Source organism: Phyllobates terribilis, unplaced genomic scaffold (assembly GCF_046119375.1).
Source record: "Phyllobates terribilis strain yellow unplaced genomic scaffold, ASM4611937v1 Scaffold_1__5_contigs__length_1240528914, whole genome shotgun sequence".
Taxonomy (NCBI): domain Eukaryota; kingdom Metazoa; phylum Chordata; class Amphibia; order Anura; family Dendrobatidae; genus Phyllobates; species Phyllobates terribilis.
Window position 1 is genome coordinate 997838733 of NW_027362761.1, and position 144179 is coordinate 997982911.

The window sequence follows — 144179 nt, forward strand, 5'->3', positions numbered from 1 at the left end:
GTAGTGTGAGGAGTGGTTACAGTTTGAACAGGACACCGTGGTTGACATTATAAGGGCATAGTGTGAAAATGGGCACAGAATGGATATGGAGAGGAAACAGCATGAAATGGAGGCACAATATGGAGAGGGGTTAGCATGGCGGGGGGACAGTGTGGAGATATAGAAAGTGTAATGGAAAATTAGAGAGGGGACAGCCATAGTATAGGCTATGGTTCATAAGGGCGGATGGTGACATATTTATTTACTGATGATGTTTCCGGTGTCATATTAATGTACTATTGATGGCTCTGGTGCTCTAATTATGTACTGATGATGATTTTGGCTTCATATTCATGTAATGATGATGGTTCTGGTAATGAATATATCACCATAATCATCACTACATAAATACAGTACCAGAACAACCATCACTACATCAATATGTCACCATCACCAGAATACACCGCCATCAGTTTTGTGCAAGCTATTTTTGTCGCATGATGGACACAAAAAGCATCAAACGTATCCCTTTATTTATAATGGAGGTCTGATTATTTTCCATTAGGGTATCTGCCAAATGGACACCTTAATTGAAACCAAACGGCCCTGATTATAGTTACGCTATATTAGCTTCAATAGCTATTTTGGGTTCTACATTAAAAACATAGGACGTCAGGGATGGATATCGCTATTTTTTTCCCCTGTATAGTGTAAATGGTCCGCAAAAAATGATTGATTCTGTATGGAACTTTGAAATTGCATTCCCTGTTAAGTCACATCCCTAAAGTACACTACTTTTTTTTACTTTTGATAACATTTTTTGTGAAAAAGGTAACAATTCTAGTGGAAGTGATCATCAGAATTTGATACCTAACCCATCGAACTTGGGGGAGGTGCATTAGGCGTCCTTTTACCTTAGTCTGTGAGCCATTCCTTTGTTTTGGGATGGGGGAACTATTGTTTTCATCTGACTAAGGCACCAAAAAACATTGGCCCGACCCTGGAACCCGGGGCTACCGGATCTTGCTGCTATGGCCTCTGAGGATGTTGTTCTCCAGTTGCTATGATTCCTCTGACGCGCCTCCTGGGCCGTGGGGATACCCGGAGCCGGGCCTTTTAGATGCTGGGGGTTGTAGTCACCGTGGTGGCGACCCGGTCTGTGACCCAGGGCGGTCAAACCAGGGTAGTCTATGTGTATAGGTTATATATAGTCCGACTACACCACCTGTGGATTGCGGTTATGGAGAACCGCCGCTGCGGAGCAGTCCACTGAAGCTGGTGGTATGTGCAGCAAGTGTAGTATAACTCCCCACAGGAAGAGTATAGCAACAGGGCAGCGCAGATGAATGATGGTGGTTGTGCAGGGCGTCCCAGTGCAGTGAGTGCTGGCGCGGTAAGAAACACGGAGACAAGATGATACATCCCAGGGTCTTTACTCACGGTTGTCAGTTTCCAAGTTATACTGCAGATCATAACTTCCCACGTCGTGCTGTGTGTACTCAGTGAGGGGCTCAGTCCACCCTCAGGTATCTCCAGAGCACTTATCAGGACCCGGTTCTGTGTACCTTTCTCTGGCCTCTCTCCTTGTATCTCATACCTAGCGGCACCTCTGTCCAGTGTTCTCGGGCCTTGGCGGGCGACGTGTGTTCCGTCCCCTGGCCCTATGTGGCTACCTTCCTGGTGGCTGGTGTGGGCGGCCTGCTGTAATTAAAGTGCTGCAGCCTCCGGTTCCCAGTTGAGCCCTGTAGTCTCTGCTGGTTGAGGGATCCGGTTCCCTTTCTTCTGGCCTGACCCCCCCACCTCCTGGCAGCGGCGGGCGTACGGGTGGCCTGCTGCACGGCCCGTACCCCTAGGGTCCCTTCTCTCTTCATTCCTGGAGCCTTTCCTGTTCCCTCTCCTCTGTTCACTCCTTTCAGGCTCAGGCTTCTTGGCAGGGCCTGCCTGTGGAGCAGAGCTCATACACAGCCCCTGCTCCTTCACTCTCCCCCTCTGACGGAACACTGATCTAAGATGGCTACTCACTTTTATATGCTCCTACTCAGTGCGCCCAGGATCTACATCCTCCACCCATCCACTACTTAGTTCCCCCTCTCTAAGTGGTTCCTCCCCACTCCAGCCAGGGATCAGGGACAGTTGTGCTCTCCCTTAGGAGCATTGTCGCCCTGTCCCCCGGAAATGTGGTGTAGTGGATGTAGTTTTAGGGTCCTGAGCCATACTCCTTCCTTACCTGAGAATGAGATACCACACCTCTGGATGAGGTGCAATACCTCTGTGGTGACCGAACCCTCAAGGGCGCCACACCTCCAGCTCCTCTCTTTCTCCCTCTCTGTTCCCCAGGACAAATACTTTGACCTGTTCACCTTACAAAATCTTCACTGACTAAAAAACCAGAAGGAAAGTTCCTGGCTTCTTTACTGGGTACTACAGAGAGGTTTTGGCTCTATCTACTGGTCACTGCACTTACATCTTTCTTGCATATTCTCCAGTAATCTCTATATATTGCACCACCTTTACCATGTGTTACAGGCTCAAGAACACCAGAATTTAAAGATATGATGCTTGACAGCAGTCACATGCCCTGTATGAAACTATGAACTAGAAATGTTCAGTAACTACAATGGGAGAGTATTCTAGGCATGCTCATTGATATGTGCCAAGGTCATTATACAGGAAGGAAATAGGTTAACCTGTGACCTTCTTCCATTATTGAATGGTGCGATCATATGGTCTCAATATATACTGCAAGTCATACATGACAACTATTGTAAGTCATCATCTGCAAGAAGGATAGGTTGAGCTACGTCCCTTTACAGGCCATGCCCCTCTATGCCAATTCTCCATTTAATCCCATTTTATTCTTTGGCTTCTTAATGTCTCAGTTTCTGCCTTACTGTGACTCCGGGTAAGTAGAAACCTTGTGAAATAGCCAAGTTACAAAAGATTTTGAAAATAAATAGGAGATTTGCTGACTCTTCTGAGAGTCCAGGAAGACTTCTCTTTTTCCAGTAGCCTCCGATACTTTTTGGGACTGTTGGCAATTATGATGCAAGTGTAATAATTCATTATAACAATTTATACCTCATTTTCTTGTCTTTATTTTAATTTTATATTTATTTCGATTTTTGGTTTTCTTTGTACAATTTAGCATTTTGAATATTCTTTGTATATATTTTGCATATATAACTAAATCCACATATACCTATATATTTAGTACACCACAGTTGTCCTTGATAAAATCCACAAACTGGTCAAGATGTTGGGCAATATTTGTTTTTTTCATTGGTGCAGGATAAAAAAAAAAAAAAAATCACATTTTCAAGTCCATCTTCGGCTCTCTTTGTCCCTGCTATTGTTACCGCTATATGTCTATAGGACCAGTGTCCTTTGCCTATAGCAGTAAAATAATCTGTACAGAAAAGGAAGTGTCACCCAAATATGAGACTGAATGACAGAGCGAAAACTGCAGTATTTTAAAATTGTTTATATAGAATGTAAAATAAAAAATTATTAAAAATTCTTAAAATATATGCTTAACATAATATTTAAATATATTTAACAAATAGATTATTTTATGAAGACACATTTCCCTTGACAACACTTAACTCAGCCTCCATGATGAGTTGGGGGAAGAGATGATTATAAGGCCCCCTTCACATGTCAGTGTCTTCAGTGCGTGTGGTGACAGTTTTCACATGTAATGGAGACACTTAAACACGTAGACCCATTATAGTCTTTGGGGCTGCCCAAATGTCCGTGTGTTCACATGACCGTGATCGTGTCACCCACTCTTGGACATTTTTTTTTTTCTGGCAGCACGGTCGTCAATATGTCCCGCATCCGTGCACATGGATGACATAAATGGGACATCTGTGTGCTGTCCGTGTGACATGTACCGGAATAGAATGCAGAATAGAAGTTACATATGTTTAGGTGTTAGATGTGCAAAGATGGAGAGATATGGTGTAGATAGATAGATATCCATGAGATATATAATTACTGCTGTGCATGTGTACTTTACTGTACTATGAAAAAAATGACGTAGGGTCCCCCTATTTTTAATAACCAGCCAAGGTAAAGAAGACAGCTGCAGGCTCATATTATCAGACTGGGAAAGTCCCTGGTTGTTGGCCCCTTCCCAGGCTAAAAATACCAGCCTGCATCCGCCTCAGAATTGACGAATCACATTAGATGCACCAATTCTGGCGCTTTGTCCAGCTCTTCCCGATTGCACTGGTGCGGTAGCCCATCAATATAAAAGTAGAGGACAACCTCTTTAATATATAAAACAAAAACAAGGAAATAATGGACATACATAATGTCATGTTTCTGGGTTTGAACCCTTGAGTCTGTGCTTTTTGGTCAGTTTTTCTTTCCACCAAGCCACAGCAGATGCACCTTTTCTCTTAGTGTTTAGTTTCTGTTATCCTTGCTTCAGTTTTTTTAGGGTAACAGGTATTTTCCTTTACTCATTTTTCTGCCGTATCACCTTTCGGGTACAAATTTATATACCTTCCCCTTGCTGATATTTTCTGCTGGTGATCATCTAATTTGCCCAGCCATAAGCCAGTCAGTGAAAGGCCAGCTAGGGTTTATCTCTCTGATGTTATATTCTTTACCCTGCACCTATCTTCTGTTTTTTTTAGGAAGTAGGCGGCATATTCTCTAACTGTTGTCCAAAGCAGAAAAAAAAAACGGCACCTCAGTACCTGGAAGTCTTTCAGTACGAACACATGACACCTCTTCCAAATGTACCGGGTGCTTATCCGGAAACACAATCAAGGCAAAATTGTAATGAAGAAAAAAGGGATAGCACTCACCGTTCCATATAAACTTTCTCCTTTATTGAATCACATTAAAAACGTGAAGCGGGGAAGATTGTGATACCATAATCTTCCCTGCTTCACGTTTTTAATGTGATTCAATAAAGGAGAAAGTTTTTATTGACCAGTGAGTGCTATCCCTTTTTTCTTCATTACAATTTTATATTCTCTAACTGTACATACTTAATCCTTTATTTTGTATTTCATGGTTTGTTTTACTCACTCTGGGATCTCTTTTCTATTTCAGCACACTCTCCCTTCTGTTGGTAATTTGCACTCCGCTCTGCCCTCCAGCTCTTTAGGAGGAACGTGATGCGTTTGACGGCCGTTCAGGCAGCATAGGTCCGAGTTTCCATCATTTAGTCTGGTGTTAGGGCTATCTCAGCTCACACAGGAATAACTAGGGACTGCGGGGTCAGGATCTTTAGTCTGTACATGAACTGGCGGGGTCAGTTGCAGTTTTTTTACTGTTTTATCTATTTTCCTGAGTGAGTTGCTACACTATCATAACACATAAAAAGGTGCACAAACAGTTATAAAAATAAAAGAATGTAAAAAAACATGAAACTTCTATACTTAACAGTCCTATGTAAGAAAGTCCTTTTCTTTTCCTAGGGACATGGGTCAGAATGTGCACAAGTCCAATTGGTATGGGTCCCCAGTCTGTGTCACATCAAGGAAATAATCCATTGATTATATACCGTTCATCATTGGGGATGGAATGTGTTTGAAGCTAACATGGACAATATCGATAATATGTGCAATATGAATAACTGAACTTACAATTTGATCCACAAACTCTGGATAGCATCTAAAGGCTATATCAGAGAGATAGAGCATGTGCTCTGGGGGGACAGGAAGGCAATTTTGTGTCCTGTGGTTTGGTGCCTTTTGTTCTGTTTGATAGAGGAAAGAAAGCACCCACAATTAAGATGAACATCTTGCCTGGCCTCTTGGCGGGTACATAGCCCCTATAGTGGTTGAATTACAAACTATTGTTCTTGATGGACATCTCGTCTTCAGCCCAAAAGGAATTTGATCCTACACACAGGCCTTTTTGACACAAGGACCTTTTGGCTATATACAAGGATGCCATCTGCAAGAAGATGAAGACCACTGCAATCACGTTTGACCCTTGACCCTCTAATCCATTATGGACCTAAGAGTGCCACCTTCAGGAGAGTCTACATCAACAGCCATGTGCATGTTTATGGAGAACACCAAAGACTGTGACCTGACTGGATGGTACTATTATGTGGAGGTGTTACAGAGATGAGCAATATATGGGCCATGTCTGTGTGTATGTTATTGTAAATATCCTATTTGTAATAAATCTCCTTTTAAAGATCCATAAGGTCTTGTTAATTAATATTAACTGGCACCCCAAAACTCAGCAGATTCTACAGGGTGGAACATTATTTTTTTCCTTCCAGGATCCACAAATGGGGAGGGTTCTTCATTACTTCATTCTTTTAACTCCCTCCTCCGCTCTCCACTGCCCCCTCTGACCTCTCTAAGCTCTGCTGAGAACTTTGCCACACACTTCAAAAATAAGATCGACCAAACAGGGCAAGTCTTTATTGTTCGACCACCATAACCCCTTTGTATACCAGACCAATGCCCTTCCCCATATCCTCCCTTTCCAACATCACTGAAGGAGAGCTTACTGTCTCCTCTGCAAATCACACCTCACCACTTGTGCACTTAACCCCTTCCCACCTCATACCCAACCTCACCACCACACTTATCCCATCACTAACCCACCTCGTCAACCTATCACTAACTTCTGCTACCTTCTCTTCTGCTTTTAAAAATGCCACAATCACGCCTAGCCTCAAAAAGCCATTCCTCGACCCAACCGTTATGTCCAGCTATCGCACCATATCGCTGCTCCCATTTGCTTCCAAACTCCTTGAGCAGCATGTCCACGCTGAAATCTCCGCCCTCCTCTCGTCTAACTTGCTCTTCGACAACCTACATACAATCTGGCTTCCGTCCCCATCATTCCACTGATACCGCCCTGACCAAAATTACTAACGACTTACTTACAGCCGAATCTAACAGACAATTCTCTATACTCCTCATTCTAGACCTGTCCTCTGCCTTTGACACAGTTGGCCACTGCCTCCTACTAACGATCCTCTCTTCCTTTGGCGTCAAAGGCCTTGCCCTCTACTGGATCTCCTTATACCTTTCCAACTGCACATTTAGCGTCTCCCACACCCATACTACCTCCTCATCCCGCCCTCTCTCTGTTGGAGTCCCTCAAGGCTCTGTCCCAGGACCCCTATTCTTCTCCATCTATACCCTTGGTCTGGGACAACTCATAAAGTCCTATAGCTTCCAGTACTACCTATATGGTGATGACGCTCAGATCTACCTCTCTGGCCCAGATGTCACCTCTCTGCTGTCCAGTGTCTATCAGCCACATCCTCCTTCTTCTCCTCTCGCTTCCTCAAGCTCAATGTGGACAAATCTGAACTCATCGTCTTTCCTCCATCTCACGTATCTTCCCTACCTGATCTATCCATCACAATAAATTACATCATGCTTTCTTCTGTACCGAAAATCCGTTGCCTCGGAGTAACCCTTGACTGTGCCCTGTCCTTCAAACCACACATCCAAGCTCTTTTCACCTCCTGTCACCTCCAGTTCAAAAATATTTCCAGAATCCGTCCTTTCCTCAACTCTCAATCTACCAAAATGCTTGTGCATGCCCTATTCATCTCCCACCTCGACTACTGCAACATCCTCCTCTATGGGCTACCAACTAACACTCTCACACCTCTCAAGTCCATCCTTAACTCTGCTGCCTGACTAATTCATCTCTCTCCTCGCTACTCCTCTGCTTCTCCCTTCTGCAAATCCCTTCACTGGCTCTCAATTCCCCAGCATATCCAGTTCAAACTACAAACACTGATCTACAAAGCCATCCATAACCTGTCTCCTCCATATATCTCCGAACTAATCTCCCGATATCTTCCCTCACGCAATCTCCGGTCCTCCCAAGACTGCCTTCTCTCCTCCACACTTATGCGTTCCTCATCCAATCGCCTCCAAGACTTCTCCCGAACATCCTCTATCCTCTGGAATTCTGTCCCTTAACATGTCCGATTATCCACCACATTCGGATCCTTCAGCTGGAACATGAAACACATCTCTTCAAGAAAACTTACAGCCTGCAATGACCCTGCTGCCGACTCACCAAAGCCGGAGCTGCTGCAACCCAAAACCTACTGTCTCCTTCCCCATCATGCTGTAGAATGTTACCCCACAAGGGCAGGATCCTCTTTCCGCTGTACCTGTCTATCATTGTTAGTTTGTTTACTGTAAGCATTATCTGTATTTTGTATGTAACCCCTTCTTATGTACAGCGCCATGGAATCAATGATACTATATAAATAAATAATAATAATTGCACATGCACCCCCGCTCCCCAATACCGTCTTCATATTATACAATATGAGATATTATGCAGATGATGTCAACGTTGCATGCTGTTGTTAATCAAAGGATGTCACTCATCTGGGGTAGCAGCCATGTGCTTCCCCTAGACTGAACTCTGCATTACCATAGCAAAGGTGATGTGTGAAGTGTCAGTACTGACAATTGTTTTGCCTGAAAGGATGAGGGAAACTTTTACATTTCGCAGGGTTCATTAGACATTCAGGAGTCAGTGGAAAATAAGGGGACTTATACTTAACATATTGGTGCACAAGAGCACTCATAAATCACAGTGACCTCTCTTCTCTATACAGCCCTGCAAGTAATTGTCCCAATAACAAAGCTCCTGATCCCATTACTTCAAGGAACTCATAAAGAAAAATGTAGCCTCTTTGTAACCATTCAACAGTTATTGCTGGGAGCCCAGAATAATACGGAGCTGATTGACTGTGAAACGCAAAGCATTTCTGTAACTTGGTGTGCAAGTAGTCTGACTTCATTGTTCTGAGGACTTTCTGGGACTGCTCTGTGTGAAGTGTATTATCTGTCATGGATAGAGGTTGGCCTGATTTTCTCTGTTGCTGTCACCACTGAATTCATCATGGGAAACATGAAAAACAGAAAGATATGAAAATAAATCCAATGTTTTACAGAATTAAGACTCTAAAAACAGAAGCTAAGATGAAATAAGGGAACATTAAAATGTGAAAGTGAATATTTTATGATCATACATATAGATGCAGCGGAGCTGAGATTGTCAGATGAAAAACAGCTATGATAGATAAATAAATTTGATTGATAGATAAGATAGATAGATAGCTAGCTAGCTAGCTAGCTAGATAGATAGATAGATAGATAGATAGATATGAAGAAAGAAAGAACAAAGAAAGAAGAAAGGAAGGAAAGAATATAGCGAGAGATATGAAGAAAGAGAAAGAAAGAAAAGGAAAGAATATATAGAGGGATATGAAGAAAGAAAGAAGGAAGGAAAGAATATATAGAGGGATATGAAGAAAGAGAAAGAAGGAATGAAAGAATATATAGAGGGATATGAAGAAAGAAAGAGAAAGAAAGAAAAAGAAAAAATGAAGAAAAGAATAGAGAGAGAGAGTGATGAAGAAAGAAAGAGAAAGAAAGACAGAAGGAAGAGAGGGACAGAGAGAGAAAGAAAGATAAAAGAGAAAGAAAGAGAAAGAGAAAAGGAAGAAAGATAAAAAAAAGAAGTAAAGAGGAGAGAAGGAAGGTAGGGAGAGAGCGAGAGAGAATATCAAATAATAATGTATTAACCATGCTTGTTAAACTACTCTCCGGCAAGTCAAGAGTTACAGGGCAGGTAAGAGAGATAAGTGTGAAGGCAGCCAGTTACCTCTAATCTGCATTCAGCACTTGTTCCTCCCCCTTGTAAAAGAGTTTGAAGGGAAGGAAAGCAGAGAGATAACACTGGGTTCTTGCAGAGACTGGGAAGACAGGCACATCGATCCGGCCTGGGAGGAGGTGACAGCACGGGCAGGACGCAGCTCAGGCACACACTGGAAGTCGCAGCAGTTCAGTGCACGTATCTGAGGCATCAGGCGAGACATCATGTATGCCAATGGGAAGGTGGCACTGGTCACTGGAGCCGCACAGGGGATTGGCAGAGCGATGGTGGAGGAACTTTTGAACAAGGGAGCAGCGGTGAGTCCATGTATGCCCCTGTATACGGACTTAGCACTAGTCACTGTGATCTCTACTGACAGCGACCCTACAGGAGTCCCCGGTCCGTATACTCAGCTCCCAGACATAGAGTTAGCCAGCATTGCTGAGCCTTGTAGTTCCTCTAGAGATTCATCATTACTGATGATATACATAGGGTTTAATACTGAGTCTTGTAGTTCCTCTGTTCCTTTACTTCTCTACAGGAGCGATTTGTAAATTCCTATCAAATATCTAAGCTTTTTGTCTTTCTCAGGTAAAGAATATTGATATGTAGACAGCATATGTTATACTGAGACTTGTAGTTCCACACCAGGGAGACAGCTGTCCAATCCCTTTGGCTTTATAGCTGAAGATTATAGTGATTATTAGGTAAAGGTCTATACATAGCACAGCTGCTTAGGATGACTGGGGGTATGTACTAGCTAGGAGTCTGTCTCTGACACTTGTAGTTCCACAAAGCTGGAGACAGTGAAGACCCATAGAGGTCTGATTTTATTGATGAGACTTGTAGTTCCTCAGGTGTGAATCTACAAATTCTCTCAGATATCATTACTGAGACTTACAGTTCCTCAGGTGAGTAGCTATAGATTTTAAGAGATCATTACTGAGACTTGTAGTTCCTTAGGTGAGTAGTTGAAGATTCCTTTAAGGCTATACATTTTCTCATCCAAGAGAATCAGACCAATTATGCTAATTACACTTTGATCAATGTGATCCAATTCTCTCGGATGAGGAGAAGATGGAAAAAAAAGTCTCTATCTTCTCCATTCTGTCAGACCATGGAAATCGGACTGCACTCAGATGTCATCCGAGAGCAGTCTGATGTTTTCCACGCACTCATTGACTTGCATGGCCGAGTTCAATCCGAATATCAGATCAAAATCGGGCATGCTGCCATTTTTTCCTAAAAAAAAATTGGACATGTGCGCAGCCACATAGAATAACATTGGTCTGAGTGCGATCTGATGTTATGTCGGATCACACTCGGACTAAAAATATGGTCATCTGCCTGAGCCCTAAGAGTTCATTGATGAGACTTGTCCCTCAGGTGAGTGGCTATGGATTATAATAATAATATTTTTTTATTTATATAGCGCCAACAAATTCCGCAGCACTTTACAATTAAGCGGGGTCATGTACAGACAATAACTTCAATACAATTTAAGGACAGTTTAAACAGTTACATTAGGAGTGAGGTCCCTGCTCACAAGCTTACAATCTACAAGGAAATGGGGGGACACAATAGGTGAAAAGTGCTTGTTATTTCAGGTCTGGCAATTATAATAAATAGGGATTTTCATATAAAGCTGTATGATCCGGTCATCAGCCTGTATGTTTAAGTGCAATACTCGAGTACCGAGTGCAGTTATCTTGTGCATGGAGGGTGTAGAGACAGATGAACAGTAGGGAACAGATTCTGAATGATATTTAGAAGGAGGGAGCAGGGGAAAGTTAATTTACTGAGTAGTTAAGGTGGTAGGCTTGTTTGAAGAGATGGGTTTTTAAAGCACGCTTGAAGACATCGGGGCTAGGCATCAATCTGATCGTCTGGGGTAGAGCATTCCAGAGAACTGGCGCAGCACGAGAGAAGTCTTGGAGACGGAGGTGCGAGGTTCGGATTATGGGGGATGTTAGTCTTAGGTCATTTGTAGAACGGAGGGCACGTGTAGGGCGATAGACAGAGATGAAAGAGGAGATATAAGGCGGTGCAGAACTGTGGAGAGCTTTGTGGGTGAGAGCGATGAGTTTATATTGGACCCTGAGGCGGACCGGCAACCAGTGTAAAGACTGGCACAAGATGGAGGCATTGGTGAAGCGGCTGGACAGAAATACGACCCTGGCTGCCGCATTCAGGACGGATTGGAGAGGATAAAGTTTGGTAAGAGGGAGACCGATCAGAAGAGAGTTGCAGTAGTCCAGACAAGAGTGAATAAGAGCGACAGTAAGAGTTTTAGCAGTTTCAAAGGTGAGAAAAGGTCGGGTTCTGGAGATGTTTTTAAGATGCAGGTGACAAGAGCGAGTGAGTGATCGGATATAGGGAGTAAAGGAAAGGTTAGTGTCGAATATGACCCCCAGGCAGAGGGCGTGCTGCTTGGGAGTTATGGTTGAACCCTCCAAGGTAATTTCGATGTTAGGTAGAGTTGGGTTAGTGAAGGGGAGAAACACAAGAAGTTCAGTTTTAGAGAGATTCAGTTTAAGATAGAGGGAGGACATGATGTTAGAGACAGCAGACAGACAATCCTTGGTATTTTGTATTAGGGTAGGGGTGATGTCAGGTGAAGAGGTGTATAGTTGGGTGTCATCAGCATAGAGATGATACTGGAACCTAAATCTGCTGATTGTTTGTCCAATAGGGGCAGTGTATGGATTACAGTCTCAGAATACATTGATGAGATTTATGGTTTCTTAGAAGATGAAGGCCGGTATAGTATTTTCCCTTCTATAGTTTATTATTGACACTTAAAATTCCCAAACACGTGAGTAGCTGAAGAATGTAGTAGTTCCCCATAGATGCTTTTCTACCTTTCCTCTGAATTTCAGTGCTGAGTTGTTTACCTTCTTTGCATCTGGAATCTTAGCAGCTGGAGAAGAATATGTTCAATTTCAAGGGTTACAGCTGAGACTGAGGCTACACTCCCACTATGAGTTTTTGATGCTGTGTATTTTTGAAAAAATGCAAGGAACCTGTTTTACTTAATGGGTGCAGAAATGATGCAGAAAATCTGCAACTTCAAAAACTCACCAAATCCTCACTGTGGGAACGTAGCCTAAGGCTGTGTGCCCACGATGCATTTTTTTAAGCGTTTCTGCAGCTGCAAAAACGCTGCAGAAACACTTAAAAAAACGCATGGTAGAAGGCCTGCCATGTTCCCCAATGATAATCCGCATGTGCTGTGCACATGCTGCGGAAATTTCCGCTGCGCATTATCATTGCGGAAAAAAACGCAGCACTACCAATTATTTTGCGGAAGTGCTGCATTTTCGCTGCCATTGACTTGCATTAGAACGCATGGATTCCGAATCACTGTATATGTAGATGCGCATTCCATGCGTTCTAATGTGCAGATGGTACCCAGGTCTAGAGAAGAGGAGACTCTCCTCCGGACCTGGGTACCACAGAAACTGTAAAAAAAAAAAGAATAAAATAAAAAATAAATATACACTTACCTTCTGGCGGCCCGCGGTGCGCTCCTCCTCGCATGCCGGCAGTTTGCGATGGACTGAAGGACCTGCGCTGACGTCATAGTCATGTGACGGGTCACACGACGCTGACGTCGGCAGGTCCTTCAGTGTAGCGCTGCCGGCAGCCGGGACGGTGAAGCAAGACTGCGGGGGCCATCAGAGGGTAAGTATATATTTATTTTTTTACATTCTCTCAGGTCATACTATATAAATCCATGCCGTTTGCATGGATTTTTATAGTGTGACCAAGTTGACAAGCACTTTCCAAGTGATGCTAAAATCGCTTGGAAAGCACTTGTCTACCCGCATGCGGAAATGCAAGTGAAGAACGCTTCACTTCCGCATGTCCCTGGCAGGAAAAACGCATGTACAATCCGCATGTACAATCCGCATGTACAATCCGCATGTACAATCCGCATGCACAATCCACATGTGTTTTTTCTGCCAGGGAGATGCAGAAACGCTCAGGAAAAAATCCTGAGCATTTCTGCATCGTGGGCACATAGCCTTATAGTTCCTTACAAGAAACTGCTGGACCAGAGAGAGACTATGGGTTTTGCAGCACTGATCCACTGAACTGAATTGGACAGCACTACAATATCCAGCACAGCTAGTACTGTATACACAGCATGTAGGGAAAAAGAGCAGGATGCAGCAGTGCTCCCTATGTGCCATGGTCACTAAAAACAGCTATTCTTCACAGTTGTTGAAAGCCTGACCCCACAGATCAGATATTGATGGTCTATTCTTAGGCTAAGGTCAGATGCCAGTATAAAAAAATTGGTCCGATTTTCATCCAGAAAAGTGGGAAGATTTTTTATTCTCAGTTGTCCTCCGTGTGCTGTCCTTATACAATCCGTTTATTTTTACTCATCTGCTATTAATCTTTTACAGAACGATTTACAGTTTCTTATATAACAGAATTGCAATGTATCTGTAAAAATATGCCATATCCATCGACAGTGACAAGCTCGGACGACAGGTTAATATATCTAATGTGTATGAGGTCCTTCCGACTCGGGGGACAGGTGATGTCGAGGAGGAGAAGGATCTGGCGTGTCTGATTTCAGACTGCCAATGTTTTTGTTTTTGGTGAGAAGAGAGATGTCTGCCAGCGACTCTCATAAAGACCACAGGAGTGCTGAGCTGAGCAGGCGCTCCTGTGTATGGAGGAGTCGGAGATAATAACTGAATGATCCGCAGCACTGTCTATAGTGTGGAAGAGGCTTTAGTTATGGAAACTTTCTGATCAACTACTCTGAAGATATTGGGGCCGATTCATCAAAGCTTTTCAGAAAGAAACGGGAAGTTGAAGAAATTTTTTTCGATTTTAGGCATTTTTTCATTTGTTTGACTCAGCCCTGTCGAAATAGATGGAGCTGGGACAGAGCTGGGCCACACGGGGGCATGATGAGACCCGCCAAATTCATCAAAAATATTGATGCTTTGCATGCCAAAAAAACTACTCTGGTAGCATTTCTGATGCAGTGCATAGAGGTGCCCACCACTTACTAAAGGCGCTGAAATCATTCATTCTACTTTAGAAAGACTGACATAACTATGACGTAATTACTAACGTAATTATATATAACACCATCAAGTTGTGCTCAGTGTTGAGAAGAATTGGCATTTAAAGGGCTGAATAGACTGTAGACGATCATCTAACTTCTGCATATTAAAAAGTCAATGTTTCCAATGAAGCAGAAGAAAAGATATTCCTTGTCATAATAGTTTTAATAACGATTTTTATTCCGCAGCATTTTACAAATCAGAATCCCCAGAACTTTTGGGTGAAACACCCAGTTAGGGGCTGGGGTATCGATAGCTTATTATTATTATTGTGCCTTCATCATTGTGGGTTTTTTTGTTTGTGTTTTAAGGAAAGACCAATTAAAGAGCACAGAGACTGAAATGGATCACTTCATTCTCTGTACACAATTGTGGAATGTATAATCCTTTGTGGCTATCTGTGCCTTCTGACTACACTATGTCAATAGCAGTTTACAGCCCTATTGTTTTGTGATTAACTACTTACTACAAGACAGTCAAAGTCTGGTGGAGGGGGATGGATAAGAAGCCATGAGAATTTATCAATGCCTCAGAGAGAGCTCTGAGCAAATTTGTTGCAGAAAGTTCTGTGACTCCTATTTCTCATAAAGGGGCTAGCAGAAAGCCATTGTGAAGAATGGAGCCGATTAGAAGTTGATTTAAATTATTACACCCAAACACAATTGTATTAGGAAATGCAGTGAAGATACATTTCCTATTATTTGCTGATGAGTGCAGCTTCTCACTGCATCCATCTACACTTTATCTTGCCTGTAACCTGAAACATTGAAAGCTAACACAGATTGTTGGGACAGTGTCATGTGGGGGAACAGTTTCCTACAATTCTCACATAAATTGGCAACGGTCAATTTAAAGGTCATTCTACTTTCACAATTGAATGAAACTTCCTTTATATAACATAATACTGCCAATCTGGCCCTTATCCATCCTGGCGTTCCAAATTATTTAAGCTATTTTAGAAACAATGACAAATGGATGCTGACTGTAATACAGGTAAATGTAGAGTGAGATTAGTGTGTCATTCCCTACTCTTATTTTAATATTTTGCATCCAGTATGGTGCTGCACAGCCCTCTACACAATATTATGCCCCCCCCCCCCCCCCCACACAGCCCTCCATAGAGTATAATGGCCCTCCATACAGTATAGTGGCACTCCATACAGTATACTAGGCCCCACACAATCCTCCACACTGTATAATGGCCTGCACACATTATAATGGCCCCCACTAGCCCTCCAAACAGTATAATGGCCGCCCATATAGCGCTTCAGATAGTACTGCATAATGATCCCCACACAACCCTCCACGCAGTATATTGAACCACACAAAACCCTGCAAAGGGTATAATGGACCTCATACAACCCTGCACACAGTATAATGGCCCCAACATAGTCCTCCAAATAGTATGATGGCCCCCAAAAAACCCTTCTAAATAGTATGATGCCACCTAAGTTGCCTGATGGCCCCCACATAGCACTTCATATACTGTAATATGATGGCCTCCACATAGCACTCCAAATAGTATGATGGCCCCCAAATAGCCCTCCAAATAGTATGATGGTCCCCCACATAGTCTGATGGCCCCTACATAGCACTCCAAATAGTATGATGGCACCCCACATAGCCCTGCAAATAGTATGATAACCCCCCAAGTAAGCATGATGGCCCCACAAATACACAAATAACTTTCCAATAGCATGATGGCCCCACAAATAGCCCTATAAACAGTATGATGGCCCCACAAATAGCCCTATAAACAGTATAATGGCCCCACAAATAGCACTATAAATAGTATGATGGCCCCACAAATAGCCCCCGCTGCTGGTCTTCACTTAGTATGATGGCCCCCACATAGTCCCCTAAATAGTATGATGGCCCCACAAATAGCCCTTCAAATAGTATGAGGGCCAACAAATAGCCCCCCCTGCTCTGGTCTATGCAGTATGTGGTCTGCAATGCTCGGCAGAGTAGTCGCGACTAGTGCTGAGTGAGTATGTATCATCAACTCTTTCGGCCGAGTATTTTGGCGTGCTTGGTGTTTCATTCACTGTCACCGTGCCGGCAAGTGTCACGGCTGTTAGACAGAGATTGCCTGTCTGAGTTGGGTGGTGGGGGGGGCCCGGTGCCTGCTCTGTCAATCGGGCCCCCCAGACTGACGGACCCCTTAGAAGCCGCATGGTCTACTACTATTAGTGGTACACCACTGAATATGTGTACCCAGCAGCAACAACACACATTACTGACTAGAGAAGAACTGTAAGACTCAATGATTATTACTATTCTTATTCTTTCATGTTTGGGGTGGCAGTTTACTATTTCAGCACAGGGAAATACAAGGAAACAGGATTAGATGATGATTAACAATTGTTTTTTGTCATCTCTTTGCCATGAATAACATTTTTATTTGGAATGCAAATTGCCAGCTTAGTCCTTGGACAGCGGCTATGCTCTCATTAAAAGATTTACATGTTTTGGAACACTAGACTTTAACAGGTAATATCTTAATGATAGGTCTTCAGCAAGCAGGGCACATACAAGGTAGAAATAATTACATTCCTCAACTCTTCAATAATCCTGGCCATTGTCAGAGGCAGATCTTGGTTTTCTGGCCACAAGGGCAAGAATTCAGTTTGGCATGTCCCTCCTATACACAGCTTATGCAGTTTGAGTATTCATCATGTGACCGCTCATGTGCGATATGCAACATTTATAGCCTTGTAATGAGAAGCTGGTCTTCATAATTCTGTCAATGTTCCATGAAAAACTACAGCCCCTGCTTCATTGAGAGAAGCTAGTCGACACATGACCAGTATGGAAATCTCATATGAGTGGCCACGTCATGATCGCTGAAACTGGCAAGCGGAACCGAATCCTGACAGTGAGCATATTACATGTCTTTAGGATTGGGCATGCTACAGCTCTTTATTTTATAATTAAAAGGGTTGTTCAATATTATGATGAAAGTCTGCAGTCACTCTAAGTGATGGCATACTTCTGAACCCTCACAGCTTGCGCACTGTGCGCTGTCAGTTTTCTCCCATGCCGAGAGTGGGCAGTCGTATGACCACAAGTATGCGCTCTGCTGACATATTATGACTAAAAAAGTCCAGGTCATCAGACCTTCATCGGTTACACATTACTCATAAATAAGGGATAAAGGCCCTGTCACACTTAGCGACGCTGCAACGATCCCGACAACGATATGACCTGTCAGGGATCGTTGCTGCGTCGCTATGTGATCGCTGGTGAGCTGTCAAACAGGCAGGCTCACCAACGATCAGGGGAGCAGCGATATCGTGGAAAGAATCTTTCCACGATATCCTGCTCCTGGTTACCAGCCTGCTGAAGCAGGAGCAGGCTGGTAACCATGATAAACATCGGGTTACTAGGGGCATACGCGCACCTAGTAACCCGTTGTTTATCATGGTTACCACTCTGCTACGGTGAGCGTGAGGTTACCGCTCACTTTAGCAGGCTCGTAACCATGATAAACATCTGGTTACTAGGGGCATACGCGCACCTAGTAACCCGTTGTTTATCATGGTTACCACTCTGCTACGGTGAGCGGGAGGTTACCGCTCACTTTAGCAGGCTCGTAACCATGATAAACAACGGGTTACTAGGTGCGCGTGTGCCCCTAGTAACCCTATGTTTATCATGGTTACCAGCCTGATCGCTGCTCCCGCTGGTCACACACAGCGATGTGTGCTGACCAGCGGGAGGGCAACGACCAAAAAATGGTCCAGGACACTTTGCAGCGATCAGCGACCTCACAGCAGGGGCCTGATCGCTGCAAAGTGTCACACATAGCGACATCGCTGGTGAGGTCGCTGTTACGTCACCAAAACCGTGACACAGCAGCGATCTCGCTAGCGATCTCGCTATGTGAGACAGGGGCTTAAGAGATTGCGGCTCTTTATGTTTAGAAGATGCCAGGAGGAACTGAGCCTGTAGCCGCACGCAGGGTGGCGATGTCCGTCACTAAATTGACCAGCCTATATGAATCGATGAAGGTCTGATAACTGAAACGTTTTTCTGTACACTTGCTTTATGTAATAAAATAACCCACTAAATAGAGTGCCAGATTTCTGGACTTTTTGTATATGATGGGTTGGGACCCTAATCGTGCACTTATAAAAAGACAAAACTGTAGTGCCGGTCTTCTTCCCCATTTAATGACACATTGTGACTAGACGTGTGCGGACTAGCTCAATGCGAGTGTATTGAGTGAGGTAGCAAACGTCTAGCTGGCACATGACTGCACGTATGCACATTGAACACTTGTGGTTACGTGACCTCCCGTTTGCTCTGTCAATACTGGAGAATCCTTGCAATGCGAGTTCAAATGGTGTGTGATTCTGAAGTATACAGTCACATAGAATGACTGCAGAATGACCTAGACAACCATTTTAATGCTCCTAACAAAAATACAAATGTTTTAACCCTTAACATGTCAGAGGGCACAATACCTTATTAACATGGCCATGCAATCTTTCAAGTTATGAATTGTTACCTGTGTAGAGGATCAGAACCAATACATCACTAGAACCACTAGCAGTACAGAAAGTCACCATTAGAACCATCAGTACAGAAATATCACTAGAACCATAATCAGTACAGGAATACATAATCAGAACCCCCAACAGAGCAGAAATACATCACCAGAACCATAATCAGTACACAAATACATCACCAGAACCACAATCAGAACATGATTATATCACCAGAACCACTATCAGAACATGATTGCATCAACAGAACCACGATGAGTATAGAAATACAGCATCACACCCCTATCAGTACAGAAATACATCACCAGAACCACCATCAGTACATGACTACATGACCAGAACCACTATCAGAACATTATTACATCACCAGAACCAATATCAGTACACAAATACATCAACAAAACCACTACAGTACAGGAATACATTAGTACATGAATACAGCAAAGGGATTTTGTGATGGGTCCCTGAACTATTGCCAATTCTTGTTATACGTGAATACAGCACTAAAGCCCCCGCCTCACATAGCGAGATCGCTAGCGAGATCGCTGCTGAGTCAAGGTTTTGGTGACGCAACAGCGACCTCACCAGCGATGTCGCTATGTGTGACACTTTGCAGCGATCAGGACCCTGCTGTGAGGTCGCTGATCGCTGCAAAGTGTCCTGGACCATTTTTTGGTCGTTGCCCTCCCGCTGGTCAGCACACATCGCTGTGTGTGACCAGCGGGAGCAGCGATCAGGCTGGTAACCATGATAAACATCGGGTTACTAGGGGCACACGCGCACTTATTAACCCGCTGTTTATCATGGTTACCACTCTGCTACAGTGAGCGTGAGGTTACCGCTCACTTTAGCAGGCTCGTAACCGTGATAAACATCGGGTTACTAGGGGCACACGCGCACCTAGTAACCCGTTGTTTATCATGGTTCCGAGCCTGCTAAAGTGAGCGGTAACCTCCCGCTCACTGTAGCAGAGTGGTAACCATGATAAACAACGGGTTACTAGGTGCGCGTGTGCCCCTAGTAACCCAATGTTTACCATGGTTACCAGCCTGCTCCTGCTTCAGCAGCTGGCTGGTAACCAGGAGCAGGACATCGTGGAAAGATTTTTTCCACGATGTCGCTGCTCCCCTGATCGTTGGTGAGCCTGCCTGTTTGACAGCTCACTAGCGACCACATAGCGACGCAGCAACGATCCCTGACAGGTCATATCGTTGTCGGGTTCGTTGCAGCGTCGCTAAGTGTGACGGGGCCTTAAGCTTACTCGGATAACACCCGAGCATGCTCAGATAACACCTTATCCTAGCACACTCTCTCAACACTAGTTGAGAGTTGTTGTTATCAGCCATTATCAGATTGGGGATCATACGGGAACCACAGTTTTGATGAGACGTGGTCATTATCATAAATAGACATTTACATTCAAGTAACTTTTAGGTAACATCTCTGATTGGAGTCATTCTCCTTTTTTTGTCCATCTGGTCCAAATGACATGATGACTCTTCTACTGTCTTCTGCAGCACATTCTGACACAGTGCTCTTAATTATAGCAGCGTGATTACAATGGTCTTGAATAAAAATATCTGTTCTACACTGTGCACCTGAATAAATAATTGCTCCGTGCACAAAATATGACTCCCACTCTGTCCCTCTTATGGTATATGCCCTTCACGCTGTCATCTCCTTTCCATACTGGGCCCCTTCTTCACACTGTCCCCTCATATTGTGCCCTCCTTTACAGGCCCAGTCTCTGTACTGTGCACACCCCATCTCACACTCCTCCTCGTCAGCATATTGTCCTCTCATTGTTGTGCCCTCTCAATGTGCCCCCATGCTGCCCCTTCTCTATACTGGTCCCCACACTATTCAGTCTCCATACTGTGCCCCCTCAGACTTTTCTCCCCTCATAATGTCTGCTCACACTATTCTTCTCAATAGAGTCCCCTCCCACTTTTCTCCCACCATACATTTCTCCCCCATACTGTCTCACATATTCCCACCGATCCCCATACTGTTTCCATACACATTCCTCCCTGCTCCCCACCCTGTCTCCTCACACATCCCCCTATTCTCTTTACGGTCTCCCCACACTTTCCTCCCCACTGCTCGATGCTGCTCATGACGCCCTGACCCAGAAGTGCTGGCTGTCAGGGCTTCAATTGTACAATTGATGCCCTGACCCAGAAGTGCTGGCTGTCAGGGCTTCAATTGTACAATTGAAAGCTTGGAGCCAGTGAGTTTCACCTTCCCTGAGCCGGCTGCAAAATGCAGACACCTCGGATTCCACGTTATATGATCACTGCTGAAATTTTCCATTGCCTGCTGATATATTGTAAAGGTCCCCATACACATTAGACTGATCTCAACTAAACCCGCCAATATCAATGGGTCGGGCCAACGGTCTAATATGTACGAGGGAGGTGACTGAATGTTGGTCAGGGAAGATGTCAATCACACATCCTATTTTAGACTGTCGATCACATTGTTCTCCCCCTGAGGAAAGCCGGGGACCATTGTGTCAGCCAGTCGCTATTTCATAGAGAACACAGTAGTGCTCAGCTGACTAAGTGTACCTGTGTACAGGAGAGTTGGTTAAGATGGCTGTCAGCGGAACGATCAGCTGAAGTATTGCTCAGCCAACAGCCATCTATTGTGTGTGGCCAGCTTTAGCCCTTCACACAGAAATTTTCTACTGAGTTTTGCATTGTATTGTGTATTGACCTTGGCACTTGTGCTGGTACTGTTTCTTCTGTGGAATTACACTGGGAACAGCTGGTTATCTAGTAGCAATGGAATGACATCAGCAACTTTTCCTGTTACTGAATGTACTTTATAATGATCTCAGCAACCACACTCCATATAGTATCATTGTCTATTGCACAGCGCACATTGCTCTACTCTCAGAAATACTGCTTCTGCGTACAAAGTGAACTTTACCACATCAAAAGAATTTGATAGGTTAAACAAAATCATTTACATGTCTATCTGTTATGTGGGGATAAAAGCAAAAGCTCATTGATATATTTTGAGACAATTTTGAGCCCAATGGGCACAGTGATGATAATGTGCTACGAAATATGATGCATATACATATATGATGCATTCTATGTAAGCAACGCATAATAAATAATAAAAAAAAGTCCACCCAATTAGTTCAGGTAAATTCTTTTAGCTTATCAGATCCCAGACCTATACAATATACTTAAACAACTACAGCCTTTATATTAGTTGAAAACACATGCAAATAGTATTAAGAAACAGCATACATAATACCGCCATAGAGATATCTTATTTCGACCTCAAATGCTCTTCATCATTGTTTAAGAAAATGAAGTGCAGCAATGGCAGCTGGCACCAGGCTCCAAATTTGAAAGGATCATAGTTGTTTTCTCAGCGCGATTGTTCATGAACTCCGCTGGGCAATATGACTTCAAGTCTAGTTCAGTATATGTAAAATGCTAAATTTCATGAAACCCCCCCCCCTCCATCACTCACCCCTGTGCCTATTTAACACATCTGCAGCTGTGACACAGTGTTTTTTGATAGGAAACCAGCCGGGAAGAAGTAGACCTCTTGGGTTGCAACAGATTTTGATTGGGCTAAACTGAGGAGTGGGAAATCCTGGGACCCCCTGGTTTTTCTCTTTAAATGTATATGGCGATCTGAACTTTGTTGCAGGGTTTATGGGGACATTAACTCAGAGTGCAAGTCATAAGGTGCAGCAGCTCACTGTGTGCATGAAGATATGCACAAACATTGATAACATGAAATGTAAACTGCATTACTGCAATGTAGAATATACTTATAAAATGAAGGTACTTAGTGCATAAATTGGCCAATTCATGTGAGCTCATCAGACGTGACAAGGCAAACTTTCTTTGATGGGACCTTAACCTTTCCTTTCTGACATACCTCTTCTGAGACAAAATTTAATGGCGGGTAAGATCCAGCACTAATTAAGAACCGACAGCTCAATCAACTATAGAAATAGACACCATCTCCAAATGTATAGTTCAGAGAAACCAGTCTGGCCAGTACTTCCTAACACAACGAAGCGAGTGTGAAAAGGTGCTAGCTGCAGTGTTTTTTTATTAACTCGGAGTAGACACCATTAGCAACAGTTGACAGAGGATGGATACCAAGAAGTCAAGTCATGATGAGATCTGTGAAGCACTGCCAGAAATACTAGATTCAGTGCATGCAGAGTTCAAGTCAATGAAGTTATGCAAAGGGTCAAAGCAGGCATAGTTCACTAATGGAGACAAGCAATAGGTCAGGGCTGGCAACAGTTAGGAGTCATTGTCAAGGTATAGCCATACTGGTAGTACTGGAGGCGGACACTCGGACACAGTCTACTACGTCTAAGTGTCTGTGTCCAGTAGGGGCACACACCCGAAAATGATGTACGTCAGAGCACACGTTCACTCTGCCGGCACCATTATATTCTATGGCCCCATCGAAGCATATGTCCGAATCACATTTTGTGTGGGGTATGCCGTAAGCCCCAATGGGACAACTGAACAGTGCCTGAACGCAATGTGACAACACCCTAACATTACTGAGATAGGAGGTGAGAGCTGCTATTGATTTTATGTTGACGAGAGGTGGGAGTAGGAACTCTACCTCTAGCTCATACATGTCAAACTATGGCCAGTGGGCCAAATCTGGACAGCAGGGTGGTAATATTTGGCTTACGACACCAAAACCAGCATCCCTATGTGCGGCCCATTATTTTGTATGGAGGACTATGTGGTGCCCATAATACTGTATGGAGCACTACGTGATGCCGATAATACTGTATGGAGAACTATGTGGGGCCCATTATTCTGTATGGAGGACTTTGTGGGGCCCATTATTCTGTATGGAGCGCTTTGTGGGGCCCATTATTCAGTATGGAGGACTTTGTGGGGCCTATTATTCTGGATGGAGGGCTTTGTGGGGCCCATTATTCAGCATGGAGATCTTTGTGGGGCCCATTATACTGTATGGAGGGCTATGTGTGGCCCATTATACTGTATTGAGGGCTATATGGGGCCCATTACACTGTATGGAGGACTATGTGGGGCCCATTATACTGTATAAGTATATTGGTTGGCCCAAGACGTTGTCCAAGTTTTTCATTTTGGCCCCCTGTGTGTTTGAGTTTGACATCCCTGCTCTAGCTCCTCTTTCCTTTTCCTCCTTTGTCTACATAAAAACTTATCAGTGTTAACTGTCATCTCCTATCTGAGCAATGTAACAATCTTTCTTCACTGAATACAGATTTTACCCGGGAATTGAGAATTTTGAAATTGAATGTTTGTCCTGGCAGAGAAAGAAGCAGATTTCTCTGATAAGATATATTACCAAGTTGCTTATTTTCACGTGTACTATTAATCTACGCAATAAAAATCAACGGTTACTCTTTTAGTATCCTGGGTCAGCTAAGCATTGATTGAACAAGATGGACTAAAATGCGATCTGGCCCTTTATGGGACCAGGCGTCAGTGTGGATGCACTCTAGATTCAGTAAAAAATGGTGCTGAAACATAAAATAGAAAACATTTTTACGCAAAAAAATCGAAGTAGCAAATCGGTAACTTTTGTTGACCAGAAGGTAAGCATTTACTAACCCACACAACATGCCACAATTCTCAGAGTAGTAGAAGTGAAGGAAGCATGCGCATCAGGGAGTTTGTGAAAAACCCTACAGAAAGGACCAAAGGACCCATTTTGACTTCCTATCACTTACCTCAACATCAGTGCAGGCTCATATATCAGATGGAGCAAACATCAATAGCTTATCAGCCTCCTGAGGAACCTTAATGGTGAAACGCGTTGAGGCTTATTTTGGGGCATTAATTTTGAAGTGTCAGTGGATCTTTTTGAGATAAGTTCCCTACTTACTGTTTTGTTATTATCTGTGTATTAGTATGTTTAAGGTTGTTTAGCATAATTGCTAATCAGGGCCAGTGATCAAGAGCCGCCGTGGAGCGAGGGGCGCCACGTCGCCAGCTCTACCAGGTTACCAGTATACAGGAATCGTCAATAGGGCGTTGATAGGTAACTTCTTTTACTGCCTGCGAACCTTTATCATAGAGGTTTTATCTAAGTGGGGAACTTTTGTCATTGGTGTTTTTAAGATGTATGCACATTGACACTTTTTTGCACTATTGACACTTTTTTCTTATGCACTCAGTGTTCTGGTTCATTATAGAAGAATTTGCCATACCCATGTTCATCCCTCCTTTATATGATATTTAGAGGGATTCATGGGCTTTAAAGGGATAGCTACCTGATGGAAAAATACCTTATATTGTCAGATCAGTGGTCTTAAGGTGGTCCTAAGAAGGGAAATATTATCATATACTTACCTTGGGAATCTAAAATAAGGCTGTCTCTCAATATCTTTTTATATTTCTTGATATTGTAACATTGGCCGACTGGATGTATATTTTTGTCTCTAAAAAGGGTATGGTTTTGTGTCCCAATTTTTGTTAGATTTTAATGCGTTAATAATAAAGGTTGTTTTAGAGTTTATGTAAAATATGTTTTATCCCTGACAATACATTAATCTATTCAGTTAAACCCATTTACTAACCCACTCAACATGCCACGGTTTTCAGAGTGGTAGAAGTGGAGGAAGCATGCGTATCAGTGAGTTTGTGAAAAACCCTACAGAAAGGACCCAAAGTTCTCATGAGCTAAAAGAACAAACATGCCATAGAGTGACTTATGCTTCCTTTTGCTTTAGTAAATACATGTCATCTCCATGTTATCACATCTGGAAGCATGCTTGTACAAAATGCGAAGCCCTCAAGACAAGAATAAGCTGCAGGAAGGAATGTGGAATTATCTGCTAGTTATGAGGAACTCAAGGACGACACGACCAAGCGAGGAGACAACAAAGATCCGCAGCTGGCATGAACACACTTATTTAGGAGTGAAATACAATGAGACATCTGAGAGACATTTATCTTGTGCATGAAGATATATGTGTCATAAGATAAATATGACGAATGCCTGTAATTGAGTTGTTGGGGGTGTACATATTGTACAGGACGAGGCTGACTTATGTTTTTGAAGCTCATCATGCTCCATGTGTTTTATGTAGATCTGGGTGTCTCTTAGTACATTTGTAAAATACAGCTCAAGTGAGATACATAGCCATTTGCTCATCTGTTGTTGGCAGGACAAGATGCAAGTACTAGTGGATGAATAACTAGTTACATCATGTTAGTTAAGTGCTCCTGTATCTATTAAGCTAGATGAGTAATTATTTCACGTATCCTTACATAGCCATGTTGCATAAACCATTACCTGTTGGTTATATGTGGGGAGAAGGCTCAAGAGTCCAAACAGCTTTGGCCTCAATTTTAAAACACTCTGAAAAGTCATAAAATTGTGTACGTTTCACAAAAATTTAGTGACTTTCCACGTTTTTAACAACAGTATTTTGGAGCTCCCCCCAAATGGGTGGAACTTATGAGGCGCTGGGGGTGGGCAAGCCTCATAAGTTCCACCCACATTCACATTCATTAAAACCGACAGCATTTCTTACACCAGAAATGTTACTCCAGACCCTGACTGGAGTGACTGAAAAGATGCACCAGATTCACTAAAGGGAATCTTTCAGCAGTTTTTTTCTATGTAATTTGACAGTAGCATGATGTAGCGACATGGACCCTGATTCAAGCATTGTATCACTTAGTTTAATGGGTGCATAAGTTGTTAAACAATCACAGTTTTCTCTGCTCCAGATCAAGCTGAGCCCAGAATGACCTCTGACACCAGTGACACCACAGGCACCACTGTTTGGCAGCTCTCTGTATATATTGTTTATTGACATAATCAATGCTGGGGGTGTGGTTCTAGTACTAGGCATGAGGCCAGTTGTCCTACAGTGATACACTCCTTCTGATAAAACACTAAGTGTATTGAATCCGCAAAACAAAGCCTAGTAAGTAACCCATCTGTCATGCCAGGTATGGAAAAGACTTAGTGCAACACAGAGGGAAAAGGGAACGGGAGCCCAGACACTAGGGAAAGGGGGAAGTGGAGACCTCCTAGTCTGACCTGGCATCACCCTGTCTCAACTAGTGTCCCTATATTGCCTCTTCAGCAATCGCCGCACTCGTGCCTTGCCCTGCACTCCCTGGCGTATGGCTAGGGATAGGAGGAGATGAGCACTAGTCAACCTCCTCTAAACTCTATAGACAACAAGGGTAGAAAAAACAAAGGGGAAATGGCTTAGCTTTAGATGAACTCCAAATAAGCACACGGCCTCAAGCTCCAGAGAGGACGAAGTACTGCACCTGCTAAGCTTCACAAGTAGAAATGAATATAGCTGGCGACTCCCTCTCAGACACACCGGGTATACATACACCCAGGCCAGAGAGCTAATTAGCAAGAGAGAGGTACCGCTCGGTCCTAAAGACAGCCTCTTATCTAAGAAGCTGTCTGAAATGCCAAACGTAGAGATCTTCTGCAACCCACTGCAGGGCAACTGTCTGTCACCTCTGACACACCCGTGACAGTACAACCCCCCCCCACTCTACGAGTGGCCTCTGGACACTCAGATCCGGGTTTCTCAGAAAAAGAGGTGTGGGATGAGCGAACCAATCTGGGAGCGTTCACCTCTGAGGCTGAAGCCCACATCTTCTCCTCTGGACCATAGCCTTTCCAGTGCACGAAGTATTGTAGAGAACGATGTTGGAGACGAGAATTCACAATCCTCGAAATCTGGAACTCCAGATTACCATCAACCATTACTGGGGGCGGTGGTAGAGTTGAGGTCTCAAGAGGTTCCACATACCTTTTGAGTAAGGACCTGAGGAACACATTGTGGACCTTAAGGGCCTGAGGAAGTTCAAGACGAAATGATGCTGGGTTAATGTTATTTTGTAGGGACCAATAAACCTAGGTCCCAGTTTCCAAGAAGGAACTTTCAATCTTATATTCCTGATAGACAACCACGCAAAGTCATTCACATTCAGGTCCGGACCTGCGCAAGCATTTTCTGTCAGCCATACATTTATACCTGTCTCCCATGGTCTTTAAATTACACAGAACACCCTGCCATACCGAGGAGAGCGACGAAGCAAACCGTTCCTCCTCAGGAACTCCTGACGCTCCTCCCCCACTGAAGGTACCAAACTGTGGATGATAACCGTATGCACCAAAGAACGGTGACCTGCCAGTGGACTCTTGACGATGATTATTGATGGCAAATTCTGCCAGCGGTAAGTAGGATACCCAATCCTCCTTATTTTTGGAGACGAAACACCTGAGGTATGTCTCCAAGTTCTGATTGACACGCTTGGTCTGGCCATTCAGCTGAGGGTGGAAGGCAGAGGAAAAGGACAGCTGCACCCCCAGTCGAGAACAGAATGCCTTCCAGAACTTGGAAACAAACTGGGTCTCCCACTCAGACATCACTTTTGAGGGAACCCCGTGAAGCTTCACAATCTTATTTATGAACACTTGAGCAAGTGTCTTGGCATTGGGAAGTGCAGGTAATGCGACAAAGTGAACCATTTTACTAAACCTATCTACTACTACCAAAACCACCTTCTTGCCTGCAGAAACTGGTAGGTCAATAATAGTGTGTCCATGGCCTACTAGGGATAGGGGGAAGTGGAGACCTCCTTGTCTGATCGGGCGTCACCCTGTGTCAACTACCGTCCCTATATTGCCTCTTCAGCAATCGCCTCACGCGTGCCTCGCCCTGCTGTCTCTGGCGTATGGCTACGGCTAGGGATGGGAGGAGATGAGCACTAGTCAACCTCCTCTAAAATCTATAGACAACAAGGGTAGAAGGGGAGAGAGCCTATGCTCTAAATAGAAGATCCATCACAAATATAAGGGCAAATGATATAAATTTTATTGAAAAAATACAATAAGGGGTGAAAAAACATACATAGAAGATACACAGTGTGTTAAAATAGCGCGCACAGTGGAATGAAACACTCCATAGGAAGCATAGTTAACATAATATATATAATCACATAATATATCATTAGTATGCATAGTGCTTGATTATGTATGTCGCTTATGGAGGCTTAATAGAGCATGTAAATCAACCATGGTAAACATATCTGAAAGAGGCCTGTTGTCTCTGAATTGAGATTACCTTGAATGTCTGCCCACGTTCGCGCCAACCCCGAAGCGCGTTTCGGCGATCAGCCTTTGTCAAGGGTTAGACAAAACAGGGGGAAATGGCTTAGCTTTAGATGAACTCCAAATAAGCACACGGCCTCAAGCCCCAGAGAGGACAAAGTACTGCTCCTGCTATACTTCACAAGTAGAAATGAATATAGCCGGCAACTCCCTCTCAGACACACCAGGTATATATACACCCAGGCCAGAGAGCTAATTAGCAAGAGAGAGGTAGCCGCTCGGTCCTAAAGACAGCCTCTTATCTAAGAAGCTGTCTGCAATGCCAAATATAGAGATCTCCTGCAACCCACTGCGGAGCGACTGTCTGTCACCTCTGACACACCCATGACACCATCGCTGGAATTGGGGTCTCTACCCCTACATCATGGTGCTCTCATATTACATATTAAAAACCTGCTGACAGATTACCTTTCAGTGGCATGTCTTTAATGAATTCGGCATTCCTTATTTCTGCGCACTCCTCAATAAAACCAGAATACGAAATACCAGTCTTAATGAATCAGGGCCTTTGACTTTTTCACATTTTACACACATTTTTTTTTATCATGGACAAGTAATTATGTCACTTTCCTAATTGAGAAAAGTCAGAAGGTCCTTGCCATTTGTGTTCCATAATGAAGAATCGAAGTTTTGTTGAATTCTTAATGACCAAGAATTAATTGGGACCATCATTTTCATGAGTAGCTCATGTCTTAGTGCAATTCATTAGCCAAAGCAGCATTTACTCTGGAAGCTCTGTAACAAAGGATCATCGAACAATGCATGTAACTTTCAGTTTTTTTTCTAGTTTTTGTATTGGTGGTGGTGAAATTTTTATTTGTTTATACGTTTCAGAAATTCTGATATTGCTAAGGATCGTGGAATATGGCTACTAACTCGTATTGGTAAAAATATGCCTTCTTCTGGATTAAAAAGTAGTCCATGAATACATTTGCTTTCATGATGTTGCAGTTTTCAGGGCAATCACCAACTATTTTGAATAAGAGGGGTAGTTTAAAGCTCATGTGGCTTACAGAAAGTATTCTCAAGTTATTAAACTGCTTTAATTAGTTAGTATGGAAAAAATAAGCAAGTTTGCAATTGACTTGCTTTTTGTATATGCTATTGTTCTCCTTCAATGAGAGCTTTTATCTTTCATAGTGTACAGCTTGTTTCCAGGGAGATTGACAACCAGACCCTGGCTGAGTGTGTACAGTACTTAAATTCCAGGAGAGAAGTTAATTCTTAACATACCAGTGAGCTGTCTTTAGCAGGTAGCTGTTCACCTCCCTCTCAGCTCCTGACAATCTGTTCTTATCAGTCCTGTAGAATCACAATCCTCCAGCACCCAGCCTTATGGCTCTCACTGTCCTGAGCTTTTTGCTTGTTCAAATGCCCACTTATCTCTAAGTGTACATATAGTGATAGCAGTGTACACTCCAGAACAAAACCTGAGAGCTGAATGCGTTACAGAGAACTTGTGCTGAACAACATAGTACCAATAATACTACCCTTCTGTTGCCCACTAGAACTGTCACTCAAGGAGAAGTGCACACCGTGCCAAGAATCAGGATGTGAACGAGACGACATAGCTCTGAGCTGCTCAAGAAACAACTTGAGAATAACCATTAAATACAGTTACAGCTATCGAGCTATTCTAGCTGGTCAATCCATTTTCAGGGAAAACATGCCCAAGCAATCAGATGGTCACTACTACAGCACTAATTTAATTACCAGCAATTGCTACAAGGGAAATGTTATGTAAATGGAAACCATGTAATACTCTATATGGTTGTGCCAAATCCACTAACTCTCGAGTCATAACTTATAGAGGGGGGTCTTAAGTGGGTATTGACCTCTGTGATATTAATGTGATCTGATAGTAGTTTGGCTATATATATTTATTTTTACAATTATATTTTAATTATTATTTATACAGTATACAGCGCCAGCATCTTCAGCAGCATTGTATAGAGATTGCTCCCATTCACACAAGTTCCTTTTCCCAATCGACCTCATAATCTAATTTGCTTTAATTCAGGCATTTGGGACAAATCTAAGTGAAAAAGCATTTTTGTAGCTAAGGATATCTAATGTTTTAATTCAGTTTTATTGCTTTCCTATTTGATGTGTTCATATCCTTTTTTGTTATAAATATCCAGTACAAACTATTTTGTGAAGAGCGTATTTCATGTACACTATAAATAGACAGTTTTGTGCTGAAGCTTAGGAATTCTACTTGTAGAACCAGTTATCTTCATTAGTAGGAAGAATTATTATTAGGTCTTGTCTGTGCTAATAAATTCCGAGCATCAATGTTTGGAGCATCTGCAGGTGCGGTAGTGGAGCTCTTCCAAGTATGATTCGGTCCTCCTGCAATTCTAAATAAGTGATATCTGCGGGAGGACAGATCGTGAGCAAACATCTTGTGCTCATCTTCTGCAACTCAACAAAAATAAAATAAAAACCTGGAACACGTAGTTTCTATTAGTCACTGATTAGACCTGCTGACATGTTAGGAGAAAAGTGAGGATGACAAATTTTTACTTACGATCTATTGTTTAAAAATTTTAATTAAAATTTTTTTTTTATATTATTTGTTTATTTGTATAATTTATGCAGTCATATACAATGACTGCATAAATACCGGCACATGGTGCTCAAATAAAACAGACATACAGTAACCAAATGACAGCTCCAAACATAAAATAGTTTAATAATAGTGTTAAAAATGTCTAAATTATACAAACTATTTTATGTTTGGAGCTGTCATTTGGTTACTGTATGTCTGTCTTATTTGAGCACCACATGCCGGTATTTATGCAGTCATTGTGTAGCACTGCTCTTTGGGCACTGTACACTATATTATATCTGCTTTGTACAGTGATAGCGAGTCTGTACATTTTACACCACTATTATTTGGGCACGATACCATTTGGTACCTATTATTTCAGACTTTATAGTGTGCTTATTTGTTTTCTGTATAATCATACACAGTATAAATTGGATGGACTCAGAAGTTACTCCAAAGGTCATCATCCAATATACGGCTTTATTTTAATTGTTCAAAATGTGATTTATCCTTGTACTTCCAGTCCTATTTTCCAGTAGTAAAATCTCACTATTTGCGCTGGTGATAAAGGGTATTGATCTTCTAGTATCACAAAAGTGCTGATGTACTAAATGTTCTCTGACACTTTTCAGTATGGAGGGTGCTGCTCTGGCCAATACAGGGGGATCACACCTACTGATATAATGGAAGCTAAGCATTCATGTATTCATATAGAATTACTCATGTGCTTTCTTGTCTAGTTGGCATTGGTGGACCTAAATCGCATAGCGGGTGAGCAGTGTAAGGCCTCCCTTGATGAGCAGTTTGGAAGTAACAGGACGTTGTTCATCCAGTGTGATGTCACTGACCAAGAACAGCTGAAAGGTAAAGATAAGTGTGGGAAGTAAAGAAATCCATCCTGACCCCTGTAACAGCAGCTCAGGGGTCAGAGAAGATTACAGTGGCAATTCTAATTATCAGAGATAGATAGAATGCTTTCCCTTGGTATTTTAAAATATATTAAGCTGAGTTCACATAGCGTTTGCACTACGTTCAGTGGCTCCTTCAGGGCTTATGTCTGAACCCCTGCAAAATGGGATTCGGGCTATTGATGGGGCTATTGACAAAAATTATGCATGTGCTCTATCGTTTATCATTTTCAGCTGTATTGAAGGCGGACAGCAAAAAAAAGTCGACTGTCTGTCTAGCTGTCCATCTCCAAGAGGCATATACAGCTGAAAATGATGTTCAACAGAGCACACAGACAATCCATCTGCATCATTATGTGCCGATGGGGCCATTGACTATAAAGATGCAGACGGAGTCACAGTGTGCCCTGTCGAATATAATTTTTGGCTGTATACGCCTATTGGGGGCGGGAAGTAAGATGCAGTCAACTATGTCTAGCTGTCCATCTCCAATAGGCGTATACAGCCGAAAATTATATTCAACAGGGCACACTTGACTCCGTCTGCATCATCATAGTCAATGGCCCTGTTGGACCTTATGCTCGAATACTGTTCTGGTAGGGCTTAGGCGTAAGCCCCCAGATCTACTGAACGTAGTGGGAACCAAGCCTTTGCAAATTACTAAAATGAAAGGAAACTTTAAAAGTTTAAAGGCAAAAATCATGTCTTGTAAGAGGGGTATATAGCTATAATGCTGCAGTGGAAAAATCACAAATATGTGATTACACACACAAAACAGATATGATGTACAGTAGATACACAAAGCCCATAAATAATATACACCACAGGATCACATATGTACAGAGAAGAGAAGAAATATGGAGGGGAGAAAATTTTGGATTTATGTGAGTGACCAGATGATTTCTTACCTGCACTTATTTCCGTTGTAGACGCAATTGTTTAAACTGAAGTATTTCTCTTTTTAAGAATAGCTGCTCTGTAGTTCAAACTTCTGCTCCAACAAGCAAAATAAAGGAACATTATTACACACATATTTCATTATTTGGATGACTATTGGTATCACAGGCTTGCTATATCCTTATAGACAGTCTGATAAGCAGTTGCTGTCTGTGTAAGTCCTCACCTTAATCAATTTTGGATAGAATCATAGAATCATCAGCAATATATTAATTGGAGAAATCATTTTACTATGTTTTATAATGTTAATATGAGAGATAGGTCTAACACATAAAATCACAGCTCCTGGAGAAGATGAAGTAAATTATACATTGCCATGATTTACAGGGTTGTAGAAGCATTGGCAAGCATGTAATTATGTATGTGTGTCATATAATCCATCCAGATCTTCAAAGAAATTAAATATTTCTCTTAATGTGACACATTTTATGTTGTAGACGCATTTCAGAAGACAGTGAAACATTTTGGAAGACTGGACATCCTGGTGAACAATGCTGGAGTAAACAATGAGAAAGACTGGGAGAAGACTATTGAAGTTAACTTGGTGAGTTGTACGCTGCACTTTACGAATGAAGCTGGACTACAACTACAAAGTCCAGAAACTAGAAATTAGTCATTGCAATGTTAACTGTCTTAAAACCTTGTGCCCTATTTAATTTTGTAGTAAGGCTGAAACATCTAAAAGTTGTAAAAATGCATTTTTTAACTCATACATTTGCAAAATGCTCTAGAAATAAAACTGACTAAATATATTCATAGAATCATAGAATCATAGAATCATAGAATGGTAAAGTTGGAAGGGACCTCCTGGGTCATCTGGTCCAACCCCCTGCTCAAAGCAGGATTCACTAGATCATCTCAGACAGATATCTGTCCAGCCTCTGTTTGAAGACGTCCATTGAAGGGGAACTCACCACCTCTCGTGGCAGCCTGTTCCACTCATTGATCACCCTAACTGTCAAAAAGTTTTTTCTAATATCTAATCTGTGTCTCCTCCCATTTAGTTTCATCCCATTGCTTCTAGTCTTTCCTTGTGCAAATGAGAATAAAGATGATCCTTCTACAATGTGACAGCCCTTGACATATTTGTAGACAGCTATTAAGTCTCCTCTCAGTCTTCTTTTTTGCAAGCTAAACATTCCCAAATCCTGCAACCGTTCCTCATAGGACATGGTTTGCAGACCAGTCACCATTCTGGTCGCTCTTCTCTGAACTTGCTCCAGTTTGTCTATGTCTTTTTTAAAATGTGGTGCCCAAAACTGTACACAGTATTCCAGATGAGGTCTGACCAAAGAGGAGTAAAGACCGATAATGACTTCACGTGATCTAGACTGTATGCTTCTGTTAATACATCCCAGAATTGTATTTGCCTTTTTTGCTGCTGCATCACACTGTTGACTCATGTTCAGTCTATGATCTATTAGTATACCTAAGTCTTTTTCACATGTACTGTTGCTTAGCTCTATCCTCCCATTTTGTATATGCTTTTTTCATTTTTATTGCCCAGATGTAGTTCTTTGCATTTTTCCCTGTTAAAAACCATTCTGTTGGTTGCTGCCCACTATTAAAAGTGTTGCTGCCCCATATTAAAAGTGTTCAATAAGGGTCAGACAAGCTGCATAAGTATATAGTCATTTGGCAGACCAATCTAAATGCACATAGCGTGATAATTTTAATTTTCTGGTATATACAGTACAGACCAAAAGTTTGGACACACCTTCTCATTTAAAGATTTTTCGGTATTTTCATGACTATGAAAATTGTACATTCACACTGAAGGCATCAAAACTATGAATTAACACATGTGGAATTATATACTTAACAAAAAAGTGTGAAACAACTGAATATATGTCTTATATTCTAGGTTCTTCAAAGTAGCCACCTTTTGCTTTGATGACTGCTTTGCACACTCTTGGCATTCTCTTGATGAGCTTCAAGAAGTAGTCACTGGAAATGGTCTTCCAACAATCTTGAAGGAGTTCCCAGAGATGCTTAGCACTTGTTGGCCCTTTTGCCTTCACTCTGCGGTCCAGCTCACCCCAAACCATCTCGAGTGGGTTCAGGTCTGGTGACTGTGGAGGCCAGGTCATCTGGCGTAGCACCCTATCACTCTCCTTCTTGGTCAAATAGCCCTTACACAGCCTGGAGGTGTGTTTGGGGTCATTGTCCTGTAGAAAAATAAATGATGGTCCAACTAAATGCAAACCGGATGGAATAGCATGCCGATGCAAGATGCTGTGGTAGCCATGCTGGTTCAGTATGCCTTCAATTTTGAATAAATCCCCAACAATGTCACCAGAAAAGCACCCCCACACCATCACACCTCCTCCTCCATGCTTCACGGTGGGAACCAGGCATGTAGAGTCCATCCGTTCACCTTTTCTGCGTCGCACAAAGACACGGTGGTTGGAACCAAAAATCTCAAATTTGGACTCATCAGACCAAAGCACAGATTTCCACTGGTCTAATGTCCATTCCTTGTGTTCTTTAGCCCAAACAAGTCTCTTCTGCTTGTTGCCTGTCCTTAGCAGTGGTTTCCTAGCAGCTATTTTACCATGAAAGCCTGCTGCACAAAGTCTCATCTTAACAGTTGTTGTAGAGATGTGTCTGCTGCTAGAACTCTGTGTGGCATTGACCTGGTCTCTAATCTGAGCTGCTATTAACCTGCGATTTCTGAGGCTGGTGACTCGGATAAACTTATCCTCAGAAGCAGAGGTGACTCTTGGTCTTCCTTTCCTGGGGCGGTCTTCATGTGAGCCAGTTTCTTTGTAGCGCTTGATGGTTTTTGCAACTGCACTTGGGGACACTTTCAAAGTTTGCCCAATTTTTCGGACTGACTGACCTTCATTTCTTAAAGTAATGATGGCCACTCGTTTTTCTTTACTTAGCTGCTTTTTTCTTGCCATAATACAAATTCTAACAGTCTATTCAGTAGGACTATCAGCTGTGTATCCACCAGACTTCTGCACAACACAACTGATGGTCCCAACTCCATTTATAAGGCAAGAAATCCCACTTATTAAACCTGACAGGGCACACTTGTGAAGTGAAAACCATTTCTGGTGACACTACCACTTGAAGCTCATCAAGAGAATGCCAAGAGTGTGCAAAGCAGTCATCAAAGCAAAAGGTGGCTACTTTCAAGAACCTAGAATATAAGACATATTTGCAGTTGTTTCACACTTTTTTGCTAAGTATATAATTCCACATGTGTTAATTCATAATTTTGATGCCTTCAGTGTGGATGTACAATTTTCAAAGTCATGAAAATACAGAAAAATCTTTAAATGAGAAGGTGTGTCCAAACTTTTGGTCTGTACTGTATATATATATATATATATATATATATATATATATATATATATATATATATAACTATTACCTATGCCAAACATTGGTACTGATGTCATTTATTTTATATCATGTCTTATGTCCTATAGATGGGGTTCTGTAGAATAATATTCATTTGATGAAAGTCATGTAGAATAGAATCACATAAAATAATGAATCAAGGCTATTCACATATTGCAGAATCCAGACAGTTTTTAAGGAAGCACTGCCATGAAACATTTTATGCCCGTAATTTATGTAAATAAATGTATATGTAATGTAGTGTAGGTGTATTAATATAGTTACTGATTGGCATTGTCCCCGGTTTTCAATTCTAACTTGCCACATCACACTGGGGTTTATGTGTGAACAGGAAGTCACTTTTACAGCATAATTCTATGGGGCCTTGTTCTAATGGTCCACAGGCTTGCATTGTAAAAGTTCTGGCTCACATATAGAGCGCAGTGTGAGCTGGAGAGTCATAACTTCCGTTACGTGTGTGGGGAGAGGACCGGAGCAGCGATGGAAACTAAGGAAGAAGGCGATATTTAAGTATACTAACACACTTACACTACATTACATATACATTTATTCAGGATTGGGGAATAAAAAGTATACAAAGCGGCAGCTGAAACCGCGCTCCCAACCTTGACTGACACTGGCTCAGCATTAGGGGCGGCTGTCAGTCAGGGCTGGGGGCAAGGTTACAGCGTCATCTCTGTATTCTCAGAGCGATGACTGAACCAACCCCTGTGCAGCCCCCATGACTGAAACCGGAACGCTAACAAATAAAGCAGCACTCTGCAGCACTAAGTATGCGAACATGAAATATATGAATTTTGAATAGCATTACTGCTGTAGAAAATAGAAATAACTGAGAAATCTTAGCGCATAAATTGGCCAATTCATGTGTACCTGGTAGCCGCGATAAGGCGTTTCTCAAAATACCAGGACCCTATCAATGTGAACTCCTCTCTAAGAGACATCCGTCTGCTTGTGTGTGGGAAATCAAGATCCTGCTTCAATTAAAACCACCTGTGGCCTATAGGCGGAGTGCTCAGTCAGAGAGCCTATACATATAAACAGAAAAAACTGACCGGCACATCCAAAACAAGTAATAGGTGTGTACAGGTGCTTACTAGGAGCAGCTATCTCCATATACAACTAACAAATAAAGTAGCACTCTGTAGCACTAAGTATGCGAACATGAAATATATGAAACCGGATAAGTCCGGGCGCCGGGCAGAGTAATAACACTATTAACCTGCAGATTAACTCCATATCTGCAGATTAATAGCATTTTTTCTGGAGACAGGTTCCCTTTAAAAGTGTATTTATCTATGGTGTATATGTAAGGAAACCTTTATTTGTAGACCTCTTAGTATGAACGATCCCTATAATTACTTCTTTTCACAAAAATCCACAAAACAGCAAACCTATTTTTCTGTTCCAAATAAATTTCATAGAATTCTTTATAATGACTGTTTCTAATTAAATCCATGACAGCAAGAGTGATAAAACTGTGAAAAAAAAAATACAGATTATTTTTACTACATTTTTGTAGAGCAGCCATGGCTGGGTTCTCTTTTTACCGTTACCAATGTGAATGAAGTCCAAGTCATCCATTATTGATGTATTTTATTTGTTTTTGGAATTTTCACGCGGGCACTGTTCATAATCACCTGGCAGCTGCAAAATGGCTACCACGAACAGGCTTGGCTCAAGCTACTCTGTTTCCCAAAGCCCAGGGGTTGCCCTGGCCTTTACCCCTTGACCCCTTTACAGGGATCTGGACTTAAACAGAGGTCCCTGGGCAAGGGTGACAGAGTCAGCTCCTGATCGGTGGCGCAAGCTGGCATGAATGGTCGTCAAACAGGGTCAAATTCAAGAGGTCATGTCAGGGACAAAATCGTAAAGCTAGCGGGTAGTCAGAAGTCAGGCCGAGGTCAAAGAACAGGAGTAATCAGAACAACAATCAGGATCAGAGCACAGCAGTATTCACCAGGACAGCAATATACTATTGACCTGCAGCGGAGTCAGAGCTTCAGTGGTTTAAACAGCTGACTGCCCCGCCCAGAGCTCTTAGGAAAGAGTAATCAGAACCTAGACAAAAATTAACCCAATAGCTCCCTTTTTAAAGCAGCACCAAAAGTCCTAGGGATAAGATAGGACTGATGCTGTCATGCGTCACAAACAACGAAGGCGCGCTGTTGCCCTGTGGCCAAAGCAGAAGCAGAGGAGGCACAAATCAGCATGGATGTTACAGGAAAAGGATGAACAGTAGCATCAAACAGTTGTTCTGTTAGCCATGTGCTCATTTCTACTCTCCATTGTGCAGCGTTAGTGTTCTCTGGATCACTGTAATATGTTTAAGCTTGAAAATCCCAGGGCCTCCTGCAACTTGCTTAGTTTACTTTACTATAGACACTCCTCCAGTCAGAGTCTGCAGCCTCTGGGATATATTGTGTAAATTGCGTAAATTATGTCTTCTCACTCTCCTTCTCATATATCAAATAATCTACACCGTAACGTCTTAAAGGGCTATTCCCACTTTCAAATGTTTTTCTTAATCTCCAACCACGCTAAGTGTTGGGAGCACTGTTCCTTTCTTTTTTTTCTGAATCTCTGCTGCTTTGAAATCATTTCACTTAGGGAAGTCTGAAATGGGTGGTCATGTAGAATGTATCATGTGTCCCCTTTTCCCATGAGCCCTCTGTGATCCACTGTCTCTTAATGCCTCTATTTACTTTCATTCTCTCAGTTTAGTTTCTCTTCTTTTTATTCTTTTGTGGGATGTGTGTAAAGCGCTGTGCTCAGGGTTGTATCCTCTTAGCATCGCCACAGCAAAGAATAGGAAACACAATACGGACAATCATTAAACACCTCAGTGCTGCATTGCTATCTATATATTCATTAGTGGGTTGTGTGTGAAGCGCTGAGATCCGGATTGTATCCTCTTAGGGTATATGCACATAATATCTTTTAAACGTGGACGAACCTGCCGAGTTTTTCAAGCAGAAGGTGCTGCGGGAAAACCTGTATTTTTCTTAAAGTGTCTTTTTTGGCGTCTTCTCAAATCAATTTTGCTGCAGCTTTCCCGCAGGCATTTTTATTTTGCTTGTATGTATAAAATAGTGAGCGGTTTCCAAGCAAAAGCCACCTTAAGAATGACATGTTGTGGCTTTGGAAACCTGAAGCTGTTTAAATGGAATCTGTCACCCCCTGGGACCTATCAGACCTCTAATATGGGCACACAGGTGATAGAAATGTGAATCTATACTTACCTGTATGGCCCATATTAGAGGTTTGCTTGCTTTGAAATACCTTTTTATTAAATTAGTTTTGACAAGCTTCCCATCCGGGGGACACCAAGAAACCCCGCCTATTAACTTAACTTCCATATTCCCCCGTCCCCTACACGTTACAGGGCCCTGTGACATGCAGTCCCCAGCCGGATCCCGCGCCTGCGCAATTTACCTTGTACGGAAGGCGCAGTAATCCCTGCTGTCTGTGTAGCTTTGTAGAGCAGGAAACTTGTGCGCAGGCGCCGGGGAGTCACTCTGCCTTCCCAGCGCCTGCGCTAAGCAAGCAAACCTCTAATATGGAACATACAGGTAAGTATAGATTCACATTTCTATCACCTGTATGCCCATATTAGAGGTCTGATAGGTCCCAGGGGGTGACAGATTCCCTTTAAAGTAGCTCAAAAGACTGAACATATGCACAGCCAGTCATTTTAACATTGCAGTGCATATGTTCATTCTTTTTAGTGTTTCCTTAGCGCTTTTTCAGGTGGGTTATGGAGCGTACACTCCTGAAAGAGATGCCATGTGCGCATACACTGAGCGGCAACACAGTAAAAACCATACTACAGTGAAGTATGGCTACTAGTCCTCAGTGCTGATTTCCTATACCGTGTCCTTTGCTGTACCAAGTCTTTAGTGTACACACCCAGCTTACAGAGTATAAGCTAGTGCACATGTGCAATATAGTAACCCTCTGTTGCCTGCATGTAATAACGGTAACATATCAGCGCAGGCTCGTCCTGCAAAAGAAGAACTACTGGAGAACATAACCAGTAGAAACTCTGCAGACACTGGCAGCATCTATGGTACTTGGAAGAGAGTTTATTACAAACAATACAATTTGGATAATTGATGTCAATTCTGTATATTATCCTTTTTTGAAGCTATGTGTTAATATAAGATGGGCATTACTAGGATACTTTTCTGCTGAGGCCTCACCAGTCAGTACATGGTGATGCCCGCTTCTTGGTTGTAGTTCACAGTAATAGTGTATCTATTCATTTGACTTGCATTTTATAGTCCGAACCCAATAGAACATTTGAATAAGCAAAATAGGAGTCGGTTATTTTGTCAATTTATAATGTGTATACAAAATATCCATCAATGTCAGTTTGTCCATAAATAAAACCCTACTGTGTAAATAAAGCAACTTTGCCAATCCCAAATAATATTCAGCATACCTTCCTGCATGGACAGGGTCCTCCCTTTTCAACAGTTAAATTGAATCATTTTTAAAGCTTGCAACATTCCAAGGTATCGTACTTGCGATCACCACACAATTAAGTTAGTGTTAAATTATTTAGAACCTTTTTCTAATACTGTTTATAGTGATTATTTTAATTCTCTCCAAAAAAAATTCTGTTCTGGGGAGTAAAAGAAAACATATAATTCTGCATTTACATTGATAGATAATCTTGAACAAGTGTCCTCAAAAACGACTCTTTTCATGATTATCTTGCAGGCTGTCGATCACCAGATAAGCAAGTGTAGCACCCTGAGGACTCGGCTGCTACAGGGGTATTACACCTCAAGCCAGAGGTGTGGTATTCCACTCCCGGGTAAGGATGGAGTGTGGGACTGAGCTCAGATAGCTGCATACACTACATACATCCCATTTCCGGGGGACAGACCGACGGTACTCCCACCAGTATATGTGCAGGTACGACAGTGTCTGTCCCTGGCTGGAGTGGGAGGGGGGTGGAACATCCCAGTAGTGTAGGGGCAGATAGGGGGAGCAGTCTGGGTAAGGCTAGGAGCTCATTAGGTGCTGGTCACCTGAGCTCACACATAGAGGGAGTATATAAGGTGGGCACCATCTTAGATCAGGGTCAGTCTGTCAGAGTTTAGCCTGAGGAGCAGAGCAGAGAAGCTCAGCCAGAAGGGCTGACAGGGAGTTGTGGTTCCGGCTGGGCCCAGCTCCAAGGCCAAGTCTGAGGGAGAGAGAGGAGTCAGAAGGACCCATAGAGAAGAAGAAGGAACCCCAAGACCCCAGAATACAAACAGCAGGGTGAAGGGTTGGCACCCAGGGTACCGGATCCCAAGCTGGCAGAGAGAAAAGCACACCTTAGCCAGGAACCGGAGGTCGTGGGCAGGATCTGCCACGACCCTCACCAAATCCACTAGGAAGGCATACCAAGCATAGGGTCAGGGAGCCCAGAGGAGGCTTGACCGACAAGAGACCCGAGGGAGCCGGACATAAGTGGATCCCTGGTGGGAACGGCCAGTAGAAAGGACAGTCAGAAAGGAGCTCAGGACCACGCTCCAGAATTGCTTGGGGGTTGGCCGAGTCCAGGACCTGGTGGACGCAGCACGGCTCGGGTGGTCGCTTCAGGCCAGAGTGACCATAAGAACACCCGTAAGTAAAAACCCCTGAACTGCACAGCCCGACTCTGAGTCTTCTTGCTTGATCATCCTGCACCTTCACAACCACCATCCTCTACATCTGACCCCCTGAGGCTATACCCCTCCCGTTGGGGGTTATACTACCACAGCTGCACACATACCACCAGCCTCAGCGGACCCTTCTGCAGTGGCGGCCTTTTGACCGCAAATCAACGGGTGGCGTAGTCGACACTAAGAACATCAATAACATCTATCAAGACTGCCACACACTGAGTTTGACACCCTGGGCACGGACCGGGTCGCCGCCACTCGGAGACTACAACCCCCATCTGATCCGGGTATCCCCCAAACAGCATTGGCCCAGGGGGCGCGTCAACTTTGGCGTAGCCGGCAGGATTTCGTGCCCGCAACCACCGGGTACTGCGTGCCTGAAGAAAAGTTCAAATTTACCTCAAGAAGAAGTCTCCCGCCGGTTCCAGAGGGTCCCCGCCATGGGACGCCATCACGGATCGTCTCCCGCCGGTTGCCCGCCATCTGCAGCTTTTTCCCGCCATCCACGGAGTTTCCCGCCACTGGGAGACGATTCCCGCCATTTCCAGAAGATTTCCCGCCTTGGATGAGCGGACGCCATTATGGGCGTGCCAGAGGGTGGCAAGAGGTCACCTCCCATCGTGGGCCAGGTCAAGGAATGGCGCCAAAAGCGGAAACCGCCCCCACCAACGGAGACTGTGATGCTAGAAATGTCCATCAGCGTGAGAGAACTGCCCCTGGAACTGACAATCACAAAGTTGCCCCGGAACCACCTTCAATGTGGGCGGAGACAGAACAAGAGAGCGAAGATGGGTGCAGCCTGGAGGAGTCTGGAGAGAGCGCACCCGGAGACAAGAAGTCTGGAGAGGACTCCGGAGAAGTCGTACCCGGAGATGGAAGGAGAGTCAGGCAGCACCGACCCTGCGGTCAGGAGCCTGCTGCAAGCAACAACCCCACTAGGCTTAGTGGAGATCCTGGCACAGCTCCCCCGAGACCGGGAGTGTGCACAGACCGCGCTGGAGCGCCTCGCATGGAGGATGGCCCAGGTGCAGCGAGAGACGCTGACGGAGTGGAGCCGAGAGATGGCCCTGCAGGCAAGAACCCGCCAGCGAAGCACGCCACCCGAGACGAGGAGACAGACCGCCTCTGAGGATGGTGCAGGAGGAGTGAAGGCCGGAGACGGCGCCGAAGAGGGAGCTGAACAGATGGAGGCAGGTAAAGGGGACGTCACTACCCCGAGCCGAGAAACCGCGTGCCTGCCCCAGCTCCCCATCGCAGAGCCCGAAATTCCCCCTGCCGTGCCCGTCGCTGCATCGTCACCGCTCCAGACAAGGCCTCAAGCAGAAGCCGCGGCCGCGACCCCTGTGACGTCACGCGCCTCAACCCTGAGCGCGGCAAAGCAGGAAACACCACCGGCCTGGTCGCAAGGTCTAGTACCCCCGGGCACCGCAGTACCAACAGCGCCCTCTACCTCCACTAAGCCACCGGCCTGGTCGCTGGGCCAAGTAACCCCGGGCGCCGCCGTCTTCACGGTGCCCTTTACGTTCAGGGTACCCCAGGCCTGGTCGCAAGGCCTGGTCAATCCGGGTGCCGCTTTCACCACCGCGCCCTCAACATCTAGAGTGCCGCACCTGGGTGAAGACTTGTTTGCCCAGCACACTTGCCCGGATGGGCAGCCCTTTATATGGCCACCGGAGTACTACCAACTGGAACTCCAAAAAGCAAGGCCCCTGTGCGAGCCCCTGATTCCGGCTCCGAAGCCCGTTAAGAGGACCCCGCTCCCGCTGGAAGAAGCGCAGTTCGAGTGGGACCCCACCGGAGGAGACCTCATGGGGTTCACTCAGGAAACTCGGGCAGCCGCAGCTGAGCGTGCGGAGTGCTGCCGCCAGCAGTTGGCAGTCTTCGACCGGGAACGGAGAGAGAGGCGGGTCCGTGAGCAGCGGCTGCAGGAACAGAGCGCAGGGCAGAAGAGCAGGACCAGGAGAGACCCCCGTGCAGCTCATGGTCCCCGTACCACCGGGACTGTGATTAAGTTTCAATTGCAGCACGGGTGGGGCTTCATCAGGGATCACCACACCCCCGGCGACGTCTTTGTGACCAGAAGAGACGTGGAGTCCCATCTGCCGGAGGGACACAGAGGTCGTGACCTATATGTAGGGGACGAGGTCACGTTCACCCGGCACAAGTGTGCCAAAGGACCCTACGCCCTCCATGTACACCGGCTGACGGAGGAGGAGCTACGGTGTGAAGAGGAGCAAGAGGATCCGGACGGGTCTGAAGGAGGAGCAGGAGTACGCCGTCATTAAAGTACGGTAAAGAGACTGTACATAGTTACCCGTCAGGGTATAAGAACTGTTACTGCTGCTAGTTAAAATATAGTCCCCGTTGGGACCAGCAAATTGAACTGAAACCCGTGTGTCCCTATTCCCACTGACCGAGGACTGAGAGCGGTCATTCCTTTCCTAATACCTGGCCGAGGACTGAGAGCGGCCATATTTCCCCTTGTATATAGTTGCGCTTTTTAAGGCGCCCCCTATTGGTTTTTATAGGAAACTGTTGTTTTTACTACAAGAGACTGTCGCACTTTACCCGGTCACAAGTTGCACCGTGGCCGGAGGAACAAGAATGTTTTCTATGAAAAGTTTTATATGAAAAGTTTTATGCTGATGATATATATAATGTTTTATATGTTTATGATGTTTTGAAAAAAATTGTATGTTTTTGGAATGTTTATTCTCTTACAGCCCGAGGACGTGCTGTGATTTACCAGGGGGGAATGTAGCACCCTGAGGACTCGGCTGCTACAGGGGTATTACACCTCAAGCCAGAGGTGTGGTATTCCACTCCCGGGTAAGGATGGAGTGTGGGACTGAGCTCAGATAGCTGCATACACTACATACATCCCATTTCCGGGGGACAGACCGACGGTACTCCCACCAGTATATGTGCAGGTACGACAGTGTCTGTCCCTGGCTGGAGTGGGAGGGGGGTGGAACATCCCAGTAGTGTAGGGGCAGATAGGGGGAGCAGTCTGGGTAAGGCTAGGAGCTCATTAGGTGCTGGTCACCTGAGCTCACACATAGAGGGAGTATATAAGGTGGGCACCATCTTAGATCAGGGTCAGTCTGTCAGAGTTTAGCCTGAGGAGCAGAGCAGAGAAGCTCAGCCAGAAGGGCTGACAGGGAGTTGTGGTTCCGGCTGGGCCCAGCTCCAAGGCCAAGTCTGAGGGAGAGAGAGGAGTCAGAAGGACCCATAGAGAAGAAGAAGGAACCCCAAGACCCCAGAATACAAACAGCAGGGTGAAGGGTTGGCACCCAGGGTACTGGATCCCAAGCTGGCAGAGAGAAAAGCACACCTTAGCCAGGAACCGGAGGTCGTGGGCAGGATCTGCCACGACCCTCACCAAATCCACTAGGAAGGCATACCAAGCATAGGGTCAGGGAACCCAGAGGAGGCTTGACCGACAAGAGACCCGAGGGAGCCGGACATAAGTGGATCCCTGGTGGGAACGGCCAGTAGAAAGGACAGTCAGAAAGGAGCTCAGGACCACGCTCCAGAATTGCTTGGGGGTTGGCCGAGTCCAGGACCTGGTGGACGCAGCACGGCTCGGGTGGTCGCTTCAGGCCAGAGTGACCATAAGAACACCCGTAAGTAAAAACCCCTGAACTGCACAGCCCGACTCTGAGTCTTCTTGCTTGATCATCCTGCACCTTCACAACCACCATCCTCTACATCTGACCCCCTGAGGCTATACCCCTCCCGTTGGGGGTTATACTACCACAGCTGCACACATACCACCAGCCTCAGCGGACCCTTCTGCAGCGGCGGCCTTTTGACCGCAAATCAACGGGTGGCGTAGTCGACACTAAGAACATCAATAACATCTATCAAGACTGCCAAACACTGAGTTTGACACCCTGGGCACGGACCGGGTCGCCGCCACTCGGAGACTACAACCCCCATCTGATCCGGCTCCGGGTATCCCCCAAACAGCATTGGCCCAGGGGGCGCGTCACAAGCAAAATGCTTGTTCGTCGGGTGAAATAATCTTTTTTGCAGCGCAAAAGACCATCAATCTCGACGGTGCATCATCCTGAGTAAGCAACACTGGTACTGCCAAAAACCTTGTCAGCTTATTTGCGATGAGCGATCTACTATAGAAAGCTTAGTGAGCATCAGGGTTGCCAACCTCCGCTCCAGTTTTTTTCTGGATTCTTGAACCAAAAATCATAGACAGTACAAACTTTTTATGACTATAAACTTGGTCCCCTTTTTATAGCCCACGCTTTCAAATCATGGCTTTTCAGGCTGGATTCACACGTGCATTTTGATGCAGTTTTTGAACCAAAGTCAAAAGTGGATTTAAAGGGAACCTGACAGGTCCCTTGACTTTCCCAACCTTTATTATGGTGGTATTCACCCAATTCCTTTATTCCAATAAGATATTTGATATGCCATACTTCCACCATCAACATTTGAGAATAAACTTTAATCCTGCAGTGTTGCACACACTAATCAGACAGGACTAATCCAGTGGGCATCTAGTCCTACCTTGGATCTTCTAATGATGTCCCCCTGTGCATGATTGACACCGTGCATATTCCCTGCTATGGGATAGCCATAATAAATGCTGTCAAACACACCCAGGCTGGCATGATTATAAGATCCAAGCAAGGCAGGACTAGTCCAGGGAAAAAGACGTCCCTCCTCAAAGGCATATGCAACAGTGCAGGATTAAAGTTCATTCTTAAAAGGAGTCTGTCAGTAGGATCAACCCTCCTAAGCACTTTATATGTACTTGAGGGACATAGAAAGTCGAATAAAATGATACCTTGCTTCCTGAAATCCAATGTTTTATTCCGAGAAATCCATGTTTCTCTTAATTTCTCTTAATGAGTTGTTAAGATCTAAGGGCCGAACACTGATATCCCTGAGAATCTGCCTCCAGAGCTTATTTAAAATGAAAGTGGACATGTAATGACTAACAGCCTTCTCTCCTGATCTACATATCTCACGCTGAGGAGGATTGATCCTGCTGACAGATTCACTTTAAATAATTGCTATTTTGGTGCATAAAACACCTTATTGAGATAAAAGACTCTGTGTTTACCTGTCAGGTTTTCTTTGAAAAAGGAATAAGAACTAAAAGTGAAGGACTTATTTTTCCTGCTGGATCCACTTTTAGCTTATGCTCAAAAAATTGTATTAAAACTGCTTGTGCTTTACAGCGAAACGCAATGTGAACCTTTTAGACACTGTTGCTGTCACCGAATCTTCCCAGTTGAAGCCGTTTCAGGAAAACACTGGCTGCCACTGTCCTGAAACTGCTTCGCCGGCGGTTTTGCCGTAGTTCTTACTGTGACTTAGCCATCGGTATATTTGACTCTACACTATGAAGAAGAGTTTTTTAACCGCTTCAGGGTTTCTGAAAGTACAATGTCGTCAACATTGCTATTCATTATGTTAATTTTATGGGGCACTTTTGCGGCACTTTTCCAGCTGGAATCCGCTTGAAAAATTGTCTTGTGTACATAGCCTAAAAAAATTAGCTATTGAAAAAAACAAAGTAATGGAAACCTTAAATGGGAGACATTTGAGAAATGTGAGATGTCAGTATGTCCATATAAACATGTGGAACATAGTGGTAATGAAGAAGAGCAGCTAAATTCCTAGGTTCACGTCTGACCTGGATCATTCATTAGGAAAAATGCCTCTATTAGGAAACCCAGTTGCAGATTTTGGCAGCACTATTTTTCCAGTTAAATTATGAAAAGAATAGCAGAGACACTATGGACCCCATTTTAGGCTAGTGGGGTACGTCATATAGCAGTTCCATAATTTGAAACATAATATGGAACAGAATAATGAAATTCTGGATGATTGTGCGACCCTGGCCTTACACTGGCAGTGGACATAAGAGGTTGCACAATATAGAGGGATTCCTGAAACTTAAAGGGTGGTCCGAAGGCTAAAGTAAATTTTATCTAAATCCCTATCTATTTGATGCCATAATCTAAGCTATTTTCTAATATGCTTGCTTTAAAAATTCACTACCGTTCCCTGACTACACTAACTATCAGTCTATTTTTTTTTCTACTTCCTGTCTCATGACGATTCGTTTGAGAGCCCCCAGTGCATCCTGGGATGCTCAAATGAAACGTCATCAGAGCAGGGGCAGAGTCTGCTTTCACTGCCACAGCCTCTGCCCCCTCCCTGAAATAAAGCGTCATCCCTGACACTCACTTCAGGGGTGGGGCTACTCCCTGCTCTGTACATTGTGCTGTGTGCACAGTGACAGCGCCCGCTGATCATCACTCGTATCATGCCACCAGTCAGTCCATGTAAACAGGCCTTTAATTCCAGCTGCCCCTTTTACATGTTTGCCATGATTCCCACTGATAGTGGGTGAAATTCTGTTAAACACAATAATATAGGGATCTTCTGATTTAGCAACTAACCAAATTTTATGTGAAGTACCTTAAATGTGGAGGGGCAGTTTCAAATGTCTGAAAACGCTAGTACATATAACCAACTGACATTCTATGCTTCCCACACAGCAGCTAGTGCCGCTTCCCAATAAATAAACCACAGCCGCTATACATAACAGCACTGGGAGACAACTGTGATGTCACCATCAGAGCACTATCTAGAATATAGAGTAAGCGGGCGCACTGACAGTGCCAGAGACAGCTGAGGCAGGGCACACATTACTACTGCCTTACCTCCACAGGCTGCAGAAGAGCAGTCATATCAGTCTCTGCCTCTCACTCTTGGCCCTCTGTGTTCTACCTTTGGATGCATTTGTACTGTCTGATAAGTTTTACCACAAGTATGCAAACTTTGGGAAAATGACACAAAATCACCATCAGTGTTTTTTTGTGCTGAACACTTTGGACAGCAGTAGGAAAAACCATGTTTTTGCAGACTACAGTGACCCGTGCAAACGCTCCCGAATAATCCCCCAGCTTTTCCCTGAACTTCCCATCTAACAATAATAAGACAAATACACAGAATTGATAGGTGAAGGTTGGTCCCAGCTTTAATTGATTTTTTCATAGAAATAACAGTAAAAGGAAGCACTTAAAACTTAACAAAAGACGAGTAGACAAATGCCCTGAAACATCTACAGGGAAGTCAGCCTACTTAGTCGCAACATTCCGGTGCTTCCATCATTAATAACAGCCGTTGTGACTTGAATTTCTACTATGAAATAAAAAGTATTAAATACACTCAAACAGGAGAGGAAGGGCGCGACGAGCACCTCCAGGACTCAGAGGGGAAGAGGAGGAGACAAGCTCCTACAGCAAATGTATAACCAGGGGGAAGGAAGAGAGTTGAACTTAGCCCCAACGGGCTTTCATTCTCCATATTAAATTGGGACAGACCACACTCAGCAAGAGGAGGGGGGGATGACGAACTAACAGGATGAGGGGGGGGGCACTACAGTCAGTGGCCCGTTCTTTAAGCAGTGTCATGCCATCCAAACTGTACATTTTGGGATGATTGACAATCTAGATCTATAAATGGTACATGGACCAGTAAAAATGAAGTATTGGAAACATCTGTGTAGTTTGTGTCTAAAGTTAGAGAGTTAACAGATTTTAACTCTGGTTTCCTATTTTTTTACACTATTGTTCACATAGGTAATTTAAAAATGTAGAGACTAGTTACATGGTGTGACTATGTAAGTATGGTTAGATATTGGTGTGCAACAGTTTCTAAAACATAAAAATATTTGCTGATAAAGGGTGGATATTAAGATTTGCAAAAAGCTTGAAAAAAAAGAGGAAAGTGACATCAGGTAAGTACATAACCTATGTGAATAATAACATATCCTTTATAACATAAGTGTCAAACTCCAGCCCGTGGGCCATTTCTGACCCTAAGGGTGGTTATATTTGTTCCTCGACACCAAAACCACTACCCCTATGTAGGGCAATTATTTTGTATGGAGCACTATGTGGGGCCCATTATACTGTATGGAGCACTATGTGGGGCCCATTATACTGTATGGAAGACTATGTGGGGCCCATTATAATGTATGGAAGACTATGTGGGGCCCATTATACTGTATGGAAGACTATGTGGGGCCCATTATACTGTAAGGAGGACTATGTGGGGCCCATTATACTGTTTGGAGGACTTTGTGGGGCCCATTATACTGTATGGAGGACTATGCTTTAGTCCAGGTCTGGGAGGAGATCTCACAGGAGACCATCCGCAACCTCATCAGGAGCATGCCCAGGCGTTGTAGGGAGGTCATCCAGGCACATGGAGGCCACACACAATTCTGAGTCTCATTTTGACTTGTTTTAAGGACACTACATCAAAGTTGGATCAGCCTGTAGTGTGTTTTTCCACTTTAATTTTGGGGGTGACTCCAAATCAAGGCTTCCATTGGTTAATAAATTTGATTTACATTGATTATTTTTGTGTGATTATTATCCCTACTATTGATCATCATACAAAGTGGCAAATATATAGGTACAGCACGGTTAATACGTACTGGTACAATAAGTAATTAATTCAAACTGACTAGAAATAAAGATACATGGAAATTACATGGTAATTAACATTAGATATATATCAAATTAATTAAAATTAATTTATAAGTGGGTGTGGTGGATCTATTCTTGTAAAATGGATTTACATGTTTCCACAGAGGAGGGTTGGGGCAGTTTCTTGGAGGGTGTGTTGTTTGTGGATTATTAATAAGAAAGTGGAATAATATCAGTATAATATTCAAACTAAATTTGTCCTCTCTTTTCACGTATACCTGGAAGATTGCTTTACACGTATATCTTTAATATTACCTTGAATCATATTTTTAGATTAAATTTTATTTTTCCAAATTCGTAATGGCTTATTTACATTTTTCATATCTAGTGTGGAAAATTAGCCGTGAAGTGGTAGTCAAAGCGGGATTGATGCAGTCAGAGACAGTGACGCATGAGCTCAGCTCATTCAGGGCTTCTTCTGTTCTCTATTCTTGATGTACAAAATTAATGCAAAAACCTTTACATCCTGACACAAAATACAAATTACTCCCTGCTTGGATGATCACTAACGAGACATCAGCTTCCCTGATTGTACTGGTGGCCTACTACCGACCACCCACAAAGAGAGACAAAACGCTTCTTATCTGAGATTAATAACACCAACTAGGCATTCGAAAATAGAGCAGACGATTTCTGTCCCTTCGGACAGTTTTCCTCCCGCTGTAATGTACACTGTACACTATTCTAAACCCAGTAATGGATCAGCCTAACAGGTGGACTAATAGAATGCTACAGAGAAAACCAGGCCAGGAAGGATATGACAAGTCTGCTATCAAAACCTGCCTGTGATTTCATAAAATCCAGGCCTTAAAATAGAATTTATCAAAGCCTTTAAAGAAGCACTCCTCCTCCCATGAAAGTTTTTAACCTCTTAATATACTGGAGTCATCATATTATATAGCACTGTGTACTTACAATTGCTCATTTTGCCTTTCTACCCAGTTAATCCTTCTCTTTTCCATTATTCCCTGATTTAATCCATGATTAAAACAGACTAGCTGATTTCTTCTAAGCTCTATGTAGAAACAGGAAGTCTGTTTGCCTTGAATGACTCATGAGTCACTGCAAAAGTCCCTGGCAGGAGGAGGGGGAAGCAGTAGGATCAAGAGTTGAAGAGGGGAATGATTTTTGTAGGGAAAAGAGACTTCCTGTTTGTACATAGAGCAGAGAAAAGAGAAGAATTAGCTGGGGGTAGAAAGGCAAAATGAGCAATTGTAAGTGCACAGTGACATATAATATGATTACTGCAATATATTAAGAGGATAAAAACCTTGATGAGAGTGCTTCTTTAACAAATTATACTTTGCTTGGGATAACCAGCTTTCCTGGATTTCTTATATCTCACTTAGCTTTTCCAGGATGAGGGGAATACGTATATGTATATGAGAGGAATTTGGGGAAAAATAGAAATCCGTGACCACTTGTCCTGTCACTAAATCACACTAGATAAAAAGAAACCCTTAATATGGATTGTACTGTTAAAACAAGCTATCACCTCGGTTAGGGAGCGTTCAGCATATTGGGGAATTTTTTTTCCCAACAGTGAACTTTTATCCAATTTGCAAAATGGAGCGGTAGGACAGAGGCGCAATCGCTTCTCCAATTATCCTCTATGGGGCTGCTGTAAAAATCTGAGTGCAGCGCTCGGCAGCCCAATATGGAATCCATTTTTCAATGTTCACTTGAACCACCATGGCCCTAATTCATCAAGCAATTTTCTTGCCAATTTTTTTGTGATTTTGTGATTTTAAGAGTCGCACACTTTTATATGACTCTACAACCGTCTGACAAGTGACCTCACCACAAATCTTACTCCAGTCAAGGACTGGAGAATGAGATATTTGGCATAAGGAACATCACTTCTCGTCATGAATTAGATGATTTCTAGCATCATGCACATGCCGCGTCCCTGCCCTACCCCAATTTTATCCATTTTTGTGGAGTTGGGAGAATATGGCATGAAAATGAGTTGCGCAAAAATTTGAGGGGCCCAAGTCTTATGCTGGGCTGCTATTTTTTGTTCTGTAGAGATCGCTTTTCAGCTCCAAACTATTGTTACTTTTTACTTCAATCATATCCTCTCTGCACCTTCACATCTCCACTTTATTTGCTATTTTAATAGGAGATATAATCGGTGCTTTAGTAACACATTTTGCAAGTATGTTAGTATTGATGTTATGCATCAGTACAGTTAGTGATAGAGCATTGACACTAATGACTGCTTCATTTATTGTCCGAATACTTACAAAATGTTCAGAGGCTCCAGATGGCTGTTTTTGGCATTCTTTTTGCAAACTGTTTGTTTTAATCTGCAATGTTTGCTTTATCCTTCTATTAGGTTAAGAAAAGTTCTTCCTTTGACCTTTTCATAGTTTAGCATCTATTTAAGCAAACATTATATGAAAGAATAGATTCACATAATGTGGTAAATAATGATAGATTTAGCTTTAGCTCATAAATTCTAAATTTTAAAAAATGCATAAAATCATAACAGATGTTACAAGTTGTCACTGCCATGTATTCAGCTGTATTTACACTGAAATAATGTTCTTAAAGGGAATCTGTCAACAGGTATTTGCTACCCCATCTGAGAGCAACATAATATAAGGGAAGAGATCCTGATTCTAGGATGTATCACTTACTGGGCTGCTTGAAATCATGTTGATAAAATCCCTGATTTCTGCAGCAGATCTTGCAGTTCTCTGAATTTTGAGGTCTGTATAACCCCGCCCACACCACTGATTGACAGTTTCTGCCCATGTACAGTGTACACAGAAGACTGCCAATCACTGGTGTGGGTGGGGTTACACAGTCCTCATGAATATCCTTGCCTACCCCAAGCATGTTTACTAACCCTTTAATGATGATCTCCTGCTGATAAAACGGTGATTTTATCAAAACTTCACACAGCAGAACATTAAGTGATACATCACTGGATTCAGGGTCATGGCCATTATGTTATGCTGCTCTCTGACTTTGTGGAAAAAAACTCATGATAGACTCTCTTGAATGACCCTTATTTCACGATTATCTTATAGTGTAAATAGGCTGCCGATCACCTAATGAATAAGCAAAATGCTTGATCAACAGGTGAAATTATCTTTTGTGTAGCGCAAAGATCATCATTCTCAGCGGTGCATCATCCTGTGTAAACAGGACTCCCACTGCTGAGAAGCATGGCAGCCTATGTGCACTAAGTAGCCTATTAAAGATAGCTCAGTGCTCATTATTTACATTGTTCTTCCTGTGCAAACAGGCATTTAAATAACCACCGATCAGTAAAGGTTTACGGATCAGCAGTCGTATTGTGCCGCTGGTCCATCTGTGTAAATGGTCACATTGTTATGCTTGCAATGTTGATAGCTTTGAGCAGAGATGTATACAAATCTGCTTATCTTGCCAAATGACAAACAGTTATGCATCCAACAAAGCCTCATTAACTTCATGGACTAGTTCCTTTGATGGTGTTTGTGAAGGCCTGGGGTCTTCCCTAGGCATAATACTACTCAGACAACACAGGGTAAGGGTAAAACAGTGTGCCAATATTTTAATGAACCACCAGCAATCAATAACATATTGAACAGCCCCAGCAAATACCCAAGATGGTGCAAAATTACACACTTTCAACCTTCCGCTGGCCTGCCAGGAACAGATCAGCTGTGACTTTCGGACTTCCAGGGCCAACTACAACCAACCAGTGGCCCTCCACTTTTGGCGGTCCCCCACAGAGAGGAGGTAGTGGCAAGCTTAGGAAACTGACAGTCCATCAAGGTACAAAGCCAGGAGGCCTGAGGGTTCCACCCTGGCTTCTCCGAGAGTTTCCATGGGGCCAGATGACCGGCTGGTCCCAATCTGGATTCTCCAATTGTCTCCATGGGTTCCAGGCGACTGGAGGGTCTCACCTGGCAACCCCGAACAACATATGCATGGGGCCTGGTGACCTCATTGTCCCAACATGGTTTCCCCAAATGTATGCATGAGTTCTCTTACGGTCAGTGTCAATATGTAATTAGCATATTGACAAACACTATTGTTTCCAGACCAAGAGAAGTCAACATTCAGGTTTATACAAATAATAGTATGGCTATGTGCCCATGATGCAGAAATGCTCAGGATTTTTTCCTGAGTGTTTCTGCATCTCCCTGGCAGAAAAAAACGCATGCGGATTGTACATGCGTTTTACTGGCAGGGACATGCGGAAGTGAAGCGTTCTTCACTTGCATTTCCGCATCCGGGTTGACAAGCACTTTCCAAGCGATTTTAGCATCACTTGGAAAGTGCTTGTCAACTTGGTCACACTATATAAATCCATGCAAACAGCATGGATTTATATAGTGTGACCGAGAGAATGTCAAAAAATAAATATATACTTACCCTCCGATGGCCCGCGCTGTCTTGCTTCACCGTCCCGGCTGCCGGCAGCGGTGGATTGAAGGACCTTCCGACGTCAGCGTCGCGTGACCCGTCACATGACTCTGACGTCAGCGCAGGTCCTTCATTCCATCGCGAAGTGCCGTGAAGCAAGAAGGAGCGCACCGCGGGCCGCCGGAAGGTAAGCATACATTTATTTTTTATTTTATTCTTTTTTTACAGCTTTTTTAATGGTACCCGGGTGTGGCGGCGACTCTCCTCTCCTCTACACCCGGGTACCATCCGAACATTAGAACGTGCCAATTACGCAAGTACAGATGCAGTCTTGCGGAATTGGCGCATTCTAATGCAAGTCAATGGCGGCGAAAACGCAGCACTTCCGCAAAATAATTGGTAGTGCTGCGTTTTTTTCCCGCAATGATAATCTGCACCGGAAATTTCCGCAGCATGTGCACAGCACATGCAGATTATCATTGGGGGACATGGCAGGCCTTCTACCATGCGTTTTTTAAGCATTTCTGCAGCGTTTTTGCCGCTGCAGAAACGCTTAAAAAATGCATCGTGGGCACACAGCCTATGTCCTTCTTGACCAGCCAAAGAAAAACACCTAAATTCTAAAGTAAACACAAACACAATAGTGTATTTCCCCTGGCTTAACAAATCGAGACGTCTGGCCAATTAAGATTAAAAGCTGTGTCGTCACAGTGTTTTTAACTAAATCTACAAAGATTATATTTATCATCATAATTTGCCTTGAGCAACAGAAGCTTGTTATTGATTCCTTAAATGTTTCCATCTAATTAATATATACATAAGGTAGACAGCATATATTCATAGGAATGGAAACAGCTCAAAATAGTAGAGCCACGTCTTCTTTTAAAGAGCACAGCGGGGGGTGTAGATAGTTAAGCTGCTGATGTGAATGAAATTTGAAAAAGTTACCTTTAACCCAGTAAGAGAAAATTCCAGATAGAATGATTGTTGATCTATGTGCTGTCATTAGGTTTCTAAAATACTTGAATCTCTGTATCAACAAGGTACCACGCCAAAAACACATTCTGTTCAGACATGTAAGGAATTACCAATCCTGGGCAATCTGTGACAGCCTCTGACAAACATGAATGATTTTTAATAACCATGTAGTCATAAGAATACTTTGGAAAATATACACTCCACACATTACAGAAAGCTGGAACTTACACAAGACTGGGTGGTTACTGCATCATCGCCATATAACATACTAACTGCTGATATCATCAGAGCACATGAAAAAGTGTCTACTGAGGATAGACTTAGTAGCAAAATAAATACCACTACACCCATCCACAAACTGGATCCATAAGAGATCCTGGGGGCTGCCACACATCTTTCAGCGTTTGTTTTTGGGGGCAAAACTAATAGATTGTGTTGAGTTTTTTCACAAATGTAATTAATTTTGTCCCTGAGATGACTGACACCACTTGTAGCAAAGTCAAGAAACTTTACATATTCCATATGAAATTAGTTTAAAAAGAGCTTAAAAAGAAAAATTCAGAAGTCAACACTAAATGTGCCGCATTTGTCTAATTGAGTCTGAAATAATTAAAATTAAAGTCATCAGAAGATATGGAAACAATTATTTTATTGAAATAACAACAGTCAGCCCAGTAAGGGACACTTGTCAGATTTAGGGACTCTATCCCTACATCATTCTGTGCTCAGATTACATAGCAAAACCCTGCTGACAGATTCCCTTTAAAGTTAAAACATATTGCTTGTGTTGGAAAATATTAGATTATGTCTATTTAATTTTGTATTATGTTCAATATTTTAAACTTTAGTTAATAATGTGAAAGATAATTGCTCTGTTGCTTTTGGCTTATTGCTGCAATATCTGCATACTATTACATTTGTCATAATGCCTAAAAATCTGGATGTCTTTGGCAGGTTTAAGGCACCATATCTTTTCAATTTAATAGTCTTTTATGCATTTGTGCTATTTTGTAGATTGATGTGATCTTTATTTAACCTTTAACTATTAGTTCTTGTAAAACAAAACATTAGCTCTTCATAGTGAGCTGTTTTGCAATTCTCATATCCCATACCTTCTGTTTCAGATCTCAGTTATTAGAGGAACCTACATTGGCTTAGAACTTATGAACAAAAAGAATGGAGGTCAAGGAGGAGTCATAATAAACATATCATCTCTGGCAGGTAAAATACTGAATTTGTTAAGATTGTAATACTTGAAATACACTCATTAACATTGATATTACAACACCAAGAAGGAAAAGTCGTGGAATTATGGAAATCACAGAATTGATAGATATGTTAGTGATAGACATATTATGAAAAATGGAAGGAAATTTTCCAAAAAAACCCTCAATTTATTCAGTATCAAGTATGAGTGTTATGAACAAAATACACACACTTATACGCTTTGGCATGCTATCAATGAGGTTATTAATGGTTATATGAGAATTTTTTTGCTACGCTGAATGCACTTGGGCACACAAATCTGCTGGCAGCTCTCTTTCTACTTGTGACCAATGATGTCCCAGACGTGCTCAATGAGAGACAAGCCCGGAGATGCTGCAGGCCATGGTAGCACAGTCTATGAAGACTGCACATAGTAGAATGAGCTACCTACGTTTTGGAGTTTTCATATTGAAAAACAGCTCCTGGGACACGTTGGAGAAATGGCAATACCATTGGTTCCACATTTGATCCATTCTGTACTACAAGTGAAATTAGATGTCACTTAGCAAGCCTAAGCCATCAATGTCTACACAAAACATCAGAAAACATTTGCACAAACTAGATGTCTATCTACAGGTGGTCCATTGACCTATCGCCACTGTTCTTAAAGGTTATCATGGTGCAGAGCAAGACTGCAATGGAGGCTGGAATGGAGGTATATCCTCTTTAGCAAAGAGTCTCACTTTTATCTTGAATTTTAAAAGCCAGAGATTGGTTTGAAAAGCACATGGTCAATGCCATGAATAGAACTTCATGAGGGAACATCACACCGGTCCCTCTCTTGGGATTATTGTATGGGATGTCATACAGTAAAATGCTTAACATTGCCTTAATTTGGTTATTGAACTAGTGGTACGGTCATTTCTCAAGTGTCTCATGAACCATTTTTCAAGACAACAATGCCAGGATTCATGTTACTCATGCTACTGTAAGCAATCTGCATGGCCAAACATGCTATCATGGCTTAGAGAGAGATAGAATGGAATGAGCTGTGTGACCTCTATTCGTATACTGTAAAAGCATAAAATGGTGCAGCTTGGTCAGCCTCCATTTTTTATACTGGCTCTGATTGTCACCAAATGATTGGCTGTGCTAGATCATGTGATGTGATAGTCCGACTAGCCGCCCTGTTTGTCATTAGCCTGCTCTGTTACTCTTCAGCAGTGCGTGAAATGGAGCCAGACATTTTAGAAAATTTGAGCTGAATTTTATGCGATGCATGTGCATGAGCAAAGTATATGGCCAGGCCTGGTGACATGTTATCCAATATTTGCTCATTGGATTCAGGTATACAGTTAATTTGAGACAGGAAACAATAAAGAAGTTTCTTTGAAGATACTGAAATACAATATACGATTCCACATGCAAGCAAAATCACCCTCTTTATAAAGCAAGTTGTGGGAAAAATACACACAGTGCAAAAAAATATCTCTTCCTGTGAATAGGTAATTGATATTTCTAACATGAAATCATGTTATTAATATTTAACCATCAAAAAAGCTAAGTGCTGTCTTTAAAGCATAATGCCGAGCCCAAAAAATGTATCTTTTGATCAGACTTGGTCAGTGACTTTCAGAAGGACATAATACACGTTAATTTTAATGTCTGCACTATGGTCACAACATCAAAAACCTCCTGTGACTACTCAAAACAGAAATAGATCCATGATATGACCATGCTTCATGCCAAGGTAGCAATAATGATGGTAAAACACATCCTGGAATCTGACACCTGATTCATGCTAGTCAAACCACAGGCTGCATGAATCAGACACCGCCTGTATCATTTCCATTAGGCCTCGTTCACACGTTCAGTATTTGGTCAGTATTTTACATCAGTATTTGTAAGCCAAAACCAGGAGTGGGTGATAAATACAGAAGTGGTGACGTGTTTCTATTATACTTTTCCTCTGATTGTTCCACTCCTGGTTTTGGTTTACAAATACTGAAGTAAAATATTGAGCAAACACTGAAAGTGCGACCATGGCCTTAGTAATGGTCTATTCTGAAACATTACGATGTCTCAGAGAAAACATAAATTTAAAAGCACATAGGGAGAGACAGATCACTTAATGGAGAGCGAGGCAGGGAGAAGCCACCCGAGGCCGGACTCTTGGACTAGTCAGCCGAGAAGCATCGTTCCTGACCAGCGTTGAAATGTATGTTTTCTATGAGACGCCATAGAGTAAATCATACCTGACTAAAATGATACAGCCAGTATCTGATTCATGCTGCCTGTGCTTCGGGCAGCAAGAATATGCTGTCATTTTCCCTTTGAGCCCATTTGAAAGCTTTTTGTAAAAATACATTTGTTTCGTTGTCTTGTTCTAGCCCTCCAGAATCAATTATACCTGAGTGACAATCCAGTCCCAGAAGATTGTATAGAAAGTGTTCCAACTGCAAACTAATGTTACAGGCAATCTGAGTGTAAGGCCACGGCCCCACTATCAGTATTCGGTCAGTATTTTTTCTCAGGAGTGGGAGCCAAAACCAGGCGTGGGTGATAAATGCAGAATTGGTGACTTGTTTCTATTATACCTTTTCTCTGATTGTTCCTCACCTGGTTTTAGCGCCCACTCCTGAGAAAAAATAGTGACCGAATACTGACCAAATACTGATAGTGGTGCCGTGGCCTAATGATCTTTCTATAAATATGGCCACACTTTTAAAGATTTGTTAAGTAGGGGACAGGAGCTCTGTGAGGGGCACAATGCAGCAACTGGCAGGTAGGAAGGGATGGGCACAATGTAGCAGTGATTGCTTCAGCAAGATTAGACACAATAAGACAAAAGTTGACAGGGGCACTATGGGTTAACATGGAGGAGAAGAGGGTTGCAGGGGCCCTGTGGGGATGTGTGAGTTTAAATGACAAGGTCTCTGACAGTGGAATGGAGTTTCATTGGGCTGAATGAGAAAGGGAGAACCATAGGAAAAAACAACCACCTGGAGTTGCAGTTTGTACAGCACAGGACGGAGCTCCTTGGTGGTTTCCTCTGGGTTTGTTCCTCAGTAGGTATTGCAGTTCTCTACGATGTCAGCAGGCCCTTTATTTAATATGTGTGGCTGGGCTCCTGAAGGGTTTACTACCTTATGACGGCCTTGCGTCATCTTGCACTGGGCTCTGGTGTGGCTGAATTCCATTTAGGCACCATAGGTCCCTGGAGATCTTTATTGCCATCCAAACTGCCATATTATAATTTGCCTACTATTATTGCCAGTAGTAAAAGAGTGATTAAACATCCTAGGTCATGGAAATGATGACAATGATCCATGCATGACTTGTTCTGTTTCTCCTGTGAGTGCTTTCTATGAAGTGTATCTTTATCACTAATTACGTTCTTTCTCTAAATGTCCTGAGCTCAACTTTTATCACATTGCTACACTCATAGATAAGGTAATATTACAGATATCTTTGGAGCAACGCCAAGATTACTATACAGTAGTTATTAAATTACAGCACCACGTGTGTTTTAGATATCATCCAAAGTCAGATATCTCTGTTATGAGTATGTCGGGCAGATAAGCAGCTGATATAATAGGGAGAGGTATACAAGTAGAGGTCAATCAGCCATGAGCAATGGTTGGAATATATTATGTAACTTTGACATGTGATCTATGGTAACATTAGAGTCATTGTATTCATATGATTTCATGAATTATTTTCATGTAATTATATTAGGGGTGAACAGGGGCAAAAAGATTGCAGTCACAGAAAATGCAGCTGGGCACGTGCAGGAGTCGTGTAGGAGGGGGGCCCGCCAACGCCAGCAACTATTTCAGCTGGATGTGCGTCCGAGGACGTACATTCAGCTGAACTGTATTGCGGAGCAGAGACCCTACGATCTGGCATGGCAAAGTCAGCTGCCGGCCTCTTTGCCAACTATAGAAGAGGATGCCTCATGGGAAAGAATCTTTTATTTTTAAATGGGTTCAAGATGAGTCTTAGAAAGGGGAGACATTACACTGGGAAGGGGCCCAGGATGGAGGACATTATACCAGGAAGAGCCTCAGGATGGGGGACATTATTATAGGAAGGGGCCTAGGATGGAGGACATTATACTAGGAAGGAGCCCAGGATGGGGGACATTATACCAGGAAGAGCCTCAGGATGGGGGACATTATTATAGGAAGGGGCCCAGGATGGAGGACATCATACTAGGAAGGGGCCCAGGATGGAGGACATTATATCAGGATGAGGCTCAGGATGGGGGACAGGGGGACATTATTATAGTAAGGGGTCTAGGATGGAGGACAATATTACTGGAAGGGACCCAGGATGGAGGACATTATATCAGGATGAGGCTAAGGATGGAGGACATTATTACTGGAAGGAGCCTAGAATGAAGGACATTATTACTGGGAGAATGGGGAACATTACTATAGTGAGTGGCTGATTATGGGGGACATTTTTTACTTGAAGGGGCCTAGGATGGGGGACATTATAAATGGAACAGGAAGAATGACTAATATAAAGCCTAGAGACCAATAATAACATTCTAATCAGAAATCCTGCAACATATGTATTATAAGTACACATAACTTAATTTATGAACATCTTTGGTTTGATTTCTTTGCCTGTGTAGATTGGATGGGCTGTTAGTTACTGATATCTGGTGAGAATTTCATGTCAATAGCACCTTTAGAAATATATTTACGTAGAAGATTGGCTACGTTTTCAGTACTTATTTCACCCACTTTATATATATTTTTAGAATACTCAGGTTCACTTTGTCTAATATTTTGCCTCTATGAAAAACATCTAATAAACCTAAAATTGATAGGGTTGAACACTGTAAATGTTTTGAACTGTTAAAACTTTGTAGCATTATCACTAACTGAATGTAGACATTTGTAACTTGAGGTATGTGAAGAATCCTTAACACTAGAGATTCTGCAAATGTTCCGTAACCTCCCAGATTTATTCATTGCTTGTTCATAGTTTGTAAGAAAAAAAGACACAAGTCCAATAAGTTCAGACAATTCACCTGTAATGCTGATTCAGAGGAAGGCAAAAACCATCATGAGAAAAATAATTTCATTCTTATTCCTAATAAATCCCTGGATAAGCAACCCATCTCCAGAACTTTATATCTATTATTAGGTTCTCTGCACGTCAGAGTCCTATGTTTTGTATGTACACTTGAAAAAACTCCCAAAATGACTGTTAAATGTATCTATAGGGCTCAAATCACTCAATGGAAGTCTAAAGAGACCTTATATAGTGGCAATTCTCAGAGGTATACAGAGTGACTTATTCCATATGTATACTGCCACATCTCAGACTGAGAAAGCACACAGGCTAAGGGCACGTTCACACATTCAGTATTTAATCAGTATTTGTCAGCCAGAGGAAAAAGTATAATAGAAACACGTCACCATGTCTGCATTTTCAACCCACTCCAAATACTGACCAAATACTGAACATGTGAACGTGGCCTTAGGCCCCCTTCACACGGCCATATAAAACCGGTCCCAGGAAAAACAGTACCGGTGTCATCAGTGTTTTGGATCAGTGTGTCATCAGTGTTTTGGATCAGTGTGTCATCAGTGTACCATCATTGTTTTTCCAGTATGACTAAAGAAAAAGAAATGACAAAGCTTCTCCTATATTTTGCAAGAGTCCTCATTCTTGAAAGTCACAAACATTGGTTTTCAGATCAAAAACTTGTACACAAGAGATGTACATACACTTCTCAACATTAAAATTGAAACATCAGAAGGAAAAAATTGTGAAATAATGGAAATCACAGGATCAATAGACATATTAATTAAATAATTTATTTTACCCACTTATATAGCGCCATTAACTACACAACTCCTTACAGACATCTTCATGATATGTAAATGATGAAAAATCTAAATATAGTTTTCAAAACATCTCTGAACAGCCTGCGTGGCCTAAATGTGTCATCATGGCCTGCAGGTTCTTCAATTTCTTCTGGGACGTCATTGTTCGGCAATTGCAAAGGGAGCTGCCAGCAGCGGATCTTTGTGATGTACGTGTCCAGGTGCAGAACATTCCTCACACAACCATTAATAACCTTATTGATAAATTGCTGAGGCGTGTAAGTGCGAGTATTTCTGCTTGTGGTGCTTAGACTCGATCGAGATGTTTCAAAAAATTTTGTTCCCATTTTTTCATGATTTACATATCATTAGCATGTTTATCGATCCAGTGATTTTCATAATTCCACGACTTTTCATTCTTGGAGTTGCAATTTCAATGTTGAGGACTATATAATTGTTCAACAAAAAAATAATTATATAAAAAAAACTTAACAATAATTCAGATTTTATAAACATTAGTGGAGAATCTTGGCAATATGAACTTATGCATCATTTATTATTTTGGAATTTAGCATTTCAGCATTGTCTGACATCAAAAGGCGAGTTCTCATGATTCCATTACTCATTATATATTATTTTCCCATTTTGGTCCAAACCCTTATTCTAATATAAATAATATAATGTATTTTAAAAATAAATAGAGAAAATATAAAAAGTATAAATCAGCAAACATATCAAGCTATGTGTAAACAAGGTCTTTTTCAGGCAGATCCCACCCGAAAATGTGCTTCAAAACATGAAAATAATGCATGCAATGTAAAAACCTCAATGCTTTGCACATGCTCAGTCCTTTGTTACTTCTTTTAACCGTTCAGGGTTTGGAAATGTCTATATGTATATGACTCGCCCCCTGGGCCTGTGTTGTACGTGCACGTGTGTGCGGGGAATACCCGGAGCCGGATCGCTGGGGGTTGTAGTCTCCGTGGCGATGACCCGGTCCGTGCCCAGGGTGGTCAAACCAGTGGCAGACTTAGTAGTATTATAATCGTCCGACTACGCCACCCGTGGATTGTGGTCAGTGGGGACCGCCGCTGCGATGCAGACCACTGAGGCTGATGTTGTATGCGCTGCCAAGTATGGGATGACTCCCCACGGGAGAAGTATAGCCTCAGGGCAGTTAGTGTGAATGATGGGAGTGATGGTGCACGAGCGCAGCAGGGACAACTCAGAGCCGGTGCAGTGCAGTTCAGGGTCTTTACTGGTGTTATAAAGCAGACCCTCCCGGGAGTACTGGTTAGCAGTAGAGGCCTGGTCAGTCTGTGAGCAAGCAGGATCTCCCCTGGCCAGGTGGAGTTGTAGGCCTCCCCGTCTATCTGCACTCTTCCTGGCTACCTTGCTGTATGCGGGTAGAAGTAGCCCACGTCCCTGAGTGTACCGTGTGGTGCTCACCCGTATGGACGGTGATTTGGGGCCTTCTGTTAGCCTCCGCTCCACGATGGCGGTGCTGGTCCCTTGCTTGTGACCATGCCTCCGGGCTTCTATGGCCAGATGACCTGGAATCCCCTGCCGGTTGGATTCTGCTGCTGGACCTGAATGTCCCCACAGCCTCGGACTCCATGCACGGTCTTTAGTGTCTTCAGCCAGGGCGAGCTATCTGGCTTCCAGCCCCTGGCACTCGCTCCTGCTCCTACAGAGCTCCTGCTGTAACTTTCCCTCTCCAGGCTCTGACTGTCTTAATCCCGCCCCAGACCCAGTTTATAAGGGCAGATTCCTCCCCTCCCAGGTCTGGGCGGGCGGTGTTGCATGCTTAGGGCTCCTGACCAGAGAAACCTCCCACTTGCTCCCAGACGTAATATTCCTATTACTGTGGCAACCAGACCCCTGGGGTGCCACATATATATGCATCTACACTACTTAAAAAAATAAAGGAAACACTCAAATAACACATCCTAGATCTGAATGAATGAAATATTCTCATTGAAAACTTTGTTCTGTACAAAGTTGAATGTGCTGACAACAAAATCACACAAAAATCATCAATGGAAATCAAATTTATTAACCAATGGAGGCCTGGATTTGGAGTCACCCACAAAATTAAAGTGGAAAAACACACTACAGGCTGATCCAACTTTGATGTAATGTCCTTAAAACAAGTCAAAATGAGGCTCAGTATTGTGTGTGGCCTCCACGTGCCTGTATGACCTCCCTACAATGCCTGGACATGCTCCTGATGAGGTTGCAGATGGTCTCCTGTGGGATCTCCTCCCAGACCTGGACTAAAGCATCCGCCAACTCCTGGACAGTCTGTGGTGCAACGTGACGTTGGTGGATGGAGCGAAACATGATGTCCCTGATGTGCTCAATCGGATTCAGGTCTGGGGAACGAGTGGGTCAGTCAATAACTTCAATGCCTTCATCTTGCAGGAACTGCTGACACACTCCAGCCACATGAGGTCTGGCATTGTCCTGCATTAGGAGGAACCCAGGGCCAACCGCACCAGCATATGGTCTCACAAGGGGTCTGAGAATCTCATCTCGGTACCTAATGGCAGTCAGGCTACCTCTGGCGAGCACATGGAGGTCAGTGCGGTGCGGCCCTCCAAAGAAATGCCACCCCACACCATTACTGACCCACTGCCAAACCGGTCATGGCATCCGGCATCTCCATACTCTGTCACGTCTGTCACATGTGCTCAGTGTGAACCCGCTTTCATCTGTGAAGAGCACAGGGCGCCAGTGGCGACTTTGCCAATCCTGGTGTTCTGTGGCAAATACAAAGCGTCCTGCACGGTGTTGGGCTGTGAGCACAACCCCCATCTGTGGACGTCGGGCCCTCATACCACCCTCATGGAGTCGGTTTCTAACCGTTTGTGCAGACACATGCACATTTGTGGCCTGCTGGAGGTCATTTTGCAGGGCTCTGGCAGTGCTCCTCCTGTTCCTCCTTGCACAAAGGCGGAGGTAGCGGTCCTGCTGCTGGGTTATTGCCCTCCTACGGCCCCCTCCACGTCTCCTGGTGTACTGGCCTGTCTCCTGTTAGCGCCTCCAGCCTCTGGACACTACGCTGACAGACACAACAAACCTTCTTGCCACAGCTCACATTGATGTGCCATTCTGGATGAGCTGCACTATCTGAGCAACTTCTGTGGGTTGTAGAGTCCGTCTCATGATACCACGAGTGTGAAAGCACAGCCAACATTCAAAAGTGACCAAAAACATCAGCCAGAAAGCATTGGTACTGAGACGTGGTCTGTGGTCCCCACCTGCAGAACCACTCCTTTATTTTCTTGATAATTGCCAATAATTTCCATGTATTGTCTATTCCATTTGCACAACAGCATGTGAAATTGATTGTCAATCAGTGTTGCTTCCTAAGTGGACCGTTTGATTTCACAGAAGTTTGATTTACTTGGAGTTATATTCTGTTGTTTAAGTGTTCCCTTTATTTTATTGAGCAGTGTATATGCTTCTGGTGGCTTCTGCCCAATAGTTATGGTTAAAGTTATAGAAAAAAGATGCTGGCAGAGTCGCCACAAAAACATTGGCAAACCCACCAGCAAAGCAGCTTCATATAAAAAGATTGCCTGCTTTTCCTTACAGTGTATTTGCATAGTAAAACCTCCAGCATCTTGAAGACATTGTGTGTGCACATATACAGGTGTATTTCATAAAATTAGATTATCATCAAAAATGTAATTTATTTCAGGTCTTCAATCCAAAAAGTGAACTCCTATATTATATAGAGTCATTACAAACAGAGTGATCTATTTCAAGTGTTTATTTCTGTTAATGTTGATGATTATGGCTTACAGCCAATGAAAACACAAAAGTCATTATCTCAATAAATTAAAATAATTAAGAAAAAACACCTGCAAAGGCTCCTTAAGCATTTAAAAAGGTGCCTTAGTCTGTTTCAGTAGGCTCCACAATCATGGGAAAGACTACTGACTTGACAGATGTCCAGAAGGCAGTCATTGACACACTCCACAAGTCCTAGAGTTCCAATTTTCATTTGGTCCCAGAGTCTGGAGGAAGAGTGGAGAGGCACACAATCCAAGCTGCTACAGGTCTAGTGTAAAGTTTCCACAATCAGTGATAGTTTGGGGAGCCATGTCATCTGCTGGTGTAGGTCCACTGTGTTTTATCAAGACTGAAGTCAGCGAAACCGTCTACCAGGAAATTTTAGAGCACTTAATGCTTCCCTCTGCTGACAAGCTTTTTGTAGATGGACATTTCATTCTCCAGCAGGACTTGGCACCTGTCCACACTGCCAAAAGTACCAATACCTGGTTTAAAAACAACAGTATCACTGTGCTTGATTGGCCAGCAAACTCACCTGACCTTAACCCCAGAGAGAATCTATGGGGTATTGTCAGGGCCGGCGCTAGCACCCGGCGCACCCGGGCAAATGCCGGGGCACTGAGCAGGCGGGAGGGCCCACTGGCGGTTGGGCACCCCGTCGGGCTATGGGTGGAGGAGAGCGATGCCAGCGCCCACCCTTCTCCCCCACATGCTCAGGGCCCCGGCAGCCGGATACTTACCTCCCCGTGCCTCAGCAGATATTCTGTCTTCCTGCTGTGCGCTCCCTGTGACGTCTAAGGTCAGAGGGCGCAGTGACGTCTTTCCACCGCACCCTCCCCTGAGCCGTCACAGGCAGCGCACAGTGGGAAGACGCCGGCGACGCTGGAGTCCGGACCTGAGCAGCGAAAGCAGGTGAGGAGGCGTGAGGTGAATATTTTTTTTTTTTTTTTTTTTTTATGTATGGAGGCATGGGGCATTATATGGGGGGGGTGACATCCTGCATGGGGCATTATATGGTGGGGGAAAGGGACACCTTGCATGGGGCACTATATGGGGGGAGTGACATCCTGCATGGGGCATTATATGGGGGGAAAGGGAATCCTGCATAGGGCATTATATGGGAGGGAGAAGTGACATCCTGCATGGGGCAATATATGGGGGGGGAGGGACATCCTGCATAGGGCATTATATTGGGGGAAAGGGACATCCTGCATAGGGCATTATATGGGGGGGCGAAGTGACATACTGTTAGAACTCTCCTGTTAGTTTTTTTCTATCTTGCTGGTCACATGACCTTTTTTGCCTATTTAATCCTGCTCCGCCCTCCTGGCCTTGCTGGACTTCATTGTAATTTCTACTCTTAAGCTAGCCTGGTGCTTAATTACCTTTCTCAGTCAGTTTAGCTAGGTCTTCGGACCTTTATGTTCTATGTTGTGTGTTTGTCTTTTACTGCTTCAATTTCTGCTAGGAGGTGTCCAACTTTATCCCAGTCCCTAGTTCTTGTAGGGATCCCTCCCTTGCATCTATAGGTGTTCGTACAGACTAGCCGAGGACTTTAGCGGGTCTGATCGCAGGATCAGGTTCCCCATTACATCGTAGGGATCTAGCTTAGTTCTATTGTAGGGACAGATCTCCTTTCTTTCCTTAGTGCTTGTAGCAGATCATAACACATCCTGCATGGGGCATTATATGGGGAGGGAAGGGACATCCTGCATAGGGCATTATATGGGGGGGTGACATCCTGCATGGAGCATTATATGGGGGGGTGACATCCTGCATGGGGCATTATATGGGGGGTGACATCCTGCATGGGGCATTATATGGGGGGGAGAAGTGACATCCTGCATGGGGCATTATATGGGGAGGAGAAGTGATATCCTGCATGGGGTATTATATGGGGTGAGTGACATCCTGCATGGGGCATTATATGAGGGGTGAAATCCTGCATGAGGCATTATATGGGGGGGAAGGGACATCCTGCATGGGGCATTATATAGAGGGGAAAGAAACATCCTGCATAGGGCATTATATGGGGGGGAGAAGTGACATCCTGCATGGGGCATTATATGGGGGGGAGAAGTGACATCCTGCATGGGGCATTAAAAGGGGGGGAAGTGACATCCTCCATGGGGCATTAAAAGGGGGGGAAGTGACATCCTGTATGGGGCATTAAAAGGGGGGGAAGTGACATCCAGCATGGGGCATTAAAAGGGGGGGAATTGACATCCTTCATGGGGCATTAAAAGGGGGGAAGTGACATCCTGTATGGGGCATTAAAAGGGGGGGAAGTGACATCCAGCATGGTTCATTATATTGGGGGGGAGTGACATCCTGCATGGGACATTATAAGAGGGGGGGGCAGCCTGCATGGAGTGTTATATGGGGGACAGTATTCTGTATGGAGCATTTTATGGGGGCAAGTATCATGTATGGAGCGTTATATGGGAACCAGTATCCTGTATGGAGCATTATATGGGGACCAGTATCCTGTTTGGAGCATTATATGGGGACCAGTATCCTGTTTGGAGCGTTATAAGGGGTTAGTATTCTGTATGGAGCATTTTATGAAGGCCAGTATTCTGTATGGAGCGATTCGCTGGTTTCTGAGCTATTGTGGAATTTACAATGGATATCGGTCATGCAATGTAAGAAGTGAAATCTTCAGCATTGTACTCTATATATATTTCTCTGCGGTATCTGTGCATCATGAATCGTGGTATGTGTTAAAGGGGCCCACTGAGACTCTTTCGCCCAGGGCACACAAAAACCTGGAGCCGGCCCTGGGTATTGTCAAGAGGAAGATGAGAGACACCAGACCCAACAATGCAGACGAGCTGAAGGCTGCTATCAAAGCAACCTGGGCTTTCATAACACCTCAGCAGTGCCACAGGCTGATCGCCTCCATGCCACGCCGTATTGATGCAGTAATTGATGCTAAAGGAGCCCCGACAAAGAATTGAGTGCATTTACTGAACATACATTTCAGTAGGACAACATTTCGGATTTTAAAAACATTTTTCAAGCTGTTATTATCTATTATTCTAATTTACTGAGATAATGACTTTTGTGTTTTCATTGGCTGTAAGCCATAATCATCAACATTAACAGAAATAAACACTTGAAATAGATCACTCTGTTTGTAATGACTCTATATAATATATGAGTTTCACTTTTTGTATTGAAGAATTGAAATAAATTAACTTATTGATGATATTCTTATTTTGTGAAATTCACCTGTATCTGTCTATTGCCAGACCTAGCAATTCCTGCTGGATGTGTCAGAATCAGAAAAAAAATGAACAACGTGTAGCTTTCAAGCACTTTTTCAAGCCATTTTTTTTATTTTTCTATTTTTATTGGAAAGTAAAATCTGAACTCCAATTGCTTACTACTGGGGATGAGCGGACCTGTGGAAAGTCACCACTTTCACCAAGCATCAGATTGTTGGGATTGGATTACAAAAGTATTAGTCACCTACTGAATAATGCTCAGCTGCTTCCGATATGGGCTGAAATTGACCTTGAAAATCTCTGCAGTTAAAAGAGCAATAAGGAAACCTATTACAAGGCTGATTGCAGAATGTCACGCGTTTATAGATTAAACCATGTTTTTAAGGAAATGTCTTAATATTGTCATGCATTTCTAGATTAAACCAGTTTTTATTAAATGTCTTGATACTGTTTTAACTCCAGAACTAGCAGGTCCCACAACAATGAAGTACCGTAATATATAATACATATTCACTAGTAGCCAATTACTTTCATAATTTACAGGGAATCTGTCACCAGGTTTTTGTCACCTAGTCTGAGAGAAGCGTTATGTAGGGACAGAGACCATTATTTCATCAATGTGTCACTTTCTGGGCTCCTTGCTGTGGTTTTGATAAAATCACAGTTTTAACAGGAGGAGATTATTACTAGAGGATTAGTAAACCTGCTGCCAGGTTGTCCTTCATATTCATGAGCCCTGTATAACCCCGCCCCCACCACTGATTGGCAGATTTCTGCCTATGCAGTGTACACAGAAAGCGTCCAATCAATGAAGTGGGTGGAGTTATACAGAGATCAGCATTGAGAGAACTGATAGATCTGCAGCAGAAAAAAACCCTGATTTTATCGAAACTGGAGCAAGTAACCCATTAAGTGATATATGTCTGGAATCAGTGTCTCTGCCATATGCACTAAACAAGTTGAGATTTTCAGCCCTAGCCCATATTTGCCACCTTTTGGCAATGACTGATTCAGATCATATCATACTGTATCTACCACATCAACGCCATGCCTCATTTTCAGCTGCCCTCTCCATGTTTATTAGGACACAAAGGTTCTGTCAGATAAAGTAACATCTCCTTGTTGCACTCATTTAACCTTCTGGATGCATCGGTTTTTGGAAGGTTTAGGGAGATTTAGCTGTGTGCCTTGAAGATATGCCCGCTCTACCAGGAATAACACCAATATAGTCCAGAAAACAATCCTATAAAGGGTCTCATGCAAAATGTGAAACAAATAACCCACAAAAGAAAGCATGACTTTGACCAGATATCACCATACAGCATAATCAGCTTTATTAGTACACAGTAATAAAACATATAGAAAAAATATATATAAAAACATAACATATAATCTATAGTGAAATCATATCCATATATAATACAGAGTCAGATATAATAATACCAACCAGAGGTAAGGGGGACAGCCAGCCCACCGCATGTTTCGCACAAGGTGCTTCACCAGGATCAGGAGTCCAGAAGAGTGATAAGTTTTATGGAGAAAACTGTATCCAAATTCCATAAGCAAAATTAGAGCAAATTATGTTGTATTTGCATGATTGTAGATGAGAATACTTCTTTTTTTTATTTAAGTAAAAAATCTGTAATATATGACTTTGTAGTTCAGCAAGGTAATAATCAGCCTGCCCTGCCATGCCAGGCACTGTTAGATGTTTTCCTGTAACTCATTCACCATACCTAGCATTTCTATGCATAGCCAAAACAATAGGTAACCACATCATGATTAGAAAGGTATTATTATCTGCAAATGCTGGTTCCAGAGGCACCACCCAAATATTCTAATTTGGGTTCCTGCCCCACCAGTTTCCGCCCTCATTCTTATGCCCCTGGGCATCTCACACTATAATCTAACATACTACGTCTTAACACACAATAAGCCAAACACTAGTTTTTGCATGCCAGTCTTCATGAGTGCTATCTCTAGAATAAGATGGCCATAATTTATTAAGTATGTCCCCAAAATGGATGTTACTGATAACGCCGCATTTAAGGGCTGGCCTCGTCTCCTCTCTCCCATGTTCTCTGACAGTGTGCTCTCTTGCCAACTCATCACTTCCTTTTAGACCCCGCCAGGAAGGGCAATATCAGCGCGCATTCAAAGGTATGTAGGACTATGAGCATTGACGGCATACTGAGCAGGCTTTGGAATCGACAACCGGCAAATGCTCAGCAGAAAAAGGACCTGATATGGACATCACTGTTGATGCTTCGTTTCAGAGTGGGGACAGAGGCTGCGGCAGTGACATTAGCGCCAGCCACCTGATAGTATCCCGTTTGAGGGCAGGTCTGGTCTCTTCTCTCCCTGCTTGCCACTTTCTCTCTTTTTCAATACGCACTGACAGTGTGCTCTCTTGCCAGTTCATCACTTTTCCTAAGATCCCGCAAGGAAGCGCAATGTCAGTGCGCAAGTAAAAGTATATAGGGCTGTGAGCAGGGACAGCTTACTGAGCAGGGTTTGGAATTGACAACCGAGAAATGCTCAGCAGAAAAAGGACTAGCCCAGTCCCTGAGATAGAAATCACTGATGATGCATTATATCAGGGTGGGAACAGAGGCTGTGGCTGTGACCTTAGCGCCAGCCACCTGATGACGTCCCGTTTTAGAATTCCCACTGCATGCTGGAATACTCAAACAAAACATCATCAGAAGTATTAAAAAAAAGATTTACTACTAATTTACTAGCTAGTTATTCGGTCTATTCTTTTAAAGAGTTATTCCCAAAAATTCAGGTTATTGTCATCCATTGGATAATGTATAACATGCTGATCACTGGGTCTCTGACTACTGAGACCACCAATAAATCTGAGATCCACGTTTTGGAAGCCTGAGAATGGAGCTAATTGGAGACGAGGTGAGCATGCTCGGCCGCTGCTCCATTTCTTGCCTATGGCTTCTGGAAATAGCCGACCACAGTGCTAGTCAGCCCCATACAGAAAGAATGGAGCAGAGGCTGAGCCTACACACCTCGGCTACATGTAGAACGGTCACATTCTCCGGCTAACAGAACCCCAATCTCTGGATTTCTGGGGTTCCCAGCGGTCTGATCCCCTATCTTTTGGATAGGTATCATTTTATTTGTGGGGATTAACCCCTTGTTTTCAAAAACATCACATAGTAGTGTAGATGAATGTGTACTTATGATCTGTTTCCTGTTTATTTTGTCAGCTGTATGTTATACACTGTAAATATTAGGCAAATATTCGCTAATCCTCCGTGATCCTGCTGAACTGTTATGTACCTGCAATGTTTGTGAAAACCGCAATTTCAAGCCTTAAGTACATTACTTACATCTTATCAGCTGGAAACAACACTTCCTACAGCAAACCCCCAGTGCAAGTTTAAAACTAAATAGCCTTTTCCTTCCTCCCAAATAATGTAGTTTGGAAAATTACATCTTCACTGCTTGCTAGAGTGCAAATGAAAGCGGAATATGTATTTTTCAGTGCAATGAAATTTCCAATGCATGTGACTGAGGCTATTTAAATTGCCGGCCATGTACATTATCTTGGATGGCTGTTTCAATCTTCTGGTAAAGTAAAATACTAAAGTGCCTTCTACAGCCATTCAAGGTTATGTGAAATGATCAGGGCATGTCAGTAATCCACTTGTATCACTGTGACCAAAACTCTTCTCGTTTTATCATGCTATTGATTGAAATGATATGTATTATCTTTATCACAGGCCTGATTCCGGCTGCCTACCAGCCCGTGTACTCTGCTTCCAAGCATGGCGTAATTGGATTCACAAGATCAATAGCGGTGAGTAGAACGTATAAATTACGTATAAATTATCATCAATGACAATGTTCTCTTATATTTATCTAGTCATGTAAGGAAATAACTATTCTCCATGTGCATGCACTATGCATTGGGATGTCACCAGTAAGTATAGCCGGCTGAATACAGTGCTATCTGTATTTTATTCTAGCCTTATTATTTGTATTCTTCCCTGAAACCTTTGGATTAACGAAAAAAAACAACTGGTCAAACCTGATACAATGTGTTATATCTAGAGCAAGCCTGAGGGGGCAGTGTGTGACAAAGTGATTCTTTTTTTGGTGCTCCCTAAGTCCTTTTGTCATGCACGGCCCCATCCTACTCGTACTTGCCTCAGGCATAATACAGCATACTAATTTTTCCCAGAATATTTATTTAACCAATCCACAACATTCATGTCATAGCACATTTTTATTTTTGTACATTTAATTTTTAGAGCTTTACACTTTTTCCTCAATCAGATATTAAAATAATTTTTGTCTTTTTTTTGTGATATGTAGCACCTAATTTTTATGTTATTTTTATATTCATTTTATTTGTATTTTTTGCCTATATGGGGGGAAGGGGAAATGGCAAGAAAATTAAGAAAATGGATGAATCTGCCTCCAGAGCTTATTTTAAATGAAAGAGGGTTGTTACCAGTGTGAGACATGTAATGACTGACAGTCTTCTCTCATCTACATGTCTCACAATGGTAACATCCCCTTTCATATAAAATAATCTCTGGAGGCAGATTGTTATCCTGATCAGTGTCCGGCCCATAACCCTGAACAGCTCATTTATATATTAAGAAAAACGTGGATTTCTCTGGAATAAAACATCAGATTGCTGATATCAAGTTATTATTTTATTCAGCTTCCTATGTCCTGCATGTCCATATAGATGACTTAGGAGGGTTGATTCTACTAACAGATTCACTTTAACATTACATACACATCATCAGGAATCCGTTTCACTGATTTCTAGAGTTACAGCAATACAAGTTGGCCCATCTGATCCTTACAGTGGCATGCTGCAAGAACCATGGATCTGCGTGTGGATGCTTCTGTCTGAATTGTGCCAACATTGACTTATATGGGTCCATTTGCAATCTGTTAAATCTGACAGAACACAGACTGAGCTCTGGCCACGGCAGTTAACCATTTAGATGCTGCTATCAATCTCATAGTTACTTTGGCAGCTAAGGGCCTGCTGAGCTCCCACTTCGCTGTCATCTTGGTACTCCTGTGAAATTCAGTCAGAGGCTGATTTTTACTATATACTACGATGCAATGGTATTGCTGTATATAACTGTAGTATAAGCGATCAAATGATCACAGGTTCAAGTCCTCTAGGGGGACTAAAAAATAGTATAAAAAAAGCTTTTAAAAAATGTTAAAATTCCAGTCACTCTACTTTTTCATGTTAAATATGAAGAAATGAGAATTAATAAAATAAACATATTTGATATCACCAAATCCGTAAAAGTCCAATTTATTAAACTATTGAGTTAATTAACAGGAGGGAGGGTTAGGGAGCTTTCTCCTCTTTGTTTTCTTCATATGAGTTAATTAAACCCTATGTTAAACACTATGAACAGAAAAAGATCAAAATGCCAGATCTGTATTTTTTGATCACCTCCCTAAAAAAATGCTTTAAAAAGCCATAAAAATGTTGTATGTACCCCCAAATTGGTGTCAATAAAAACATCAGCTCAGCATGCAAAAACAAGTCTTCACTCAGCTCCATCAAAAGAAAAATAAAAAAAATGTTACTAAAGCATTTTTTTTATTACAAACCCCAGATTTTTTTTTATCACTTAAGTGATATTAAGTTTGATATCACAGCAATCTCACTGACCTGGACAATCATGTTTCCAGGTTATTTTTACTGCATATTGAACGCGATAAAATAAAACTGCCAAAACAAAAGCGGAATTGCATTTTTTCATCATTTCACTGCACTTGGAGTTTTTATTTGTTTTTTTTATATACATTACATGGCAAAATGAATGGTGTACATCCTCGTACATCTATGTTGACACACGAATAAAAAAGTTATGGCTCTTGGGAGGAGGTGAGGAAGCAAAAAAACGAAAGCGCAAATGTGAAAAATTCCCTGGATCTTAAAGGATTAATTCCATTTCTCTGTGCCAGCGTTTCCAAGCTCTAAAATAATAATGCAGTATAAAAATATCCCATGTTGGGTTATTACATTGTCCCTAGATCTATTGGTTATGTTAGTGTAGATGGAGAGGTCTGTATATGGAATATGGTCATGTTCGTCTGCTTCCCTAATCTAATAGCAAAGTTTTATCTAAATCTGTGTCTCATGGTGGCAGGCTCAATATTATGTCAAATTAATGCTGGCTAACATTGCAGTGATAGACAACCTGATTTATTGCATAGGCTTCTTATTTAACCAGACCCTTTGGATTTCTAGACATTGATCAGGAATTTCTGTCTGCTTCACGGCAATGAATAAGTCTTAGATCCCCAGTCAATCTATCTTTTTCACACTTTATCGACTTTAGAGGCAGACTTATTCCCTTTCTCCTCTGTGGATGGCCTATTTTTGTTGTATATTGCAAGACTCTATAAGTTCTTATCCAGAAATCAATATCTCCTTTCCAAAACCATAATTGTACAATTATTGTAATTTTTTTGTGTGAAATTACATAAAGCAAAACACCGGCCACATTCCAGGATTACATATATTTATTTCACCAGTATGTGCCCCGTTGGCATTTTAGAACAACTAAAGATGAGATTCATTGACCATGATAATAATACAAGAAAAGACAGGCTAGAAATGGGAAATTAGAACAAGGAGTCCCTATATTTCCCTATATTAAATCTTAATCTCAGTATGTTTCGCCATTCTTTTTGAAAGGCCACGGCCCCACTATCAGTATTTGTTCAGTATTCGGTCAGTATTTTTTTCTAAGGAGTGGGAGACAAAACCAGGTTAGGAACAATCAGAGAAAAGCTATAATAGACACAAGTCACCAATTCTGCATTTATCACCCACGCCTGGTTTTGGCTCCCACTCCTGATAAAAAATACTGATCCAATACTGACCGAATAATGATAGTGGGGCCGTGGCCTAACAAACACATCAGGAAGATTAGACACATTAGAAGACTATGACCCAAATCCTGATGTCAGACCGCATTTACCACATTGAGAGACATGAGAGATAATGATAAAGTTATATATATATATATACATGCATAGAAGTTCGGGTATATACTATAGTTAAAATTACTTCAGAATAGTAGACTCTCAGTCACAAGGATAATCAAACATTATAAAACCCCAGTAGCATAGCTCTGCTACAGTACGAAAAATGAAGCCAAGAGGCAGACGTGAAGATTGGGTACTAACAACTGAGTGGTTTATTTGTCTGTTTACACAATTTTTTCTGGGAAATGAAATTTGTAGAGTAATTATTCTCCACAAATTTAATGTCCCTTACAATGCTGTGGGGTCTCTCTAGACCCCAGAGCTTAGTAAAAGTAATATGTAAAAAATAATAACAAGTTACGGCCCATTCCATAAGCCCCCGACTACTAGGGATTTCTCTGCTAGCTCTCCTTCTGCTCACTAACAAATGCTCCATTCCCATCTTGACAACGGAGCCTTACTGGTTCAAGCCTCAAATCTCACTTACACTATGTCAGATAACCTTTCAGAGTACCCATAGGGGTCCCAGTTATGATTTCACGCCTCCAATTAACCACCTCCACAGATATATTCTCCAGATTTCCTATCTTCTCTATAAAAAAAAAAAACAAGCATGCTCCTACTTGTGAAAAGGTCCCCTCCTATTAACTGCACAGACCCTGAGCTCACAAGTGGTTCGTTTTCACTTCTCGGATTAGCCAGACAGCTTTCTTATGTGGTCTTTCCCTTGCCATCTTCTGACAACATGATGGTGCAGTGCATAAGCATCAACACCCTTTCATCCCTAGAAAGCATCAGCCAGTCATCCATACAGTCATCCTGTAATTGTCACCCAGTAGTGGGTGCAGCAGAGAAAGTGGGGGTGACAACAGCAAGGCTTTGATGGCTGATCAAAGAGGATAAACGACAAGCTAAAAGCAAAATTGGATAGGACAAAGACACTTTACTGATCTTTACTTGATTCTAAAAGGACACCTGCTAAAAAGGCTTCTCTGCAAGATCTTCAGAGAAGATAGGGTTCCTTGCAGTTTCCCCCAAGATCTCACACTGGGAATACAAGAAGAAAGCAAGTAAGGTCAAAAGCAGAGGAACCTGGCAGGATTTGGAGATCACCTGGTGTACTAATGAAGAGGACCTTTGCCCAGAATTGGAGAGTACCTGATCTACCACTGGCAAAAATTGACATCAAATAAGACAAACTATATTCTAATTTAAAGCTGCATGTTAATCTTAGAAATTGATAGCGATCAAGAATTGTTGCATGGTGTCCTTACAAGGTGTCCCTACTATTTCTGTTTAAATACTGATCCTTATCAGAAATATGTACCACCCTACCATTATGAGATCTTGCAATCCCTCTTCACAGACTTGTTAGCACCAACAGAAAAGTTGCCACCTTTTATTGTTAGAAACATGAGCTATATGGGCAAAAGAATTGGTACCTACACTTTACACCTACAGGAGCATTTACGACATCCCATTCTAAATCGATAGGCATTAATATGGAATTTGTTGTCCACTATTCTGCACAGGCTTTCTATAAGATTTTAGAGTTTAGAGTTTATTATGTGGGAATTTTTGCCCATTCGTCCAAAAAAGCATCTATGAGGTTAGACGAGAGAGCCTGACTTGCAATCTGTTTTCTAGTTCATCCCAAAGATGTTCAATGGGCTTGAGTTCAGGGCTCTGTACTGACCAGTCAAGTTCTTCCACACCAAACTCACCCAACCATGTCATTATGGCTCTTGCACTGGGGTACAGTCATGCTGGAACAGAAAAGGGTCTTCCCCAAACTGTTTCTGAAGCATTCAATTATCTAAAATATCCTGCTATGCTGAAGCATTAGGATTTCCCTTTTCTGAAACTAAGGGGTCTAGGCCAATGCCTGAAAAATAATCCCATAGCATTATGCTTCGTCCTCAAAATTTTACAGTTGGAAAAATGTATTTAGACAGGTATTGCTCTCCTGGCATTTGCTAAATCCAGGCTCCTTCATCATTCCACAGAACACTCTTCCACTGCTCCAGAGTTCAGCGGCGGCATGCTTTACACCACTCCATCTGACGCTTGGCATTGTACTTGGTGATGTAAAGCTTGCATGGCGCTGCTCGGCCACAGAAAACCATGACCAGCCAGAGGGGATTTTTATTGAGTCAGGAAGTATTGAGTTAGTAATGAACTGACTAGTTACAATTGTGGCATGCTATTATAGTACCATGCCCGAATTTAGTAAGATTTTTGGAATGAGCCATTCTCTTGGAAGTGTTTGTAAAGGCAGAGAACAAGTCTTGTGCTTGATACAGTATATAATATAATAAAAACGTGTGAGTCAGAAAATAGGAGGAATGATCCATCGTGTTAGACTATAAACTTGAATAAAACATATCTTTTATTGAGCCATTAAAAATGCTGCTACCACCATAATAAAATTCTTGGTGCACTACAAGGATCACAAGGATCTTGACCTACGCGTTTCGACATGCAGTCTTAGTCATGGTCTCAAAAATGTGTGAGTGATCTGTCAGTTACTTATAGTCCATAGGCTGCAAATTGGATTCACACAGGTCAGTCTCCTTATATGCTTTTGCTGTGTATAACTTTTCATTAATAAATAACCTATTAATTCTTATAAAATATATGGCCGGTGTGTGCTCTGATAACAACACGATGTACTATTAAGTATGAACTTGTTTGGCACAGCTGGGGGATGGGCTCTCAGAATCATTTCTCTGGTGGACCCAATCCCCTCCGGGTTGACATTGCACATATCAACATGACACAAACGGTTGTTAGCGATCCTTATTTGGTTGTTGATTAACAATGAGGGGAACCTTTGTGCCTCCAGTGTCACTGACGGAAATAACCTCTCCAGAATGGAGCTAATAATAATGATGCTCTCTGACTTTATCTGTGTATTTTAATGTAGGTTATGTAACGATTGTCATCCACTGAGCAAATAGAGTCGACACCAGGAACAATTTGTTCCTTGTTTGATTGCTTTGTGCCAAATAAAATGAAACTTTCACAGAACAAGTAAATGATTACTGTGTTTAAAACCAGGGAAAGTTATTAGCTCTGGAAACAAGGTAACAGCTCACAGCGAGGATCAATTCCCCACAAATGAATGTCTTGATGTTTATACACATCACATCCTGACAGAAAGACAATAGCAGCCCTGACGCTGTTTATAATGAATCTTGCTTATTTTTGCTACATGTAAACTACTTGTGATGTGTACAATTTCATGCACGCTTACGGAGGAACTCGAATATTTTATGACCTGATAGTAATTTGTTTATGACGAAAATTCTGTACTCAGTTAAGTTAGTAGCTTGTCCTATGGCAAGTACATAACATATCTATGGTCATGCATTCATTTCCAAGGAAACATTTTTCAGAGCATTTAAAGGGAACCTGTCATCAGTTTTTCAGTGTATGAACAAATACCGTCACCTATATTGACATTTAATTAAGTGTGGCAAAAAGGCTCAGTGCACCATTCTGTCCACTGGTTTTGCATGCCCCCTTCCCTCACTGCAGAGAAAGCTCTGGCATAGCCTAAATGGAACCTAATGCTATAAACCTGCAGATATGGGATTAATCTACAGGTTAATAGCATTCCAAAACTGTGCAATCGCCATACTAAATGGCTTTAGAATGTTATTAACCTTCATATAAACCACATATTTGTAGGTTAATAACATTTGGGGACAAGACAGGTTCCCTTTAAGTTTTGCCCAGAGTGTTCTTTTGAATTACTTCAGTCATTTATAGTTGCCTCTGTAGGGCAAAAAATTCAAAGAGAGCACAATGTTGCATCCAATAATCTAGAATTAATCCTCAATTTACTTAGGATGGGCATAACCATCACAGTCACAGCAGATGTAACTACGATTGGCCGGTGGGGTTAATAGATCACCATCAACAGTAGAAATGCAGCACTCTCGCAGCACTCTCACTCACATGCATGGTGCCGCACTCGTGTCCACCAACAAGCGGAGATAAAATGCTGTCTTAGTGTTTTCAGTTGGTGATGGGAATCAATGACCTGGCGAGGCTCTGACATCTGACCGAATCACAACACTTTGCTGCTGCACGCAAGGTCGATGCAGAGGATCCCAAACTAAAGAGTAAGAATAAGAAGTTCACGGACGTACATTTCCTGAGTAGGCCTTAAATTTACCGCAATTCCTGACTTGAGCAGCCAAAAAGAACTGCTGGCAGCGAGGTCTCTGGAGCAGATAAGGGAGGAGGGACAAGAGCTTCGCAGAGACATACTGGCATTCTTCATCACGGCACAGACGGGAGCCATTTCTTACATGTGCTGAAGGCAGTCATGGTTTCATAGAGGTCCCAACTTATATTTACTAAAGGGAAAGTTCATCAATTAGGTCAGAAAATGAGTCACTTACATTTTAGAAACATAGAAACCACATTAATTCCTAAGCTACATACAGGTATGGCAGGTTTGCTACAAATTTGCAATTTGGACTTTACGCCGTAAATCTGTGGCAATGCACAATGTTTTGGATGTTGATAATGTTTCCAAAATTGTATCCACACATAGTGAAAAAATTCCACTCAGAAATATGAGCACGCTGCAGATTTTCAGGTCAACAACATGATCATTATGTTGAAGAAATGCTGGAGGTTTTCTCACCATTTTATTATATAAGGTGATACTGTACATTCTGTGTTCTTCACAGCACTATCTGCTGCAAACTGACTCTATATCCGGGTTCGATGGAAAAAAAATGACTTTGATGATACCCTAGGAAAAGTGCTTAGGGGATATGATAGATTTGGTTTTTGGTTATAATGCAAGTGTAAAGTTTTTCAAGGGTTCACCGGATTCTAGTTAAAGGCGTTGTCCACTACTATTTAAAATATGGCAAAGCGTTTTTATGATGAAAAGCAGCTTCTTTTTTGTAATTACCTCCCTCTGCCTTTTCTGCCTGTGAGCGGCGCTATCAGTGGCCGCTCACAGGCATCACGTAACCCCTGGCTGCAGCCGGCTCTGACATCCGCTGACATCACGACAAGTCCAGGCTGCAGCCAAGGGACCCTCTTCCGCGTTCCACGGTGGCTGCTGGGTTGTGGGCGGGGTTATTCCCGCGCGTCATACCCAGCATCCACCGCGCGCTCTCCCTGTCCCCATTCATTGGGAAAGCGCGCGGTGGATGCTGGGTGTGATGTGGTGGGGTAAGCCCACCCAGAACCCAGCAGCCACCGCGGGGACCCAGCGCTGAGTCACGCCTCAATAGACAGGACGTCAGCAGGGGGTCACGTGCTGCCTGTGAGCGGCCACCGATAGCGCCGCTCACAGGCAGAAAAGGCAGAGGGAGGTAATTAGAAAAAAGTTGCTTTTCATCATAAAAACACTTTGGCATATTTTAAATAGTAGTGTACAACCCCTTTAAACCACTGCTTTCCAACGATGCCTAGACAAAAACACTATAATGTTCAACATAACGGGAACCTGCCACCATGAAAATGCTGTTCAATCTGCAAGCACCATATTATACGGCAGGGGGAGCTGGGTAGACTGATATAGAGTTTTGTTAGAAAAAATTCAGCATAACCTGTATATCATCATTTACACCTGGGCTCTTCCTGAGATTTTCATTCCAGTGGGCGGTCCTATCAGTGACTAACATCTCTCTGTGTGCACACTTATACAAAGAAAGTTGTCAGTCACTGATAGGACCGCCCACTGGGCACAAATTCCCAAAAGAGCAGAGAATTAAATGATTAAGGCTATGTACCCACGATGCAGAAATGCTCAGGATTTTTTCCGGAGCGTTTCTGCATCTCCATGGCAGAAAAAATGCATGCGTATTGTACATGCGTTTTTCCTGCCAGGGACATGCGGATGTGAAGCGTTCTTCACATGCATTTCTGCAAGCGGGTTGACAAGCGCTTTCCAAGCGATTTTAACATCACTTGGAAAGTGCTTGACAACTTGGTCACACTATATAAATCCATGCAAACGGCATGGATTTATATAGTGTGACCTTAAAGAATGTTAAAAAATAAAAAAATAAATCTATACTTACCTTCCGATGGCCCCCGGAGTCTTGCTTTGCTCCGTCCTCCCTTGCCGGCAGCTCGCGGTACAATACACTGAAGGACCTGCCATCACATGACTATGACGTCAGCGCAGGTCCTTCAGTCCACCGCAAGCTGCCGGCAAGTGAAGACAAGGAGACCGCGGGCCATCAGAAGGTAAGTATAATATTTATTTTTTATTTTATTCTTTTTTTTACAGGTTCTATGGTACCCGGGTCCGGAGGAGAGTCTCCTGTCCTCCACACCCAGGTACCATGCACACATTGAAACATTTGGATTCCGCATCTACAGATGCAGTGATGCGGAATCCAAGCGATTCAATGCAAGTCAATGGCGGCGAAAACGCAGCGCTTCCGCAAAATAATTGGGAGTGATGAGTTTTTCTCCGCAATGATAACCCGCAGCGGAAATATCCGCAGCATGTGCACAGCACATGCGGATTATCATTGGTTAGGCTTTGTGCCCACGATGCGGTTTTTAAGTGTTTCTGCCCAGGCAAAAACGCTGCAGAAACGCTTAAAAAACACATAGTAGAAGGCCTGTCATGTTCCCCAATGATAATCTACATGTACTGTGCACATGCTGCGGAAATTTCCGCTGCGGGTTATCATTGCGGAAAAAAATGCAGCATTACCAATTATTTTGCGGAAGCTCTGCATTTTCGCCGCCATTAACTTGCATTGGAATGGTTGGATTCCGCATCACTGCATCTGTAGATGTGGAATCCAAACGTTTCAATGTGCGGATGGTACCCGGGTCTGGAGGACAGGAGTCTCTCCTCCGGACCCGGGTACCATAGAACCTGTAAAAAAAAGAATAAAATAAAAAAATAAATATTATATTTACATTCTGATGGCCCGCGGTCTCCTTGTCTTCACTTGCCGGCTGATTGCGGTGGACTGAAGGACCTGCGCTGACGTCATAGTCATGTGATGGCAGGTCCTTCAGTGTAGTGTACCGCGAGCTGCCGGCAAGGGAGGACGGAGCAAAGCAAGACTCCGGGGGCCATCGGAAGGTAAGTATAGATTTATTTTTTTATTTTTTAACATTCTTTAAGGTCACACTATATAAATCCATGCCGTTTGCATGGATTCATATAGTGTGACCAAGTTGTCAAGCACTTTCCAAGTGATGCTAAAATCGCTTGGAAAGCGCTTGTCAACCCGCTTGCAGAAATGCATGTGAAGAACGCTTCACACCCGCATGTCCCTGGCAGGAAAAACGCATGTACAATCCGCATGCGTTTTTTCTGCCATGGAGATGCAGAAACGCTCCGGAAAAAATCCTGAGCATTTCTGCATCGTGGGTACATAGCCTTAATCATTTAATCCCCTGCTCTTTTGGGAATTTGTGCCCAGTGGGCGGTCCTATCAGTGACTGACAACTTTCTTTGTATAAGTGTGCATAATCATGAGCATTTCTACATTGTGGGCACATAGCCTTATACTAAATGTTTTCTCACAAAACTCTACATCAGTCTACCCAGCTCCCCCTTGCAGATTAGACGGCATTTTCATGGTGACAGGTTCCCTTTAAATAAGATAATCTTATTAGCTCAGAACTAAAGGTAAGAAATATTTAATGTCAGTAAATATTTTTCAGTGACTATGATAAGGGACAGGCGTTGCCTACTCTGCCTGCAAAGTCTTAGATTACGTGGTACACATGACTCGTTCACAAACACTCACCCTTTCTTGGAATAGTTGCACGGAGATAAACATGTTCCTGTTTGCTCCGACCTTTTCTCTTATAACATAAGATCAGTAGCCATTGGCGGACAGCCAGACATTTGCCTTTATCATTTTGCTTGTGATAAATTGTTCGATGTTATTGAGTCTATGGTCGATACACTTTGAGGCCCATAGTAGTAATAGACTTCTATTGACTTCATGTCTAAAATATTATATTATTTTTTGGACCGCTATAGACATTTCCTGAGATATATTTCAGCCGAGAATAGCAAAGTAATTAAAGAATAAATAATGCAAAAGGCTACAATACTGCCTTCATTATATCTCCATGCTCATTAGTTCTTATATGGAGGCGTTAATTCTACCTATCCTTTGACAAGCAACAGCACAATTCTGGGATTTACTTGTGTTGGCAAAAAAAAATATTTCAAGGAACCTTGACCCCTTTTACCGTGATTGCATCATCACTTCGCTTGATTTAACATGGCTGCTCTTGACCTTTACATAGAACTGCAAGCAAAACCTGAGCCTTATCTTAGATCTAGGCTGCTTGGCCATCAATCAGTATCCATTCACATTAGAGAGAGCCATTTATTAGTGTCAGTAAACTGTATGAAGATATATTAACCTGAAATACAGTACGTTGCAATATCAGCATGTGGTAAAATATACCGCCTTATGACAGCCCTGTGAGCAGGTCCTATAATAGTATTTTTTAATAAGCAGACATAAGGTTTTCCCTAGATTCTCAATCACCTGGGATTGAACATTGTTTCTGCCCAACTGAACAATCTTACACATTAGGTTTTCCTGAGCTATGAAGGTTTTAATTATTTTATTGCGCTTTATTTTTTTTATATGCATTATTTTGCCCTATGTTTCATTGATGTTAGTCTAAACATTATCTTTCCATTATGCACTTCTTTGAAATACTGCATATGTCAGTGCATGGGTATGAGCTTGTGGGGTCTTTTCACTGAGTTTTCAGAGCAGAAATTCAGCATAAACTTGAAGTTTTGGAGGAGTTTTGAGACTTGGAGGAGGATTTGGTGAGTTTCCGCTCAGTTTCGTCTCCGAAGACTCCGAGAAAACTCCATGATACATATTATATCATTATATTCCTTTTAAGACCATAACCCAGCATTAGCATTTTAATCCTAAATGTATCCCATTTCCTTCTGCAGGCCTTGGCATCTATCGGAAACTATGGTGTGAGGGTAAACACGGTGTGCCCGGCATTTGTAGACACACCTCTTCTGGAGTCCATTGACAAAGAAGAAAATATGGGAGAATACTATCAATACAAGGATAACATAAAGGACATGATGAAGTCGTTTGGTGTACTAGAGTAAGTGTTAATATTACAGTTGTACATAGTGGATATTTCTTAAGGAGAAATTATTGATTTTATTCGCTTATATACAGTAGCACCATCACTGTCTCCATTGGGGTCCACAATCTAAATTCTCTATATTTCTTTGGAGAAAACCCACACAAGCCTGTGGAGAACATACAAACTCCTTGCAGATGTCGTCCTTGATGGGATTTGAACCCAGAACCCCAGCGCTGAAAGGCAACAGTGCTAACCTGAGCCAGCACTCTGTCCATAAACTTTACCTATTAGTTCACTCTCTTAATTGTGCAGCGTCAAAGTGTTATGGATACAGAAGTAGGAGAGGAACACATGCTAAATAGTAAGTAGTGAAAACTACAAGTAGGTTGTCACAGAGGTTATCGCACCAGGACAAACGTGTCCATGTGCCATTTTAGGCAGAATGGACATCATAGAAATGGGACCCTCTTTAAAAATCCCCTTTTGTGAGCTAAAGTGGAAAAACAGACTTTGCTTTGAAAGCCCACATCTTTCCATGAATTACATTGTCAGCCACTTCATTCAGTGCATTAGCATACAGTTTCAACTATAGATTTCTCTAAAACAGCAACAGGGATTTCTAGAAGAAAGGTAAGGATTTATTTAGCATTAAAACACCTTTACATACATGCCATTAGGTTGGGGTATAAATTCCTAATGACAGATTCTCTTTAAGTCTGCAAGTGCACTAGTGGGCATATCAGTGCACTTGCAGTGTATGAAAACTTCACTTCTCCACCCTGGTGTTGTATGTACCCCGTTTCTTGATTAACAGTGGACAGCAGAGGTGACAATTAAGAAACTAAGAAACATGGGCGGCAGCTGCTTGGAGAAGTGAAGAGGAGCCATAGTCTGTATGTGCACTGATACATGCACATTGCACTTGAAAACCTGATCTGCATTTCAATGAAAGCCAAATTTCAAAGCAATAGCACAGTGGATGGTGCCGTAATAGGTACAGTACAGACCAAAAGTTTGGACACACCTTCTCATTTAAAGATTTTTCTGTATTTTCATGACTTTGAAAATTGTACATTCACACTGAAGGCATCAAAACTATGAATTAACACATGTGGAATTATATACTTAACAAAAAAGTGTGAAACAACTGAAAATATGTCTTATATTCTAGGTTCTTCAAAGTAGCCACCTTTTGCTTTGATGACTGCATTGCACACTCTTGGCATTCTCTTGATGAGCTTCAAGAGGTAGTCACCGGAAATGGTTTTCACTTCACAGGTGTGCCCTGTCAGGTTTAATAAGTGGGATTTCTTGCCTTATAAATGGGGTTGGGACCATCAGTTGTGTTGTGCAGAAGTCAGGTGGATACCCAGCTGATAGTCCTACTGAATAGACTGTTAGAATTTGTATTATGGCAAGAAAAAAGCAGCTAAGTAAAGAAAAACGCGTGGCCATCATTACTTTAAGAAATGAAGGTCAGTCAGTCCCAAAAACTAGGCAAACTATGAAAGTGTCCCCAAGTGCAGTTGCAAAAACCATCAAGCGCTACAAAGAAACTTGCTCACATGAGGACCACCCCAGGAAAGGAAGACCAAGAGTCACCTCTGCTTCTGAGGATAAGTTTATCCGAGTCACCAGCCTCAGAAATCACAGGTTAACAGCAGCTCAGATTAGAAACCAGATCAATGCCACACAGAGTTCTAGCAGCAGACACATCTCTACAACAACTGTTAAGAGGAGACTTTGTGCAGCCGGCCTTCATGGTAAAATAGCTGCTAGGAAACCACTGCTAAGGACAGGCAACAAGCAGAAGAGACTTGTTTGGGCTAAAGAACACAAGGAATGGACATTAGACCAGTGGAAATCTGTGCTTTGGTCTGATGAGTCCAAATTTGAGATCTTTGGTTCCAACCACCGTGTCTTTATGCGACGCAGAAAAGGTGAACGGATGGACTCTACATGCTTGGTTCCCACCGTGAAGCATGGAGGAGGAGGTGTGATGGTGTGGGGGTGCTTTGCTGGTGACACTGTTGGGGATTTATTCAAAATTGAAGGCATACTGAACCAGCATGGCTACCACAGCATCTTGCAACGGCATGCTATTCTATCCGGTTTGCGTTTAGTTGGACCATCATTTATTTTTCAACAGGACAATGACCCCAAACACACCTCCAGGCTGTGTAAGGGCTATCTGACCAAGAAGGAGAGTGATGGGGTGCTACGCCAGATGACCTGGCCTCCACAGTCACCAGACCTGAACCCAATCAAGATGGTTTGGGGTGAGCTGGACCGCAGAGTGAAGGCAAAAGGGCCAACAAGTGCTAAGCATCTCTGGGAACTTCTTCAAGATTGTTGGAAGACCATTTCCGGTGACTACCTCTTGAAGCTCATCAAGAGAATGCCAAGAGTGTGCAAAGCAGTAATCAAAGCAATATGTGGCTACTTTGAAGAACCTAGAATATAAGACATATTTTCAGTTGTTTCACACTTTTTTGTTAAGTATATAATTCCACATGTGTTAATTCATAGTTTTGATGCCTTCAGTGTGAATGTACATTTTTCATGGTCATGAAAATACAGAAAAATCTTTAAATGAGATGGTGTGTCCAAACTTTTGGTCTGTACTGTACATTTAATAATATTTTATACTGCCCTATCCTACACTATTTCTGTTTGTTCAGGGTAGAGTTTCTAACAGGTTCCCTTTAATTACTCATGTTATATGTATCCTTATTTGTCATGTATGAAACATGAATATATAGGAATACATAAATCTTACTGGATTTGGTAAAAAAAACTATTAATATGCTAATAGTACACAGTGGAATAATTCAATGTGCAGGATGTCTTTATAATGGCAGAATAATATATTGGTTGCAGCACCTTATTCTACTAAACACTGAACCTGGGCACATTTCTTACTATAAGCGACAGGGGTATTTATTCCGTATGGTTTGCTGGATGTATGGTATACGGTATTAATCATTATTTATTGTATACTTGGCAAGCTTCATGCCGCAATAGTGAATATTGTTTAACATTATTTGGCACATACAACAATTGCCGTTTCCTCCCTTGGGCCTCTTTTCTACTTGATTTGTAGTTGGTTATAAACTTGAGGGAAGTCTATTTTAAAACCTAAAGAGTTATTACAGTTTTGCTTTTTTTCTTTTGCATATAAAAGTTCACACGGTGGGAGAATGAGCAGGCGCATACTGAAATGTTAAAATGTATTTTTCTTCACATTTTCTTTAAAGAAATCCCCTTTGCATCCAAAGTTTGCACATTATTCTTTATCTAACTTTATCTCATCCTTCCTTCAATTATGTATGCTGTAAAGAATACTATCTTATTATTGAGCTTGGCCTTTGGGGAGTATCCTGCACAACATATTCACACCCTGTAGAGTGTTTGCCTCTTTTACACAGACATGAAGCTAGAAGTCACTGAAATGTATTATAGTTCATGAAAATACAGGAACCACGCCACCACCAACAAGCCAATCCAGCTAGAATAATGTCAATATGGCCTATTTCATTCCTTGCTATAACTTCATATTGCAAAATAGGACAGCTAGAATATGGTATCAATGTCTGATTAATGTCTGTCTGGCCAATGTGCTAGAACAAAGTAGTAAAAATGCTGGTAGAGCCACTCTTTTATGTAGCACTACATAAGTACTGTACTAGAGTACTACAGAGAATCAATGAGTCATATAATGCATTCACTTATTATAATGTAATTTAGAACTCTGGAAAGTCCCCCCCCATTCTCCTCTTCTTCTTCCTCCTCCCCCTCTTACCCCACCCTCTTCCTCCCCCTGTTCCTCCCCCTGTTCCTCCCCCTGTTCTTCCCCCTGTTCTTCCCCCTCCTCCTTCCCCTCCTCCTCCCCCTCATCTCTTAGTTCTAGGGCTTTGCTGGACTGATGCTACATTCCATTCAAATCACCAACAGGGGTTTAGGGGTAATGTTTCTCCTTATGGAGAGTGACAAGCCAAGCCTGGCATGTCACAGTGAGGAGACTTATAAACCATGCATGCTCATCTGGGAAATTAAATATGTAAATTGTCTCTTCAGAGACGAAGAGGACTAGAACTTTAGCGCCACCTATTAGAATCAGCGACCAAGCACAAACAGGAAATGTCTGTACTCTGTGCTTTGAACGAATTTTAGCAGGAAGTGAGGCGCTTGAGTTCAAATGATTATGAAATAGTTCAGGAACAGAGTAGAATTTCAACAGCAAGTAAATTATGAAGTTTCTACATTTCACATAAACTTTTAAAGGCATTAATAATCTGAATTATGGGAAAACTAATTTAAGCTTCATTAACCTATAAAATGTAATCTAGTTATCTTAATTATCTAACTTTTTTTATTAATATTTCAGTCCATCACTAATTGCCGAAGGACTCGTCAGACTCATAGAAGATGAAACTGCAAACGGCGCAGTAATGAAAATTACAACATCTATGGGAATTCATTTTGAAGAATTTAGTGCCCTCCAAAAGACAAAAGTTTAAACCTGCGAAAAGAAGATTATTCATTGTTGAACTCTAGCTAAAGTGAATACTCCTTTTTTATGAAAAAGTCAAAAGCATAGTAAAATAATCACAAAAGCAAATTACATAGCTGGAATAGAAATGAAAAAATCTTCAAGATAATTAAGTTAGAAGAAATTTAAATGCTTACTTTTAGACATCGCCAATCCAACATTCTGTACTAATTATTTTCTACAGAAATCAGACCTTTTCTGAAAACACATCTCCAAATTTCAAGAATAGATATACAGTTTAAAATATATATCCTGAGTTGATGGGAGCTTGCTGATTGGCCAATATTTCAATAACTAAGCCAGCTCTTGCTATGCATTGGCTGTGAAAGAGAATGGGACTTGGTTAACTATTAAAAAAGGGCCATTTTTTATTTTTACATTTTACGTTTATTAGGCTCTGGGGTTTGGATAGACCCTTTTGTCTAGTAGGGGACATTCAATTTGCAGAGAATAACATCCATGCAAATTGAATTTCCTAGGAAAATCTATGTGAACGGGTGAATTTGAATTATGTCTAATCTGTGAATTTCTACAGCAACATAATTGATTTCTAAAGCATTTTCCCCTATAATTAAATATGATAACAGTTTCCCCAACTTGTCTCACTTATTCCAAAGATGTGACATGTGCATTGGAACATCCTTTGAACTTCCAACAGATTAATATTTTTAAAGCTTTAAAAAACTGTGTAAGGCTTTGAATAAACTGTGAAATGAGGTGAGTTATTACACAGGTTTCTATTTGTAGGATTACACACTCAGCATATCATTCCATTCAAACCTTCAGTGTACGCCCGGGCATAAATGTTATTAGCCTTGGCACATTCCAACCAGCAGAGAGGTAAATTGATACATTCATTGTGAATCAATGTAGCAAATGTAAATAATTAAGTTATACTCTTCATGATTGTAAGTGATATGCTGTGATATTATTTGTGAAGTTTCTCTTTGAGTTTGATTGTTGTCTGTTTGTCGTATCATTTATCATAATACACATTTTACAGTGGCAAAATGTCAGGAATTTGTGATACAATGTCTAACCTTGATATGCATGTACAAAATGCCAAATAATTCATGTAGTTCAGTAAATAATGGATGCCACTAAGTCTGGTCATATTGTTGGAACTCTTTTAACAAGACAAAAAAAATAGCATGCAAGTAAAGTACTTGCTTAAAGTGTATCTGTCATACCAGGTGATCTTTCAGAATAAACTATCGTGCGTGTTTGTGCGTACATTAGTAATTACGCTTTTCTTTTATTCATCCCGCATATGTCACCTGTTTTCTTCTGAGCAAATTATGTCTCTAATTTGTCAATTTCCCCTAAACTAGTGGTTAGACATTTGCTGCTATGATGTATTCTATTTGCTGTGATAGCACTGAGCAGTATAGCTGTAAATCCAGCTCGAAGGTGAGAAATCAATATCTTTGTTTATGCACTTGTCTTTCTCACTCTTGCAGCTCACTTTTCTTCTCTCTCAATTTTACATAGACTGTTATGGCCTGCATGTAACATGATCCCTCGGTTAGCAAAAGGTCCTTTGGTTCCCAAGATGTATTTTAGTATTTTTGTTTAGAGCAAATTATATCAGTTTATGAGTAGGGAATGAGATAGAGGTTAAAAGAAGTTACTTTTAGGTGGACAAAAACTCATTCTTCTCTAATAAGATATGTTAGAAAATTTCTTATATTCACTTTTACTATTGATTTATGTTTCAATTAAAGGCAGCTCTTTTATACAGTCTATGAATTTGTCATTCCTCTCTAATGACCATGTACTTTCTGCATCATAACTCATTAAGGAAAGATATCATTCTGGCATGTGTTTTACAGAAGACTTCATGGATTTCTTATAAATGATAAAATAAAACCACACTTCGGACAGTTCTGGAACTGGATCCACAACTGGGCATCCTGGTGCTTCACCGATCCTGGACTCTGGTGCTGCATCACGTTGGTGCCTTGCATCGTCCTCCACCAAGGCACAGATCAACAGATATTTTTGGTTTTGTGGGACCCATCAAGACCTCACGCCTCACACAAATGGATCAACACAACTTTCTCATGCTTCTTATAAGCACCTGCCATATTAGCAGTCACTCGCCAAATAAAAGATAGGACATAAAACAAGAGGGGGGGAAGGGATGTAATAGCTACATGTACATTATTGTCCCAGATATAAACACTGAGTCTGATACTCAAAACTCTGTACAGAATCCTCGCAGGGACTGTGCAAGTTTTTAGTGACAGGGATGACTACTCAAACCCAATCACTAATGCTGTGTGATCCCACCACTTGCCAACAGTTTGTCAAAGATAACAGCTGGAAGAGGAGGTGAAAATCCTACCGCTGTTACCATTTTGTCAGGCATGACATCAGGGAGATTCCATAGATGCCACTGCTGTCACTAATTTGTCAGGGGATGCAACTCTGCAGCCTCCAGTTGTCAGGACAATTATGCAATTAACTGACGAGTGATGGATGAGGCTGCAGCTGCTGCCATTACTAGGCCAATTATTGGGGAACTCACAGTGAGCGTATGATATATACATCTCTGATTCTGACACATGGAATATATATGCTTATACCCCGGTACGGTCACTGCCAACTCACAATAACAAAAAGAACTACTAGCTTCCACCACCAAACATTTATACAGGCTGATTGGACATCCGTTATAGGTAGCATATGGCTTCAGGAGTGTGGTTTACAGAGCAAGAGGAACAGAGGTATTACATTTTATATATTTAATCCAGAAAGATAGGCACTGTTTATAAAAACAAATATATAAATAAGATACAAAATGGGAACACCACAATATGGTATATACAATTACATGGAATAAAATAGCAAAATAAAATTACTAAACATGATATTGCAGAAATGGTTTTTATCTTTATGGAGGGAAGCACTCTGATTGGGAAAATGGACCACTCTCACAGCGAACTATGTCTTCCAGAATGACCAAGACAGACACCTAAATTCTGCTTTTTATTATATCAAGGTTCCGCCCTCATACCTCCTCTTGGTGAGCTCATATGGGGGCTGGTTTTGGAATGTGCTAGGTCTGTTAGAATTTTATGAGATCCCTAACTTTCAGGATATCTTTGCCACTGAAGGTCCCAGATGGTAGATATTGTCGTCATGTTTATTATCGCAATATTATCTGTCTATAGAGATGATGCATGGTAAGAATAGCACCATACATCTGGCCAATATTAAGTTGGAGGGGTCCTGCCCACCTTACAGTGATGTGAGTGAATGCGTTATGTACTTCCTTTCACTGTGACACCGAAAATATCTCCCATTATTATCAGATCGATGCACTCCCCAATATTCATCACTGACCACTGGCTCCAAAAAGTCAGGGGAACAGTGCTTTGACCAAAGGAAACTCTCTCCTTGGAAGGGTACTTCTCCACCTCTGAGTAAACAAATCAGTGTTTTGGTATATAGCTCCCAGAGTAGCTATCCTGTTGCAATTACCTGGTCACTGCAGGAGGTCCCAACTTAAATGCAGGTTGAGGTGTTAGTTCTTTCTCACTACCCTAGTTATAATTAATTTCTCTCTTACCAAGCTATAATTAATCTCATATGTTCAATATGAAGTCCTACTTCAATGGAGGTTGAAGTGTCAGTTCTTTCTCTCTCTTCTCAGCTATAATTAATCCCATATGTTCAATGTAAGGGTGATATGTCCCCTCTCCAGAGATATATTATGGATTTTAATTTTTCTCTATAACAGCAGCAAAATAGAAAGAATTAATCCATCAAATGAAAAAATTAGTAGAATATAACTATATTTTAGCACTTTTGTGAATATGTGAAGGGGACTGAAGGGTTAAAATGGCAGCTTGATGAATACCCCAATTGCTCTCATCGTGGTAATTTCCTGAAGCTCAGCCATAGGGCTCCATAGGAGACTGAGATTTTCACTTTATACAACAATACTGTGGAATATTGCGTAATTACAGCATATAGTGCAAGCGATCAAATGATCTCAGGTTCAAGTTTCCAAAAGGGACTGCAAATAATGTAAAAAAAAAAGTTTCCATCGGGTTTGACCGAATGTTATAAAAAAGTTTTGTTCCGGTACCAGAACAGTAACCAAACTTGAACCCAATTCCCATGCAAGTGAATTGGGGGCCTGAACATCCGGTGATTCCCACGCTGTCATCTTTATGACAGCATGGGAAACACTGGCTCTGACCAGCGGTAACCTTACTGAAGTCATTGCCAGTCAGGACAGCGTGTGAGCCAGTGGCTGTGACCAGCCATGTAAAGTTGCTGCTGGTCAGATGTCAGCTGATGACTACTACTGTAATCATCGTCGCCTGATCCCGCTGATAGCATCGAGAGCAGGTGACACTGATAAGAGTATTCACCAGCCGGCGCCTTTGCATAGTAATAGATATTCAGTGAGATATATAATTAGTGCAGTGCATGTGTAGCTTACTGTACATGTATTTAGCTAATGAATAAATAAAATAAAAAAATGGCGTTGGGTCACCGCTTATTTTTAATACCCAGCTGAGGGAAAGCAGACAGCTGGGGGCTGGTGTTATTCTGGGAAGAGGCCAACATCCATTAAGCTTCCCAGGCTATTAATATCAGCTCACAGCTGTCTGCATAGCCTTTATTGGTTATTAAAAAGGGGGGGGGGCCCTCCCAAAAAAATGACATTTGGTCTGGCCCTATTATTAATTAGCAGCAAAGGCTAAGCAAACAGCTGCAGGCTGATATTAAAAGGTTGAGAAGGGACCATGGATATTGTCCTCCTCCCAGACTAATAACAACCCCCAGCTACCCCAGAAATGGTGCATCCATTAGATGCGCCAATTCAGGCACTTAGCCTCGGCTCTTCCCGCTTGCCGCAACACACCAGGACAAGTGGGAAGAGCCTAGCAAAGCACCAGAATTGGCACATCTAATGGTTACGCCTTTTCTGGGGTGGCTGCGGGCTTCTATTTTTAGGCATATCCTTGGACCTTCCCAGCCTGAGAATGCCAGCTCCCAGCTGTCTGCTTTACCTTGGCTGGTTATCAAAAATAGGGGGGACCCCACACCATTTTTTAAATTATTTATTTAAATAGTTAAAATGGCGTGGGGTCCCTCTATTTTTGATAACCAGCCAAGATAAAGCAGACAGCTTAGGGCTGCACACACCAGAAAAGCTTGTTGATTGACTGAGCTGCAGCCTTTTAACAAGCTTGATTCAAGCTGCCGAACCCGAACAGTAACACAGACTTCCAGTAGAAGTCCGTGTTCGGGGTCCGTGTACAGACAATAGGTGTCCGGTACGGACCCTGAACTTTACTACTCGGATTCGCCCATCCCTATTCATAAGTCTAAGAATACAGATTTTTGTAAAATTTGAGTAGAATTCAATTTCACTGAAATAAATTAATTCATCTCTATTCTAAACCCAGTCTATGTAGTAGGTGATGGTAGCTTTTTCCTATAGGGCGATGTATACAGTCTGCTAAGTGGTTGCTATGCATTGATCGACTTACATGCATATAGTCTTCGTGATTATGTTATGTATCCTGATGTTGGAGAATGTAACTTCATATATCGCTGCATATGCAGTACTGGTCAAAAATGTTAGGAAGGTATAGGAAAAATTCTGCCGAATAACAATGGTTTAAAAAAAATACAAGTGCATAGTTTTTTTTTTTTATCATTTAACTAAATGCAAAGTGAATGAACAAAACAGAAATCTAAATCAAAACAATATTTGATCAAGCATGAATTCTTCTAGGTACACTTGCACACAGTTTACGAAGCAAATGAGCAGGAAGGTTGTTCCAAATATCTTGGAGAACTAACCACAGATGTTCTGTGGATGTAGACGTATGCAAATGCTTCTCTCTTTTTATAATTCCAAGCAGACTCAATCATGCTGAGATCAGGGTTCTGTGGGGGCCATATCATCACTTCCAGGAATCTAAGAATTATTTTCAATGTAAAGAAGAATAATGATATTGGCTGATATTGGCTGCAGAATACATTTGGAACAAATCAGAGGCTTCCCTGATGGTATTGCAAAATGAATAAGTATATGGCAGTATTACTCAGTATTGTGGACATCATTACTCTTCACCAAATCCCAAATTCCATTTTCTAAACTACAGCCCAAAACTTTCAATTAAGCTCCACCATCCTTCACTGCTCCCTGCAGATACTTATTATTGAACCACTCTCCAGCCAATCAGATGCCTCCCTGATGGTATTGATATTACTTAAAGATAAACAAAACCAAATAAAATAAATTAGTCAAAAATATTAGGCTTGGTTATTTTTTAAATGTAGAACATGGTCCAATATCATATGTCTTTGAGTGGAAAGAGCATGTGGACCTTTAGAATTAGCAGATAGTTTGAAGGTGTAAGTGGGCACCTTCAAACTATTTAAAGTGTAGGGATTTCACAACATTTGATTTTCTCAACATGTATGTTTAAGTAACGTATTTTTCGGACTATAAGACGCACTGGACCATAAGCAGCACCCCAAATTTTGGGGTGGAAAAAAGGAAAAAATATTTATTATAAGATGGGGGTTAGTCTTATAGTCCGAATAGGTATCTTACCTGGGGGGCAGTGGAGCGGGGGTCACAGGAGGCATGGTCCCTCAGGAAGCCGGCGGTGGCAGAAGTGGAGCAATGCTGCGGACCCTGGGTGGGAGAAGGTGGTGCCCCAGCAGCTGGAGGGTTGCGATGGTGGCCGAGTAGGATTGCAGGAAGCAGGATCCCTCCCTCAGGAACCTGGCAGCAGCAGAAGCGGTGAGATGCTATGGGGCTGGTGTAAGCGGTTAGGTAGAGCGGAGTGCATTGCTTTTCCGGCAGCCACACCCATCTTCCTGAAACCGGGATCTACAGGGAAATGGCCACCCGAACCGGCACATGTTCAGACTGGGATCTTGGCAGTCATCTTCCTGAAGCCATGGGCCTAAGGGAAATGGCCGTCGAGATCCCAGTCTGCTCATGCATTGGCTTGGGAGTGTTCCTGAGGGAGTTAGGGAGGGACCCTGCTTCCTGTGATCCCACTCCACCACCACTGCATCTCCCCAGTAAGCTACATTCGGACCATAAGATGCACCACAACAAATGTTTTCTGGATGAAAGAGATGAAAAACCATTGATTGCTGTGCTACAACTTAATATTATAAGGATCGCCCAAGGAAAGGAAGAATAAGAATTATCTCTATTGCAGAGGATAAGCTCGCCATAGTTACTAGCCTCAGAAACTGCATGTTACAACCCTCATAAATGATGATGAGTTGCAAACACATCTCAACATCAACTGACTAAAATAGACTGCATGAAGCAGGCCTATATGGTTAAATTTCTGCAAAGAAACCACTAATGATGAGGACCACAAACAAAAATAGACTTCATTGGGGAAAGCAACGCAATACTTAGACATTAGAGCATTGAAAGTTTGTACTGTAGTTTGATGAGTCAAAATTTGAGATTTTTGGTAACCACGCCATGTCTTTGTGAGATCCAGAAAAGGTGAGCAGATGGTTTCTACATAATTAGTGCACACTGTAAAGCATAGAGGGGGAGGTATGATGGTTTGGAGGTGTTTTTTTGGTGCCACTATTTATTTATTCAAAATTCAAGCCTCAAATACCTACCATGGCTACCACAGCATTCTACATCAACATGCCATCCCTTCTGGTTTGTGCTTAGTGGGACCATCATTTGTGTTACTGCAGGACAATGCCCAAAACACACTTCCAGGCTATGTGACTAGAAGGGGAGGAATGGAGTGCTGCATCAGACTAAATGATTTACACAGTCATCCGATTTCAACCAAATTGAGACAGGTTTTGTAATGATTGTGTAACAACTCACTCGGGAAAATACTAACAAACTAAAAACTGCAACTGACCCTGCCGGTTCCTGTACAGACTAAAGATCCTGACCAGCAGTCCCTAAAGGTTCCTGTGTGAGTAGTGATAGCCCTTACCACAGACTAGAAGATGGCAACTTGGACCTAAACTGCCTGAAAGGCCATCATGTGCTTCACGTTCACCCTAAAGAAACGAAGGGCAATGCCGAGTGTAAATTACTTACAAATGTAAAAGTGTGCTGAAAAAAGGAAAGATCCCAAAGTGAGTAAGTAAACCATGAAATACAAAATAAAGTATAAGATGCGTACTGTTACAATATATGCTGCTTACTTCCTAAAAAGAAACAGAAGGTAGATGCAAAGTAAAGAACAGAAACAGCAATGAGATAAACCCTAGCTGCAATTTTAATGACTAGCTTTAAGCTATAGCAGAATGGCTGAACATCCACAAGAAACTATCACCAGTAGGAAATGTCAGCAGGAGGAGATAATATAAAGCCGCACCCAAAAGGTGATAGGGCAGGCAAATGAAAACAACTGTATTATGTTAAACAGACTGCAGCCAGAATAACAGAACCTAAACACATGGAGAATTGTGTGTATGCGGACAGAGAAGCTGACCACAAGACACAAGCTGAAGGGTTCAAACCCAGGGGCATGACAGGTTTGAGGTAAGTTGGACCGCAGAGTGAAGGCAAAGCTACTATTAAGTGCTCAGCTACTCTGGGTACTTCTTCAAGACTGTCGGAAAGTCATTCCAGGTGTCTATCTGATGAAGTTACTTGAGACAACGTCAAGGGTGCGTAAAGCTGTTGTAGCGTCGGCGTCCCTGCCTCCTGCTAGGCAGGGACGCCGTTCCCCTCACCTCTCCGCTCCGTGCCCGGCGTCTTCCCCCCGCTCTGCTGGCAGCGCGCGCTGCTTCCCGGCCTCTGTGCTTAGGGCGCGCGTGCGCGCGCTCCCCCTCTCTTAAAGGGGCCGCGCGTGCCGTCCTAAGGAGGATCTCACCATATATAAGGCACCTCCTCCAAAATGGAGGTGCCCGAGCAATGTTGTTGCAAAGCCTTTCAACTCTGCTTCAGCCCTCAGGTCCCGTTACCAGTTACCTGCCAGTCACCTGCCAGATTCCTGCTTGATACCTGCCTGATACCTGCCTGATATCTGCTTACCTGCTTGCCATCCTGTGGTCCGACAGTCTGCCTACCAGCACCTGCCAGTCTGTCTATGTATCAGTCCGCCTGCGGACCAGGAAGTACCTGCCAGATACCTGCCTGATACCTGCCTGCCTGTCCAGAGACTCTTGCCCGCTCACCTGGGAGCGCTCACCTGCTACCTGCTTGCTAGCCTACCTGGAGGCTCTGCCGTCACTTGCCGTGACCACCTGCCTGTCCAGAGACTCTTGCCCGCTCACCTGGTAGCGCTCACCTGCTACCTGCCTGCTAGCCTACCTGGATGCTCAGCCGTCACTTGCCGTGACCACCTGCCTGTCCAGAGACTCTTGCCCACTCACCTGGGAGCGCTCACCTGCTACCTGCCTGCTAGCCTACCTGAAGGCTCTGCCGTCACTTGCCGTGACCACCTGCCTGTCCAGAGACTCTTGCCCGCTCACCTGGGAGCGCTCACCTGCTACCTGCCTGCTAGCCTATCTAGAGACTCTTTCCCTGCTGTCACTTGCCGTGACCACCTGCCCGTCTAGAGACTCTTTCCCTGCTGTCACTTGCCGTGTCCACCTGCCCGTCTAGAGACTCTTACCCTGCTGTCACTTGCCGTGACCATCCACCTGTCAAGAGACTGTCCGCTTCACTTGCCGTGACTTCCTGCCCTTCTACCCAGAGACTGTCCCTGTCACTTGCCGTGACTACCTGCCCACCTTCCCTGGGAGCCACCCGCTTCCTTACAAGGACTGCCCCTTTGTATAGTTGCTCAGAGGTTCCACCTCCCAGACCCGTTACAGTTTGCTCGGGCCATGGAACCCGGTGGCACCCAAGCTCCCTCGCTCTCGGACCTATGCCATGAACTGTCCCGTCAGAGGTCCCAACAGGAGTCCATCCTGAGTCACCTGCGTAGTGTTAACTCCCGCCTGGACACACTGACTACATCTTCGGGACCGGCTTCCAGTCGCACGACTCCTACCCCGGCAGCGTCGCTGCCCATCAATTCCATGGCATCTCTTCCCGGTCCCCGCCTCACTGCCCCGCCTCGTTTTGGCGGAGATCCCGGTCAGGCACGGGGCTTCATTAACCTGTGCACTCTGCACTTCGAACTGTTGGCACATCAGTTTTCCACCGACCGAGCCAAAGTAGCCTTCATCATGTCCCATCTCATGGGGGAGGCGCTGGCTTGGCTAAATCCTCTATGGGAGAGAGGAGACCCCCTGGTGTCCAATCTGCCAGCCTTTCTCTCGGCTTTCCGGAAGGTCTTCAACGAACCAGGATGGAGGACCTCATCCCCCTCATCTCTGCTACGCCTCCGCCAAGGAAGTCTCACCGTGGGCCAATATGCCATACGGTTCCGTACCCTTGCTTCGGAGCTTGCCTGGGATAATGACGCCCTGGTGTCCGTCTTCTGGGCGGGTCTGTCCGGCGTATTAAAGATGAACTCGCCGGTCGGGACATTCCTACCACTCTCGACGACTTAATTACACTTGCCACCCGGATTGACATCCGGTTCCAGGAGCGCACCAAAGAGGTCACCCGTGAGAGGAGGTTTCCACGCCTTGCCCCTACCTTCCAGAGACCCGTCACTTCCTCCGTTACTCCTCCGGCGCACTCACCCGAGCCTATGCAGGTCGACCAGACCAAGATGGTCAAGACCCGTCAAGAATTACGCCGTGCCGAGGGGAGCTGCTTCTACTGTGGCAGTAAGGAGCACCGGATCCGTTCCTGCCCGGAGAGGTCGGGAAACGCCTGTGTCTAGGATCACTCAGAGAGGTCACCCTAGACAGAAATAAACCCTCTCCATCTCTAATGCTGTTGGTCTCTATCATCTGCGGGGAGAACCGTTATTTTGAACTGGCTCAACTTGACTCTGGAGCTGCCGGAAATCTAATTTCTCAGTCCCTGGTAGAGAAATACCGCATTCCCACCAAACCTCTGGCTGTACCCTTATCTGTCGCCGCCGTGGATGGGGGCCTCTTACCACATCCCATCCAACTCATCACCGAATCCATAACTCTGCAGGTGGGAATGCTGCACTCTGAGAGCATCTTCTTCCATGTTCTGCCTGGACTCTCTCACGCCCTCTTGCTAGGCCTACCTTGGCTCCAGTGACACGCACCCGTGCTTGATTGGCAGACCGGAGAAGTTCTTCGCTGGGGACAGGACTGCCATAAGACTTGTTTAGTTCCCTTTCATCCTGCTCGTCCTTCTCCTACCCCAGCCAATCTAACCGGCCTACCGGTTCCCTATTGGTCTTTTGCGGACGTCTTTAATAAAAGAGACGCAGAGACATTACCCCCTCATAGACCATACGACTGCCCAATTGACCTGATGCCCGGCGCTACTCCTCCCCGTGGGCGTATTTACCCTTTGTCCGCTGCTGAGACCCGGTCCATGTCTGAATATATTGAGGAGAATCTGGCACGGGGATTTATCCGGAAATCTACCTCCCCGGCGGGAGCAGGCTTCTTCTTCGTCAAAAAGAAGGACGGCTCACTCCGTCCCTGTATAGACTATAGAGGCCTTAACCAGATCACAGTGAAGAATAAATACCCCCTTCCTCTCATTCCTGAATTATTTGACCGTCTGAGGGGGGCTAGAATCTTCACCAAGCTGGACCTCCGTGGGGCGTATAATCTGGTCCGTATCCATCAAGGGGATGAATGGAAGACGGCATTCAACACCCCGGACGGCCACTATGAATATCTTGTAATGCCCTTCGGTCTCTGTAACGCTCCCGCCGTCTTTCAAGAGTTGGTCAATGACATCTTCCGTGATCTTCTCTACTCCTGCGTGGTGGTGTACCTGGACGACATCTTGGTCTTCTCTCCGGATCTTCTCACTCACCGGAGGGACGTTCGTCAGGTCCTGCTCAGGCTCAGGCAGAACCACCTCTACGCTAAATATCAGAAGTGCCTCTTTGAGCAGACCTCTCTTCCATTTCTGGGCTACATAATCTCTCAGACCGGCCTACAAATGGACCCAGAGAAACTGTCTGCCATCCAGAAGTGGCCCCGACCAGAGGGGTTGAAGGCTATTCAGCGGTTCCTAGGCTTTGCCAACTGCTACCGCCTCTTCATTCCCCACTTCTCTTCCCGGACTGTCCCTATCTCGGCGCTCACCCGTAAGGGCGCTAATCCCAGAGAATGGCCGCCCGAAGCAGAGGAGGCCTTCCTTTCCTTAAAACGAGCTTTTTCCTCCGCCCCTGTGCTGCATCGTCCGGACGGCAACAAACAATTCTTTCTAGAAGTCGACGCTTCCTCCTCCGGAGCCGGAGCAGTTCTTACCCAAAAGGCGTCTTCCGGAAGAATGGTAACTTGCGGCTTATTCTCCAAACTCTTCTCCTCTTCTGAGCGCAATTATTCTATAGGAGACCGAGAATTGTTGGCCATTAAGCTGGCACTGGAGGAGTGGCGTTACCTGCTCGAGGGGGCTCTTCACCCGGTAATAATTTACACGGACCACAAGAACTTGGCTTACCTCCAGAGTGCCCAGAGACTTAACCCGCGCCAAGCCCGGTGGTCCTTGTTCTTCGCTCGCTTTAATTTCATTCTTCATTTTCGCCCGGCTGACAAAAACATCAAAGCTGATGCCTTATCCCGATCCTTTTTGGTCTCTGATCTTGAGGAGGAGCCTAAACACATCATCGACCCCGCCAAAGTAATGCAGGTGGCCCCCGTGAATCTAAATCGTCTTCCACCCGGTAAGACGTTCGTAACTGTTCCTGATCGTGAGAAGATTCTACACTGGGGACACTCGTCCAAGCTAGCTGGCCACGCTGGTCAGAAAAAGACCCTCCAGCTTATTACCCGGCATTACTGGTGGCCTACCCTGCACAAGGACGTAATAGACTTTGTTTCAGCCTGTGTGTCCTGCGCCCGCAACAAGGTTCCGAGACATCTGCCAGCCGGCCGTCTCCTTCCTCTTCCTGTACCTGCTGCCCCGTGGCAGCATATAGCTATGGACTTTATAATGGACCTCCCTGTCTCTGCCGGTTGTACGGTCATATGGGTGGTCGCTGACCGCTTTTCCAAAATGGCTCACTTTATTCCCCTGCCGGGCCTCCCGTCTGCATCTGAGTTAGCTAAAGACTTTATCCATCATGTCTTCCGTCTTCATGGTCTTCCTCTCCACATCGTATCCGACCGAGGGGTTCAGTTCACCTCTCGTTTTTGGCGAGCCATGTGTAAACTGCTGGGGGTCACCTTGGACTTTTCTTCTGCTTATCACCCACAGTCCAATGGCCAAGTAGAACGGATCAACCAAATTTTAACCAGTTACCTCCGGCACTTTGTTAATGCTCACCATTCCGACTGGGTGGATCTTTCACCGTGGGTCGAATTTTCTTACAATAATCACGAGAGCGAATTTTCCTCCAAATCCCCGTTTTTTGTAGTCTTCGGTCAGCATCCTCGGATCCCGTTTCCCGTCTCCGCCTCGGTGGACAATCCGGCTGCGGAATCTCTCGTTAACGAATTTTCCTCCATTTGGGAAAGTACCAGATCCACACTTCTTCAGTCATCTGAGCGGATGAAAAAACAGGCTGACAAGAGACGTCTGGAGATAAGGTCTGGCTCTCGTCCAAATATGTCCGGCTCAAGATTCCTTCCTACAAGTTAGGGCCTCGGTTCATCGACCCACTGGAAGTTATCAAACAAATCAACCCGGTGGCCTATAAATTGAAACTCCCGGCCAATTTGCGGATTCCTAACTCCTTCCATGTATCTCTACTCAAACCTGTGAGACTTAACTCTTTTTCCAAGTCTACAGGTACGCCTTCTGCTCCGGTTTCCGCTGAAAACGAGTTTGAGGTAGAGAACATTCTGGCCACCAAAAGGGTAAGAGGAAGGACCTTTTTTCTAGTGGATTGGAAGGGGTTTGGTCCTGAGTAGAGAACATGGGAGCCCCGGGAGAACATCCATGCCCCGCTCATCCTTAATTAATTTCTGTCTGGCCTAAAAAAGGGGGGACCTAAAGGGGGGGTACTGTAGCGTCGGCGTCCCTGCCTCCTGCTAGGCAGGGACGCCGTTCCCCTCACCTCTCCGCTCCGTGCCCGGCGTCTTCCTCCCGCTCTGCTGGCAGCGCGCGCTGCTTCCCGGCCTCTGTGCTTAGGGCGCATGCGCGCGCGCTCCCCCTCTCTTAAAGGGGCCGCGGGCGCCGTCCTAAGGAGTCCCCAGCCAATGGCCGGAGGATCTCACCATATATAAGGCACCTCCTCCAAAATGGAGGTGCCCGAGCAATGTTGTTGCAAAGCCTTTCAACTCTGCTTCAGCCCTCAGGTCCCGTTACCAGGTACCTGCCAGTCACCTGCCAGATTCCTGCTTGATACCTGCCTGATACCTGCCTGATATCTGCTTACCTGCTTGCCATCCTGTGGTCCGACAGTCTGCCTACCAGCACCTGCCAGTCTGTCTATGGATCAGTCCGCCTGCGGACCAGGAAGTACCTGCCAGATACCTGCCTGATACCTGCCTGCCTGTCCAGAGACTCTTGCCCGCTCACCTGGGAGCGCTCACCTGCTACCTGCCTGCTAGCCTACCTGAAGGCTCTGCCGTCACTTGCCGTGACCATCTGCCTGTCCAGAGACTCTTGCCTGCTCACCTGGGAGCGCTCACCTGCTACCTGCCTGCTAGCCTACCTGGAGACTCAGCCGTCACTTGCTGTGACCACCTGCCTGTCCAGAGACTCTTGCCCGCTCACCTGGGAGCGCTCACCTGCTACCTGCCTGCTAGCCTACCTGGAGGCTCTGCCGTCACTTGCCGTGACCACCTGCCTGTCCAGAGACTCTTGCCCGCTCACCTGGGAGCGCTCACCTGCTACCTGCCTGCTAACCTATCTAGAGACTCTTTCCCTGCTGTCACTTGCCGTGACCACCTGCCCGTCTAGAGACTCTTTCCCTGCTGTCACTTGCCGTGACCGCCTGCCCGTCTAGAGACTCTTACCCTGCTGTCACTTGCCGTGACCATCCGCCTGTCAAGAGACTGTCCGCGTCACTTGCCGTGACTTCCTGCCCTTCTACCCAGAGACTGTCCCTGTCACTTGCCGTGACTACCTCCCCGCCTTCCCTGGGAGCCACCCGCTTCCTTACAAGGACTGCCCCTTTGTATAGTTGCTTAGAGGTTCCTCCTCCCAGAGCCGTTACAGCTGTCTTCAGAATAAGAGTGGGGTACTTTGTAGAAGCTAAGGTTTACCACAAATTCTGGTTTGTTTCAAACAATTTCTTAACACTTTGTTTCCATATGTGCCCCTTCTGGTTTGCTGCCGTCAGTTTGAATCTAGAATGGGCACATTCCAATAAGAATAAGGAAAAACTATTTCATGAACATACGTGTCCAAACTTTTGACCGGTACTGTAGAAAGTATTTCTTTGGACTTTCTGACACTGCTTTCATTGAGAAACCCTGCAGTTGTATTCTTCTTAATGCACCACTCCAGTATTTTTTTTTTTACCGCTGGAGTGGTGCCACTTATGTTAGTCCCCTGCCTTATACTCACCTTCCTGCATCATCATCTGTTATCACCACTGTTCCCGTTGGTTTCTGGCAGTTTGTGATCTGCCGGCTGCTCTAGTGTTTCATGGAGCAAGCCGTAGGTTACAACTCAATACAAGTCTGTGAAAACCTCATTCTGGCTCTCATAAACTTGCATTGAAAGCCTGTGACATAGCTTTTGATTTCCGACCAGAAAGAAACTGCTATCACAAGATGGCACTGTTGGACCAAAGTGTTTAAAAAAAGGTGGATACACTGGAGGGTGAGTATAAAAGTAGGGGAAGGGACCTTAGGTTTAAAGCACCACTCCAGCACTGAAAAAAATGCTGGAGTGGTGCTTTAAGGTGACCTTACATATAAAAGCTTGATCAGACAAACCAGTATGTTTTTTCAGGACCATCCAATGTATGGGACATGTTCAGTTGATGTTTATTTAGCCTACGTGGGGAGAGGGCGAGGGCTGGGTATGTTAAATTTTAAAATTTCTTTTCCTTTGTTCTTGAGGGAAAAAAGCAGCTAAATCCAATAACCCCCTGAACAAAGTGGGTGTGTGTATGTTTCGATAAATTGGTAGTAATGGCTTCCAGACAAATTAATGTTCATAATATATCTACTGAAAGTGTATGTTCGTCTTTATCCTTATATGATGGTTCACAGACTTAAAAAATACACTCCTGTGAAAAATTAAAGCATCAATATTTCCAAATTAATTTTGAAATGAAAACAATGGTTGGATGGAACCAAAACTGCCTACGATAAAAACTACCCCTTCGGTGCACGCCTAAACTCAAACCCTCCCCAAAGGGTTGAAAATGGGGCAATAATGATAACTGGTTGAATCAGTATGCTTTCAAAGGCACCCAAAAATGTCTGTAAGCTTGTCAAAAAATCGAAGTGTTTATCCCCATTTTCAGGGGTTTTGCATGTGTACCTCTTAGAATTTACCCCCTAAAACATCATGTTATGCAAAGAGGTAAACATTAGGTTCATCACCTCACATCTACTGATCATTCTTACCAATTTGCATCATCACATTACCACCAAGAGGTAAAAACACCATTAACCACCACTCCTTGTAAAAGTGAGGGGTTGGGGCATTTTGGACACAGAATGGATTGTGGTGTGTAATGCTGTAGTAGGGCATGACTCACATTTTTGTGGCACTACTGGCACCCAAACACTCATTTTGGGAGGGAAACACAAAAAGGATCCCAAATTTCAACCCCATGAACTGACTTTTCATAATGGTACAGAGTACAGAGTTGAGTCTGTTGTCTGCTGCTTACAAATCAGATTTGTGAAACTGAAGATGCTGCTCATTTGATTCATATGATAGAAGATTCTGATTCAATATGCATCAATAGAGTGGCATTTGCAGTTTCATATCACAGAACTCTTAACAGCAGGCCACAAACACAGGTCAATTAATCTCAACCCCTGTACACAGAACTCCATATTGCTGTATTTCTCTCCTCTCAGTGCCTATATACATAGCCCAATTCTGCAGTATATCGCTCCTTTCTGCCCTCCTATATACAGCCCAACCTGCAATATATCTTTCCTTTCTGTCCCCTCTATATACAGTCCATCGTGCAGCACATCTACCATTTTTGTCCTTCTATATACAGCACATCCTGCAGTATGTCGCTCCTCTTAGTAACCAACACACAGGCACATCGCTGTTTCCTTGTAAGAACTTTGCACTGTAATTAAGGAGGTTAGAGTCTGACTGATTAATTGAGTCTGTGGACAGGAGTCTTTTATACAGATGACTATGTAAGACAGCTGTCTTTAATGCAGGTAACGAGTTGATTAGGAGCGTCTAACTTGTCTGTAGGAGCCAGAACTCATAATGGTTTGTAGGAGATCAAATACTTATTTCTAACCGCAAAATGCAAAAAAAAAAAAATTATCTAATTTATACAATGTGATTTTCTTGATTTTTTTGGATATTCTATCTCTCAATGTTAAAATTAACCTACCCTTAAAATTATAGACTGTTCATGTCTTTGTCAGTAGGCAACCGTACAAAAACAGCAAGGGATCAAATACTTATTTCCCCCACTGTACAAGTCATTATACAGGAATGAATGTTTCCTAGCATTTTATCCTGTAAAATCCATTTTATATTTGGTTTTGTATGTTTTATTGTCAGTCCATAAAAGTGGAGTAATACTCTGACAACATTGTTCCCAGCAGTGACTTGGGAGTCAGAGATGCATCCAGGGGTCTTCCCCATGATGTTCCCATGCCATTTCAGCGCTGTTTCCATCCATTTCAGCAATTTTCCTGCCTGCCCAGCCCTCCTGTCAGGGTCTTCTGGAAAAATGCTCAAGTTTTCCATTGACTTCCATTATACTCAGTACTCAAGTCGAGCCCGTCCGAGCATCCAACCTGTTTGATTTGAGTACCAAGCACTCAAGCATTTAATATTCGATCATCACTAATGAGTACATCATTATAAGACTACATTAGGATTTGGAGAATGCCCCTTTAAAATATTGGGTATATTTTTGTCATCTTTGGATGTATTTTTGGTACATTCTGATGTATATACTAATTTTTATCAAATCCAACTATTTTCTTTGTTACAAATTGTCATTTAAATTAAGATGTGTCCAAAAGGATATTCTGTGCAGGTTGTTATTGTTCAGTCTATGTTTATGCTTTATTGTTTTCAGCCGATCATTTCAACAAATATATTAGTAAGAATGAAAAGGGTAAAATGTACTTTTTATGTGATTAAACAGCCCACTACTTTCACCTTTATGGAACTATTATATGATAAACATCAGTTTTACTCCTTTGAACTTGTGATTCGAAAAACATGCGTGAGAATACTAAACCAAAACAATGTACTCCCCAGCCATTCAAGAATAAGGAATGTTAATATTTTCCTTAAAAAATCCAGCATATTCTTTTTTTTCTACAGAAGGGCAGCCAGTATCTATCAACACATAATTCCAGGGTAATTGAGTTTTTGTCAGCATGTTTCATCAGGCCTTAGCTAATATGGTTTGTAGAATTTTGTGGTAACACTGAGTACAACATGACCGTGGATAACATTTGATAACATTGAATAGTAAAGAAGAAAAGTTGGTGAGACTTATAAAATGTAATTTATATTTGGTTTGCAAAATTAAGGTTATCTTTCAATAATAGAGGTATTTTATTTTACATCTTTCGATTAATAGTACAGGGGATGTTTTTGAACATAATTTTTGTTGAGTTTAATTTTTCTGCTGATTTAGACAAAAATAGGCATGCTGATTTTAAATCTGCAGTTAGTTTTACTGTATCACAGAAGGTTTTTCCTATCTTAATTTGATTACTCTAGGCTGGTTCGAGGGTAGCAATAGTGCTCTCCTTTTGGCTGAGAGCGGAGGGCCCTCGAGTGGGTAGGGGAGGAGGATGACCTTGTCTAGGATATTCAGTTAAACATGAGACAGTGTGACGAAAGTTTGTGTGCCACTCTATATAGTAAAGCGTATTCCGAAAGTCTGTATACAAGAGTTTTGCTAAATTAATTTTCTTATTTACACTCTTATTTCCTTTTATTCAGATCATGTCTGTCTCTGCTATTTCTCATTGTAACTGACTAAACAGCCCTGATTCCTTTTGTCATATCTGTGGCAGTTTCACCATTCCCAGTCAAAAGACGAACATCAGCGCATTTATCATGCAAGGCTATTTTGCAAATTTCAAAGTAAAACAGCTTGGTGATTAAGATAAGTCTCAAGGTGTACAACCAGTGTGTCAAGCGTTTACAAATGTAGATAAAAGGAACACGTGTTAAGATGTCATTTGTTATACCTATGGTTTGGCGAGAGCCAAGAGATCATTCCACTGACTGTTACTTTTGTGAAGTGAAAACTTCAGGATAAACAAGAATAACAAATATAAAACAGAGTATCCTAGTCTACCACCAACTATTTGTTCAGTGATTCATTCAGCTGAAATCCCAGTGTCAGTTTTCCTTGAACTACTCTTTTTTTCAAGAACAGTATTATGGTGAAGAACAAAGTGACAGCAATGATGAAGATTCTGAAATTGAACATGTCTCAGTTCTTAAAGGGATTTGGCCAGCATGAGTTGAACGATTTGGCACGAGATTTGGGACTATCAAAAAAGACTTCAGAAGTCCTAGCATCAAGACTCCATAAGAAAAACTGCTTTGAAAAAGGAGCAAAGGTATTTTACTTTCGATCCACAGTAAGTGCATTTATGCAATACTTTAGAAGTGAGAGCGGCTTTGTGTATTACCATAACATACATGGTTTAATTGAGGAATTGGGAATTGCAATCTATAAGTCAAATGAATGGTGACTGGTCACCGATAGCTGAAAGCAGAGCTCAAGGTGTATCCTCCTCCACAATGGCACTTTATTTGGTGCAGTCCCAATTGGCTATTCAGTTTCTCTTTGTGAAAAATATGGAGACAGAAAGAGAGTCATTGAGTTGTTGCAATATCACAAACACATTTGGATGTATTGACCTTAAAATGGTATGCTTACTTCTTGGTCAACAATAGAGATAAGCGATTGTTCGACAATCTCAAAGTCGGCATGAACATTACGTATTCGGATTCGTGTTCGGACCCTGAGCGTTTTTACTCAAAATCAAAATTTGGCCAAAGTGTAGGAAATGATCACGTTTCAACTAATGCTTGTTTTAATATATTGGCTAGTATAGTAGTGCTGTATGATGAGCAGGGGGACATGATAGATGAGGGGAGGGGGTGGGGAGAGGTCAGAGGAGTGGCAGGCTGTTATTATAAATTTTTTTTTCTTTTCTTAAGTTAATGTGTAGAGATTCCGGCAGCCAATCAGAACAGAAACCATCCACAATGTCGAGACACAAGGGTTTCTGTCATTGGCTGTTGAAGTCACATGTCCCTCTCCATAGAAAGAGCGGATATGTTGTTTTGATGCTATTTTGTCAGTGTAATAATGCAGAGAGGCTGCTCCTCCTGCTGCTACTGGATAGTGAGATAATTAGTTAGGTGGTTAATTGTCAGTCAGCTAGTTCAGAAAGATAGGATCCTGTGTGGCTGTGAAATCCACTTGCCAGCAGATGAATCCTTTTTGATAATTGTCTGGTCCAGAGACACCAGGCCACATTTCAGCATATAACTCTGTTGTGCTGCTAATATTGTGCTCCAGGCAGGAGTCCACATTTGAAACTCTAAATTCTTTGTGCTAATAGTGTGGTTCTGAAAAAAGGCCACATTTGTGCATAGAAATTTTTTGTGCTGGTAATATTTTTGACGAAGCAAGAGTCCACATTTGAGACTGTCATCGCACAGGCAGGTGCCAAGGGAGGGTGAATTACAGCGATTGAGGGTGGCTCATCATATCAGACAGACTGTTAGTGAAGGTGCAGGAGCCGAGGAACAAATAGAGGAGGACAAGGAGGAAGATGAGTGCGCGCAACAGTGAGGAGATGAAGAGGATAATGATCCCCTCTCTGTTGTCCGTGGTTGGCGGGAGGAGATGGAGGAAGCAAGCTTCAGTGTTACCCTGCCACCAACACACTTGGACCTCATGGATGAGCCCAACACATGAGCGCCTTCTTGCTTCACTATCTGCAACATGATCCCTGTATTGTTAGGAATCTAAATAGCGCTTACTACTGGGTTGCCACTCGGTTAGATCCTCAGTACAAGAGTACATTTTGCCAGATGCTTCCCACCCTGTAAAGGGACTCACGCATGCTGGATTATCGAAACACGCTTGTAGATAATCTTAAGGGTGGTTTTCCCCAAGACAGCAGTGAGGCACACAATGTGCATTGCTGTTGTAGACTTACAACCCCTGTAATGTCGAGTCATCAATGCAAAAGCATTAACAGCAGCAGCAGTATAAGTAGCAGAAGCAATTTCTGTGAGTCGTTTCACACATTTTTTAAACCAGCCTGTGCACCAGCAGAACAGAGTACAAGTCTGACATGTAGTGGATGGTGCAGGAGTATCTCAAGCTCAATATCAATGCCATCAGGGAGGGTTTGGACACTTTTGCATTTTGGTCTTTGAAAATGGAAGAGTGGCCTGAGCTCACCTGTCATGCCTTGGAGGTTTGGTCATGTCCGGTAGCCAACGTTCTCTCAGAACGTGTCTTCAGCACTGCTGGTGGTGTCCTGATAGATAAGCTCATCTGGCTGTTACCTGAAAGTGTAGACCGCCTAATTTTCAACAAGATGAACAAGTCATGGATCTCCAAGGACTTTTGCACACCAATCTCAGATTGTGCAGACTAGGCCATGGTGTAGTTTTTCGTGTGCTGCATTGATATTGTGTTATTGCAGTCTGTGACATCTTTGTCATGGCTTCTGTGCCTGTTGTTGCTACTGCTGCAGATGTTAACACAAATTTTTGGAAATGTGAACACTCTTGGTTGGGTCTCCATCTAGTGGGTTTCCTTTAGTGAAAGGGGTGTGAGTACCCCGTTATACTATTTCTACTCTGGTGAAATTGATGCCACTTTAGTGGTGTCTGCCCCTAGTTTTGGAAATGTTTGCAATCCAACTTGGATCTCCTTCATGTGTGTTGCCTGTAGCAGTAGGGCTCCCAGACTAGCAAGCCTGCACTTACTTTCTTGAAAGGTTCACTCATCTCTAGTTAGCAACACTGTTACACCAAGTGTCCTTGTTTTCTGTGCATGTAGGACAGCAGTGCTTGTATGAAGCATTGGGTGGAGAGAATCTGACCACAAACCTGGTGATCCAAACATCCTACATGAGCCATTTTTTGACAGAAAGAACATTATATTCCCACCTCTGCACATGAAGCTGGGTCTCGGGAAGCAATTCATTAAAGTCTTTGCCAACTGAAAGAGACTGTTTCAAGTACCTGATTTTGGCATTTCTTAGAATGTCATTTGAAAAAATAAAGGCAGGTGTGTTTGATGGTCCACAGATTCGGGAGTTCATCAAAGATGAACATTTTATTGGGACAATGTCAGAACTCCAAAAGAATGCTTGACTATCAATCAAAGACCTTGTCAAGGACTTTCTTGGAAATACACTTGCAAACAATTACACCAAAATTGTCCAGAAACTCTTACAGAGCTACAAAATGCTTGGTTGCAACATAAAGCATTAAGGTACAGTTTCTGTCTTGTCATCTTGTTAACTTCCCTGAAAACCTTGGTGCAGTCAGTAATGAGCAAAGTGAACTATTGCACCGAGATTTGAAGGTCATGGAGAGACGGTAGCAGGGTAGATGGGATGTGTAGTATATGATGGATGACTATTATTGAAGCATCAGGCGAAATTGTCCACAGATTGAACACTCCAGGAAAGCTATGATTGCAAATTTTTATTTTTAATGCTACCTAACTTTACTATTTGCACACAATTTGACTTAATATACCCTTTGTATGAACAAAATAGATTTAAATAAATATAACATTCAGGTTATTTTATACATTATTTTCCATTTTATGTACTTTTTGTATGGTTTTAGAGACAAAGGAACTGTATCCTGGAGCTTAAAAAGTTGTTGTGATGGAGAAAAACTGGGGTTACTTTTGGATTCAGAAGCCAAAAGTTAGTCAAAAACAAGTGTCACATCTAAGTCAACAAAAATTGTGTTCCCCAATATAAGAGAATACATATCTATTTTTGTGTCCCAGTTTCTGATAGAGTAAATCAAGTCCTTTAGGTGATTTTCCAGGACTTTAAAACTGATGGACCATTAAAATCAATATTCCTCCTCACACCTCCACTGATTAGTTTATTGAAGGAGCCTGCGTGCTGTGAAAAGCACCATGTCTTCTTCAACTGTTAAAAATTGAACAATATTATGGCTTCATAGTTTTTAAAATCGAAGGTAGACATAAGTTCATCAGTTCAACCTATAACCTAACATGTTGATCCAGAGTAAGGCAAAAACATTATAAGGAAACCAAAATCAAAACAAGAAAATCTCACAGTACTAGTATCATGCGGAGAAATATGTCCAAATAAATTCAAACTTCAGATATTAATCAAAGAAAGAGACACAGGGAGGAACCAATATAAAGTGATATCAAAACATATTAGCTTTATTTAAACAAACACAATATTAATCACAAAGCTTCGCTGAGACTTGAGCTGACTCTCACAGCGTTCTTATCATATTCTAAAGCAGCAGCTAGACAGACACCTACGACAAAACATATATCCAATAAGATTCATGAGGCAAATACTCATGGTATCTCAGGGTCTGCTCAGCTGCAGCTATTAAGGATTAATTAAAAAACTGGAGCGCATATGTGAGCTGGCTTTTTAGATCCTTTTATATTATCCATACAATCAGATCTTAGTTAGAATCTGAGAAAACATCATAAATAGTAATTACTGGGCAGCAGAGTGTGATTACCCAGTTGCAGTACACAATATAATTGTATTATGTCAATAAAGACAAGTCATTGCAATATATCACAAAAACTCCCCATGAGTGTAATAAAACCTGCAGAATCCCACAATGTCTTTCCGCTGTTTCATCCTTCTTCTCTGCTAGATTTCTAAAACTTAACAAGGACAAACCAGAATTCTTAATCTTTCTCCCATGTCACTCAACTCTCCAAACAGACCTATCCATTAAAGTAAATGGTTGCTCACTTTCCCCAGTCCCGCAAGCTTGCTGCCTCAAGGTAACCCTGGACACTGATCTCTCCTTCAAACCACATCTCCATGCCCTTTCCACTTTCGACTGCCAACTCAAAAATATTTCCCGGATCCGTACATTCCTTAATCAAGAATCTGCAAAAACCCTAGTCCATGCACTCATCATCTCCCACCTCAACTACTGCAACCTCTTGCTTTGTGGCCTCCCTTGTAAAACTCTTGCACCCTTTTAATCTATCTTAAACTCTGCTGTCTGATTAATGCACCTGTCCCCCCGCTATTCCCTGGCCTCTCCTCTCTGTCAGTCACTTCACTGGCTCACCATTACCCAGAGGCTCCAGTTCAAAACCCTAACCATGGCATACAAAGCCATCCACAACCTGTCTCCTCCATACATCTGTGACCTAGTCTCCCGCTACTTACCTGTACGCAACTTCCAATCCTCACAAGTAGAGATGAGAGAATATATTCGAAAAATGATCACCAGTTTCAAATTTGGCACAAATATGGCACATTCGGATTCGTGATCGGACACACGAGCGATTTTTCTTAAAATCTGCAAAATTCGGTAAAAGTGCGGGAAATGATTGCATTGCCACTAAAGTATTTTTATCACTTTGGCTAGGATAGTGATGGTGTATGATGAGCAGGGGGCATGTTTGATGAGGAGAGGAGTTGGGGAGAGCTCAGAGGAGTGGCATGCCTGTAATCTTTATTATTTTATTATTTTATTTGATATTTTTCCTAACTTTATGTGTGCAAATTGCGGCTAGCCAATCAGGGCACAGGAACCATCCACAATGTCCAGACACAAGGGCTTGTGCCATTGGCTGCTGAAATCACATGTTCTTTTAGCGCCATTTTGTGACTATAAGTGATCAGAGAGGATGTTCCTGGTGTGTTACTTGATTCATTAGAGATTTTAGCTAGTTAGCTAGGCGGTTGCTTCTAAGTCAGATAGTCTAGATAGCTAGTGTCCAGTGTGGCTGTGAAATCGACCTTGCAGCATATTTTTTTTTTCTTGTGCCATTTCATAGAACTCTGTTGTGCACTGCTTCTATTGTACTACTGTACTCCATGCACGAGTACACCTTTAAAAATTAATTTTTTTCTTTTGCTAACGTGATAGAGCACACCACCTTGTCATTTTGTGGCGCTGAAATTCAGCTGAGTGCAGAGTAAAAAAGCTATTTTTCTTTCTGTTACTAATGTGATACAGCATGCCATATCTCTCCTTGTCATTTTGTGGTGCTGAAATTCAGCTGTGTGCAGAGTTAAAAAAAAATATTTTTTTTGTTGCAAACGTGATACAGCACGTCATATCACACCTTGTCATTTTTTGGGCCAGAAATTCAGCTGTGTGCAGAGCTAGTGCAGAGTAAAAAATAAAACTTTTTCTGTTGCTAATGTGATACAGCACGCCATATCTCACCTTGTCATTTTGTGGCGCTGAAATTCAGCGGTGTGCAGAGTAAAAAAAAGTATTTTTTTTTCTGTCGCTAATGTGATACAGCATGCCATATCTCACCTTGTCATTTTGTGGCACTGAAATTCAGCTGTGTGCAGAGCTAGTGCAGAGTAAAAAAAACATTTTTTTCTGTTACTAATGTGATACAGCATGCCATATCTTACCTTGTCATTTTGTGGTGCTGAAATTCAGCTGTGTGCAGAGTTAAAAAAATATATTTTTTCTGTTGCTAGCATGATACAGCACGCCATATCGCACCTTGTAATTTTTTGGCGCAGAAATTCAGCTGTGTGCAGAGTTAAAAAAGACTATTTTTTCTGTTATCAACGTGATACTGGACACCATATCTCACCTTGTCATTTTGTGGTGCTTAAATTCAGCTGTGTGCAGAGTAAAAAAATGTTTTTTTCTGTTGGTAACGTGATACAGTGCCCCATATCTCACCTTGTCATCTTGTGGCGCTGAAATTCAGCCGTGTGCAGAGTAAAAAATTTTTTTTTTCTTTTGCAATCATGATACAGTGCACCATATCTCACCTTGTCATTTTGTGGAGCTGAAATTCAGCTGTGTTCAGAGTAAAAAAATGTTTTTTTCTGTTGCTAACAAGATACAGCATGCTTTATCTCACCTTGTCCTTTTGTGGCGCTGACATTCAGCTGTGTGCAGAGTAAAAAAAAATATTTTTTTCTGTTGCTAACAAGATACAGCACGCCATATCTCACCTTGTCATTTTGTGGCGCTGTATGCAGAACTGGTGCAAAGAAAAAAACTTTTTTTTTCCTGTTACTAACGCGATACAGCAGGGGAGATCTCAGTTTGAAATTGGTTGGAGTATATATTCTATTTAATACAGGCCTCATCTATAGTAAAATAATAAAAAAAAATTCTTCTGTTACTAACATGATACAGCAGGCCACATCTCTGCTTTTAATTTTTGGGTGTTGACATTGTTCTTCATGCAGGGGTTCATATTACTTAATCTCAATATTTGCTGCTACTACAGTGCTCCACAAACTAGGCCACATTTGCGCTTTTAATTATTTGATGCTGATATTTTGCTCCATGCAGGGGTTCACATTTAGAGATGAGCGAATATTTCAATATTCGGTTCAGATTATGATCATCGAATTTGCAATATTTGACAATTTATTTGTTGAATATTCACCGAACCTAGCCGAACCCCATTGGATTCAATGGGGGTCAAAACCAAATGCATATACAATGCCTTCAAATGGGCCCAAAAGCTGCCAAAACACATCAAATTAGGGGCAGACACCAGGCAAGTGGCCTCAATTGACCCACAGTACAAATTTTATAATGGCACAGAAGCAATCAGCTATGGGCCATGCATGTATCAGGGTCTGGGCCAGCATTTACAGCTTTGAATTCAACTTCAAATTAAGACGAGGTGGGTGAGGGATCGGTTTAGATCTGCTGTTCTGTGAGCCCTGATACCACATGCAAAAGCTCAACCTGGTTTTATGCTTAGCCACACTCAGATGGCAGAAAAATCTGTTTCATAGAGTAGTATTGGTCCAAAAGTTTAAGGATAGTAACACAGGTAGTTGACTGAAAGTAAGTGGAGGGGTGCCGGTCTGGGAGGCCTACTGCTACAGGCAACACACATGAAGGAGACCCAACCAGGAATTAAAGGCTGACACCACAAAGTGGCATCAATTTCACCAGAGAAGAAATATTATAATTAGGACTATAATAATATAATAATAAAATAGCAAAACCCAATTCTCTTCTCCCTCTGATATCTAACAAACAGGTCATGCTGGAGAAACTTTCACCTACGGCCACTCAGTGTCTTCAGCTCCTTAGTGAGAAACTAATGTTTGGCCAGTGTAAGGTAGCTAACAGACACATAGCTGATGGAAGGTATGTATCACAGAGATGGCTGTCCTCTAATATAATCCTGGAATGTTGCTCTACTGCACGTAAACACTAACAGGGTTGTTTGGTGCATCTAGGCCCAGGTTTTACAGGTAGCTGTAGAGATGGGCGGGTCTGGCCACCCACATACCTCACCTTTGTGTGTGGTTAACATGGTAAAATGGAGTCCGTTGTTTTACACATGGGCTCTTTGTGAGGAGGAAGAGGTCCTTCTGTGTGGTATCTGCAAACTGAGCCAGTGTACTGGTTGCTTTCCAGCTGGTGTGACTAGGACTGGTTCTCAAAAGACTTTGCCTAAAGAACTGTTTACTTTGTTTGCCTGAACTGAAGGCTGTTTATTTTCCTTTGCTTATGGCTGGTTTATGACACCGCAATAAACCAGAATGGACTTTTAAATGAAAACGCTTCCTGTGTTGCCTACTGACGCTCCCAAGTGAGTAGAAACCCCACAGCAGCCAGTCTATCAAATACAATTATATATTTCTGACTGGTTGGAGACAAGCTCATTCACACAGAAAAGTACCAGCAAGCTAAGGAGATGGTGGCCTCTATCATGGAGGAGTTTGCTCGTTGTCTAGGGGAGCGACCACCACTTCTGTCTTCCTTGAGAACACTGACGATGCTCCAAGTTAGTAGGAAACCCCACAGCAGCTAGTCTACCAAATAAAATTTCTGACATATGGAAATTGTGGATGGCTTCACCTCTGTTACTGGGTGCTAATACCAAATCATGATGTGCCATCCACTGGATGTTCCTGGCTGGTTAGAGACAAGCTCATTCCCACAGAAAAGTACCAGCAAGCTAAGGAGATGGTGGTCTTTATCATGAAGGAGTTTGCTCATTGTCTAGGGGAGCAACCACAGCTGCTGTCTACCTTGTGAACATTGTGTTGAAGCTTGCAAGGACTAAGAGGTTGCATTGGCAAGTCTGGTCTTTATACTAAAGATCCTGCTGTGTGTTTTTATAGTTTTTTTAAAATTTATTTGGCCTTATATACAAGTCATGACCCTGCAAAGAATGTTTCTTAACATTTCTTCCAGGAAAATCCATTTTAGCTTTGTTTTTGTATGTTTTATTGTCAGTCTATAAAAATGACGTAATACTCTGACAACATTGTTCACAGATATGGTATTGGTCAGCAACCCAATGTGAATAGGTTTGAACACAAAACTGCCAGACTTTAAATTGAGTATAATATTTGACACGCTCCCAAAAATGTCAGGATCATTTCAGCAGTTATATGGGATCACGTCTGATGACCACAGTTTTAGAAAGTGGTCTTATAGATGTGGTATTGGTCAGCGACCAAGTGTGAATAGGTTCAACAAAGCACAGCTGGCTGACTTTAAATGGAGTGTAATATTTGGCACGCTCCACAAAATGTCTGAACTATTAACGCAGTAATATGGGATCACATCTGATGATGGAAAAGTTTCTCTGTTTCCACAATACTGCAATGCGAATAAAATAAAATAAAAAAAAAATCTGACTGTATTCTGCTAACGAGCAAATGGAGCAGTAAAATTGTGTACTGTATCGCTTTTACCCCTTTACAGCCTGGTACGTAATAGTACGCACCAGGCTGTCACCCCCTTTTCAGCGCGGGCTCCAGCCCTGAGCCCACACTGAACTGGGCACATGTCAGCTGATTATTACAGCTGACATGTGCCCGCAACAGCCGCGGGTGGAATCGCGATCCACCCGTGGCTGTTAACATGTTAAATACTGCTGTCAATCTCTGACAGCGGCATTTAACATCGCCGCGCCTGAAGCGCGTCACTAACCCCGCCCATCAGTGACTTCGTCACGTGATCGCAGGTTCCTTGTGTCTGCAGCAGACCCTAGTGGTTGTCATGTAAAGATTGCTATTAGCGCCACTTAGTGGTCGGCGCTCATAGCACAGGAGCATTTCTGCTACATAGAGGTAGATCACCTCTATTTAGCAGAGGCGATCAAACAAGTGCTGCTTCTAGTCTCCTATAGAGACTATAGAAGCATGCAAAAAGTGAAAAAAAAATGTTTTTAAAAAATTTAAAAAATCTAAAAGTCCATTCAAAATAAAATAATTTAAAAAAAATCCACATACACATATTTAGTATCGCCGCGTTCATAATCTCCCGATCTATCAATATATAAAAAAGAATTAATCCGATCGCTAAACGGCGTAACGAGAAAAAAATTCTAAATGCCAGCATTACATTTTTTGGTCGCCGCAACATTGCAATAAGATGCAATAACAGGCGATGAAAATATCGGATCTACCCCAAAATGGTATTAATAAAAACTTCAGCTCGGCGCGCAAAAAATAAGCCTTCACCGGCCCAAGATCCCGAAGAATGGAGACGCTACAGGTCTTGGAAAATGATACCATTTTTTTTTTTAGCAAATTTTGGAATTTTTTTTTCCACTTAAATAAAAAAGGACCTATACATGTTTGGCGTCTACAAACTTGTAAGACCTGGAGAATAATAATGGCAGGTCAGTTTTAGCACTCAGTGAACATGGTAAAAAAATATATATATATCTGTGGTATTGCACTTTTTTTGCAATTTCACCGCACTTGGAATTTTTTTCCCGTTTTCCCGTACAAAATATGGTAAAACCAGTAATGCCATTCAAAAGTACAACTCATCCCGCAAAAAATAAGCCCTCACATGGACATATTGACCAAAAAATAAAAACACTATGGCTCTGGGAAAAAGGGGAGCAAAAAACGAAAATGCAAAAATGGAAAATCCCAGGGTTGCGAAGGGGTTAAAATAATCAGGATTAAGAGCAAAAAAAACCCCTGATATGTAGGGCTATTGATATCTGCAACAGCAGCAGCAGACAGAACGTGCAAAGGACCCTATAGTGCTGTATACACTGTCCACAAACTCTGCCTGCCTAACTCCTGCTATCACCAGTAATATATGCAGCTGGATTAGTGCTCAGAAGGACTGTTAGCTCAGATGGATATACACACATCGTCAAAATTGTTGGTACCCCTCATTTAATGAAAGAAAAACCCACAATGGTCACAGAAATAACTTAAATCTGACAAAAGTAATAATAAATTAAAAATCTATGAAAATGAAAAAATGAAAGTCAGACATTGCTTTTCAACCCTGCTTTCACAGAATTTAAAAAAAAACTCATGAAATAGGCCTGGACAGAAATGATGGTACCCTTTACTTAATATTTTGTTGAACAACCTTTTGAGGCAATCACTGCAAACAAATGATTCCTGTAACTGTCAATGAGACTTCTGCACCTCTCGACAGGTATTTTGATCCACTCCTCATGAGCAAACTGCTCCAGTTGTCTCGTGTTTGAAGGTTGCCTTTTCCAGACGGCATGTTTCAGCTCTTTCCAAAGATGCTCAATAGGATTTAGGTCAGGGCTCATAGAAGGCCACTTCAAAATAGTCCAATGTTTTCCCCTTAGCCCTTTTTGGGTGTTTTTAGCTGTGTGTTTTGGGTCATTATCTTGTTGCAAGACCCATGACCTTCGACTGAGACCAAGCTTTCTGACACTGGGCAGCCCATTTCTCTCTAGAATCCCTTGATAGTCTTGAGATTTCATTGTACTCTGCATAGATTCAAGACACCCTGTGCCAGATGCAGCAAAGCAGCCCCAGAACATAACAGAGCCTCCTCCATGTTTCACAGTAGGGGCAGTGTTCTTTTCTTGATAAGCTTCATTTTTCCGTCTGTGAACATAGAGATGATGTGCCTTGCCAAAAACCTCCATTTTTGTCTCATCTGTCGATAGGTCATTCTTCCAGAAGCTTTATGGCTTGTCAACATGGAGTTTGGCAAATTCCAGTCTGGCTTTTTTATGATTCTTTTTCAACAACGGTATTCTCCTAGGTCGTCTCCTATGAAGTCCACTTTGGATCAAACAACGATGGATGGTGCGATCAGACACTGATGTTCCTTGAGCTTGAAGTTCACCTTTAATCTCTTTAGAAGTTTTCCTGGGCTCTTTTGTTACCATTCGTATAATCCGTCTCTTTGATTTGTCATCAATTTTCCTCCTGTGGCCACGTCCAAGGAGGTTGGCTACAGTCCCATGGATCTTAAATTTATGAATAATATGTGCAACTGTAGTCACAGGAACATCAAGCTGCTTGGAAATGGTCTTATAACCTTTACCTTTAACATGCTTGTCTATAATTTTCTTTCTAATCTCCTGAGATAACTCTTTCCTTCGCTTCCTCTTGTCCATGCTGAGTGTGGTACACACCATGTCACCAAACAGCACAGTGAGTATCTGTAGCTCTATATACACGGCCACTGACTGATTACAAGATTGTAGACACCTGTGATGCTAATTAGTGGACACAACTTGATTTACCATGTCCCTTTTGTCCCATTATTTTCAGGGGTACCATCATTTCTGTCCAGGCCTATTTCATGATTTTAATTTTTTTTTAAATTCTGTGGAAGCAGGGTTGAAAAGCAATGTCCGACTTTCATTTGTTCATTGTCATAGATTTTTAATTTATTATTACTTTTGTCAGATTCAAGTTATTTCTGTGACCATTGTGGGTTTTTATTTCATTAAATGAGGGGTATCAACAATTTTGACCATGTGTGTATATACGTATTGCTGTCGAATAACTACAGTTGTGCTCAAAAGTTTACACACCCCGGCAAAATTTTTCCTTTCTTGACCTTGTTTCAGAGAATATAAATGATAACAAAAAAACTTTTTCTCTACTCATGGTTATTGGTTGGGTGAAGGTATTTATGGTCAAACTACTGTGTTTTCTCTTTTTAAATCTTAATGACAACCAAAAACATCATAATGACCCTGATCAAAGGCTCACATACCCCAGTTCTTAATATCGTGTATTGCCCCCTCTAACATCAATGACAGCTTGAAGTCTTTTGTGGTAGTTGTGGATGAGGTTCTTTAATTTCTCTGATGGTAAAGCTGCCCATTCTTCTTGGCAAACAGCCTCCAGTTCCTGTAAATTCCTGGGCTGTCTAGCATGAACTGCGTGCTTGAGCTCTCCCCAGAGTGACTCAATGATATTGAGATCAGGAGACTGAGATGGCCACTCCAGAACCTTCACTTTGTTCTGCTGTAGGCAATGACAGGTCAACTTGGCCTTGTGTTTTGGATCCTTGTCATGTTGGAACGTCCAAGTACTTCCCATGCGTAGCTTCCGGGCTGATGAGTGCAAATTTGCCTCCAGTATTTGCTGATAGCGTGCTGCATTCATCCTTCCTTCAACTTTTACAAAGTTTCCTGTGCCTTTGTAGCTTACACATCCCCAAAACATCAGCGATCCATCTCCCTTCTTTACTGTAGGAATGGTGTTCCTTTCATCATAGGCCTTGTTGACCTCTCTCCAAATGTAATGTTTATGGTTGTGGCCAAAAAGTTCAATTTTGGTCTCATCATTCCAAATGACCTTGTTCCAGAAGTTTCGAGGCTTGTCTCTGTGCTGTTTGGCGTATTGTAGGCGAGATACTTTGTGGCATTTGCGCAGTAATGGCTTTCTTCTGGCGACTCGACCATGCAGCCCATTTTTCTTCAAGTGCCTCCTTATTGTGCATCTTGAAACAAACACACCGCTAATTTTCAGAGAGTCCTGAATTTGAGCTAATGTTATTTGTGGGTTTTTCTTTGCATCCCGAACAATTTTCCTGGCAGTTGTGGCCGAAATTTTCTTGGTCTACCTGATCATGGTTTGGTTTTTACAGAGCCCCTGATTTTCCAATTGTTAATCACAGTTTGAACGCTGCTGACTTGCATTATCAATTCCGTGGATAGTTTTTTGTATCCATTTTCTGTGTTACACATTTCAACTACCTTTTCCCGTAGATCCATTGACAATTCTTTTGCTTTCCCCATGACTCACAATCCAGAAACGTCAGTGGTTTGATGAAAGATGCAAGAGTCTGTCTTGATCCCAGAAACTCACTCAGCTTTTATGCACACACACTGATTACAAGCAAACAGGTCACAGGTGAGGATGTTACCTTTAGTAGCCATTCAAACCCATTTGTGTCAAATTCTGTGCATGTTATCAGGCCAAAATCTCCAGGGTATGTGAACTTTTGATCAGGGTCATTTGGCTGTTTTTGGTTGTCATTAAGATTTAAAAAGAGAAAACACAGTAGTTTGACAATTAATGGCTTCACCCAACCAATAACCATGAGTGGAGAAAAAGTTTTTTTGATATCATTCATATCCTCTGAAAAAACAAGGCCAAGAAAGGAAAAATTCTGCCGGGGTATGTAAACTTTTTAAACTTTTGCGCACAACTATGTATACATATATATATATAAATATATATATATATATATATATATATATTTGTATATATATAGATATATATATATATCTATATATATATACACACACTCACACACACACACACACACAGGTGCATCTCATTAAATTAGAATATCATCAAAAAGTTTATTTCAGTTCTTCAATACAAAAAGTGAAACTCATATATTATACTGTATAAAGTCAATACAAACAGAGTGATCTATTTCAAGTGTTTATTTCTGTTAATGTTGATAATTATGGCTTACAGACATTGAAAACACAAAAGTCATTATCTGAGTAAATTAGAATACTTTATAACAACAGCTTGAAAAATGTTGTTAAAATCTAAAATGTTGGCCATCTGAAATTTATGTTACGTTTCAGTTCAGACCTTCAGGTTTTTTCTTTGCAGTATGATTTAGTGCATATAAAAGGGTGTGGCCGCCCTTTGTCTGGGCTGAGACGCTCATTTTGCCTCGGTTTTATGCTTACACTAGGGATCAGTCTCTGTGCCCTTGTCCATATGTATGTCACTTGACAAATGGTAAGGTTTTTAATATTAGAGTTAGGACTGTCCCATAAGAGTTGCCGTGAAGTGGCGGGATGGCTTTCACATTATTTTGATCAAAATTATGTTAACTAAATACCCTTTATTATTTATTATTATTTTTGCACTGTGCGATTTATACATCTACTTTCAGTTATTTGGGTATTTTTCTTGTTCTTGGTTTCTCTCTGTTTAATGGCCTTGTGTGAACATGCATTTACATTTTGCATGCACATCAACTTACGTTTCAGTTCAGACCTTCAGGTTTTTCCTTTGCAGTCAGTATGCTTTAGTGCATATAAAAGGGTGTGGCCGCCCTTTGTCTGGGCTGAGACGCTCATTTTGCTTCGGTTTTATGCTTACACTAGGGATCAGTCTCTCTGCCCTTGTCCATATGTATGTCACTTGACAAATGGTAAGGTTTTTAATATTAGAGTTAGAACTGTCACATAAGGGTTGCTGTGAAGTGGCGGGATGGCTTTCACATTATTTTGATCAAAATGATGTTAACTAAATACCCTTTATTATTTATTATTATTTTTGTACTGTGCGATTTATACATCTACTTTCAGTTATTTGGGTATTTTTCTTGTTCTTGCTTTCTCTCTGTTTAATGGCCTTGTGTGAACATGCATTTACCTTTTGCATGCACATTAACTTACATTTCAGTTCAGACCTTCAGGTTTTTTCTTTGCAGACACTATGCTTTAGTGCATATAAAAGTGTGTGGCCGCCCTTTGTCTGAGCTGAGACACTCATTTTGCCTCGGTTTTATGCTTACACTAGGGATCAGTCTCTCTGCCCTTGTCCATATGTATGTCACTTGACAAATGGTAAGGTTTTTAATATTAGAGTTAGAACTGTCCCATAAGGGTTGCCGTGAAGTGGCGGGATGGCTTTCACATTATTTTGATCAAAATTATGTTAACTAAATACCCTTTTTTATTTATTATTATTTTTGCACTGTGCGATTTATACATCTACTTTCAGTTATCTGGGTATTTTTCTTGTTCATGGTTTCTCTCTGTTTAATGGCCTTGTGTGAACATGCATTTACATTTTGCATGCACATCAACTTACGTTTCAGTTCAGACCTTCAGGTTTTTTCTTTGCAGTCAATATGCTTTAGTGCATATAAAGGGGTGTGGCCGCCCTTTGTCTGGGCTGAGACGCTCATTTTGCCTCGGTTTTATGCTTACACTAGGGATCAGTCTCTCTGCCCTTGTCCATATGTATGTCACTTGAAAAATGGTAAGGTTTTTAATATTAGAGTTAGGACTGTACCATAAGGGTTGCCGTGAAGTGGCGGGATGGCTTTCACATTATTTGGTTCAAAATGATGTTAACTAAATACCCTTTATTATTTATTATTATTTTTGCACTGTGCGATTTATACATCTACTTTCAGTTGTTTGGGTATTTTTCTTGTTCTTGGTTTCTCTCTGTTTAATGGCCTTGTGTGAACATGCATTTACATTTTGCATGCACATCAACTCACGTTTCAGTTCAGACCTTCAGGTTTTTTCTTTGCAGTCAGTATGCTTTTGTGCATATAAAAGGGTGTGGCCGCCCTTTGTCTGGGCTGAGACGCTCATTTTGCCTCGGTTTTATGCTTACACAAGGGATCAGTCTCTCTGCCCTTGTCCATATGTATGTCACTTGACAAATGGTAAGGTTTTTAATATTAGAGTTAGGACTGTCCCATAAGGGTTGCCGTGAAGTGGCGGTATGGCTTTCACATTATTTTGATCAAAATTATGCTAACTAAATACCCTTTATTATTTTTGCACTGTGCGATTTATACATCTACTTTCAGTTATTTGGGTATTTTTCTTGTTCTTGGTTTCTCTCTGTTTAATGGCCTTGTGTGAGCATGCATTTACATTTTGCATGCACATCAACTTACGTTTCAGTTCAGACCTTCAGGTTTTTTCTTTGCAGTCAGTATGCTTTAGTGCATATAAAAGAGTGAGGCCGCCCTTTGTCTGGGCTGAGACGCTCATTTTGCCTCGGTTTTAAGCTTACACTAGGAATCAGTCTCTCTGCCCTTGTCCATATGTATGTCACTTGACAAATGGTAAGGTTTTTAATATTAGAGTTAGAACTGTCCCATAAGGGTTGCTGTGAAGTCGCGGGATGACTTTCACATTATTTTGATCAAAATTATGTTAACTAAATACCCTTTATTATTTATTATTATTTTTGCACTGTGCGATTTATACATCTACTTTCAGTTATTTGGGTATTTTTCTTGTTCTTGGTTTCTCTCTGTTTAATGGCCTTGTGTGAACATGCATTTACATTTTGCATGCACATCAACTTACGTTTCAGTTCAGACCTTCTGTTTTTTTCTTTGCAGTCAGTATGCTTTAGTGCATATAAAATGGTGTGGCCGCCCTTTGTCTGGGCTGAGACGCTCATTTTGCCTCGGTTTTATGCTTAAACTAGGGATCAGTCTCTCTGCCCTTGTCCATATGTATGTCACTTGACAAATGGTAAGGTTTTTAATATTAGAGTTAGGATTGTCCCATAAGGGTTGCCGTGAAGTGGCGGGATGGCTTTCACATTATTTTGATCAAAATTATGTTAACTAAATACCCTTTATTATTTATTATTATTTTTGCACTGTGCGATTTATACATCTACTTTCAGTTGTTTGGGTATTTTTCTTGTTCTTGGTTTCTCTCTGTTTAATGGCCTTGTGTGAACATGCATTTACATTTTGCATGCACATCAACTTACGTTTCAGTTCAGACCTTCTTGTTTTTTCTTTGCAGTCAGTATGCTTTAGTGCATATAAATTAGTGCATTTTGAGTTGTAATTTATGCTGGCAAAAAAGAAAAAAACAACTAGCCTAACACCATTTTCCACAGCAAGATTCTCTCTCTACTATAGCTTGTAAGTTCATATAGTTAACAGTGTCCCCTCTCTCTCAACTGTAAAGTGAAACTTCTGTGGGGTCCTCTCTTCTCTCTCCCTCATATATATATTTTCTGAGTATTGAGACTCGTGCAAATTTATTCAGCCACAAATCCATTTTTTGGGAAAGTTCTGTAATGTTGGTGCATTTAAATTTCAAAAGATCCGCTCATCCCTAATACATTCACATGTTCAGCCTCCAGTTAGTGGTGAATGTCTTAAAAAGCTAAGAAAGACTTGAATATGATTGAAGGGGATTGAAGCTTGAAGAGGACAATTTGCATATTCCAGGTGCCTTCTGGGAAAAGCGAAGAGTCTCCTTCAGCTAGAAGATCGTTGGGTACAGCCGGGACCAGCTGCTTGGAAAGCATTGCCAAACAAGGGATTGAAGCTTGAAGAGGACAATTTGCATATTCCAGGTGCCTTCTGGGAAAAGCGAAGAGTCTCCTTCAGCTAGAAGATCGTTGGGTACAGCCGAGACCAGCTGCTTGGAAAGCATCGCCAAACCAGGGATTGAAGCTTGAAGAGGACAATTTGCATATTCCAGGTGCCTTCTGGGAAAAGCGAAGAGTCTCCTTCAGCTAGAAGATCGTTGGGTACAGCCGGGACCAGCTGCTTGGAAACATCGCCAAACGGCCTGACGGTGCGCAAATTTGTTTAATTTGTTTATCCTAGGGTATCACAAGAAAGAAGACAGACATCAAGTCAGCAGGGACAAGGAGCAGCATGGCAGATGTGACAACCTACATGGTGAGCTGCAACATGTGCTACATGTTCACAGATCGACCAGAAGCTGAAACCAACTTCACCAGCCAGAAGTGTAGACTACTGGCTCTTTTAGAAGAAAAGGTGCGGGGACAGGAAGAAAGAATTGCGACATTAAAACTCATCAAGGAAAATGAAGACTTCCTGGACAGAACAGAAGACTCACTACTGGTCACGGAAAGTGAAGGAAGCATCAGAGAACCTCCAGAGGCAGACAAGTGGAGGCAAGTGACCAAAAGAAGCAAGAAGACCATGGAGACACCACCAACCACACAACTGAGAAACAGATTCCAAGGACTTGTGGAGGACGAAGATGGCACACCTAAGGATGAGGAACTACCAGCAAGCAAAAAAGAAAAGAGTACCCAGAAACACCCAGAAGCGACAAGAAAAAGGACAGCCAAGAAGGGAAGAAGAGTGGTGGTAGTGGGAGACTCACTACTGAGAGGAACAGAAGCAGCTATCTGCAGACCGGACATAACCGCAAGAGAAGTATGCTGCCTCCCAGGGGCGAAGATCAAGGATGTTACCGATAGGATACCGAAGCTCATCAGTTCCAAGGATGTCCACCCATTTCTTCTGATACATGTTGGCACCAATGACACGGCAAAGAAGGACCTACCGACAATCTGCAAGGACTTTGAAGCATTGGGGAAGAAAGTAAGAGAACTGGATGCGCAGGTAGTTTTTTCTTCTATCCTTCCAGTAGACGGGCATGGCGTCAGGAGATGGAACAGGATCCTTGATGTGAACAACTGGCTGAGACGATGGTGCAGACAACAAGGATTTGGATTCCTGGACCACGGTGTGAATTACCTCTATGACGGACTCCTTGCCAGAGACGGACTACACCTCAACAAACCCGGGAAACACACATTCGCCAGGAGACTCGCAACACTCATCAGGAGGGCGTTAAACTAGAAGAAGAGGGGATGGGAAGAAAAACGCCGGACACGAACATGCAACCAGAGAACATACTAATGAAAGATATGAAGTGCGACAAAGAAGGTCCAAGACAAGATACTTGGAAGGAAGGTAAGGAAATTTCTAATACAATCCACAGGGAGAAGATTGGAACAAAACAAAATCGTGTAAACTGCGTGCTAGCAAATGCCAGGAGCCTGACAAACAAGATGGATGAACTGGAAGCAGAAATATCTACAGGTAACTATGACATAGTGGGAATAACCGAGACATAGTTAGATGAAAGCTATGACTGGGCAGTTAACTTACAGGGTTACAGTCTGTTTAGAAGGGATCGAAGAAGTCGGAAAGGGGGTGGAGTCTGTATATATGTAAAGACGTGTCTAAAGCCTACAATACGGGAGGATGTTTGGGAGGGAAATGAGGAGGTCGAGTCCTTATGGGTGGAGATACATGGGGCAAAAAACAATAATAAAATTATCATAGGAGTCTGTTATAAACCACCAAATATAGCAGAAGCCACGGAAAGTCTATTAATGAGACAAATAGATGAAGTAGCAAAAAATAACGAGGTGATTATTATGGGGGACTTCAACTACCCCGATATAGACTGGGAAACCGAAAGCTGTAGATCTCAGAAAGGAAACAGGTTTCTGTCAATTATCAAAGACAATTATTTGTCACAACTTGTGCAGGAACCAACTAGAGGGACGGCCCTTTTAGACTTAATATTAACTAACAGGCCAGACAGAATAACTGGGGTGCAGGTCGGGGGGCACCTGGGAAATAGTGACCACAACATTATACAATTCCACATGTGCTTCAGTAGGGTGCCCAGCAAGGGAGTCTCAAAAACACTGAACTTCAGGAGGGCAAAGTTTGATCAGCTAAGAGATGCCCTTCACCTTATAGACTGGGATAGTATCTTTAGTAATAGGAGCACGGATAGAAAATGGGAAATTTTCAAAACAGTCCTACATAGTCACTGTAGAAGGTACATACCTTATGGGAATAAAAGGGCTAGGAATAGGAGGAAGCCAATGTGGCTAAATAAGGAAGTCAAGAGGGCAATGAAAAACAAAATAAGGGCTTTCGGTAAACTTAAACAAGAAGGCAGCGAGGAAGCGCTAATATATTATAGGGAAAAAAACAAAATCTGTAAGAAACAAATAAGAATAGCAAAAGAGGAGACAGAGAGACTAATTGCCAAGGAAAGTAAAACGAATCCCAAACTGTTCTTTAACTATATAAACAGTTAAAGGATTAAAACTGATGGAGTTGGCCCATTCAAGAATAACCTGGGTAAAATCACAAAGGGCGATGAGGGTAAAGCAAACCTACTCAATAGCTTCTTCTCCACTGTTTTCACAAAAGAAAACAATTTATCGGAGGAAATGCAGAGTGATAAAGTAAACCCTCCGCTAAATATCACCCACCTAACCCAGGAGGAAGTTCAGAAACGCCTAAATAATATCAAAATAGACAAGTCACCAGGCCCAGATGGCATACACCCCCGGGTACTAAAAGAATTAAGTAATGTGATAGACAGACCGCTGTATCTTATATTCAAGCACTCTTTATGGACAGGGACTGTCCCACTAGACTGGCGCCAAGCAAATGTGGTACCAATATTCAAAAAGGGGTCTAAAAGTGACCCTGAGAACTATAGACCAGTCAGCTTAACGTCTGTTGTGGGTAAATTGTTTGAAGGATTTCTTAGAGATGCTATTGTAGAATATCTTAATGATAATAACTGTCTAACTCCATATCAACATGCATTCATGAGGGATCGCTCCAGCCAAATAGTGTTGAGCCACCCCCGTAGTGTTCGAGTTCCCTTCGGTTCGTCGAACACCCGTGTGTTCGCCGAACTGTTCGTCGAACTGTTCGTCGAACACCTTCGAACACCGTTAAAACCAATGGCAGGCAAACAAAAACACATAGAAACACATAGAAAACACCTTCAAAGGTGTCCAAAAGCTGACAAACTGCTCAGAAGACATAACTAACACATGGAAAAGTGACAAGTACATATAGTCATGCGAAAATAAAAGAGGTGGAGGAGTAAAAGGAGGGGGAGACACAGATATAGGCATGTCATGCCCTTCTAAAATCCAAAAAGTGAGAAGCCGACACGGCCAGTCCGCTCCTGCCCGTGCCACCTCCGTGTCGCCGGGTTTGTGCCAGAGCCGCGGTGAACCCTGACGGCCAGCCCCCCTCTCCCAATACTGGTGCCTGTCCGCTGGTGGGTCGAGCGAGCCCCCCTGTGGTGGAGGCAGCTCTAAGCTTTTTAATTTAAATTGTCTCTCTAATTTGAATGAATACACTTTAAATCCATTTACAAGGATCTATTGGAGGGCAAGTCTCATGCCAGCAGCCGCGGTAATTCCAGCTCCAGTAGCGTCCATTAAAGCTGCTGCAGTTAAAAAGCTTTTATAAGGATCGAGCTCGGCTGTCCACCGCAAGGCATCCTACTGCCAGTCCCAGCCCCTATGCCTTGGGGTGCCTCCTGATGCTCTTCACTAAGTATCCCATGGTCCCGAAGCATTTCCTTTGAAAAAATTAAGTGTCTAAACTACAGGTGGTGTAGCTTGCTTAACAGCCGGGATAATCCGCTGACTAGCAGACACTGCTACTAGGCACAAAGTATTTCCTGGGCTAGATGCAGTTAAAAATTTGTAATTAGATACTCTCGTTGGATGCTGAGAAAGCATTCCATAGAGTCTCCTGGCACGCCATATATGATTCTCTTAAAAATCTTGGGGTAGGGGTCTAGGGGACCCTTTTATAGCCAAAATCACGGCCCTGTATCGCAATACGTCACCTAGGCTGAAGATAAATGGAACTGTAGCACCCTGAGGGCTCGGTTGCTACAGACGTATTGCACCTCACCCAGAGGTGTGATATCTCACTCTCAGGTAAGGATGGAGTGTGGATCAGGACCCGACACCTGCATGCATTACACCACATTGCCGTGGGGCAGGGCGACCAATATGCCCCTGAGATGGGCACGACAGTCCCTGTCCCTGGCTGGAGTGGGGGGAGGGAACACTGAGGAAGGGGAACCCTGTAGTGCAGGAGCAGGGAGGAAGCAGTTCCTGGGTGCATTGAGAAGGGAGTATAAAAGGTGGGCACCATCTTAGTTCAGTGCAGAGAAGTCTGAGCAGAAGTGGCAGGGAGCAGGGGCTCTGCATGAGCTCTGCTCCGGAGGCGGGCCTAGTAACAGAGGCCCAGGCCTGGAAGAGGGAGAAGGAAGGAAGAGGAGCGGAGAAGGCTCCAGGAACGAGGAATGAAGGGATCCCAGGGGTGCGGACGGGCGAGTCGCCACCGCACGCCCGAATCCACCTGCGTGGAGGTGTCAGGCCAAAGGGGGAGACCGGTCCCCGAACTAGTGGAGGCAGGAAACGACCCTCAGCTAGAAACCGGAGGCCCTGACATTTTATGTGGCGCAGCCCCTCGCTACACCCACTAGGAAGGCACCACATAGGGTCAGGGAAACTGGCGCCAAGTTTACCAAGAGGAGGCCCGAGGCAGCCGGACAGAAGTGTTGGTAAGAAGGGCCAGACAAAGGACACACAAAGGGGGTCCTGTGAAGTGCTCCAAAGTTATCTGGGAGTTGTCTGAGCCCCTCACCTGGTGAGCACAGTACGACGTGGGCAGCCGTTACCTGCAGACGTGGTCTGGATAATAAGAACTGTGAGTAAAGGCCCTGGACTGCATCACTGACTCCGTGTCGTTACTGCTGCTGCCCTGCACCATCACCCCCATCCTCCACATACACTGCCCTGAGGCTATACTCCTCCCGTGGGGAGTTATGCTACGGTCTGCTGCACCCACAACACCAGCCTCAGCGGTCTGCCATGTAGCCGCGGTTCACTCTGACCGCAATCCACGGGTGGCGTAGTCGGACATTTAAACATCAAAACCACATAAATAGTTCCGCCACTGGTTTGACCGCCCTGAGCCACGGAACCGGGTCGCCGCCACGAAGACTACAACCACCAGCATCCACCAAAAAGGGTCCGGCTCCGGGTGTCCCAAGGCCCAGGGGGTGCGTCAGAACATTTTCATCACCTTTCACAATCACCAATGGGACAAGGCAGGGATGTCCTCTGTCCCCTCTCTTATACATCCTAGTGACGGAGCACCTGCTCTCATCAATTCGCCATAACCCCAATATTAGGTGGATTGAGGTGGGAGGCACCGAGTACAAGTGCTCTCTATTTGCTGATGATGTCCTAGTATATATCACTCAATCACATATATCCATCCCTGCTGTTATGGCTGAAATAGATCACTTTGTTACATGGTAAAATTTTAAAATCAATGCAGCGAAGTCTGAGGCCCTCGATGTCTCCCTCCCCAAATCCATATAGGATTCCATCCAGTCCAACTTTCCCTTTGCCTGGCCCTCACAGGGTATCAAATACTTAGGAATTCCTATTCATAGAGACCTCTCCCATCTATGTTATCTTAATTTTGGGCCCTTTATTGAACAATTCCATACAGACCACGGTTGGCAAGTTAGAACTGTAAGATTCACTACGTGAACCACTGGTGTTTTGTGGAAAAGCACATGTACACTGCGTTCCAAATTATTATGCAAAAAGTGTTTAGGAGTGATAAGGGAAGAATTTGTTTGTTTGTCAGTTAAACTCATTGATGGTGATGTGTGTCAGGGCTCTTTATATCACTGTAAGCAATTGCAGACACCTGTGCTAATTAGTTTGGCAGGTGTGTCCAATGAAAGGCAAGACTACTTAAGAAGGCTCTCTCACATTATTAAGCAGCCTACATTTTCTGCCAAAATGGGAAAGAAAAAGGATGTGTCGGCTGCTGAGAAGCAACAAATTGTGGATTGTTTAGGTCAAGGCATGACTACAATCAACATTGTGCGATGATCAGGATGAAGTGTCTTGGCAATCAAGAAGTATGTAGCTGATTCACAGTACACACGTGTGCGTGCTGATAAGGGCAAATTGAGGACTCTTTCCTACAGGCAATTACGTCAGGTTGAAAGAGCAGCGGCAAAAAAGCCTTGTCATAGCAGCAGACAAGTTTTTGAAGCTGCTTGTGCCTCCAACGTCCCCCGAACAACAAGATGCAGGGTCCTTCAGAGGTTTGCAGCTGTGCATACGCCATCCTGTCGACCTCCTCTATCCACTTCACACAAGCAGAAACGGCTCCAGTGGGCCAAACATTACATGAAGACTGATTTCAAAACTGTTTTGTTCACGGATGAGTGCCGTGCAGCGCTCGATGGTCCAGATGGATGGAGTGGAGGATGGCTGGTTGATGGACACCCCACGCAAACACGGCTACAGCGCCAACAAGGAGGAGGTGGAGTAATGTTTTGGGCTGGAATCATGGGGAGAGAGATTGTCGGCCCCTTTAGGATCCCTGAAGGCGCTAAAGATGAACTCCATAATGTATGTGGATTTTCTCAAACAGCACTTCCTGCCATGGTTCAAGAAGATGAACCGTGTATTTCACAGCAAGATCATTTTTCTGCATGATAATGCACCATCTCATGCTGCACATAAAACATCTGCATCTCTGGCTGATATGGGCATAAAATGGGACAAACTTATGGTGTGACCCCCATGCTCCCCTGACCTCTACCCCATTCAGAACCTTTGGAGCATCATTAAAAGGAGTGTCTATGATGGCGGGAGGCAGTTCACATCTAAGCAACAGCTCTGGGAGGGTATTCTGTCCTCATGCAAAACAATTGAAGCAGAAACCATCCAAAACCTGACAAATTCAATGGACGAGAGAGTTCAGAAGCTCCTTTCGAACAAGGGGTCCTATGTGAAAATGTAACATCACCTAGAATAAAGTTTTGAGTTGAAAACTGTTTGATTTCAGTTTCTAACAACCTGCTAATGCTTATAATTTCAAAAATGACCATTTTTTTGGTCTTTATTAAAATGAAAAGGTTGATCGAAAAGTTTGGGGGATCTAAGAGTGTGGCAACCCAGTAGTCATGATTACTTCGAATTCTGACAATATGAGGGTCATGCTGCAGGTAGTGCAGCAAGAAGGCACTTATGTGTCTTGCGCATCTCGGAGCCCCAAAATTATTTTCCGGGCTAGATGCAGCTAAAAATTATTTTTAATTTTAAATCTGGTGGAGCTTATTATAGATGGCCTAATAGGATCAGTGCTGCACACTGCTACAAAGCCCAAATTATTTTCCAGTCAAGATACAGATAAACATGATTAGTAATTTGAAAGCTTAAAACGGTTGGTAGGGTGATTTTAACCAATCATCAAGCTTTTACTCTCCCCAGGATGACACAGGGGTAGAAAAGTCGTTTCGGATCCATGATTTGTTCATCTTTATGAACGTGAGTCTGTCTACATTATCAGTGGAGAGCCGCGTGCGCTTATCTGTCAGCACACCACCAGCAGCGCTGAACACACGTTCAGACAGAACGCTGGCTGCGGGGCATGACAAGATCTCCAAGGCGTAAGTGGCTAGCTCCGGCCATTTGTCCAGATTGGAAGCCCAAAAAGAGCAAGGGTCCAGTGACACAGTCGTGGCTTCAATGTTTACTTGGAGATACTCCTGTACCATCGTCTCTAGGCGTTGACTATGTGTCAGACTTCTTGTCTCCTGTGGCCTTGCAAAGGATGGGCTAAAAAAGTGGTGAAATGATTCCGCAAAATTGATGTTACCAGCAGATACTGTGGTTCTGTTACGGTTTGAGTGCTGAACACTTGACGGTCCCACGGTTGGCAAGTTGGAACTGTGAGATTCACTACGTGCACCACTGGTGTTTTGTGGAAAAGCACATGTAAGATTCTGCAACAGTCTCTGCTGATACTCCTGCATGCGTGCATCCCTTTCTATGGCAGGAATAATTTCGGCAAATTTACTTTTGTACCGGGGATCTAACAGTGTGGCAACCCAGTAGTCAGGATTATTTCTAATTCTCACAATTCGAGGGTCATGTTGCAGGTAGTGCAGCATGAAGGCACTCATGTGTGTTGCACATCCAGGAGCACCAAGTCCCTGTTGTGTTGGTGGCGAGGTAACAATCATGCTTCCTTCCTCTGTCCTCTCCCCCCAACCTCGCACAACAGAAATGTGATCAAGGTCTCCCTCATCTGATGAGTCTTCCATCAGTTCGTCCTCCACTTCTTCCTGGGCTCCTGCACCTTCCTCACTAGTTTGGCTGCTGCCATGCGCCCTGGTAAAACCATCTCCCCCACCCTCACATGCCTGCCGCCTTGGTGCTGCCGACCGTCTGGACCTTGCAGATGTTAGCCCTTCCGCATACAACTCCTCCTCCTCTACTTCCTCCACCTCCTCTTGTGCCACCACCTGACTCCAAATTCTGTTTAACATGTGCTCCAGCATGTAAATCACCGGAATAGTCATGCTGATAATGGCATCATCAGCACTAAACATCTTCGTCGCCATTTCAAAACTGTGCAGAAGGGTGCATAGGTCCCTGATCTGAGACCACTCCTCCAGCGTGATTTGCCCCACCTCTGGATCTCGTTGGCCCAGGCTATACGTCAGAACGTATTGCACCAGGGCTTGTCGATGCTGTCACAGTCGCTGCAACATGTGCAGAGTTGAATTCCACCGGGTAGGCACATCGCATTTTAGCCGGTGAAGTGGCAGGCCCAACGACTTCTGTAGAGATGTAAGTCGCTGAGCTGCGGGATGCGAACGGCGGAAGTGAGCACACAGCGACCGTGCCCTCTGCAGAAGGCCATCTAGTCTGGGATAGTGGGCTAAAAATTGCTGGACAACCAGGTTCAACACGTGAGCCATACAAGGCACGTGTGTGACATTGCCCCGGCGAAGGGCCGCACCCAGGTTTGCAGCATTGTCGCACACGGCCTTCCCTGGTTTCAGGTCCAGTGGAGACAGCCATTCATGAAATTGGTTCTCCAGAGCTGACCACAACTCCTCAGCTGTGTGACTCACATTTCCCAGACATTTCAAAGTAAAAACCGCCTGATGACGTTGAGCCCTACTGCCAGCATAATAAGGAGGTGTGCAGGATCCCTTCTGCGCAGTTAGAAAGCTTGTGGCATGACCAGACAGGCTTTGGGTGCAGGTGGAAGACCGAAAGGAGGTTGAGGAGGCAGAAGCAGTGGAGGAACTTTGACATAAAGAGGATTGACGCACAACTCGTGGGGACGGCAAGACTTGGACAGCAGCCCCTTGTCCTGCTGTCACCATAGTTACCCAGTGCCCAGTCAGCGACATGTAACGCCCCTGTCCATGCCTACTCGTCCAAGTGTCTGTGGTGAAATGCACCCTGTCACACACAGAGTTTCTCAAAGAAGCGGTGATGTTGTGTGCGACATGCTGGTGGAGCGCAGGCACACCTTTCTTTGAGAAGTAGTGCCGACTGGGCATCTGGTACTGGGGCACTGCGACGGACATAAGGTCTCGAAAATCCTCTGTGTCCACCAGGCGGAAAGGCAGCATTTCTGTAGCCAAGAGCTTGCAGATGGTGAAATTCAACCTCTTAGCTTTCTCATGGCTAGGAGGAAATGGTCTTTTACTTGTCCACATCTGAGGGACCGAGGGCTGGCTATTGTGCTTAGACGGGGTTGATAAGGGTGTCCCCGGCAAACTGGGGAGGAAGATGCAGGCGGACATGTTAGGCTGCCTTGATCCAAAGGTGGTGCTATCGATGTCGGACAGCGCTCAACACCAGCTGGTGTTACCACCTCCAAAGAAAATGATGACCTGCCAATCACGCTGGCTGTTGCGGGTAAAGAGGTGGCAGGTCTGCGCCCCAAAACAGGTGTGACTGCTGTCCCCCCAGTCACAGAGGATGAAGAGGCCGCGGATGCACAAGATATGGCAGACGGTGGTTGGCCCGGCCGGCTAGGCCGCATTGTAGCACACTGAGCTTCCCACTGCATGAAGTACTCAAACTATGTATTTTTTGGCCTCTACTTAGCTTTTGCTGACAAATGTTACAGATAACACGAGTTGGGTCATCTTTATCGATCTGAAAAAATGCCCAGGCTATGCAAGGCTTAGCACCCATGCGACCTGAAGAGCCACCACGACTTGTGGTGAGAGGCAGAGTTGTGTTTGAGGATGCAGTTGTTGACGTGCTTCCAGTACTACGTCTCTGTCCAGGAAGGCGCAACCTGACCTCGTCGTCACTAGCATCTTCCTCCACCTCCTCTGCTGACCTCATCTCTTGGCTGACTGTGGGTTGACAGTAAGTGGGATCTCCAACCTCATCATCATCACCCTGTGTGTTATCACACCCGTCGTCCTCAGAGCCAACCTGTTCCTGCCCTGACAAAAAACTAAAGTTGTCGCTCCAATCAGGTATTTGAGTCTTATCATCGTCTTCCTCATTGTCTCCACCAACAGGAGTTACAGTTTGGGAATGAGGGTCTACATTATGGTCAGAACCTTCTGCGTCTGGTCCTGGATCCGACTCATAAAGATTCTGGGCATCAGTGCAGATCATTTCCTCGTCTGGATTCACAGAAGCGCTGGAGTCGACCTCTGATTCCCAGGCTATAGTATGAGTAAACAGCTCTGCAGACTCAACCATCTGTTCTATCTCATACTCAGACGGGCAGCTGGAGATTTGGGAGCTGTGAGGAAGCAAGTGCGATTTGGGTGACACCTTTGAGGACTGGAGTATTTGTGATGTTGAAGTTGATGTGGAGGAGAGCCCACTTAAAGGAGCACTTGATATCCGTTGAAGCACCAGCTGTTTTTGTGCCTCATCTGGAATTTGTAGCGATTGGCGTGGCCGTAAGAAAGGGATCTTATCACATTGTCCGCTAAAAGAAGTAGACATTTTAGTTTGGCTGGAAGATGGTCTTTCTTCTGCAGATGTTACTGTTGCTTTAACACCTACCCCACGGACACAATCTTTTTTCCCCTTCCCAACACGCCTATTCCCCTTTCCACCAGCAGCAGGCCTTTTTCCACTCATTTTGGTGGTTAACTAATTCACAACTCTGGAGTTGTTTGCACAAAAAAACAATGGATGGTAACCGAGCAGAGCTGAGTGGCCAAACTGTGGTATTAGGCCAAAACTATTGGCTGGGTTAGATGCATACAAAAAATTATTTTGAATTTGCAACCTGATGGAGGTCAGTATAGGTGGACTAATAGAACAAGTCCCACACACTGCTAGAAGGCCAAATATTTTTTCAGAGCTAGATGCAGAAAAAAATTATATTCAGTTTGCAACCTGATGGAGGTCTGTATAGATGGATTAATAGAACAAGACCCACACACAGCTAGAAGCCCAATATTTTTTCAGAGGTATATGCAGAAAAAAATATATTCAGTTTGCAACCTGATGGAGGTCAGTATAGATGGACTAATACAACAAGTCCCACACACAGCTAGAAGCCCAATATTTTTTCAGAGGTAGATGCAGAAAAAAATATATTCAGTTTGCAACCTGATGGAGGTCAGTATAGATGGACTAATACAACAAGTCCCACACACAGCTAGAAGCCCAAATAATTTTTCAGAGGTACTGTAGATGCAGATAAAAATTATTTTTAATTTGCAACCTGATGGAGGTCAGTATAGATGGACTAATAGAGAAAGTCCGACACACTACTAGAAGGCCAAATATTTTTTCAGAGCTAGATGCAAAAAAAAATTATATTCAGTTTGCAACCTGATGGAGGTCAGTATAGATGGATTAATAGAACAAGACCCACACACAGCTAGAAGCCCAATATTTTTTCAGAGGTAGATGCAGAAAAAAATATATTCAGTTTGCAACCTGATGGAGGTCAGTATAGATGGACTAACAGAGAAAGTCCCACACACTACTAGAAGGCCAAATATTTTTTCAGAGCTAGATGCAGAAAAAAATTATATTCAGTTTGCAACCTGATGGAGGTCTGTATAGATGGATTAATAGAACAAGACCCACACACAGCTAGAAGCCCAATATTTTTTCAGAGGTAGATGCAGAAAAAAATATATTCAGTTTGCAACCTGATGGAGGTCAGTATAGATGGAATAATACAACAAGTCCCACACACAGCTAGAAGCCCAATATTTTTTCAGAGGTAGATGCAGAAAAAAATATATTCAGTTTGCAACCTGATGTTGGTCTGTATAGATGGATTAATAGAACAAGTCCCACACACAGCTAGAAGCCCAATATTTTTTCAGAGGTAGATGCAGAAAAAAATATATTCAGTTTGCAACCTGATGGAGGTCAGTATAGATGGACTAATACAACAAGTCCCACACACAGCTAGAAGCCCAATATTTTTTCAGAGGTAGATGCAGAAAAAAATATATTCAGTTTGCAACCTGATGGAGGTCAGTATAGATGGACTAATACAACAAGTCCCACACACAGCTAGAAGCCCAAATAATTTTTCAGAGGTACTGTAGATGCAGATAAAAATTATTTTTAATTTGCAACCTGATGGAGGTCAGTATAGATGGACTAATAGAGAAAGTCCGACACACTACTAGAAGGCCAAATATTTTTTCAGAGCTAGATGCAGAAAAAAATTATATTCAGTTTGCAACCTGATGGAGGTCAGTATAGATGGATTAATAGAACAAGACCCACACACAGCTAGAAGCCCAATATTTTTTCAGAGGTAGATGCAGAAAAAAATATATTCAGTTTGCAACCTGATGGAGGTCAGTATAGATGGACTAACAGAGAAAGTCCCACACACTACTAGAAGGCCAAATATTTTTTCAGAGCTAGATGCAGAAAAAAATTATATTCAGTTTGCAACCTGATGGAGGTCTGTATAGATGGATTAATAGAACAAGACCCACACACAGCTAGAAGCCCAATATTTTTTCAGAGGTAGATGCAGAAAAAAATATATTCAGTTTGCAACCTGATGGAGGTCAGTATAGATGGACTAATACAGCAAGTCCCACACACAGCTAGAAGCCCAATATTTTTTCAGAGGTAGATGCAGAAAAAAATATATTCAGTTTGCAACCTGATGGAGGTCTGTATAGATGGATTAATAGAACAAGTCCCACACACAGCTAGAAGCCCAATATTTTTTCAGAGGTAGATGCAGAAAAAAATATATTCAGTTTGCAACCTGATGGAGGTCAGTATAGATGGACTAATACAACAAGTCCCACACACAGCTAGAAGCCCAAATATTTTTTCAGAGGTACTGTAGATGCAGATAAAAATTATTTTTAATTTGCAACCTGATGGAGGTCAGTATAGATGGACTAACAGAGAAAGTCCCACACACTGCTAGAAGGCCAAATATTTTTTCAGAGCTAGATGCATACAAAAAATTATTTTGAATTTGCAACCTGATGGAGGTCAGTATAGGTGGACTAATAGAACAAGTTCCACACACTGCTAGAAGGCCAAATATTTTTTCAGAGCTAGATGCAGAAAAAAATTATATTCAGTTTGCAACCTGATGGAGGTCTGTATAGATGGATTAATAGAACAAGACCCACACACAGCTAGAAGCCCAATATTTTTTCAGAGGTAGATGCAGACAAAAATATATTCAGTTTGCAACCTGATGGAGGTCAGTATAGATGGACTAATACAACAAGTCCCACACACAGCTAGAAGCCCAATATTTTTTCAGAGGTAGATGCAGAAAAAAATATATTCAGTTTGCAACCTGATGGAGGTCAGTATAGATGGACTAATACAACAAGTCCCACACACAGCTAGAAGCCCAAATATTTTTTCAGAGGTACTGTAGATGCAGATAAAAATTATTTTTAATTTGCAACCTGATGGAGGTCAGTATAGATGGACTAACAGAGAAAGTCCCACACACTGCTAGAAGGCCAAATATTTTTTCAGAGCTAGATGCATACAAAAAATTATTTTGAATTTGCAACCTGATGGAGGTCAGTATAGGTGGACTAATAGAACAAGTCCCACACACTGCTAGAAGGCCAAATATTTTTTCAGAGTTGGATGCAGAAAAAAATTATATTCAGTTTGCAACCTGATGGAGGTCTGTATAGATGGATTAATAGAACAAGACCCACACACAGCTAGAAGCCCAATATTTTTTCAGAGGTAGATGCAGAAAAAAATATATTCAGTTTGCAACCTGATGGAGGTCAGTATAGATGGACTAATACAACAAGTCCCACACACAGCTAGAAGCCCAATATTTTTTCAGAGGTAGATGCAGAAAAAAATATATTCAGTTTGCAACCTGATGGAGGTCAGTATAGATGGACTAATACAACAAGTCCCACACACAGCTAGAAGCCCAAATATTTTTTCAGAGGTACTGTAGATGCAGATAAAAATTATTTTTAATTTGCAACCTGATGGAGGTCAGTATAGATGGACTAATAGAGAAAGTCCGACACACTACTAGAAGGCCAAATATTTTTTCAGAGCTAGATGCAGAAAAAAATTATATTCAGTTTGCAACCTGATGGAGGTCAGTATAGATGGATTAATAGAACAAGACCCACACACAGCTAGAAGCCCAATATTTTTTCAGAGGTAGATGCAGAAAAAAATATATTCAGTTTGCAACCTGATGGAGGTCAGTATAGATGGACTAATACAACAAGTCCCACACACAGCTAGAAGCCCAATATTTTTTCAGAGGTAGATGCAGAAAAAAATATATTCAGTTTGCAACCTGATGGAGGTCAGTATAGGTGGACTAATAGAACAAGTCCCACACACTGCTAGAAGGCCAAATATTTTTTCAGAGCTAGATGCAGAAAAAAATTAGATTCAGTTTGCAACCTGATGGAGGTCAGTATAGATGGACTAATAGAATGATGCTATGCCCAAAAGATTTTACTTCACTAGGTGCAGTAAAAAAATTGGTATTCTATACACAGGTGGTATATCTTGCAACACAGATAGGCTACTCCACTGACTAACACACTCTGCAATA

General features: G+C 42.8%; 1 protein-coding gene across 1 annotated transcript; it reads left to right on the plus strand.

Moving 5' to 3' along the window:
• The first annotated feature begins 9622 nt into the window (after nt 1-9622).
• On the plus strand, nt 9623-91997 carry HPGD (15-hydroxyprostaglandin dehydrogenase). The gene is made up of 7 exons (XM_073643823.1): nt 9623-9917; nt 32648-32771; nt 34210-34316; nt 57806-57902; nt 74505-74581; nt 86708-86871; nt 91244-91997. The coding sequence occupies exons 1-7, from the start codon at nt 9825-9827 to the stop codon at nt 91374-91376; spliced, it is 795 nt and encodes a 264-aa protein (XP_073499924.1). The 5' UTR covers nt 9623-9824; the 3' UTR covers nt 91377-91997.
• Nucleotides 91998-144179: the final 52182 nt, after the last annotated feature.

What these genes read in the sequence shown, in the direction of transcription:
- HPGD (XM_073643823.1), top strand. Translation starts at nt 9,825, where the DNA reads ATGTATGCCAATGGGAAGGTGGCACTGGTCACTGGAGCCGCACAGGGG. An exon ending in TGACCAAGAACAGCTGAAAG is followed by an intron (nt 32,772 to 34,209) that starts GTAAAGATAAGT and finishes TTTATGTTGTAG; the next exon opens with ACGCATTTCAGAAGACAGTG. An exon ending in AGACTATTGAAGTTAACTTG is followed by an intron (nt 34,317 to 57,805) that starts GTGAGTTGTACG and finishes CTTCTGTTTCAG; the next exon opens with ATCTCAGTTATTAGAGGAAC.